Source organism: Trichoplusia ni, chromosome 14 (genome assembly GCF_003590095.1).
Source record: "Trichoplusia ni isolate ovarian cell line Hi5 chromosome 14, tn1, whole genome shotgun sequence".
NCBI lineage: Eukaryota > Metazoa > Arthropoda > Insecta > Lepidoptera > Noctuidae > Trichoplusia > Trichoplusia ni.
Window position 1 is genome coordinate 2,187,864 of NC_039491.1, and position 143,846 is coordinate 2,331,709.

The window sequence follows — 143,846 nt, forward strand, 5'->3', positions numbered from 1 at the left end:
AGAATCTCAATTTACTGTCACACGGAATTACGTAACGAATTTTTAAATGTCAGCGAATTCAAAATTGGTTTCTTCCGCATGTTCAGACTGCGAGCGCCATCTAGTGGTAGGAAAACGAAACTCACTCTGAGGACAACAAAAGATTAAAGTTACTAGAAGTATTATTTTGAACAAAATTTTAGTTTTCAATAAATTGCATAAATATATTTAGTTTTATTTACATACATAAGTTGATACAATACTACCCTTGAGGGCCCAAACGTTATTTAGGACAAACTCGGTCCCTTTGCCCTCCCAACGCTCTCGAGGGTTTGCGAGAGGAATGTTTAAGGAGAACCCATTTGTATATAATATTTACCATAACGACACCATCACTGTATAGTGAAACTATAGAGAAATGGTTTGCCGCTTGTAATATCTGATGTTAAATTTTGAGTTATGTGTAGATGTGATACGAATTTGAAAATATTGGTAGGTATCTTCTTTGTGTACAATGGACAAAGGAAAAGCTACTCAAAACTGACATTTATTTGGTATAAAATTGATTAATTAATTGTTTAAATATTGATTTTTAAAATCGCAGTAATTCAGTTTTAAAAACAATATTTTAAATGGTGGTTATGTCGTTATCGATAGAAAAAGCTCTCATTGGTAAATGTTCTATAAACAAAAATATATTAACAAACTATTACAACGCAAGATCTCAATCTACAAAGTAATTTTCTATTATTTCGTAGGAAACTTGTCATACGCGCATCGCGTGAATACCAACAACATCTCATTAAACTTTCAGTGAGTTTACCTACACTAGTATCTACGTGACAGCCGAAATTGGGTCCGAAATTACTACACACCGGAATAATGGCGTCTCTAACTAATAAACAGCTATCCGGAAGTGGTCTGTACCCGAATATGTATCACAATAATGCGTTTCACTTATTCAACACGGAACGTCGCCACTCGCCGCTAGATGGCGCTGTTCTCAAATGAATCGAGGGCGTTTTAATCTAGTACAATCCAGTTCGTATATACAAATGCGTTAGTAATTCCACTGCAGCGGTGGTGATATTATAGTGTCAAGTATATGTACTCATGTGTACGCCATTAGCTGTTTTGTTGCGCAATAATTAATAACTGAAAACTTAGATTAATGAATTGTTTTGTTGACAACACTGAATAAACTAAATTGCGGAGAATGGATAAATAAGTTTTCCTTTACGTTTGAACTATTATGAAGTGAAATATTATTTGGCTTAGAGAAAGACTTACCTTACAAAGTACTGACGTAGTGTCATTTTGTTTCCGCGCAGTTCACTTGGCGCTTTGTCAACTCTGAGTTCATCTGTAACTTTGTTGGTAGGCATGTTCGTGAAAGCTGAAAAATACTTACTTCCCTACAACCTGGCTTCATTGCTTTAATCATAAATGCGTGGATAAAACTTAATACATTTAGGAGACAAAAATTGAAAACCGGATTTTTTCTATTTAGATACAAATAACACTATTTTAGTTTATGATGGGCTAAACGAAACCCATTGTCAGTGACGTAAATAAAATGGAAAGAGTGTTTGGTAAGCACAGAGTATTATCCATACTACATATTATACTTGCGAGAGTAGAACTGTCTGTTACCCCCCATGTAGTAAAACCGGTGTCGAAAAAGCTTGAATTAAAGAAAAAACAGAAGTTTCTTTCCAGCACAGCCGACATCCAAACAAGCTGAACCATAAGCAGAAGCTCAAGAAACTAAAAAGCCGTCACTAACCCACCGCTTCCTCCAGCATGTTAAACGAATTCCGAATTATATCTCATTTTGCGTCAAACAATGAAACAGTCATCCGCAATTTCAAAAATAAAGCTTACATCATCAGAATGAAGAAAGAAAATCTCAAAAATATCTAGTTGAGGTAAGGGGCGCCCGTTATTTATAAGGCACTTAACCTCCTTGTTTATGACGAAGCTAATTCCGTATTGAGACAACGTGGTCGGAATTGGGATGTTTAAAATAAACATCGTTCACAGGGAAGGAAATTTTAATTATCCTAATGGTAATGTTACAAACATCGGGAGAATCTTTGATTTATGTTGTATTATTTGAACCTTCTTTCATTTTTTAGGCCCTATTATTCGTGGTTTACGTTACCTTTCTTCACGTATACTTACTATCTGTTGTAATATTTGAGTTCCATAATGCCAAGGAAATTTCCTATACACTTCTAGATAAATCCTCTCACTCCTTTGACATGTATTTAAGAGTATCCACTGTTTCTCATCTGAATTCCTGAATTATTAATTTGTCGTATAAATTTTCATCATCATCAGCATCAATTTTATCCAGCATTTCATTTTACAAGCAAATCCTTTAAAAGAAATTTTAATCCTGGTTATACCTGAAATCAACATTTCCGCATAAACCCGAAAATTCCCGAAACTACCGTTGCAAATCCTTTCTCCTGTCTGAAAAATATTTTTTCTCGCAACGAACTGAACGGCTTAAATCAATTAGTATACAAACATAGTAGGTAGACGTATCTAGCTGGTATGATGACGTCACTAGTACCACGCTGCGACGGCCCCACACCCTCGCGTCATCTCTGTAATCGAAAATACTGTACAGTAACTATTCTTTATTTATATCTCCGTCAGCGTCTGGTAATGTATGGAGCGGAGCAAATTACCGATTGTCTATCTATAGATGCGATGCTGTTTGTGTAATAACACGCTTTTTTAAGATTGTTTTAAGGAGTGGAGAAGATTTTGAAAGATTTAAAAGAGAATTGAGCTTTTTAACAGAAGTTACAACTTTGGTGTAAGCTGTTGAGAAATCAGTGTTATTATAATTACCCACGTGGAATATTTGATGGATGAATAATATTCTGGTTTTCATATGTTGGCGTCTATTTTTAAAGGGCTATTAATGTTATCTTTTAGATAGCGTGTCACAAATCGATTAACAGACACTCGAAAATATACTTTCGTTCCTGAATGTCGTTAGGTCACCTCGAAATTTGTTTCCAGCATTCTGTCATAATTACCGTCTTCAACAACATAGGGATCGACTTTAGGATATAGAACCTTAACACTCAAGCCATTGAATTTCACATAACACTAAACCCGCAATAACTTTAAACACTCCATAATATATTTCAATTACTTGACTATATTTACAGATATAACAATTTGCCGTCGGGAGTGCGTCTGTATATGCAAATCGGTTGCTTATGCCACATTCGCACTGTGGGGGGCGTCTGCTCTTTTAACAATTAAAATATGCAAATGGAAGATATTACCCACTACTTTTCATTCCGGCTCGATGGATTTTGCATGAATGGGGTTGGGAAACACCCTATCTTTGATGACGTTGTCAAAAATATGGATTGAACACTCGTTTAGGGCGGTGATCTTGTTTGTTTTTAACTAATATAGACACCTGTTTTATTAGAGTGCGTTTAATTAAAGTTGATAGACAAGTTGAAGGTTTAGTATTTACGTCATCTCAGCTTTGATGTTTTCCCTTATTTTATTCCGTGACTGATGTTTCTGTGCCACATGAACTCAAACCCAAATATTATACTAAGTATTTGCTACTATAATATTTCCGTATCGACCTCTATACGGTATGCTTAAAAAACTTATTTAAACAAAAAATGTTTGCCCCACTTATGACCACTTACTTTTTGGTACATTAGCCATAATGTGACATTATTGATTATAATGCCGTTGACCGAGTGTAACCGTGTCACCAAATAGAGTGATTACTAGGCCGGGCATCACGAGACAACAGCTAAACACCCAAATTACACAGATTGCGCACCGTCAGGGGTTATGTTGCCATGTAAATTAATAATATGTAAATTTCCACACCCGCAGTACAGTAGGGTTAAGCTGACGTTTACACGCCACTCCTAAGCGATATTGTACTATATATAGATTACTTTGAAAGAGTCACGTTTAATTTATGTTTTGAAATCTCTTTCTAGTGAATTTGTCATCTCATCTTCTTAACTGTCTCAGTTACCTACATTTATAGTTTTCCAAACATCAAATCCATCATCTTTAACCTTTATTTCTTCCACTGCTACAGCCCTCACATCATCATCATTTACCCGCATAAAAGCTCTCAAATCATTTCCACCGTCCTTCTAATAGTCTGCCTTAACAGATCAATCAAACAAAAGTATTCCTACTTCTATAGTCCTATGATCATCATCTACATTCACACAAATTCTCAAATAATTGCTACTATCACAACGGTCTTTCTTGATAGTCTTGTCAAACAAAGACAGGTCTAGTTGTCACTGAACACTAGTATCTGTTTTAGGCTCCATTTGAGCTTCACAACCCAATTACAGCCCGTAATTAAAGCGATACCTTAAGGTTAGGAGCCAGTCGCTGTTGATTGTTGCCTATCCGAAGCGACACGGAATTAAGCACTTACCTCCATGGATATAAACTAATAATAACACTGGCTGTTTGTCTATGATGCTTTCATTATTCAGAGGAGTGAAATTTTCTTTTAATAACTGTAAGAAAATTGTTAAATAACGATCCAAAAGGACCTTTACATGATGTCTCAATCAATGTTGACCTTTTTGAAGAAATAAATATTTCGATATTAGGTAAGATAGTAACACTAGATATTAGACAAAAGAACCCATAATTAACTAATTAATTAATATTAAATGCCATAGGTTGTAATCGATAGAGCTTCCAGCGCCTGCATGAATCACATAGTTAATTCATGGAAATACAGATGGCGCGCGACGTAATTGGAACATGTAAATTATTTGACAATGCTATTATCTCCATACTGTACTTTAAGTTTATTATATACTTACGTTTTTTTTGCGTTTTGAGAGATTTTTTTTTTTACGTTACCCTGATACACTTAGATAACCTCAAAAGCTACAATATACCTATTGATTTAATTTTTAAATAAGCAGAAAATAAACAAAATTGTTGGTATTAACTTCTATCAAAATTAAATCAATAATAGCTTCCGAATCAAACGAATTTTCGAATATTTAGCACTAATTGAAACTGCTCATACACCGTAAATATTAATAAGCTTTGGTGGCGTTATATTAATTATTCAACTACCGTCAAAATACGCTATGTTTATTCAAATAATCGTTTAATCCAAGCATCGTGTGACGTCATCGCTCCCTGAGGCGATCAATTACTGCAAATCAACTGCGAATCAACTTTCATGTCCCCTCCCCTAGCATTGACATTGCGCACTTGGATGTGAATCGGACGCCCCATTCGCAATTTGTATGTACATTTCACTGTAAATTATTCCGATTCATGATCATAATGCAGAACTTAAATGTTTTGGAAAGGGGATCTTATGTATACTTTCTCGCTTCTTGTGTTTTGGGTTATTTAATAATAAGATCTTCACTTTATTTTCCCTTATTCGGGACTTTACATACATCAACTATAGAAGAATGTATTTCAGAACACTTACTGGAAATAAACGTCAAGATTAAAAAAAACTTCATAAAATAAAATCTCATCCGGGCTCATAATTGGCAAAAGGGGGAAAAGACAAATTGTACAAGAATACAGAAAGAAGGATTAATCTAACAAATTCTGTAAACAAACGACCGTGTTCCAATTTGGCAAGAGACAACGCTTAATTACGTTCGCCTGATACCGACAGGATTGGGTAAGCAGTTATTATAAATAATTTAGCAAATAGCCCACCCGGGCAACACTTTGATGATTAAACAAGAAATCCATGTATTTCACACTATATTATTAAAGAGAATTTCCTCGTTGCTTCAATTTCTGCTAATGGTATTTTACAGAATTGGAAAATTAGAATTTTGGGCCTTTATCTGATTCTCGCCTTTTTTTTACTTCTGAGAATTTTTTTTACTAAAACACACCCATTTTTACTCATTTGATGAAATAGCTTTACCTATAGTGTATGTAAATCTTTTCGTGAGTTTCCTCATATTTCTATTTTTAGAATTTCATTAGATGAAACTAACTACGTAGTGTCGCACCCACTTCAATCAGAAAAATATTACTGCGCAAAAATCCTATAAAGGTCGAGGTTAACAAGAAAATGATGGAACTAGGAAATGTCAAGATACTCATAACTTTAAATGAACTTTATAAAATGAAATCCTCCTTAATCGTTCCTCATAGATGTTACTAACCTAACCTTATAGCGAAACTATTTTGATGTGTAAATTGAAAAAAAAATTATAGACGAAAATAAAAAAAGCATGAAAAACTATCCATTTAAATATCGAACGCTGATGCTTTTGTTTTAAAAAACTTTTTTTTAATTATAAATAGTGAAGACTACTTTAAAGGCATACCTGAAAAAAGCCTTAAATAAATTACTCCAAAAACTCTGGCTACGCTGGCCTTAGTTCTAAATAAAAAGCACAGCCAACAAAAATGATTCGGAAGATGTGTTATCCTTGTATTCATAAACTGATGTATAGTGAGGTCACTCGGAGGGTTAGATGCAATATGTCTGGGGAAGGCCCTCACGTGTCGAAGGGGCATAATCCGACAGAAAATATAGTGTGTCGTGTGTCAGCTTTAATTGAAAAAGTTAAATACGTTGATAGACCTATTGTTTGGCTACTGCAAGTGTGTCCAGCTTAAGTTAGTTTGATTTTGTAATTGAATTTTTTGTTCAGTTAAGACGAAAATTAAAAAATGACAAAGAAAGAATTTTTTTCTGCCCTTGTCTTTCTCATTGCAGGACAAATGTTTCCATATAGTAATATCATCATATTACTGTAAGAACCCATTTATGATAAAAAATTCTGATCAAAATCTGTCTCTCTGATCAAAGCTATGCTTGTCCAGGTTTTGATCAAGGAATAACAAAAAAACATATTTGCTACTATCACTAATCTACTTTGAAGTACTACATCAAAGCAAATAACAAAAAAAAAAAATTTTAAAAGCCGCATTTATTAGCCTTTCGAAAATGAACTTCACCATCCACTTGCGTTTTGATATCATCATAAACTCGTTTAGTTAATATCTGAATGACATTCACACTGTCTGGTTTAAAAGGAACATTAGCTTGGCGGGAAATGTGATTAAAACTTCGTTCATTGTGTTGACAGTTACAGTTGGAACATCATACCGTACCACATTGTTTTCAAACTAAATGTTTTACGTCTGAACTTGAGGAAACCCTTGGTTGGTGTAGTTTGGTCTTTCTGTTAGAATTCAAACTATACACATTTATTGATATCATTAAACACTTATTTAATGAATCAGTGCCTAAACTGTTATATGAACCTACTAATGCATCATCATCGTCATATTTTTTTACTTTATCCATTCCAATATTACACATTTTCATTTTCAACTTACACGGTATTTTCATTTCCAAAAATATGAGTATACAAGCCCAAGTAAACAAATAGTCAATCAAAGTTATTAAAAGAACACAGCCCGCCTACCCGGACGGTTCCCCTCGAAAGGGCTTGAACGTCTAGACGCAGATTGCACGACGCACTTAGCATATTAACTTAATAATTACATCCATCCGCATGTTGATCTAACGCTTTACATAAGGGGAATCCTAACGATGAGACGAGATCATTCAATAAAGCTCACGCAGTTACTACACCTTAACTTAATTTATTCCAAATTCTTCATAGGTAAAATTTTAATATAGGTAACATTTTGATTTCCGATATATAGCATCCACATAAAGGCATTAAACTACCACAATATCATACAAACAATAAACAACGTTAAAGTATTATCGACCATACAAACCACTATAAAATTCTGGTCGCATTACAGAATCCATTAACAAACTCACACATACAAATAACTGCATTAACGTGATGAGGTTCGATTGCCCACATTAATTACCATTAATAATTTCTGTAATTCAGTCGCGAAGCTCACGAGTAATTACGTACGACAACTCGGTGCCTACGACTGAGTAATCCGCAAACAATATTAGGGAAATAGACATCGATCAGTTGCGTATGTGCATATCAATGGTCACATGCCTGGACACCACTATGTTAGAAATGTTCATTACGTAATCATGCTCATGATTCGACGCTAGCTGATGCTTCTATCCCTGCAATTAGAAATTCCATCAAAATGTTTGCTTCAATATTGTTGGTTGGATTTTGGTCAATAATCAACGCTGTATTGTTAGTCTGAAATGTTGATGTTCAAAGTTTTTACTTGTTCAAGAAATTTTACAGCTGTCTTGTCAAGGTCAAAAAGCCTTTATCATTGTGTATCGTTAAATTTATTGAAGAAGATCGTTTGAAATCATATCCTCTCCCATTCAATAGTTACTATAGATCCCTCTTCAAACTTAGGAAGTGGTGGAGCTTTTCCACAAAAGCTGCTCCCTCGCTCGATACCTCTTCACTGTCACATATCAACAGCCAAATGATAACTAACAATCTGCTAATCAAACATTGCCAATATACACTGATAAAATCCATATCAGATACCTAAGTTTAATGAATTCGTTCTAGAATGACGAACGAATTATTGATTAGTGTTTCATTTGCCTGTTTATCAAGTTTCCGACCTTCCAAATAGATATTAGTATTACCAATTTATTTATACATAGGTTGGTGGTACCGTGTCTAATCTAGTTGAATTGAAATATGTAAGTCTGCAGATGTAGATTCTCTGGATGTTGTCGTTAATCCAGGATGCATTGAAAAAGTTTTTATGGCTGGTAAGAAATATGTAAAAATTCAACGACTGATGATAAGAAATAATATAATGATAAATAATGCAGGTTCTGCAGTCAAGAGTTCTTTTTTCACCCAGACTCCGAACAAGCATTTGTGGATCACACAACTGCTTTAAATCTTACGCCATCGAACACGCGACACGTCGCGCTGTTGATGTGGCGCTGGCCTTAACCACTCAGCTATCCGAGCAGGCTTTTTTTATTATAGTTCGAACTTTGTATAAAGCTAATTTCCATTAAATCCCTACTCCCAACAGTAAATCATCCTCTATTGAGGATGGGTATTTGAAAATATTCCAAACGACGTCACAACCTCAATTTTTCACTTCCTCTCCATCACTTCTCTCTCGTCACAGTATCATATTTAACATAAGTAAGAATGTAAATAGGTAAGGATTACAATAATAGTAAACAAAACACATCACTAGCACATCTAGTTTGACAAACTTCAACGTTAGTCCGATCTGTCGACAGACGGGGGCCAATCAAATTACGTTCCCATTATTATTTGGGGACGCTTTGCACAGTCATAACAGGGGAACATGTGTAGTCAAATCTGCGAACAGGTTGCGTATTAATTAGGAAACCAATTTATAGATAGCCTACCTATGTGTATGTGGGTAGTTCAATGTTTATGTAACATGTGCCCCTGTTGGGGCGCCAAAGTAAATAAGTTTTTGAATCGATCACAGATTCTGGTATTGTTGACTATGTATTTAGTATTTAATATTTGGTCTGATTTAGTTTGAAGAAACCTTTATAAAGTCTTTTTGCGTACGTAAATATTCTTTTGAAACATTTGATACTTCCATTTGATTTCCTTACACAGATTTTAAATCCGAAAAAGTTAGTTACATAATATCAACATGGTTTTGCTCTATAGCAATAATTTTACTTGGTGACCTGGCGCTTACCACGAGCACGTAAACCAAATCAATTGGCAATGAAGAAGCGAGACAGCGCACTACACAGAGCGGAGCGGCATCTCCCTTTCAGTATGAAAACAGCCATGTTTATGAGGTCTTATAGTACCGGCCTGACCGAATACAATGAGTACTAACTCCGTAAAGCCTTTCCAAACAGTAAACAAGAAGTACTCAAACTTTTTCTAACATTTAAAAGGCTACATAACCTTTTTACGTTTCATTTTAAAAACTTTTGCCCTCTTTCTGTGACTTTGTAAGCGTTCCGTCAAGTCTACGAATTAATTAGTCATTTTTGTGGGAAGGCTTACATAGTAAAGTTCAATGGCCTTAGAAATAAACTTACTTGCTTAAAGCAAGAGAAATATAGTCCAAGTTGAGGTACATTGCTGTGTTAGTCAATCACATACAATACGGTGGTATGCAATCCCGCAATGCACAGTAACGTGCGCGATCTTTCTCGCATCTTCTGTACGACGCGTCACTATGTGGCTGGTTGGGTCGTGGCGTGGATTAGCCAGCTGCCAAGGATGGTAGCGAGTTTGACCCCTCGAAGTGCGCCGGACGCACTTTCATATCACTCGGGGAAACTCTTCTTGCACCCCATTAAAACACAATAGCTTTCACATCATTGACATTAACAACCTTAATTGTATTAGTAGTAAAGTCTATATTCGTAAACCATTGATCTCACGTGTCAACAAAGACTAGTTTTGAAGTTTGATTTTAAGTGTAACCAGTTATTTGTGAACCTAAAATCAACTTGTCAAGGACTAGTTCGAAAGTCTAACCTGTACCAAAGCAGATATAATTATGTTAAGCAAAGGTCAAAGTAACAGATACTTTATTTAAACTTCCCTCGAATCAAAATTAATAATTGACAATGTCAGAAAAGGGTAGAGAAAGTTTTTGAGGTCATCGCAATAATGTCGGAATGGATGGTTAAATAATATCCTCGATTTAACCTCTTTAATGAAAGAAGAGATTTTCAATTCTTCGAAATCTTTTCAAAACAAACTTATCAAGAATATCCCTAATGATTAAATAGAATCTAGTCATATTATAATGGCTAATATTTTTTTCCTCACACTACGCAATATTATGTTTCGCTCGCAACTTACACATTATTTTTTTAAACTTAGATAAAAATATCAGGCATTTGTTTATGGCGTTCCTCCAGTCCGAAGAAGTCCGTTTGCTTACTAGGTAAAGCTACTGGGGTGCTTTTTCCTTTTCCTTAAAACAGGAACAGATCCAAAATCTTTGGGATGATTCTGTGGAATACATCCGCAGCAATGTCCAACAATCTCATCCTTAGTGGTTTCTTAGGTTTACGCGAATGTTAGACATTGAAATGAAACGACTTTTACGGATTTTATCGCGGTTTAATTTTTGGTTTTAGTTCCCGACGTTTCGACACCTTTGCAGGTATCATGGTCACGGGCAGACTGAGATGGTGTTCGTCTTGACAGAAGATGTTGCTCGTTCTACCTTCATATTTTTAATTAATTATTTATGGTCCGACCTACGCATTATGAGCTCACTGTGTCGTGATGTCTTGCAGCGCTGCTCTTGGGTTTAGCCTTGAGTTTTTGTATTATTGGGTCCCAAGTAGGTGATATCTTCCAGCCATCTTCTCTATTGAAATTAGGGTGTTTTTTAATCTCAATAGCCTCGCGAAACATCCTTGGTAGGAATTTGGATTCTTTAGCGAGGATCTGTGGTTGATCAAATCTAATATAATGGCTGGAGCCTTCAGCATGTTCGGCGACTGCAGACTTCGTTGAGCGGCGGTGTTTGACGTCAGCTATGTGTTCTTTTACGCGGGTCCCTATGCTTCGTTTAGTTTGACCGATATAAGAGAGGCCGCAGTCATATGCAGAACTCCTAGAACACTGCCTCACATCTGGCTACCTGCTGTGGAACAATCATTTCTATGTACAAGTAGATGGTGTAGCGATGGGGTCGCCTGTATCCCCTGTAGTCGCCGATATATTCATGGAAGACTTCGAGGAGACAGCCTTAAAAACAGCTCCTTTCACTCCCAGGTTTTATAAACGGTACGTAGATGACACTTTCACAATTTTACCATCTAACCAAGTAAATGCATTTTTAAAACATCTCAACTCCATAAATAACAAAATTCAATTCACTATGGAGTTGGAGGATAACAAATCTCTTGCCTTCCTAGACATATTAGTTAAACGGAATCCTGATCAGACCATAAGTCACACCGTGTATCGCAAAAAGACCCATACAGATAGGTACTTAAACGGTGAATCTCACCACCACCCTAAACAGTTAGCTACCGTGGGAAAATCTTTGTTTCAGAGAGCACACGGACTCTGTGATGACAGACACCTTGCCGCTGAGCTTCAACACGTCAAGCAAGTACTGCGAGACAACAAGCTCCAAGTTCCACGGCCCCGTCACAGAAACCGAGTGAAGCCAGCCACAGTTGATCGTTTGCCTGCTGTACTACCATACGTCCGAGGAGTCACTGACAAGATTGGTTACATCCTGAAGCGAGCTTCAATTAAAACATACTTCAAGCCGCCCAAGAAGATTAGCCAGTCCTTACCATCTGTCAAGTGTCACATACCTCTACAAGATGCAGGAGTATACAAACTAGATTGTGACTGCGGCCTCTCTTATATCGGTCAAACTAAACGAAGCATAGGGACCCGCGTAAAAGAACACATAGCTGACGTCAAACACCGCCGCTCAACGAAGTCTGCAGTCGCCGAACATGCTGAAGGCTCCAGCCATTATATTAGATTTGATCAACCACAGATCCTCGCTAAAGAATCCAAATTCCTACCAAGGATGTTTCGCGAGGCTATTGAGATTAAAAAACACCCTAATTTCAATAGAGAAGATGGCTGGAAGATATCACCTACTTGGGACCCAATAATACAAAAACTCAAGGCTAAACCCAAGAGCAGCGCTGCAAGACATCACGACACAGTGAGCTCATACTGCGTAGGTCGGACCATAAATAATTAATTAAAAATATGAAGGTAGAACGAGCAACATCTTCTGTCAAGACGAACACCATCTCAGTCTGCCCGTGACCATGATACCTGCAAAGGTGTCGAAACGTCGGGAACTAAAACCAAAAATTAAACCGCGATAAAATCCGTAAAAGTCGTTTCATTTCAATCTCATCCTTGACCTCAAAAACTTTTACCTCATTTTCTCTCTGCACAATACATTTCTATTTAAGCGTAATTTCAGTTTTTGGATTCGTGATTAGATATATTTTAAATAGTTTTTTACACGTCATAAACCTTAAACCACAATTTATTCAAATGTAAAATTACAACGAACCAAAATAACTTTTCACATATGTTTTGGTACCCTTCATGGCGAATCCGATTCGCACTTGACCATTTTTTTCCTCCTGGATATTTTTAGCGCTCAGGAAAATGTTACTTTAAATCCAGTGTTGCTTTCCTTATCTAGCTGACTTTATTTCTAACCTTAAAATTGCGGTTTACATTACTTAACGCTACGGAAGACAGAACTTAAAAAGAAAATTCTAACAGACAGACTAAAGTATGATTATTCAGGAAGACGCCTGAAATTCCCACAATCTATTTTGATATCCTTGGTGAATGAAAACTCTTCTTGTTTAGAAAAAATCATAAAAATCTAGAAATCCAATCAGGGATAAATATTGTCACACAAGATCCAATTGATCCACATGAGTGGCCTAACTACGAGATAATGAATTAAATCTACTACATCAACCTACTTTAACACTTACAGTCGAAATAATACAATAGTACAGACGAGTACAGCTACGCTTACTGGGTCATAACTTATGCGTCATAAATCACCGTTCTACATAACTAAAACTCGCCCAAAGCGCCCTCAATTAGATTAGTCAATCGAGTAACGCGTAGTCGAGCGACTTAGTTCACCAAGTAATGAAGAAGTAAAGCCCGCATCGCGTGCCTCGCAACACAGCCGATACCGACGTCAATAAAAACAAATATATCACTAAACACCAGAATAACCCCCCAACCACCCACCACATATCGCCACTTCGCCCTAAATACCTTATATAATTACATATCACGCTTCATTGTCGTGATAAATACTTTCTCACAGTTATCATTTACCAAATCTACGCTACTGTCCATTTTAGATAATGGTGCGACCGAGACGCAGCATACGGATCGTCCGCGAGCGAGAATGGGGTGGATATAAAATAACATATATTATTATAGTGTCCACAAGCCAAGCGGATATTGATTATCTGCCACAGCTGAGAGCCGCGGAGCCCCCCGCGCGCCCCGACCGGCTTGAGCGCCCACAAAACTTATGTTGCCGCCGCTTACACCACATTTTCCACCCTAAATCGGGTTGCAAATGGTGCATTTTCCCTCTGTTTCTTTCTCGAACATAGCTCGTTTTCACAAGCTGCGCGATATTCAATATTTGATCTCTGTCTAACCGCCTGAATTGCGTGCGACTGCAATAGCGCCGTCTCGTTCGGACACATTCCATAATAATTTTCGATGCATTCCCTTGCCATGATTTTCCACGAAACTAGGAGTGCGATTTTACTTGTAAGTGCGCTAAACTTTAAAGAATACCGCAAGTTTATAACTTGTGCTACATAATTACTTTGTTACGGTAATAATTCCAAGATCTGTTGAATTATTTATTAAATGTAGTAAGTAAAAGGAAAGAAGATTTTGCTTATAATAAAAATACAGTTAGTTATTAATCTCTCATTTTGTTGCTATGACAAGAATACAAAATATGTTAAAAAAACATTTTAAAGTAAGTAAAATGTAACTGTAAATAAAACTATTTATTTATAAATAGTATCAAATCTTTTATCAACTAATCTCAACTCACTTTCTCAGTAAAAGTAGTTTAATAAAACAAAACTATTATTCAAATTGACTTCATTAAAATTCAATATTTATCTGTATCAAATTCATGAAAGTCTGTGAGGATTCACCTTTAACTTAAAAGCATGGAATGTCTAGACACAACCAGCGAACAAATTCTGTGCTACAAAACTTTTCGCGGGGCAAGGGACTCTGTACATTCATCTTGATACGTATGTGTGTGTTCGTGTAACCTGTGAAAAATTGCTTTTCTGTCTGTGTGCGGCGCTCACAGACGTAGCGGTGGGTGAACAGGGAGGGAAACGTGCATGTGTGCGTGCCGTGGGGGCGGGAATGGGGTCCGAGTCGTGAACTAAATAGCTTAGTGTTAACACATATTGACATCAAATTTACCGCGATGCTATTATTTATTCAGGTAGCAATGCGCTCATTGTTCTTTTAGCTAAGTTTTGAATACGCGAGGTCAGTTTTCAGGGGACTGCAAACAAACATGTCAACAGTTAATTATTTTTATCGCACCTTTTGACTTATGTTGGCTCGGTTACGAGTTTTTAATTATTCGCTGAAGCTTCTTTTTTCGCAGTCATTTATTACAGTAAAACAATTTTAGCTAAAAAGTGTGGTGTTTATCTTGAGTACTGACATGAAAAATCAACACTGTACTAAAAAGTTGCAAACGTCAAAAAAGCAATCGAAAAATCTTGAAAATTATTACGAAATATTTTCTAAATAAAATACTTAATATGATTATTCTTTTACACAGTAATAAAACACAACACCTACATAGAGCTATGCATCAGGACTGGCAATAAAACTAACTGAAACTAAGGTATTAAAAATTCAGGCAGCTTGCTCGATGCCTACCCCGCCCTGGTGCAAATACGAATAGGATGAACTTGCATTGTCTGCTATGCTTGAAGTAATTTTACATACCTTCTCTCTGCACAGATTACAGACGGGTTGCTCACCACTTACCACTCCCTCTTAAAGTTAGACTGTTGCAGACGTGGAAGCGAGATACCGCTCTATACGGTGTTGGTGCGGTTGCTTTCTTTCACAACTGCACGAATGTTGAAATTTCTGCATACTTTTTTTACAAGTCACTTCAAGCTTCTCAATTTGTACGTTTTTACCTCAGTACTGGCTGAAAAGATTTTATTGATTCTTTAATTTCATATGAAATAGCTGCTAATTTTGTCTTGTACAAACATCATCAAGATTGGTTAGTAACTGCAATTATGTACATTTTTTGCATTTACAACCTTGACGTTTTGTAACGTAACATGTTACAGGACAACGGATTTTCAACTTTAAGGAAAGGTGTTTGAACTCAATTTCACGGTCAATTATTAAAGTAAAGGTATTCATAGTGGTTTCTTAGGTTTACGCGAATGTTAGACATTGAAATGAAACTACTTTTACGGACAGTCTGCCCGTGACCATGATACCTGCAAAGGTTTCGAAACGTCGGGAACTAAAATCTAAAATTAAACCGCGATAAAATCCGTAAAAGTAGTTTCATTTCAATAAAGGTATTCATTTTTAATTTGCGCGTATCTTCACATTACAAACTTTCCTGTGGTTGCAAAGTTTCTATCATAATCTCCCCTAAAATACTATCAGCAACTTGACAATAACCGTACCTTCCAATCTGAACCTTATGTGCCTAAGATAGGGTCGATAATCTAATATCAAAAGTATTGGAAGTGTAGTTTGACTGTCATAAATATGAGTGAACAGAAAGAAAAAGTTTGACAAAAGAGGTTAGCGTTAAGTTTTTGACTTACGTAAACATGTGACTTTATGACGAACAAATATAGCACTTAATATGTATTAATCTATCTGAATCTAGTCATATTTCTATGATCTGTAACAAACAAAAAAACTGCTTACTTTATGTCTTAAAAGTGTAGGGTGTCCATAAATTGTATATTAATATATAAACTGTTTAAAATATTTTTTCGAGCTTTCCCTTAAAACTTCATATAAATTAATGTAGACAAACATCTCTTTACAAATGAGACAAACCCAGACATTCTGAAAGTGGCAAGCTAGCACGACAACTTTGGATCATGCAGGGGAACAAAGAAATATGTAGAGCAACTAATTATAGCTTTGAAAAAGATGAATCCGTACTATTATTTATTATTTTGCACTCATTATTTTTCCAGTCATATATTTATTCGATCTCTCATATACAAGAGACTTTTTAAGCTTGAATAATGATATAAATTGCCTAAACCTTCGAATATACATTGTCTATCACTAAACTATTAGATTTCCTCGGTATAAACCAAATTTACGCTGAAAAAGAAAAGGTTTTTATTTCAGTCAATAGTTTTTTAATAAATAGTTATGGTATTATCCTAAATTGATACGCAATTAAAGACAGAATTATCATGTTTATCGTTGTTAGAAATTATAACTGCAAATACCAGTATCTTCTTCTCCATAGCTTTATTGTTCTGCTAACTAGTGGCGCTACGACATTAATTTATCAAAACAATTTAGTCACCCGTCCGCATTGACCTTTAAACTGCGACACAAATATTACTAACTTAACCCCAGTTCAATATGATAAATAATAATTGAATGTTTCAGCATGGTTTGAAACTTTTTTTTTACTACAAATATCTATGTACAATAATAATTATGACAGTAGTGTAGGTAGCTTTCGCACTCAAATTATAGCAAAAATAAATAAGTAGACTTACGTTTAACATTTTATTTTTACCCTTAAAAAGCTTTTTTATAACAGCCTAACAAAGGCCTTCTCCTTTTTCTGACAAACCTCTCCATCTTTTGCTGTCTGGCCACGTGGCCCGCATATTAGACTAGATAAAGTTTAACAACTTTAGGTGCCTATACTAAAAAGTCAATACTGTCACATTCGCAAGGTTTTAAATGAAATTAGCCATAATAATAGTTATCTACGTGAATGAAATGAACTACTTAATTCTAAGAATATCATCTAGCCTAGGGCAAAGTTTAAGTCTTTGTTCAGGTCAACTCGGACACAGCGCAGACATACGACCAAATTGTTTTGATTTATTAATAACGTAGCGTCACTAGTGGAACAATAAATCTATGGAGAGACCGTTGGGATTTTTACAAATTAAAAATCTCATTCCCGCTCATCTGGATACAGCAAACTCCATAAATAAATCTTCAATCAATGTTTTACAGCAATCGATAAACAACTCCGTGTCTACTTATAGCTAACATAAATCTTGGTTTATGACAAACGTTAAAACCGACGTAGCTCCAGTTTCATCAAACTAACGGCAAGTCTAACACTCTAGCTTAAATGTTTCTGATTGAAGATACACATCAACTAATAAACTAAACAAGGAATAGTGAGTTGACGGCCTCAACGGGGTCTTAATGAACTTGTAATAAAATTATTGGCCACACACAGGGCAGCTCAGGCAACGCCCCAGGACGAGTTAACCTGCGTAGTGATGTGAAGAGCCAGCGGATATCGATATCGATTTAGCAAGGAGATTCAACGGTTGATTCAATTACTTGTTAGGATTGCAAATATATCCAGGAACAGATACTTTAAGAATGTCCATCGATAAAAAAAAATCCGTAATTTAAAGACAATAATGATTTAAGACTGTATCCGTTTCAAATAAATCGAAACGATACTGATAGAGTGCTGAACATTTTACTATATAGTTTAACCACACTTCACGCTTAGATATTGGCATTAAACCATTTTATCTGCAAATGAAACTAACTTAAACTTTAACTGTAAACATGGACCGTTAAAGTGCGCTTACCATTCGCACGATATTCTCCTCATGTGAGAAAAATACAACGTCATTCTCACAGTTTATATCGACATCGATAAACCGACTCCACTCACAGTCAGTAGTATCTAGAGAGGCAAGCTACAATAAAATGTACCGAGCTAGCTACAAGCCTGAGCAGTTACTCGGGTATACCCCACCGCCTCCCTCCCCCACCCCCACTCGCCATATGCGCAGTTCACTCACACATGCACAACACACGCAAACACATCACCTGCAAATCGCGTCCACACATTTGATTATCAATAGTGACGTATGCAGCTGCCAATCTGTCGATAGATGCTAATAGTGTCCGACCAATTATACACCTGATTGATTTCGCAATATTGCATATATTTTTGAAAATATCGATATCGGCAAGTTTAATGGATTTTTGTATAAATTGGGAGCTGAGTGGCAGCATAGAGGCGAAAAATAAATTTAACAAATTATTTTTTCAGCAACTGATATATTATTCAATTCGTACGAAATCTTTTTTCGAGATTCCCATTTCACTCGGCCTTGTGCATTCTCGACGCGCAGATGTTTACACGTATACTTTTATAGATAAAAATACGAAGTGTTTTGTATGTTCAGTATAAATATTTTGCGAATATTTTTCGTAACTACTGTAAGTTTAAAACTAATTAGACGATGAAGAAAGAGAAACAAAAATTTGCAAATGTAAGGTTGACGAAAATGAATACCAAACGTAGTCGGTCTAAGTGTGCAGACATTGAAATAAGACAAAATCATAGATGAACAGAAAACCATCTACAAACAACGTCACTTAATTAAAACATATTAATAGAAATAGTAAGAACAAGAACCTTTCTCCAGACTGAACCATAATACATTCAAATTTCACCTCAACCTTTAATAGGGATGAACGTGTAGAGAACCAAGTTACCTGAAGTTTAAACGGGACCACGTAATGTTGTTTGGAACTGCGAACAGTAACGTATTGAGTTTGAAAATCGCTGTAGAACAAGGATTGGATGACAGACAATGACTTCGTGAGGTGTAATAAGTAGTTGGTGAAGTAGAACTCTTCATATACCAGGCAAAGTATGAAGATAGATCATATACGGCTTTGATTTAAGAGCTCTGAATGCAATTGTTTAACATATATTCTATACTGGCCAAAAAATACAGTATTACTAAGCTGTAGTTACTATATGTTCTGAAAGGAGGTCTAAATCTCAAAAAGAACATCAAATCAGAATATCAAAAATAAGAGAGTGCACTTCACTTTTCTTAGCAGCATCTCTCTCCCCATTCTCGTCACAATTAGTACTGTCATCAAAAATCCAAAAAATTGCAAGTGTTTTATTCTCACTATATTTTCATAATCCTCCATGGATGAATATATTGTCAGCCCTACTTATGTCTAATCAAGGTTCATGGTAAATCGATACGAGATAACACAAAATTTATGGGCACCTACATCTTTTCTTATTAAGATTGAATAGACCTCAATAACTAGCAAATGAAGGAATTGCGACAATTTATTGACCACTTATAACTAACAAAGGAAAGGTCGCCTTTTAGTTTATTCTCCACCTCGTGTGGGTGTTCGTGACGTCACTACTTCATACCAACATACTTTATGATGGAAGGTAGTTGCTCCATTCTAGTCTGTTGTTACATTTTAACTTGAATACTGATTTCATGTTACTCGTTTTCCAGAATGAAAAGCTACGATTTGAACATGTTTATATTTCTCGCATGAGCTGATAATTCCAGATGTGGCTAAGCGTTTTTTATTAAAAGTCATAACATATCAATACATTAATTAAATCTAAATACAGTTTAAAATAACTATTTTAGTAATTGAGATTATAATAAAAATGTGCACTGATAGCCTAATGGTATAAGCAACCACGTCAAACCCACTGCGCCCGACGTGGCGCGGATTCAATTCCCGCGTAGTACTAGCGTAGCATTTGTATTATCCACAAATGCTTGTTCTGATTCTGTATGCATGGGAAATCCTGAGACATAAGAATTATATTTCTATCGATATTAAAGGCAATCTTTTTTCACATATGCTTAGTGAAAGCATAATTTTTTTAATGTTATACGTTTTAACAAGTCTGACCATGGTTATTGATCAACGATTTTGTATTCAGTTATTTGTTTAGCTTAAGTATGACACAAATAACAAGGAAAATACGAGTTTTCAACACATTCCGATCAAGATCGCATAATAGTCTCTATTTATAGCAAAATGCGCCTTCTGGTACGTAAGTACTTACTTGCGTAGGATGATGCAGTCTTATCGATTCTAAAGAGCTTTAGCAGCTATCCATACTCACTTTATATAGCTGTCTGTCTTTCTGTCTCTTACTCCTTCATGCTAAACCAATAGACCGTTTTTTATGTAACTTTATATCGTTGGATGCAAGCATCCTGATTGAATCCCAAGAAAAGACATAGTCTATACATCTACGCAGTTGGAACTCCGGGCAAAAGCTAGTGATATTATAAATATAAAAGTTTTAATACAAAGTTATGATCGTTCTATACTCTTCCCCCCATTAGTTAGTATTCTGCGCGATAACAAAGAGTGTTTGCAGCTTTAGTTCATAAACTGGAACATCCTCTGATGGGCCGGGAATGTATTGAACTAATCGAAGGGTTTAATACGTGATGAAAAGACTGCATAATGTAATACTACTACAAATAAGCAAAAAGGTGTAATGTGGAAAACCCACAAGTTTAGCTTGGATACAAAAAAACGATGTCCACGTTTTCGGAATCCATTTGGCTAATTAGGACATGCAGTTTTTGTCTGTCCAGCTATAGTCCCCAATAGTCAAAGAGCTGAGGGATTGGGCTCCACATCAATGATGAAATCGTCAACGTTACCTACATCTTTAAAATCAGTAGACCAAATGAGATTTATAAGGTCAAACAAAATCTGTGATGTCTGACGACCTTCATAATAAATACGCATGACATTAGATCTTACAAGCTGCCAAAGGACATCCAAACTATAATCAACTTATTCATCCAATTTACATAGAACCCACCAATCGAGCAAGCAGACCCATTACAAAATCGTTTAATTTAAATCATTTATTTGATATTATTCCTCACCATCTAGTTCGCTGTGACTTTAATCCGCAGCAAATAATATACAATGACATTGGTCGTCGCATTTTTTCTGTCTCGCTTGTATCTGAGGGTGCAGCCACCCCTGCAGACGGTTCGCCGGCCGTCGGATGGAGAGCTTTAAGCCAAAAAGCGAATGGATACGGCATGAATAACTCAATGTACTTGTTCGAAATAATTCTGAACAAAAATTCGTTAACAGCTAACATCTATGTATCATTACATTTTAAAATCGTACGATTTGAGAAGGGACATTTATTAGTAATGTGAAAATTGATGAAAAACTAAATCAGGTAAAAACGATTAGATGACTTTTTACGTTTACAGAAAACAATAGTATTTTTTCGACAATTTGTTTACGAATGCGTTAAACACAAAGCCTTACTAAGTCAAAGCTTTAGTTTAATTATTACATATCGTATTATACTGTACAACTGCGTTCACATAATGCCACATCCATTTCTCACGTCTCCTGCAACGTACCGATTCGCAAGTCTGTAAGTGGTCAGCTCAAGGTGACATTATTATAATATAAGATGTTACTCACATTGAGGTGAACGCATACATTTATCACGGAGTCTCCTACTCTCCTTTTATTTAATTGCATTGTACAATAGTTTTGACTTTTTAACCCTTTTACCCTAATCTCCCTTTGTAATTTGAAAACATCAGTTTTTAATAGATAGAATAGATCAGCTAAAGTGGATATGTAACGTTATAGAAAGTAATTAGAACTCTTACTTTACTGTACCACTTCAGCGGCAACCCTTTGCCTCACGAACTATGTTTTTTAATCCTTACATATATGAAGAAACTAAAGGGCACAAGCAGTAGAATAAAGGAGCGACACGTGAGCATCACTTTCCACACTACCAATTCCCAAGTGCTATCTACAATCAAAACGACATGTATTCCTGTGACGAATACTCCATCCCTACACAAACCTCGGATCCCTTTCATCGCACGATCTAACCATCATTTTGCGTTTTGCATCACTCGAAGTACCAAAGATGAAAGAAGTTCAAGCGCTCTTGTTCAGGCCGCGTCCTTGGGGGAGGGACGGGAAGGAAAGGGGAATCATCGGATCCAACCCGGAAAAATACCTCGAAACTGAGCGGGTGGGGTGGGACCGCTTAATGATCAAAACGCCTTCAATATTGCGAAGGCATGAGTCTTATCATTATAATTTATTCACGGCACAGCAGCTGAGAAACGTCGCCCGTCACACCTCCATTTTAAGGGTCCGCGACAATGAAGGTCGAATTTATTTTTACAATTATTTCCGTGAACGATAATGAAGAAAAGGAGCATCTCCATTCAGGTGTCAGGTAGGAGATGTCTTATTTATCATAAAAATTACAACCTTTGAATTAAAAAAGGAGAGCGAATTAATTCGGAACATAGAACAGGAACTTGCGAACTTTTTTTAAGTAGATGGTGTTGAACAGTATATATCCTTTAAACCACTATTTTCTACTTGCAACAGCTGCATCAATTTATCCTTACCTTAAATTCGGCAAACTGCCAGTTCCGAAAACCACTGGATCTCTAGACGATGACAATCTCTGACTTCCATTGAATGGAACGTCAATTTCCAAAATGTTTACCAGATTTATACCTCGTAACCGTTCGATATCTTATATTGAAACGTTAGGGTTTCGTGTGGCCCCCTCCTGCCGATACTTTCGTCTGGCGTCTAACCTTGCTATACACTGTACTTGTTGACCGACCAATTGTTTTGTGCTTCAGTTAGCATTGTTTGGTTTTCAATTAACTTGACACGATTAATAGACAGGTCTTTCAGGAGTGTAGACTAAACCTAGATAAGGTCTAGGTTTAGTCCAACATCTAAAAGAAAATGTTCGATTACATTTTGCTTTTCAACTTTTCCTCAAAAAAACAACCAAACAAGTCAAAAACATCCACAGATTAAAAATAAACTTCAAGTCATATTTTCCTCTCACTTAAAATAAAGCAAGGACCAGGTAACGCGTGTTGATCTTACGAACTTACTTTCAATGTTTTCAATATTTTTACTTCAAAACAAACTTGTATCTCACTGCTAACTTATGCATGTCACAACAACAAAAACACTACGAATCTAATCCGTATCCTTATCCAAAGAAGAGCGAAAATCGATTGAATGACAGGCAACGTTTCCCGTATCTGTATTCCATACATCACAAAGTTAACGTCAATAAATCAGTTGACTATGGCACACACTCCTGGGAGGTTTTCCTCTAATAAAGGCTGTCCCGGTCTATAGGTAGCCGCTTTGTCTACAGCGCCTCATCGGTCGAAACTTTCCTTTCCGCAGTCAAACTTAGATCAAGCTTGGAATCTTGGAAAATATTTGTGGAGCAAAATTTCAGGTGTGACAGTGATAATTTACGTGTGCCAACATTTTAATCACATTTGTACGAATGCGACAAAACTTGTTTCTTGTTTGATGAGAAAATGGGACGTTTAAAAGTATTTAAGTATATAGTAGTATAATTGATTGACTGTACATTGTCTTTTAACTTTTTCTGTTAAAACAATACAATAAACTACATTATGGCAACACAATTTAATTTTTTCTTTCAAAATTTTGGTTTTCTTTGATTTTTATATTGATAGGATACATAAATCCACAACCAACAGTTTTACATTTTAAGGTACATTTAGAACTTGTTATTTATAAACGGATAATTCATAACATTAGCTTAAAACCCGATCGAACGTCACCAACATGGTACCATCACCAAAGACTTGCGCACAGCCGTAATCCAACTTATTTAGACAACAAAATCTAAATTACCCTGAATAATTCTATCCTTATAAACAATGCACGCTAACAGAACGGCGAGGCGTCTTAATTAAACTTGCTCTATATATTTACGCACTCAATCTCACTCGTGGAAGTTAAGGAAAGGTTAAGGGGGCCCTCTCCCACCCCCAAACATTCCCAAATTTTCCCAAAGTATCGTTTAATGCAAGTTTATTATCTACCATCGTAAAGCGTTAATTAATTCTTTACTTATTTTTTTTTTAGCTTTGAATTTTATTTGTCTGATTCTGTATTTCGGTGAGCGATGTTATTTTGTTTCGTTGAATTAAGGTTTTGCAGTCAGATGTTTGCTTACAGCTTAACAGAGAGCTTCCAACTTTAACGCAAATGAGGGACAGTATCTTGATCAGCTTAAGCATAACAACTGAACCCAATTTATCCAGATTACTTCCTTATAAGTATCCATTTGATCATCGAAATCACTTGCATCAATTTCCTCAAGTCGAAATCACGGAAAAATATTCTTTTGTATTTTTATCAGTCGTCAATTTCATTTATTCATTTCACTCAGACCATTCAGCTAAACATTTGTCCATTAATGTTTATGGGTGAATTTCAACAGGTCCAAAAAAATCTTCATTTCCGTGGATTTTTTATTCTTCAACTTTAGAACAATAAAAAATAGTGTTTTCTCAAGTTTTCGATCAGATATGCAGTTTTGCTTAATATCTAGCAGATAGCTTAAAAAACTAACGAGATATACAAGATTGAAAATTCCGTGCCACGGCGATGAAACATGCATGCACGGCAATGAAACAGGCGTCCATGGCAATGAAATGTTATTATAGTGTACAAGAATATTTAAATGATAAAGTTAATCATTGAAACAAAAATAAATACTATTAATTTATACGCAATAATAATAGAATATAATGTGTAAAAATCCAGTCACACATGATATTATTTTTATAATATAACTATAAATAGATACATTCCTGTCTAGTGGCGAAACAAACATAAGTCACGGAAATGAAACACGTGGCCACGGCAATGAAAGGAAACTGTTTTACAAGGCACGGCGATGATATTTTTTTCATTCCCGTGTATTTTTTTTCATTGCCATAGCAAATTTTGTCCACGGAAACCACGGAAATGAGAGCACGGCGATGAAAATCAAGGGGTATAATTCAATTTACTAAAAAACTGGTAATAATTCACAGTAATGAACACTTTACAAATAAGCTAAATATAAATGGCATTGTATTGAATGCTCAATCGAGATTAAAAACTTATTGAAATAGAAGTTAGACCTATCCACGGCGATGAAAGAAAAAATGTCCAGTACCAAAAAAATTGAATACTTTTAATTATAGCTCGAAAACGCAGGCACGTACACACGTCGTTCCTTGTCTAGCCTTTCGACGTTACTTATATGCAACGTTTAACGCAAAACGGGAGCGACGCAAAACGTTAGAATATGCAATATTCTCAAATATGTTTAGGACATGGCGATGAAAGGTAGTTCTGGGACAAATGGTTTTTTATTAACCATACGTTGTATTGTGTAAATATTTGAATAAATGTATTCCGAGTCAATACTCTAACTATTCACGAACCAAATAAAACTAAGTTTTAATATAAATAACGATACATTTTTGATCAATGATGACTTTAATACATCAAGGTGAGTCGTGGACAAACACGGCGATGAAAGATTATGTGGTTTAACTTTTTTTTTTGGAAAACCTATTAATTATATTAATAAAATATTTAGTGCTACAGATAGATTTTTATGTCATCTACCTAAAAAAAAATGTTAGAACATTATAACAATGCTTTTTAGTACCGATTTCATCGATGCCACGCAATTTTTGGGTCCGGGAAATTCACCCTTATTACATAATATTCCATTGTATTTGACAACCCCAGAGGTAAACTTAAAGGGGCTTAAGTAACGAGCTCTTGAAAGATTATTGGAATCGCTTAAAGTCACCAGTAAATATCTGGGCCAAGTTCTAGATTTGAGTTTAATTTTGTCATGACAAAAATAGTTCGAGGATGAAACAAGCTAGGGTGTTAAAAGATACTAGGAACGGGATTAATACAGATCAAGAAATTGAGGACAATGGTCATCAAAAGACCTATTGTATGGGTTATTCAAGAGTGATGATGATATCATAAGCAAATGCATAGTGAAGTGGTATTGCTTGGCAAGATGGGGCAAAATAGCAATACTTACTTTGTTTAAAAATTTGAACTCATTGACGCTATTGTAACTTTTACTATAATGTCAAAGAGTCACTTTGGCAAGGACAATGTCCATTCTGTTGAAGTTCTCTCCGCTTGATATGAAGAAGAAAAATCATCATCATCAACGATCAGCATTTATTCCTAAAACCGCTATCTCCTATGCATTGCCCCGCGCAAATCATCGACCCCTATTAATAACGGATGTCGATCCTAATTATCAATACATCTATCGATGTCTGCAATCTACCCAATTTGTGTACAATGCCGGTATTTAAAGTCAACTGGAACAAAGTGATTTGTTTATGACGATACGTAGCTAAATATTGAACTAAATCTTTTAGTCAATATTGCCAATTGTATTGTTCTTCGGCTTCTTACTGACTGCATAAAAGAAACGGCTGTTGTTTCTTTAGATGAGATTTCTTGTAACACCTTTCTTTAGCAGGCATTCTTTCACAATTCTTTAAATTTTCCCTAACAATTTAGATTTTTCTTTCCTTTGCACTATTTCATTTCAATTAAGAAGTAATTAATCTATATTATTTAATGGATTAATGCTTAGATAAGTACAGGAAGGTCACGCGTGTTATAAATTGCACGTGACACTCGCACGGGTCTACAGACACGTGTTAAGTGTACAACAATTGTTACAAAAGCTGTTCCCGTGTCAGTTTTCATCAGTTCATGGCGTTTAAAGGTTTCCTTATCCTTGTTATTAATATTCTATGATTTTACTTTGCTTTTATCTTTTCAAATGATAGACTGTTGGTGCTGTTCGTAAATGAAGTGTTTAGACTGGCCCCATAAGCGTGCCCTGGGGAATACCATCATACATAGTTAGTATTTCAGAAAATTTAAACGAAATTTATTTAGGTTAAGTTTTTGTAAAGCAAAACGTCAAGATTTAGGGAAATTCAATTTAAAAAAAATAAGTATTCGAAACAATTTTATCCCTCTTTTTTCTACGATATCTATTTATAATTATTTCGATTTCTATACATACAAAAAAGTGTAGTGCATTCTAATTTAATTTTTAATAAAATGTGTAATTTTTCAAACATTGCAATTTTTTTTTATTATAAACCTTAAATGCGAATACCTTTCTTAAAAGGTAAACATCACCCTTTATCCCAAACACAAATCACAACTAATCAAATTAATCGGAAGGCGGACCGATATCAACATTATTAATGCAAAACCCCCCCTCTGCCGAACCACCCCTCTCTCCCCCCTCCCCCTACCCACCGTCTTCTCCTTTAAGAAAGAGGACAGTACTTAAAACTCTTATGTTGGAAAAAGGAATATGCTTTTCAGCATTCTGCTTTTGTTACTTTAAGATTTTACACTTCTGAAGGTCGTTGGTGATTTTAATGAAGTTCTAACGTTCAAAATGAACTTGTTTAGTGATTCAATTTTTGAGGATGTTAATAATAATATATGTTATCAAGCCCGTTGTAGAAATTTGTAATAGACATATCTTTATATTTTGATTTAGCTATTCAATAGCCACGAGACGAGAGAACGAAATGTGTAATATCGTAAAAAGAACAACTATCCTATCTTATATAAGGTAGTTGTTTTCCTAAAAATATTTATAACGAGTATACGAAAGGAAACTCTCTAAGAATGATATAAGTCAGGAAAAATTGCAATTAAATACTTACAACAAATTAACTAAAACTTAAACATTAAGATTAACAAACCGTGACAAAAGTTTACTCTACTCCTGTTGCGTGAGCGGCGAAATCCATTAAATCCGTAATACAGCCGCACTCAGGATCAATTAACTCCATCTACCCTTTAGTCTCTATATTAGAGGTGTTTATTGTGAGAAAATGTGTTTTCAAACTGCAAATCTAACGTTGGCTAGATGCCACGCGCACCGATGTTCTTTTTCCAACGACGGTTTGATAGCTAGCCGTTATCACAATGGGAGTAAGTGCATTTTCGCCTGTATTCTGGTTTTTGGCCCGCATGGTAACGTGGTTTTCGGGGCTGGGGACCGGCCGCCCGCACCCCTTCCCCCAAACTCCACATGTTATTTACGTGTGAACACAACGCCGTGGAGGGTTCAATTTATCTGACCTACTGGGCCTCCCACTAATATAACGCTCGGAATTGCTTGTACCTACCCCTTTTTGGTGGTCATTTTTTATTTTGTTTATATACTTAGACCTTAGGGTTTTTGAGAGTTTGTTTCGTTTCGATTAAGTAAAATATTTGTATTCACCACTGAAACACAGAACTTGCAAAAAAATTAAAACTGTAAGAGGTTGTGATGACCTTATTTCTGATTAAAGTAGTACTTTATAAGCCCAAAAAATAGCGAAACAAAGGCATGAAATAAAATAAACTTATAATTACTTCCCGTTTCTAAGGCCAAAAAATGTCACGTTATATTGTTGGCACCAATTTAAGTAGGTACTTCAATAAACAAAATTGTGACTGTCGCATTGTACTTAGTAATGGAATAAAAGTTCCATTAAGCATAACAAAGAAATAACCCCTACACAAAATATTGAAGGGGCCACCACGACACCTCTATCCATAGGCAAGCGGCCGAGTGGCGGGGCAGATTCACGATTACAGCCATTTGAGGGGACGCGCCCGAACTGTATGATGGACTGGAAATATTCCATAATATCTAAAGCGTCGTTACAATGCCTTAGCAGAATATTTTTCTTGGGCAGAAAGCCGATATTCCCCCAAGAGTTACGACATTTCAATTTGCCAAGGCGGGCGGAAAATGGAATTACGATTGAAGCGAGAACGCCCGAATGTCGACGAGGTCGTCCTGCTCTCGACCGAGCCGCCCCGAGCGGAGCCGAGGGGAGACGAGGGAACGACGCGCCCGCCGCGCCGCACCAAGCCGTGTATTGATTAGATGCGGGACGTCCGATGCCATATAAATTAGGCCGCACAGAAAAACAGACCTAGTAAGTACATATTTACGTTTAATAGTAATCTCAACCTGAAATTTAAGAAGCTTTATTTTTAAACCTTATTTGTCCTCGTAACATATTTTAAACGGCTTTTTACTACGATTTTAATGTAGCGCTATGTTTGCGTGAGCTGCAAAGTTTCCACGTAAATTGAATTTCAGCCGAACGCGGCAAAAATGTTTACCACTATAAAATTAATTAGTAAAATAATTATCTATGTCATCTGAATATTATAATAACGTGGGTTCCATGAAAACGGTGGAATTAACAAACTCATTACGAAGTGTCAGTTTAAAGGACAATAATAATGGTTTCATTTTCAGCAGTAATTAATATAAAAGCGATCCTATTTGATGCAAGCCGACATTCAGGCCAAATAATGTAGACGAATAAATATACATTACATTATTAACGAATGTTGGCCTCGTTTCTCGCTCTCTTTGTTCGTTTCACGATATTCCGTGAGAATTAATTGAAAATAAGTTTTCCTCATTGCGGTTTCAAGGTTCAAAATAATTTGTTGGGTGGAACATTTTGTTCCCGGTGATCGACGGAGGGGTTTTATCTTATAATAGACCTTAACGTGTGAAGCGTTAAGTAGAGATTTGTTTGTATACAATGCGATGGCGCTTTTCATGATTTGTGAGTTTACAGCAACGGTGAAGTGTCGGTGGTTAATGGTGGCAGCGCGTGGCTCTCGCCGGCCGCCATATTGAAAAAGTTTGGCGCGAAAAAAGGGCGGTAAAAATACAAATCGATGACAGTATGCGTTTGGAATCTTTGAAATAATAGCTTTTAGAAGGACTTTTGATAACTCTTATGACTCTTATGTACGTAGGTGATAGCATATCTAATTTATCCTCAATTTTCGGAATTGTTTGGATTAAGGTAGTGCAAAAACTTTATCAATTTACACAATAACAAATAATACACAAATACATAAGGGAAAACAGAAGAGTTGTCTCTCCCAAACATCTTTTCGGTAATTCACCTCGGAATCCCTCGTTCGGGAGATTTAGATGGAATACCACCCTCCCAAGGGTGACCCAGAGGTAAACCCGTTGTTTCTTGGAGAACCTCCACTCATGCCAACATTTTCTTTGGTTAGCAACATTATACGCAAGGGCCAAACCCATCCTTAATTAAAGCGAAGTAAGGTGTATTTTGCTTTGGAGATTTATGGCGCATAATACTGTCTGTAGTTTATTATTTATTGGCACCTTTTCAGGTACTTAAGGTTGGATCGCCGCGTAGGGTTCGCTGAAGATTCGGTCTCGCATATTCGTCAACAATACCCCTACTATTTGCTCACTTAGGTTGGATTTTGGAGAGATCGGAACGTATGGTTTTATTATCTTGTAATCCGTGATTTTGTTTTGGGATTTTTTTCTAGTAAAAATATTTAATCAATACTAAAAATGTTGAAACGCTGTTTATAATAAAAGTACACACTGATATATTATGGAGTCCAAAGTGAGGTTCTTACGTTTTAAGACGTTTTAAATATATGTTTGTCTTGAAATGTATTCAATATATTGCAAAACGACAGTAAAAGAAAACCTCTACTAATCGCTCAATTATTTAAAATCCTGATAATTTACAGTAAACACAGAATCGAGTTATTTTTCAATCAAGTTGGAACGCGACACTAGCGCCAATTCGTACAACGGCACGAGTTGTAACTACGCTTGATCGACTGCTAACGCCGCTGAACTCTGATCTTCATTTGGTTCGATAGTATAACGTCAAGGTCAAAAGGATAATGAATTAAAGTGACTCTAACTCACATAAAACTAGAACCATACCGTTTTTCTGGGAGTAAATAAGCTTTAGTTTAATGAAAAGTGATTTCTTCATGACGTCTTACAGTAGTAGGGGTTTTCGATTGAGCATTGTAGGTTTACACCGTACGTACTAGTTCGTGTATTAAGTTAACGAAACTGACTACAACTGTACCGGCGGATAAGTTTAGCATAAATTGATAGCTTTAGTCTATTATTCAACGTTTCTTAACACTAATACCTATATAATGTATATATAAATTCTTGTAACTTAGTCCGTTGACTTTAGATCGGCCTTCTTACTATTTTTAAGGCTAATCTTCAGTTTGGCATATGGGTGATATCATATTCTTGAAAAATTCTCAGTTGTAGATACCAATGCCAGTTCCTCATGACGTTTTCCTGCGCCGTTTTCAGCTAGAGATAATTACATAGTACGTACATGAAATCCAAAAGGTATTGGTGCCGGGATTTGAACCTACGACCTCTGACTTGGCCGTCCCACAGTCATGCCACTACGCTATCACTTCAATGATGAAGTTACTGATGCAAGATTGTAAGAAGTCAGATAGGCATTCTCTCTGAAGTATCCATCTGAACTGGAAGCGGATCCAAACATAGTTGAAAACATAGAATCTGCTTAAGACCTCTTTCAGATTTCTTTCATATTTGCTACATGCCTTGACTTAATCAGTCCCATTTTTCCCCAATCCAAAAACTATGAGCTTTCATCACATTATTAGGATCCAAACATACATACGAGAATGGGGAGGTGATACAAATCATAATTAGGGCGGCCAGTGTTGCCACCCTCAACAATTCGCTACGAGCGATCTCACAAAGATAATCCGTTCTCGAGGTTCTCAATATACACTTATTATTAACGATTTATTGTTTATTTAGGTTTAAAATACCTGAACTGTTTCTTATTCGAATAATTCATTTAAGTATTTGAGTAAGTTTTTCTGTAAACATGACCTATTTGGTATTTATACTGGCTTTGACAAAATATCTTTCACTTTCAAGAGCTTGCTTTATAAAGAATAAAGTACATACACACAAATAGAAACATTAATAATCGTAATAACATTCAAATAAAACCAAAATAATTAGGTCATAGCGCTGTCCTGCAAAATTCCCGGGATTCCGGGATTTTCATAATCATTGCAACAACACAATGTTTCATATGTTTTTGTGTATTACATATTATTACGTAACATTAAATCATATTTGTGAAATAGACGTGTACCTATTAATTATGATTAAACTTTCCTTTTTTTTAACGGTTTTGATTTAAAACAATGAAAAGAAGAAGAAATGCGGTTTTAGTGTTAACTTCTATATAACTAAAAAGTCTAAAAAGCAAGACTTTTTTAATAATGAAACACAAGAAAAAATAGTCCTACATGCAGCACAACTTAAAAAGATTTCTTAATTTTATTTTTCACGAAAAAAAGCATTCTCGTCCCACTTCTTTAAAGACTATGTCTCACTAACAATGTAGCATAATTATCGATACACAATAAAAAAAAACCTGGTCTAAAAATCTTCAATTCATTCGTTTAAAATAAATATCTACGAATCCAAAGCGCTCCACCACTCCGCTGAATAAGAACAAAAAAAACAATAAACAATTGCCCTACATTCAGAGTATTTTCATAAAGTTAATTTACTGGCGCAGTGCTGCCATCTGTGTATTAGCTGTAGAGCTACATGTAATGGGCGGCCGGCGCAACAGTGTCGATGAGATGAACCTGTGTTTACTCTGTGGTGGTATTCAACGGTGTTAGGGTACGTGCACACCGTATCAGGCGATTTGACGCGACTTGCATTTGTGTTTTGTACGTCGCGCCTTTTCCGAGTCTTTGTGTTCAAAGAAGCTGAGAAGGAAGATTCCTTTCTGAATGCCTTTCAACAGTAGAAAATTGGACAACTCGTAGCAAATTCAATTATACCATTCCTTATAATAGTAAGTATCTACTATTAAGCTTTTTAAACATTCAATTGAAATTGATCGTGTGTTAACATGTGTTATATAACAGAGTAGTCCTCTTTATTGAGGCAAATCACTATTGGATATCGGTACGTTTAACTATCTAACTTCAAAGTAAGTTCTCTTGCAAGTAAAGTACCGCGCGACTTAAACTGCGGATAGATGTGTGATGACCCTATGTTTATGCACCTACTTTAATTAACAATACCTGATATAAATTAGAAACCACGATAGTTACACAATAAAACTTGGTTACTTTTAATTACTTAGGATTAACTTAGGTAATCACAAGTTGCAAACAAGTTAGATAATCAAATCCATAACTCAAAGTTAATATAATGACGATAATTGTCTTTCAAACAGTCTTCGATACTTTGATTACGCAGATATTTTTATATCAAATCCAAATGAAACAAATGAAGAGTTTCAAACAAAGCATCATATGAGTGTACTTTGTAAAATTGTATCAAACAGTATTATCGCAATATTGCGTCGAAAAACTCACGGATGTCGGTCGTTATAAAAATGTAGGATCTAGGGAAAAGATCATCCATGCCGTGGGGTTGGGGGGGGGGGGGGTAGGGAGGCGACCCCTTCTGATTTATGGTTACATGTCGCGAGGCGCAACCGCGCGCGTACGCCAAACACGGACTTTGTCATTAACTGATTTTATTCTATTCGCTTCTTGTTACTGTTTGCTCTTAAGACAAGAATACGATTAATTGTATCTCTTAGTTCACTACACACACGATTGAACAATAAAGCTGGCAAGAGTTTTTAAATTAAAACTATGTACCATTATTTTTATCATTGTATGTAATATCTGTTTTTATAATTTAAATTTGCAAAATATAAGAAATATGGAAGATCTGTGTCACACTCATCAAAGTTTTGAAAGTTTGATGATTTTGTGAACAGACATGTACTGCCATCTATTGATGAGTAGCAACAACTCGAAAACAATATAAGGCGTTTTGACATATAAATGGTTATTTATGTGGAACTATTTAATGTAGATAACTTGTTTCGTGTGTAAGTAATAAAAATATAATATTTGTGGTTTCAGCGTAGTAGTTATACTTTAAATAAAACTTGATTAACGCCACCTAGTGTGTATATGTTTAACTAATACGCAATGCGCGGCATCAAGGTTGCTTCATTTTGACGCTAGATGGCACTTTATAACTGCGCTTAGGTCAGCTTTCGAAAGCTTTTCCTAAACTCGAATTAACTAACTTATCTACGTCCGGCAAATGAAAAAAAATTACTTGTATTTTCTTATTCTGTTCTAGCTTTTACACATTACAACATTCATGCATTAAAAACATTTACACCAAGTAAGTGGTAGGTGAATACCTTTATACCTTATTTACGGGAAATCCTATAGAATTGTTGCAACATTCACACTGTCTACAGTTGGTTTGCGATCTTCGAGGCCACACACATTTCATCAGACTCAGACTGAATTCCTACAACCTTCCCTTCTCCCCGCTTACATGCATAGCTCGTTTTTCTCGGCTTCTATTTACTACCTAAATACTTATGCGCCTTGTTCTTGCAGCGCTTCTTGTTAGCTAGATAATCTGGACTATGTTTTTAGTGTTAATTTAATAAACACATCCCTGTAGAGTGTAGGTAGTAAACACTATCCTACTGTCAGCTGGGTTTAGACCACTTCCCATGTATGAAAGATCTGGGTGTTAATAAGACCAACACCAAGAACACCCCGCATAGTGCATGAACAATGTGAATGAAAGGAGTTGAAGTATCTAATGTTTGAGATACATGCCAAAAGTTTATAATAGAATTTTCTATTATAATAATTCTCAGCAATTAATTATCTAAAAAAAAAACAATTATTTTAGATCCCGCCCCAAAAGGGTGACCTACTTCTGTGGCGCCGGTAACTGTCCGTCCGTCTGTCACCAGGTCAATCTCGTAGACCGTGATAGCCAGACTGTTGAAAATATTACAGGTAAACATTTTCTGTTACTGCTGTAACAACAAAGCATGAAAGTAGAGATTATGTAAGCAACGATTATAATAAATAGGTGACCAAATGTTTGTGGAAAATTTCATTACCCTTTAATATAATGTACGGAATCTACAGTAACGCAAGTCCAACTCCTTCTTAACCATTTTTTAACTCTGTCGGAAGTCTACTTAGTTCAAACAAATTTATTTGAAACCACAAGTAGGTACATGAAATAAAAAACATGATACTAAGAATACTCTAACAGAGGCACACAGCTTTCACTTACAATTTGACAAAACGATCATAATGTTTTTTGGGCCATCAAGGCCGGCTGATAGAGAATTAGTTCCGCTAGTCCATACAATAGAAACTGAAGCGTACTAGATACTATCTAGGCTGTATTGATAACATCAACAAATTTTAAAATGTATTATGTGTATAGATTATATTTTTAGTTTGTTAAATATGGAATCTGGGATCTGGACAGGACACAGACAGGCGTTAAGAGTCACTGACTGATTCTTTAAATCGTGGAAAAGAGACGTCGATCTGTACCGTCTAGACTCTAGTGCTTCCTTTTTCTTTCATTTGTTGTGAGATATGAACACAGTATTTAGACATTTAATAAATTAATCAAATCGATGAATTAAAAAGACTATTGTAATTATTTTAAAGACATCCATCATTGTATTTTTGCGTCGAATCCAGGTTCTCAGTTTATGCCTTTGCAGTAACCTCTGACAGCAATCGATTTGTCTTTATCTAGTTTTTGGGCTGATTTGATTTAATTGAGAACTATGAACGCGAAAGAAAATATGTAAACATCAATACCGTTAGACCAAAACTTAGACGAAGTTTATTGCGTACAACTTTTTTACTAGAGATACACACTACACAGTTAGTTTTCTTGAAAAGAAAGAAATGAACAAAAGAACTTAAATCGAATCATCTGCGATCTGTGTTCTTACTCACAAGTATTTCATTCGGTTTTTTCCACGTCCGCTTGAGCGTGTGTTTATGAAAAATTGCAGTAATTTAACCGCAGTCATAGTATCTTACCTACATCTTAACCACACGCAACGGTAATTCATTTTCAGACTAATCATTCACCTATTAAAAAGATCAGAGTTGTAACAATCTACCTATACTAGAATAAAGTTACTGTAGGTTTTAAAATAACAAATTGAAACAAGAAGTTGCCGCCAGTCAAGGGATATGTTTGAATACAGATAATTATGAGATACAGTTTTCAGCCGAACTCTTCCAGACTGAGTCGATACTAACTTGGCTTGCAAAGAAATTCCGATTTCCAAAGGCCAAAGGTTATAGAACGTTAGGAATATTTTATAACATAAATTGTACCCTATCATCGATGAATAAGACTGTAAAAAACATATTACGATCTTTTCTCCGATCTACCAAACACAAACAAAAAATATGAAGAGTTCAATAGCAAAAACATTACAAGATATTTTATTCATTCGATTTACAAAACTTGGTCCAATGCATAAATAAGTACGTAGTGTCAAGATTAGTAGGCCAGTCAAACACAACGGATGGAGGAAATGTACGAGACATTACTTAGATCTACTTACCAACTTTCTGCATGATGCGCGTGCGCACCTCCAACGGGTACTTTAACGGCGGATGCGTGAGTCGGTTGCGCGCGCCACAGCGGTGCGCACGCGATATCGATTTTCGAAATTTGAGTGCATTCTATGATATTCTTCTCATCGATATTATTTAAATTGGAGTGACGTGATTTTTTATGTAAGTTTTTGTGTCTTTTATATTATTTTTATTACACGCACTTAAATAGGTTGCCTATTAAAATAGTTGTTCTGATCTAAACCATTTTTTTTAAGATATTAAGATATTTGGGAAAGCTTTTTAAATAATTTAAGAATATTATTTTTTCTATATTAATGTTTTATGTGTAGTAATTGCAAGTTAATAATAAATGTAGGTATAATTTTAAATTATTCCAAACAATTGCATTGAATATTCATTACTATAAGTCAGTGGGTCACATAACTCATATGATATTCAATAGGTTTCTTTGGTTATAAATGCAAAATAGTAAGTATGTATGACTACTTCAATAGCTCATTTACCTCAAAAATTTTAATTATTGTGTGATGGAAATGATGAATTTTCATTCATACATTGATAGACTTGTAGCTATTTATAATTCCTCATTTTTTATTTCCTAATCATTCATTTTCGCAATTCATTAGCACCGGCAATGGGTTTGTTTTGTAGTCAACGGTACTTGAATTTTCACTTTTAGCACATATATTTCAATCATATATTATGTACATGTTGTAAGTAAAAATAAAAGTAAAATTTCACTTACTTGGACAGTTATTGGTTTGATGCGAGAACTTGTAAATATAAACAATCCTATTTTAATAAATTATTAATTATATTATTTATTTGATTTTTAATTTTGAAACCTCAATTAAAGATTTGATTGGATTTTATAGAGAAAAATTGCATATGTTTTTCCGACATTTTTATTATATGCTCACTTTCGTGTTTGCATGTTTGTCGTTCCGGTTGGATATTTGCAACTCAATTTTGGGGGTCTTCCCGATTAGCTAGCAGGCTCTAATTTTCAGGGTAGCTTCAATCCCGATGACAATGAAATTTACAACTATAAAAATAGCTGGATAATTAAAAACGTCGGATTTTGGATTTTTAAAATTTTCGTTTATATTTCCAGTTTTAGCTTCTTGCAATAGTTAACAGTTCTATTGATTAATTATGTTACCTCTTTATTGTAATCGATTTTTAATAGGCATTAGGAACTATAATGGACTTATCTGACGGCGATGACTTGCATCTTGAAAGGTCAAGAATGTTCCAAAGTTTGTTGATAGTAACGCTTGGCACCGATATAACATTTGAAGCAATCGAAACGTTAAATCATTTAAAGGCTCTACCACGATGTCTATAAAACGTGATGGCTTGAACGTTTTGAACACCCGCAATAATATTACTTTATTTATACATCTTATACATGAAAATATGTAAAATGGCGGACTGAATGCCTGAGGCATTCTCTACCAGACAACCATCGTGCATCGGGTAATGCAGAGATAAGAGATAAGTAGGTCCATATTCCTTTAAGATGCGGCGATCCCCTGATCATATTTTAAATGTCATATCCTTGGAATTATAAATGGTCTATTAAGCCTTTAGAAGACTTAAAATCTCTGAGACCAGTTTTCAAATCAACCATATGAAAATAAGAAAAAGATAATCATAATTTTGCTCGGCATACGACATTGTCATGGTCTGGTATATTATTACCTATATTTTCTCAAGGACGCTGTCCAAGTTTACTATAGCAAAGAGATTGTAACCCATAGTAAGACCAAGTGCTTAAGATATGTAGTAATTCCTTCTTACGATTCCTACCTATGTATTGCATAGTTTTTTTGCAAGTCAACAAACCAATAGAAAAATAGGATAGAGCGTATTTTGTATTGACTGACATTTGAAAAAAACATGACTGTACGTATATATTATGCCAGAATGTTAGATGACAAGAAGGTTTTATTCAGTTTAATTAATACGTCGATGCTCTCAATGCAAAAGAAGGTACTGTGTATTTATTTCTTCACTGAAGGAAACATTCATTAACATTTTCCGTTTTTTTACGCTTATCGGCTAAAATACAGTTTTGTGTGTATAATGAATTCTTATGGATTGCCGTGCAAAGACATCTTAGTCTTTGCTCGCCAATGCGGGAGACATTGCATGGTGGTCAAGTTTAGTCAATAACTCTGAGACTACCCGCTTTTTCCCCAGGGAATCAATGACATCCCCCAAATCTAACAGGATTTCGGGTATTATATAAGCTAAACACATTGTAATCCCGGAATATCCTCTAATACTTCCTCTGCATGGAGAGAGGGGAATGTAAGAGTATTCTGGACTCCACTGGAGTTTCCCCTTTTCTAATAATAGAGAGAGATCATAGAAACCCCACTGCTCTAGGAACACCAACCTAATTTAACGTTTCAAAGCACTTATAACTACACAATAACAAGGAAGTATTGGATACGCATCAATAGGGTACACTTTAGAAAGTTTACTTCGATCATTGATAATTTCGTTCCTTCCTTTGATTTCTTCGCGCGGTTACTGGTGCGTCAGTGGCCATTTTGAATTAAACAAGCTGATCCAACAATTGAAAGGAAAGTCATTTCTCGTGATCGATGTTATCAAATTTATATGTATTGGAACTCTAGTTTTGGTGGAGAGCAATAGTATAGTTTTTTAGTAGCTAAGACACTGGACATTTAAAATATTTTTGAAATATTTAAGTTTCTCAAACCGCCATCTAGTCTCAAACTAAGCAAGGCTTGCTTTATGGGTACTAGATAACTGATAATTAAAACATATAAGTATATTTGTAAATGCATGCATCATGTAGATAAATTACACCCAGACACAGAACAAATGATCGTGATCATCACACAAACATTTATTCTGGGTGTGAATCGAACCCACGACCTCCGGTATAGCAGTCAGGGCCACTGACCACTAGACCAACAGGTCAGTCAATAAATTGTTTTTATCTTTATATTTTTTTTAACCATTTTAGTAGTTTCACGTTTTAAAATACTTTCATGCAAGGGGGTTGTTTATTTTCGCAGTTATATTTTTAATTAAGCTACAATTTAATAAGCCCTCATAAATAACAAGAGTTGCAAGCTGCTGTGAATCTGGAACAATATTATTTAGAAATCATTTAGAAGTTTCAAAGCTTTTCATTTTAATGACTAGGCTATGTTTGGTAACCCTAAATAGTAATAGTTGTAATTATGAGTTGTAAAACGAACTGCACAGCAAATCAATAAAATTATGGCGAAACATTCACAATGATTCAATAAAACTTCAGATAAAATCTTGGTCAGACTGGAAATTAATTGTAATAATCACTGGTATTATGTAAACGCTTACCTTGACAAAATGTTTTAATATCAAAGTAAGAAGCGTAATTTAGGTCTTTGCTTACTTCTAAACTAGTTCTGTAGTGGTCACTGGTCGGTAGTTTGTACTACAGCCTGGGAACCCTGGTACATCTTTCAAGATTTTTCTCTTATTGTTAGATATCTTTCTCATTTCCCCCCCCAACAAAACTAGTTTCTTCAGTTACAAGTTCAGCCATGATTGCCTTCATATAAGTAATTAGTATCTCTTATTAATAAGACAGAGGTCGCAACACTTCAGGACATAATTATAGTTTGCTCAAGTCGGTAGCGTGGTGTTATGAACGTTGGACTGACAAGTCAAAGGTTGTAAGTTCAAATCCCGGCACGCACTAATGACTTTTCGAATTTATCAACCAATTTCAAACAGAAGTTTTTAATTCGTGTGTTTTTTTGTTTGTTAACTCAGAACTTCGGATTGCAAGAACCGATTTTGTTGAATCTTTTTTTTTATTTTACTTGAAATAGATGTCATTTGATCCTGTCAAAAGTTTCATCACGTTTGGCTCGAAGTTTTTATAAATTAGCAGTCGCAGATGGTTTTTTACGTATGACAAAGCAATTATCTTTTGCTCAAACGGTAGAGGAAAAACATCTTAAATAAATCAGCACACCTGCGATTTATTCAAGGGTGAGTTAACCCACTTCTTAAGTTTATGAGAACTACAAACTTGAAACAAAAAAAGGAAGTAGCAAACTAATCTCATGATCAACGACAGCTAATGAAACACGCCACGATTCATAAAGTCTACGTGCAATACTTTCGAATAACATTGCATCGACCATTTCCGCTCGAATCGTATCAACGAGCGTTTTAGCGGATATTTACAAACCCTCTACTACTAGTTTATACAGAATATTAATAGCTGGAGGAATTTGGATGGAATTTATAATGAAATGTGCAATTATACTAAAGCCCTTCGCAAGCGAAATTAGCAAGTCTTCAATGCCCGATGACTTTAAACCTAACGATGCGTGGATGTGTGTGGACCTCAATGAATTTATATGGTGATAAGGCTGAAAATGGCGGACTTCGGAAACTTGCACTATCTTATGTATGACCGGACTCAAGCTTAGAATCCAATAATTACCTATATCTTGTTAAGGTTGATTGTTCTGATGACATGGCACGGCAGGTAGTGACTGTAGCAAGTTAGGAGACCTGAGAGCTTTTCCAAAGATTTCAATAGTTTTCTATGGTTATACTTCAGTAATTTCGTCCATAATTAGAAATAAGTTTTGTCCATAATAGGTGTATCGCCACTTGTTGTCAGTATAATTGGCAAAAATTATCACGAAACTTTAAATAAAAAAAAAATCTTTCTTCGTCTGCTACTGCATAAAACAGAAGAGTTTATTTATCTATACGTCATCAGTCACCATGTTTTGTTTAGAAATTGATCACCTACAAGTTGACTTAAGCCGTGCATAAATTGAAGGTGTGCGATGTCGTCATATTTGCTTTAGGCCTCTGATTTATCAGAGACAACATGGCAAAGGTCGTTATGGCTTCTTGTAGTGACATTACATAATGCTGTACATTAGAATGTATAAGAAAAAACCATTGTTTAATGTCGAAATATTGTAATTCTTGTTTACGACAAAACGAAAAGAAATACACGAATGAAAACCACTAAAACATCTGTATTTGATGACTAACAAAGGTAACGAAAATAGTTGAGTAGTTCCGGAAAGAATAAATTAATTTCTCCATAATGTTACAAATCCCAAAGAAAACGATTAAAAATCTACAACCACAATATCGCTTAGACCATCTAAAACGAGTTGCAAACCAAATATTTACCTAACAAACGTAAAAATACGCAACTCATCACTGATATTCCTACTTGCCACTTCACGCGTCCACTCTTCAAATATCGGAGCAAATTGCGCAAAACGACCATCACAAACCGTCCTTCTGTTGACATAGCCACAAGTACAGTAGACATCGAAGGTGGCCTTGGGGACAATTCTTTATTTCATTAACTTTCTTAAAAAGTGACTTATTTTTACCAGGTTTTATCGGCGACTACATTATTAGCAAGCTATTAGCCAACTACTAACTATTACTTGGGTATAATACTTATTATTTGTTGGTAGTAAGTACTTCATTGAAATTACTTGGAAAAAAGAATAACTTCGAGTTTTACTTTGATTGGAAAAGAAAAGAAAATGATTTATCCATCTTATTCTTTTATCAAAACTTTCAAGATTTTTTCCGGATAAAATTTAGGAACTTTCAATTTTCCAACGAAAATTCTTATCGTCAGAACATCATAAGGTCGCTTTTCGTAATTCTTTGTTTGCTAATATCCAGTTGACAGTACATGTAATTGAGAAAACTGATGGTGTTGCAAGGCCTAGCCCACGTTAGCTTGACCGACCCGCTTGCTAAGCAATGCGATTGCCTCACGAACCCTACCTTAACGCAGTTTACTTGAACGACGAATTATCTCCCGAACGTGGTACTTGTATTTAATTTAATAATTATCATGTGTGATTTGACACTTTTTTTGCTCGTTTTTTTAAATATGTATGTAAGTGTATCTATGAAAATTAGTGTATAACCTCAAAACATGCTGTCAAAAGTCACATCCAAATGTGATGAAATCCTGTCCGTTTGTAGATTTTGCAAACTGGAGATCAACAATAAATTGGAATGGTCAATTTGGACGAATTAATTATTCTTGTCATCATTATATCAGCCTGGAATGTTCACCTACACATGAAGAAAATGCTTCGATCTTATTTTTTCTATTGATCCTTTTCTGTCCTCGGACTTATGTAAAAGAGCCTACAGTGTTTCCTATAAGGTGTGACATTGAAAACCTCGGAAGTAGTTAGCATTATCAAAATATCAACCGGTTTGACCTATGCATTAGAGTCATGGCGCAAAATTAAGAGCCGGTGAGGATTTTTGTGGGTGTAAGGTTATAAATGTCATTGACATTGGTTTGCGCATCGAAATTAAATAATTTAAAGAGACATTCTAATGGAATTCTAAAAATATCATAAACAACAGATCAAAAATAAAGCACTATCGTCACTCATGTCACAAAGTTCGTTGAAAGTGCAATTGACAAATTGTACGCAGTAAGCAGTAATGAAGGTATATAAATAATGTTCCGTTTCCAAAAGGTAAAACGACTATCAGTTTGTCACTAGGCTATTTTTTAATCAATTAAGAGAGTATTTTTTGCAGTAGATGCATTTCTGTCACCGAAAATAAATATCGAGATTAAGCAAAGCTTGCTTCTGTCATTTTTTTTATTGCAATTTTTTTCTTGTTGCCTACTTGTACGGAATTCCTTTAGAGTGACAAGTTTGACTCTCAACAAGTTTTATTCTTATGATTCATGTATCACCATGAATTTTGAAAGCGTCTGGCGTAACTTAACACACCTTTGGAAAAATAAGCTATGACGGTTCAGTAGATGCAAAATGATGGCAGGCGAATGGCCAAGCAGGCGGAGCTATAGTTATATAGTTCCGTTATTTGAGATAAACACGACATAATGTCAAGTACATTTACTCGGTAGGCGAAAGCTAAATACTTTCTCATATCTCGTCAGAACTGAGTTTAATGATCACCATTAGTCCCCAACTCATTCCCATGTCAGTTTTCTAATTACCTCGGTTATGAAATAACTTATACTATATGAAATGCATGAATGTTATAAATAGACCTACAACAGTTGAAAGTTTTAAAGAAATTTGTAATGCGGTGTGTCTCGATATGTTGGCCAAGCCTCCGGCCTATTCTTTGAGTAATATTTGAAGAAGTCTTTAATATAAATCATGTGCTTTTCTTCTTTTTTCTTTCTTCTTTCTTTCGCTACTTTGTAGAACATCGCCACGCTGGCACACCTGAAACTTCTTAGTTCAAGTTCAATAGATAGAAAAAACCTAGACTAGCATTTTGTCACATTTTGCAATTTAGTCAGCTCAGACAAAAACCTCTATAATCATGCCCAAAAGAAAAATGACAGAAATGAAAGCTATTTAATAAACAATGGTTTTGCTCATGCGTCTTTTTCGGGATATCACGACTAGTTTTGGATTTATCCGCAGTCCTTAATCATGGGCTGAGGGAGCAGTGGGATCGGGAATTAAACTGACATTGGCGGTTGGGTCCATTGTACAATAAATTGATGTGAACCTGCTTCACAAATGTTTATCATTTTAATTTTCATCAATATCAAATAACTGTGGACGATGTACCCACTTATCTCTCTCTATTGATGACAGACTATAGAAATTATACAATGTAATATCTATAATAACCTCGTTTCAGTAGCGTGTACTTAAGTATTTACTTACCTATACAAAACTATTTATGAAATGATATAGATAATCAAAATGGCGGTCGGCTCTTTGTGGAAAATTAATTTAAAAGCCATCATGTTTAATGAAGTATTTCACAAATCCATATATTTTGTAAATAAACTCATGTAATTTTCTGAGTTTATTTTTGTATTATTATATAAAATATTTATGCAAATAAATAATTTACTTAAACAAGTATAGCCTATTATCCGAATGGTTAAGGTCCACGCCTAAGCTACCGGGCGCGACGTGTCGCGAGTTTGATCCACGAATGCTTGATCTCAGTCTGGGTGTCGTTGCGCATGTTTGAGAAACCACTTGTGACAAAAGAAAAATTCAGAATGCGAGGGCCGCTTTTTTTGTAACAAAGAAGAGAACATAGCGGTGTCTCTGTTCTACATCTGCGATAATTTAACTTTAGTTTGAGATACACGCATCGTAGGCCACCAAACTTAGGAGCAAAATTTACGAAATTTCTTCATATATGCTCTAGATTATAAGATCTCTACGTTTATCAATTGCCCCCATTACATATTGTGCTTCTTCCTGTAATAATCTTACCTATTATCAGGAATATTATTGATCGACCTACCTAATCCCTTAGTACTTGGAGTACCGACAAATGATGTAAACCTCACAGTAATTATTAGTTTGGATAGTTAATTGTTAGGAAATCCAAACCTTGAAGTTGCACGTCCGTTGTAGCCACTGTAAGTATACACATGTACCTATATAACGCTGTGCATTGGCATACATTATGAGTAAAATACACGTGCAATAATGAAATAAATAAAAAGCATGGTCAGGAATCAAAACTTCTTTAGGTGTGAATTCGTTTTCCGACATATTCCAGTAGATTTAACATGGAAATTTCTAACTAGGTATAATAAAATAATGATATTCCACAACTTTCATACAGCGCCATCTAGTATCAAACTAAGAAAAACTTGTGGTGATAACTAAACTACGCTAAGTACTGATAAACAAGTTGAAATATTTCTAAATACAGACATGTTCACACCTGGAATCAGAAAAAAATATTAATGAATAGATTTTCCTGGATAGTACGAGTATTAAGAATCGGACCTAACCTCCGGTATAGCAGTCAGTGCAACTAGCACCGTTGCACCGGCACAAGAACAACAAGCCATTCAAATTTTCCTCTGCTCTCTCCGGCGACTCCTATATAGCCTCGTTATTTAGTCAGGCGTAGGTGACAAAGACTTCATCCTTGTAAACTTCATAGTATTGACAAAATTCGACCGAAACGTACCTATCTATCTTTCACATTATGCTCTAGTATCCTTAATCCTAATATTATTTCTTAAAAAAACGGAAAGACCTCTTAAAACTCTCGACGCTGCGATTTCTAGACATTCGGAGTTACCGCTCTACATTTTCGCGATTGCGTATTCTCGTACGTGCATCACGCACCATTTACGCTCACAAGCCGTAAACATATATAATCCTTTGTATAACAATTCACATAATACTCGCAAAAACCGACTCTTACGCAGATGGATTAGGATCGCCATAATGTCTGGCTGTTTCCACAATTGTATTTTTTAAATACTGTACCAGTTTGACTGAACAGACAGCCTAGTGGCAACGGTGTGCGACGTGTCGCGGGTTCGATTGCCATGAAAGACAAACATTTGTCTGATACAGGAATTCTTGTTCTGAGTCTAGGCGTCTTGTGTGTTACTTGAATGTTTGCGAATCCCCCGCGAAACTAGGATCAAATTCCATGGTACAGAAGTTCCTACAAATCAAACTAAGGCAAACACGGTTCAGCGGTTTATTCGCAATACATAGTCACCAGAGAACCCGAAATCTGCTGAATTATGGATGGTTCCAAGTATTAATTAATAATCATTTGAAAGAATTGATAAATGAATGAAAAAATTTGAAGAGTCCTCGTACTACCAGCTTCAATAAATCTTTAATTAATTCATCTGAACGTGACATTTTGGTCTGTTATGAAAGGGTGTGTTGTAATATGTCTAATAATATTGAGATAACTGAACGTGTTACTCTCTTGTATTCGATATTGAGATACGTATTATATAATTGTGGTTTATAAATGAATTAAATTAATTTTCCCTATTTTCAATGTTTCAGTCTTCCGTGGACTTCCACGAATATTTACACAGTAGTGTATTGGTGGGCCTTAAAAATGAATAAATAGATATTTCAAGACTAAAATCGGTTCAGCCGTTCTCGAGTTTTAGCGGGACTATCGAACAACAATTCACTTTTTAAAGCTTGTTGCTTGCTGCCAGATGTCACGCATAGGCCGCATCGTCGAGATAAAATCAGAGAGAAAGTTATCGATAAAACAAAATGTTTGCTAAATCTTCTTATCAATTTTCCTCCGTAATTATTTTATCATCACGTATAATGTATTGCATAAAGAGATGATATCAACAATGTTTATATCATTACGAGTAATTAACATCTGTTATTAATAAGACAGAGGTTGCAACACTTTTGAATATGATTATAGTTTACTCAATTTAAGAGCATCGTGGTATGCAGTTGTATTGAGAAGTCATAGGTCGTGGGTTAAAATCTCCAGCCAGCACTAACGATCTCTCACTTTTCGAATTCACGTGTTTATTATACTAAGTAATTATCGCTTGTAGTACGGTAAAGGAAAACGTGAGGAAATTGGCATAACTGAGATTTTTTATAAGAGTCTGTATAGTCATGACTTAGGATTACGGGAGAGACTCTGACACCAGGTTGTACATCAACCATATCTACGATCTATTAGATATAGAGAAGTAGGTAGAGACTACAGTTGCCCGCGAGCAAGCCCGCTACAAATCGGCTATGATCCCAAGGGAACATAAAATCGGGATAAAAACTAATGTAATAATCCTGGTTATAAACTACCTATGCACCAAGTTTCAGCTTTAACCGCTCAATAGTTTTTGCGTGAAAGAGGAACAAACATAAATGCATATTTAATAAACTTTCGCGTTTACAATATAAGTAGGAAGTATGATACTTACTCACGCGTAATTAACAGGATTGCCCGACTAGTTTCGGAGCCAACCGGTGTCCTTGGTCATGAATTGACGTTACGGGCGGGGTCGCGAGTCAAACTGACGTCGATGCTCATATTGAACGTACTTCCTTGTGAAGTATTAAGTATAATAACTTTGTATTAAAATACCAATAAATCTTTATTTATTGCTTCACGTGTAGCTTGTACATTTAGAGTCACACCCGGAGACAGAACAATAATTAGAACATCCCAAGGACAGCTTATCTTTCAAGGTAGACTGACCGATAAGACTAGGTAGACGGATATAGGTACCTAACCTACAGAGATTAATGATTAATTCATAATTCCGATTAGAAACAGATCAAGTACGAGTTGGACTTGCGACATTAAAGGTTCCGTATAAATTGGCTATAGATATACACCAACCTTGATAACTGTTTTTTTTTTGCTCTAATGACAGTTGTAAGTATTTAAATAAAATAATGTTATATCTTCAATAGAATTACATTATCTGTCTAATTTTAAACTACCTTAATCTAACTATTACGGTTCACGAGATGCAGCCTGGTGACAGACGAACACACAGCAGAGCCTTAATGATAGGGTTCCGACTTTACCCTAAGGAACCTAAAAATGTATACAAGTCTAATCTATTAAAAGAGAAAGTTATACAATGCACCTATAATCAGTAAAGTGTTGAACTTTGGGCTTTATAGTCAGTACATCTAACGTAACTGTGGGCAGCGGGCGTGTAGTATCTCCCTTTGATAAAACCGTATCAAAACAAACGTGAATCTGTTATCGCACGTCCAGTGACTATTACAAAATGATCGGGTCTATTATAGCTCTCAACATTGCCGGGTTTAATGCAACTGTGAACTTTTTTACTCGTCTCGTGTTGATTCTGCTGACTGCGTGGGTGTATCATGGTTTCGTTATAGCAGAGGTTTTTTTGAATAGTTATAAGTTGGTGTACCCTCCGTATTTGGCTAAGCCTATTTCGAAGTTTTTGAGTGCATTTGGCTATGTTGTGGGATCACTTTTGAGGATTTTTGCGATACAGGTAATTTTTTGTTTCACTTTTCCAAAACTTTTATCGTTTTCCACTGGGATCCGCCTATTTTAAGGGTTTTGGATATTTTCGTTGGTTTCATTGTAGAACCTGATTTTCATGAGTTGCAATGACGGGTATGCGTGTTGCCCTAGTCCCAGTACAGGTAATTTTATTAATCTTGCTATTCCTACCTTGATTGTTTCAAGTAGGTACCGATTCATACTGACAGGAACAGATTTTCTGTCTTATTTGAAAGCCGAGAGCTTGCCCGTCTTAAAATATTAATATTTGTACGCCTTCACGGCAAGACATAGCGCACATAATACCTCCTAACACCTGTATGTAAATATCCTATGTTTTACAAATAAAATTATTCTGATTCTGATTCTGATTCTGATTCTGATTCTGATTCTGATTCTGATTCTGATTCTGAAAATCCTTCTAAACTCCTCAATCCTATCCTCCCAAATCCAAAACTCACACAGAAGAAGCTAAGTCCTGGAGTAACATAGGAACCTATTTATAGCAGCTATACCTATTTAAAAAGGTAGTTAGCGAAACAATTTATCCATAAAAAAATAAGATTGCGTAATTAAAACGTTTTTTGGACGTTTGTCTTCATTCATTACAAATTCTAATTATGAAGCTATATGTAAAAGAAAAAAACTAGTGAAGTCTTTTATTGATGTGAACTTTTATGTCTTTTTTTTGTATTTTTTACAAGAATGGCGTAAAAAATAATTAATTCGATGCGCGTCCCGGTTCCAGTGTTTGACCGGATCCCAAGGATACATAAGGAATAGAGATCGGAAATAAAATAAATAGGATCCTCCGGTAGACTCTTTAGGAACAAAATAATATGTACCCACATTCCTGATGAATGACTGAGATGAGAACAAACCGAGAATTCAACTAAGAATCTTGGTCCAGTAAAATGACTGCTTGTCAACATTTTAAGTCTTAAATTCCACAAGAGATGCGAAGTAAGGCTCTCGACAAACATAGACAGCAAGGATAGCCACGTGGTTAAGTTCGCCAAGCTAAAAGCACTCTGCCTGACTTGTTGAATGTTTAATTTGTATGATCCACAAATTCTTTTTCTTGACTCCCCCATCCCATCCCAACATCTTTGATCAACATATCATCCATGCATGTGGAAAGTCATAATTTCTGGAGTTACTTCTCTAATTAGCAGTGATATGCGTGGTATGACAGTTAGCATGCCAAGTCAAAGGTCACAGCTTCGAATCCCATCGAGCAACAATTTCATTTCGAATTCATGTACTAAAAAATTTTTAGCTTATAACGGTGAGAAAACCAGCAGCTGGGATTTTTGCCCATGGTATAGCATTCAGGGCCACTTACCACCAAACCAACAGGCTAGACAAAAGAATGCACTTTTTTCTCTCATCTCTATAATCACAGGTGAATCTAATGATAGTGTGATATGTAAGATCTTAGTTTTCACGGCACATACTAATGACACAGCTATTCACTCGTATCACTGTGGTCATAAACTAGTTCACCTAACGGCCTAAACGCCAGATATAATCATGGATGAAGAGACGGTTTTGTCTGTACCAAAGACTGTCTGTACCTACTTAAATGCTTACTATAAGTATAGATAATACTTACATTGTGGTAACAGGCTTTACAGTAAGGTATTTGACTGAATCTTATAATATAAATCTGTATAGTCTACGGGAAAGATTTAAAAAAAATTGAATACGTATTTTTCATTTTACCGAGTCATTAAAAAGTAAAGAAGATAAAAAGTACCTAAGTTTAGCACTGGAGCTAAAAACACACCCATCACTTGCTAGTAAAGTGTACTTGTAAATGACGTCACGAGAGGTTTAAAACATTGCATCCAATTCATTTTTTGTTTACAAGATAAAAGAAAAATACGTATCCAATATTTTTTAGAAATCTCTCGATGGGACTAAACATTTTTTTTTTTATTCAAAAGGCTATTTGTACTAGGGTCCGCCTCGTCTTAAAATAATATCATTGCTGGTGTGGAAAAGATATGCCACCCTACGCCATGTATTGCGTGGTAAACCCCCTGAGGCTCGTTTCAATCCATCCTTTTTTACCATTCTTCTGACAGTCACCGTTTTTAATAATTTTGGACCTATACAAATACCAGTTTTTTTTTAAATGCATTCGACAGATAACGTTTTATTTTTAATCACATAATTAAGTATTGCAACTTTTATTTCCTCAATCTGAATATGGTATTACAAAAAAACAATATGAATATGATCAAGGTTTTTCAATGACGTTTTGTTTTTGTTTTCGATGTCCATAATAACAAAATGTTATTATTGTGGTCTAGATTGGTTTTTCATAACCGATTGAGTAATTATAAGCAAGTCTTAAAGGTAAACGGGCTATGAACGTTTTACTCTATTTTGAATACCTTCACTTTCGATTTTTTAATTTATTTTAGTAATAAATAGTTACAATGATCTGTTGTTTATTAAAGGGTCTGTGACCGATTCTGTGTCAGATTTATTTGTTACTAGCTGTTGCCCGCGACTTCGTCCGTTTAGTTAGAAGATATAAGTAAGGAATTTGATATCTTTTCAATGAAAGGTCCATTTTTTTCAAATTAATAAATAGCCTATGTTCATCTGGGATATTTAAGCATTCTAATTCTGAAAGTGTTTTTGAAATCGGTCCAGTAGTTTTTAAGTTTATTCATTACAAACATGCATACAAATCTTTATAAAATTAGTGTAAATAAAACCGATTTGTTTTTCTTTGACCTATTTTTACGGAACTCGCAGTGTCGCTAGTTTGACTCGCACTTGACCGCTTTATACATCTTGTAACTACAAGTGTAAGAAGGTTACCTAAACACAAAGTTACGACATTTTTCATACAAAGATTGTATCTCATGTATTTACAGACACATTTTATTACGCCTTGAACATTGTCATGTTTTTTTATTATGTTATTGCGTTAGTCTATAAATTATAATGTTAAATAAAAGTAAAAAAGGTTGTTTTCTACAGAAATAAACTTCGTTGACGCACTTCATTACATACATTTTTTATAAGATCTTATACTAACTAAAAGGTTAAGCTACGCTTAATACGGTCGGTATGTTTATGGGTGACCATCTATGTCGTAAAGAAATAATCTTTATTTCGGAAGACACGTTAACTTGTGGGTCCTGTTGTTACTTACACGTCTTTGACAGTCGTTACGTGCATTTAAAAACTTTCTAGCTTCTAAGTCTGACACAACACTGGTACTTATCTTCATCCAGTCGTATTAGAAGTAGACACCAATATAAGTTGAAAAGGCTAGGATGCTGATGATGATCTAAAAACTACTCGTAGGATAAGGACCTTATTGTCTGTGGCTGACCCTTATACCCAGTGGAAATGAAACGCCATCTTCGTTCCTCATTAACAAAATTAAAATATAACTTAAATTAGACATTTAAGATGGTTACTTGGAGACAGAATGACACTTTTGCACCATGATTAATAATTAGTTCTCCAATTTTTAATTATAAAGCTGTTTGTACCCTTCCCACCGGCATAATTTATAGATATGTCCACAAAAAAAAACCAATCTATTCAACAATATGAAATCAAGAAATAAAAAACTTGCGAGAGACAGATTCATTATCTGTTTAGTATGGTTTAATCACACGTATTTTTCGGGATAGCCAAACAGTTTGACTCGCAACATCAACAGCTCTGCTTGGGTCCGAAACTAGTAAAGAAAAAATACTGACGGAAATATTCCAATGTCTAATTTCCGTCCAATCCCGTTTCAGACATTCACAATGAACGGCTTCATGCGAAGATTCCTCAGGTTCCTGGTGTCACTGCTGGCTATACTAGTGGTGCCTATAACGTACCTGCTAAACATCAGAAGGAATAGAAAATGTCCGCCGCCGACAAACCCGCTGCTCTTCAAGTCAGCTACGTCATTAGCTGCTATGATAAGGGCGCGACAGGTGATGTTACTATATTCCTACTATGCTATTATTAATTGCGCATGTGACTTGAATGTTTGTGAATTCACCAGTGACACAAGTGTAAAATTATTTAAGGTGTGGTGTAGTCCTTTCAAAAATAGTAAATTAATATTAGAAAGCATCACAATCGAAAATGTCATTGTCATGCCTTCTGCCACCCCTTCAAATGAGAGATTCTATTGCAGTTTTAAAAAAGAGTGTAGAGTATATTTATGTCTTTGAAGAACCATTTTGGGACAAAGAATAAAAATAGTTACAGTACATCTGTAAAAACTGGTTGGACACCATCAATTTGTATTATTATTTTTGTATTTATTTTTTATAATTTTGCGGTCTTATTGCCACCAACGTTACTGTCATCATAATGAACAACATATTTTTTTGTAGAAAACGTTTACAATAACATTTAAATAATGTGGTTTTTATTGTAACTACAATAAAAGGTAAAGAAGCAAATTTTCAGCTTTTCGTTCACAGCATCCTTACTAATATTATAAATGCGAAAGTAACTCTGTCTGTCTGTCTGTTACGCTTTCACGTCTAAACCACTGAACCGATTTTAATGGTAAAATTTGATAAAATTTGGTACAGAGATAGAGTTGACCTTGAGAAAGAACATAGGATAGTTTTTATCCCGAAATTTAGAAGAGTTCTCTTGGAAACGCGATATAACCGACCTTGACGCTGGCGAAGCCGCGGGCGAAAAGCTAGTAATTAATAAATGGAATGATTTTATTTTTAAAATATGCACAATTTTTTTACCTAGTCTAAAATTTTGGATTTTTACCACACTACGAGTTTACGAGATATTCTTGAAGAAAATGGGGAATACACTGCCTAAAATACTGTCTAATAAGAAAAATGTTCATCAAAACTCAATATTCCTCCATTAATTTTTCAGGTCACTTCAGAAGAAGTAGTGGAAGCTTACATAGAGAGATGCAAAGAAGCCAATCCATACTTAAACGCTATAGTAGAGCCGCGATATGACGCTGCTCTGAGGGAAGCCAGAGGGATCGACAAGATGATAGCGTCGACGAACAGATCGCCCGAAGAACTAGCTCATGAATACCCGCTGTTGGGAGTACCCATGACTGTGAAGGAAAGTTTGGCTGTTGAAGGTAAATAGAGATTTGTTTGAGACTTCTTTTATTTCGGTAGTTTTACTGGACATTCACGAATATTTCAAGACTAAAATAAGCCAAATCGAATATAAAAAGATAAGTAGGATGCATATTCGAAAGTTGACGCATGTGCTAATTGACGGATGTAAGTAAACAAAAAGCAGTCCAGTATTGTTTATTAAACTTTATGATCCAAACGCACTCAATATTGCTTCGACGTTAAACGTCGTTTGGTGTTCGTTGCGTTTTCTATGCAGAGAAAGCAGAGAAAGTTCGGTTCACTCAAATTTACGATGAATTCACTGTTATATTATGTTCAGTCATGCCGCAGATTAATATGATGTACCTAAGATTGAACATTAATTTGATTTTATAGACTGTTGTCATTTTTTTTGTCGCTCTTTGTTTTATCCTAATTGTTGCAATTTGCTCGGATTCCAAAATATATATGTTATCAAACTGTATATTTCCGTATCTTTAATTACGCAAACATCAAATCTACGCACTTCATTTCCATTAATACGAATAAGACAACAAACAACAATTAAAAAACAAACTGTACTTACATTTAATAATTGTCACACACGGTGTTCTCTTTAGAATATCAATTCACTCGATCTGTGCTAATAAATGTTCATTAAAATTCCAGGCATGAGTAACGATTGTGGGACTGTGTACGCATATAGAAATCCAGCTAAGAAAGATGCGGCTATCGTACAATTGGCGAGGGCTGCTGGGGCCATTCCTATAGCTGTGACGAACACGCCACAACTCTGCATGAACTGGGAAACTTACAACAATGTGATCGGTATTACGACGAACCCATATGACCAGAAGAGAACGACGGGAGGATCTTCTGGGGGAGAAGTAAGTTTGATGATAGATGATACATACACTTTAGACTGCATGGATAGCCGAGTGGAATATGTTACCAAGGCTACTGAAATTCCCAAGAGAGGAGTCAGTTTTGCTGTTCTTTTAATGAAGCTTTCGTGGAGTAAAATCGTTTGTTAGCCATGAAGCCAATAAAAAAGAAGTATAAAGCATTTCTATACTTAATGAGAAATTTTTTATCTTTAATACGCAGTTTACTAAGTTGACAATTGACGTGAAGTCTCAAAAAAGAAACCAGAGGATCGGCACTCAAAATGTGTTACGTAAAACCCACTCAACGGTGCAATGTAATTTAGGTAACAACAATTCTTACCAAATAGATGGTTACTAAGAGAAGTGCCCGTTAAAACGTCAAGAACTTTCACGAAACACTTAAGAAACTAATTCGATGAAAATAATTTACCGCTCCTTACCGTAAGATTGGTAAAAGGTAGAGCGCAATGTTGTCATCAATTTATTTAGCAACCTGCAACTTTGACAACTAGGCGTTATGCTAAAAGCTATCTGTAACTATTCATTAAAGTATAAAATTTCGTATGGTCAATTTAAGTTGTATTTTCATGACAGTCTGAAAAAAAGGCAACATTGAGGTTAACTGAGACAACTCCAGTCAACTTTGAGGTGCTAAGTAGAAAGAGTTCTGATGTATTTATCCAGAGCATTGCCATGTGCCTATGTTCTTAGAGTTTTTTTTAAGTCACGTGACGTTAATTAAATCCTTTTGTTCTTCCAGTCAGCGCTAATCTCAGCAGCGGGTTCTGTCATCGGCGTTGGATCTGACATCGCTGGTTCGCTCAGACTTCCACCCATGTTTTGTGGAATTTTTGGACATAAACCTACACCAAGACTCCTCTCCGTTGAAGGTAATCTTCATCTTTTTAAATACTTGAGATCGAGTAAATAAAACAATGGACATTTTTAACCTTAGATAGGATTCTGACCTGTGACACCTGGTTTAACGCAGTAGTGATTAAAAACTCCATTGTATTTAACTGCAAATTTTATCCGCTTCTCAGCTCTTTCTGGGTATTAAATAATAAAGATAATTAACTACTTAATCAAATTAATTCATTTTGTCGAGCAGAAAATTGCTCTTGACTATGGATGCCATGGCCAGTCGAGAACTGGATCTTTTTTCCCAGATCAAATTAATATGTGCTCGTCTTCTCAAAACCAAAACTTTTTGCCGCCGGTTCCTCCTGGCATCCGATTTAAGGTCATATTATAAGTACCTATTTAGAAATATGTACATAAATGATATTATGCGATCAGCCATTTAGGCTGAGAGCTTAGAGTCAGAGTGTACCTGGTTATCTTCCCGATTCACAATATTTAATCTAGACTGTGTCATTCCAGGCCACGTTCCAGACTGCCTGGATCCAGATTTTGAGGAGTATTTCGCAGTCGGACCTATAGCTCGGTATGCGGAAGACCTCACTCTACTCCTGAAGGTTCTGAAGCAGCCTGGTGGTATTGAGGTGCCGTTTGACAAACCGGTATGTTTTCTATTACAAGGACTGCCTACTTTTTCTATTCAGTACAATGAAAAAACCGTTGAGTTTTAGTATTTGGTAATTTTAGTTAAAAATCTACCAAGTTCGAAGCAAAGTTAGAGCTATTATATTCTAGTCTCAGTAACTTGAAATAAAAAGAAACACAGCATTGCTAAGTATACAACTGATTTAGTATCTGGTAGCGACTGGAATGACCTACGACTGTTGACTGAATGAGCTTACTGTGTAGATCAAGGCTAAGAGGCTTAAGTGAAGGCTATGTTCGACTAGAAACAGGGTATGAAGGGCGTTAGTAACTGTATGAAGGTGAATATAACTAGCCCGAATTACGTACTTAATTACCTACAATTTGTAGGTAGGTAAGCACGGGTCACCACACTAAAACCAGATCACGTGATGTCCCCGCGTAGAACAAGCGTTTGTGTAATCCACGAATGCTTCTTCTGAGTCTAGGGTTACAAAAAAAAATGTATAATTTTAACTCTCCCCTTACCCTTTAAAGTTTTATTTTGTTTATTTATAGACGTTTGGTATTCAGAATTTAGAACTATTCTCTCAGTCATAAGAAATACTATTTGCAGATGGACATCCACAATATTATTTAAAACGCACTAATTTTCCAAAAATCTTATTGCTCTCATATTTACAGGTGGACATATCAAAACTAAAGTTCTACTACATGGAAGGAGATGGGGGTAATGTAACCGATCCTATTGGTTCCGAAGTGAGGCAGGCCATGGAAAAAGCCAAGGATCATATACAGAACACATACAACATCGAAGTAAAGCCGGTAAGTATACATTAACATACAGAATGTAAGGATTAACTGGGATTACTTGTAAGTACACCATGCTAAGGATTAAATTTTCGGTGTACCTACATGACCTATTTGCTGACAGTAGTTTGATGGTGATACGTCGCTTGGAAAAAAATATATGTTCCATGAAACAAATAGTGAGGTTTGGCTACTGTGTATAAAAGTTCAAAACACAAAGCAGAAGAAGCTATAAAAAACATAAGCCATAATCTCCCTGTTCTATTTTCAGCTAAAAATCAAACACTTAGAACACATGTGGGAAATAAGCATCAGGGTTCTTATGAACATAAAACACGTTCGCAACATCTACACGGATCCCGAGAAACGTGACCAATGGGTTTCAGTGTGGCCCGAAGTCCTGAAGACGATGGTAGGGCTCTCGAACCATAACTTCCTTTGCGTGTGTTACGGGCCCTTAGTGAAATTCTTCGATGCGCTACCAAAGAATTATTACAAGAAACTTCTTGCAATTTTCGATGAAATTAAGGAAGAATTTGAGGTAAGATATCGCTGACTAAAACTTAAGTATTTTTTTGTGACCTTGGGATTCCAATTTAATGTAATAAATTGACGCTAAGTTTCTTAAAGTCTAATTAGTTCAAATATCAACGACGCTTGTTCATAAGCTAGTACCTTGTGACACGCTAAAAGCAATGCGTGAACGATTGACTGAACTCGAACCAAAGGTCGATCAAACACATTTCCAAGTCGCATGAGCGACGTGGATTGAAGTCATCCTTATCAGCAAACCCTGTCAAAACTTACTCTAATTTGGATACTAACATATTTTTAACATTTCAGAAAGTATTATCAGACGACGTAGTACTCCTCCATCCGACATTCCCATCGCCAGCCCATCTGCATTACAGGATATACTACAAATTCTTAAACTGCGGGTACCTGACAATCTTCAACGCACTAGGTCTACCCGTTACACAGTGTCCAATCGGACTGACCAGAAAAGGACTACCAGTCGGTATACAGATAGCAGCTAACAAATGCAACGACCATTTAACGATAGCTGTCGCTAAGGAATTCGAGAAAGCTTTCGGCGGTTGGATTCCACCAAATATGGATCTCGCCAATAATGTTAGGACTGCGTAATGTGTTGCCAATGTGAAGAAAGTTTGAGTTTATCCTTGCCTATACCAAAAAATCACACAAGCATGGAAATTTTGCACTATGCATGAGTCCTAATGGTAGAATTTGAATACATTATTTTGAAGAGACATTTTATATGTATAATTTTCCTTGTTTAAATTTTGTTTATGGAGTCAATAAATTATTTTAATAGATTTTTACTTAGGTGCTAGAATTTGGAGCCTTATTGAAATGAACGTACTGTTTACGTCAATATTGAAAGTATTAACTACTCATACTATTTATAACGTGGGCGTTGGAGGTATTGGTACAGTCGACGACAAACTGATGGTATTTATCGATTAAACGTCAAGCAGCTCAACGTCAATGTCAATGACCAATGTGACGTCGACTGTACGATTACGGCAAAAAAATTGAGTTTTTGTACATAAGTATACTCTTTAAGCGGTTATTTAGATATACGAATTAAATAGGTACTTAATAAGACTTTAAATAATAAACCCTGAAATGTTGGTTTTTGGACATTATTGGATAGACAGATGTAGTAAAATGTGATATTAAAGACATCAATCTCTGAAAGATGTTTGTAATTTTATACCATTTGTATATTTTGTATTAAAAATAATATACTGAAAATTACTGACTTTTTTTACCACCGCTACCATACTCTTTGAAGTTCATCCACCCGTATTTTGGCCATTGCTTGTGGGCGTGGCGCGACGGCGACGTATATCATTAAATTACAACGATTTTACGCGTACTGCTAGCCTGTTAGCAAATAGTACGTCCATTATTCTGTTCACACTTAAGTCCTAATTAGAGTCGGGACTGTTGGCCCTTTCTGTCATACTTTAAAAGAGGTAAGGGAAGAGCCTTGGTTCAATGTAGTGAATGACAAGCTTTTAGTAAGACCTCAGTTATAGACAGGTACCACAGATTAAATAAATTAACTCAAATTAGAAACTATGTTTATTGGATAGGTCAAGACCCTTACTATTTAGAATAACTATTGGGTAGGTATCGGTACACAAATACCAAAAATAGTCCTTCAAAATACCTTAATACTTATGAATAACCACTTCGCAAACGATTTCTAAGCCTATAGGAATCTCCTATAGTTACAGTATACATAGAAACGTACTTTTTCAAGGTTAATCTCTATGTCTAGGACAAGCACACGACATTGTATTGAAGCAGGGTATTACGTTGACTGTATGGCTTCTTCGTGCACTATTACTTAAATTTTATGAAATGAAAGAAAAAAGTTTAAAGATGCAATATCGACAATTACTAGCGTTCAAAAACACAAACTACACAATAAACATCGCTATAATATAGAGGTAATAAATTAAGTAATAATTTTTTCTCGAAAAAAATACATAAATACGTATATAGTTCCCAAGCAATTCATGTTAACTCAAAACCACATACCTATTGCAGAAACTTCAAAAACCACAAGTTTGAAAATATGTACCTGCATTAAAATTAATATTTATAGCCCTTAACTTACATTTTTTGTTTAATTTTAGCAAAATTGTAGCAAGCAAGAGCCAAAAGCTAGTCGAAAGACTCATCATGGCGTGGCGTATTCTATGTATGTTTTTGGGCACTTAATATAAAAGGAAATGAAAATTAAAAAATTAACATTATTTTCAAGCTTTTATAATAGTGATTATTAGTGATCTAACGTGATTATTCTATTCGTTACAATTATCTAGGTGGCAACTTCCGACAACAGTATTCGGTAGCATCACGTTACTTTGTTACGTTCTATGGTCGTTCTAAATCAAAGACAATATCGGTGTTTTTTAATACATTCAACCTTGGCATTCTAGTTATTTAGATGAAATGAATGTAAATGTTAAAAGTATTGTAAAAACGGTTTCTCAAAAAAATATGCAGACGAAACAAATTATTTCTATTTTATTTAATCACAAATAAACATTAGTCACTCAAGGAAATACATTGAGTGACAATTAAGTTGACAGATTCTGTCACCTAGTTAGATGAATCTAATGAAAATTAGATTGATTTTCATTTCCAATTCAATAAATTAAATTTATTGAGCATTCATCAATATTTATAACTTTATAAATTTTTGCGACGTTCAATCCAATTTTAGTCTATTATTTTTTATTTGCTAATACACGAACAACGCACGCGCAGTACACCCATCGCCCAAAATTACCGAGCGCCATATTGAGAGGCAGACGTTGTATGACTTGAGTGATAAATCGTGGTTAGTGCAATAGTTTGAAGTGGAATTTTTGATCTTGCCCTATGGATATACTCTCGGGTACGTAATAAGTGAAAAAGTATATTTGTAAAGCGTCTGTGTTCGCCCAGTAAGCCCTAACAAATCACATCGTAACCTAGACATAGGCCGTTCTAGTTATCAGTAGATTACCTAGGTATCATCAATCCACTGTTTGCTCACAGTTTTAATCTTATTAATAACACGTGTGGGGAATAGCCATAGGTTTCTTGAATCTAGTTACATTAACAAGATTATGCGATCGCTTTGCAAGGTTCCACGCTCGTATATAAACGGATTTCGATGTGTTTATGTCGGCAGTTGACAGAAGCGTTTATGTATATGACCGATCATAAGTCACCACACCCAGTGACCGGATTGTCGGTTTTAGTATTTGATAGTTTTTATTTCGAATGATTGTTCGCGCGTTGTCGCGTCGGTACGTGATTTGTGATATTAGTGGCGTGTGTTAACGTGATACAGTGAGTGTAATAATAATGTAATTTCTAGGAGTGGTGTGCCTCGGTTGAAAGGCCTGCCGAAAGGACAGGGCTCCACACGCGAGGAGGAAAGTCAGCGGCGTTCCGCACTGCAGCACCATGGAGTGCTGTATGTCGGAAGAAGCGAAGGAGCAGAAAAGAATCAACCAGGAAATAGAGAGGCAGCTCCGAAAGGACAAACGCGATGCTCGGAGAGAACTCAAACTGCTTCTGCTTGGTGAGTGCTCATTATATACAAAAAATAATTCAAAAAATTCCATAATCTCTTTTTTTAAGGTGTGTGGCTTTTGACAGAATCTGACAGTTTCTAGGTGTACAATCTCCCTTATCAGCTCAAAGCTGCCTATCTAGTTTAGAAACATTAAATAATGAGAGTTAATGGAAGTTTGCAACTCATTACTACTATTCTACTTTGTAATGAGGTGACTCTGCACCCATGAAGTGCATCTTTAAAATAGCTTGTGATCACATATTTTGGTGAACTGAAGTGACTCAGAGGTTTATTTCACAACCCTTCAGTGAACTGCAGTAGGAAAACACAGTTATTTACATTGAAATATCATACATTTACCATATATTGCAGACCAGTGTCTGATTTCAATTATTTAACAATAGGACCTAATTACATACTCTATGTAGGTATAAAACCTTTTTTTTTTCAGTACTTACTACCATGGTGTTGAAAAGCAATTTGTAATAGACATTTTTTGCAACTAATTAGCTCAGTTTAATGGAATACAGCGGCAGCTAGTAAAAAAATAATTAAATTGTTTAATTTACCAATTGATTGCTTTAATGAGTCATGTTTAAAGTTCATGGGTAGGGATAATGCTGAGTTAATGTTTAACCTGCATTGTTAAATACTCTTTGATTGGAACTAATTTGGTAAAATAGGTTATTAGAATTATTACTCGTTCATTTGAATACACTTGTATGCCTTTTCAGCGGTAATTATGTATGAATTGTTTGAAATGGAGAAAATGCTAAATGACCATACTCATGTGCAAAGCAATAGTTCAGATACTATGTTCCTTGGAAACCGAGGAATGATGTGCAAAAGATATAGAAGAAAAAAAGATATTTAAGCCATAGATCTTGAAACGTATAGCGGTGATTAGTTTAATTATTTGTTAGGTATTTGATGTTATAGACATAAATTTTCAGTTTTGATTGCTGCTAGCATCACTTGCTAGCCTAGATTTCATTCCTGATGCATATGTACTAGAAAGGAGAAACTGGAATACTAACTTAGCATGTATTTTGAAAACCCAAACAATAATCATTATTTATTCTTTTCTAGACGTTTATCATTTTATAAGTCATTACAAAGCAAAATTTATTGATAATTATTAATATAATTTATATTGAATCAAATTCAAGTTAACCGCCTGCCAAAGACAAGGCACCCCAAAAAATAGACTTCAATTGTATTTATACCATAACCATGGACTTGTTGATATCTTCACAAACTGTTGCTATGGGAAAATTAACCTTTACCTCTCCCACTTAAAAATAACATTACAAGTGTTTTCAAAACTGTTTAGTAGGTGACTTCATGTTTAATATTTTTTTACTAAGTATGGTCATTTAATGGCCGCATTGTTTAATCAACAAGTGTGTTTTAAATGTTACTTTTAACAAATATTTCGTATTTTATTAGATACATAAATAAATAGCAGTAATGTTAAATTAAATAATATGTTATATTTAGTAGAAAATTTTTATTTTAAAACAGTGATAATAAACTTAAATTGTAGTTAAGTCTTAAAATATGCAAACAGGTTTCACTTTGTTTTTAGTTTAAAAAATAGAAGCTTGTTCCTTTTTTAAAAGACAAGAGGCCTTTGCCCAATAGTCACAGGCTGGTAATACAGGTTCTTTATTATATAAATAATGATGTTTGAATATTTAAAATCAATTTTATAGAATACAATGCTTTTCCATAAAATGATACATTATTAAAACTTTTTTAACATTTCTGCAAATAACAAACAACACTAAGCAATTATAGCAAAATATACAAAATGATTATTTTCTAAAATAGACAACTCATATGGGATATTCCATTGAAAGTAATATGTTTTTTAAGATATAAAATTGATCTCTTTTTGTTAAATACTTTGATTTGGGACTCCCCCTTGTCTGTATAATGTTACTTGACTTAAATGCTGGATGCATCAAATCAAAACTTTTATCATGATATGACTTGGTTCTATGAGCTAAGTTCCTCGGTTTCATATGGATTTTCTTTGTTGCTGATTTTGCTTCAAATAGCAAATTAGCCTAAGTTGGTTCGTATGTAGTCAACTATCAACTAGTTAATCATATTTGTATGACACATTTGCCTAAAAAGTAAAAACATTTAAAGTCATTGGCCATAGAGCTCTACAAATAAAAAAAAAAATCATTTGGTGACTAACTTAGCACACGAAAAATATTCAGTGAAAAAAAAAATATCCTGAGCTTATGTCAGGCTTAGATTATACCATAAAAAGACAACCTTTTAATACTCCAATTAAATATTCACAGGTTAATATTAACATCAATAACTGGTGGCTATAATGACTGTCAGAACACATTATTGTAATAGGGTTTCCCCAGGCTTGTCATATTATACTTATAGGTAAACATATAAATATAGTAATTACAGAAACAAGTCAACTTTAATCCACTTCTGTTAAGCATTTATCATGTATCAATGAACTAATAGAAAATTTATAAAAAACACTACATTTGGTGAATACCATTTTTAGCTTTTTAATCTCTAGACATGTTCATTTTATCTATTGCCTTTACATTAATTAAAAAATGCACGAGGTAGTCACAACAAGTAAGATAATTATCATAGGTCATGTGTAATGAAATTTCAATTATTGCATTTCGTCCCTGTAATATTAATTATTCGTTATCATACTTTTTCATGTTCAGTTTTTATCAAAAAAAAACTATTTGCTAAGCAAATTATACAAGTTGATCAGAAATATTACTAGTAATATAATGTTATCTTGAATAAGAGTTTTTATTGTGTATGTAAGCAATGCACTCATATTTTACCCCTTAAAACGAACAAAAAAATATCATAGATAAATTTTATGCTATCTATTGTTATCAATTACTTGTATTTCCTACATACAAGTCGATTTTAAGAGAATTCTTCATTAATTTTATTGTGACACACCTGTTAAGTGTCTCTGAGTTTTCTTGATTTCATATAAATACCTACAGTTCTATATAAATCTCTGCCAGCAACAATTTACTGCCATTTTCTTGGCTACTTCTGCCACCTATGAAAGCAAATGAAACCATAAAGTAACTTTATTTGAACAGTGCCAAATTAATGAGAATAGGCGCTTACTTAATTTATTCAATTAATGTAGGTGTAATAAATTAGGTGCGCTATTATAGTCAAATCAACACCCTTCTGCATACCTTCTTCAATAATAAGTATAATTAAACACAGTGACCATACCACATGCGTCTGTAGCAAGTCCTAACATTTGCTCACGAATCTAGCGCAGCTAATGTCACGTGATAAAGACAGGCTTGTTTGGTAGCACGCGATGTCCCGCCTATAGACTTGTGTATAATCAAAATTATCTTTAAGTACCTACAGACCACAATTAAGGTAAAGTCAGCAACAAAACTCAATGGACACTATCAAATTTACAAGGTCCCTGAGTACAATCAAATACAAAAACTTAATAAGTATTAGGACAAGGAATCAGACTAGTTTTAATACCAACATTAAAATTAAGTAGAAATCTTATTGAACAACGATATTATGGATGTTTAAAACTTTTTTTGACTTCGTAAATGTGCGTCTGTTTCTCGACTTTCGTTGCTGACAGTACCCCTTCTATGACTGGTTAGTACTTATTTTTTATAATTAGCAATCACATGATTCACGTTACAATGCTAGTCAGCATATCTTTTGTAATCTACAGAGGATGATTTATGCATTAAGTTTGACGGTTCCCATTATTATTACAATGGCAACATTGTGCATTTGTAAGATTCAAGTTGTTTTCTTTTAAGTGTCCTAGAGACCTTAGATATAACTCGGCGTATATTATTCTCATTGCTAAGTAAATTTCGCGCAAATTCCTTTTTCCCAAATTTTCTTGTTATTTATGTTATTTCTACTTCTACAACCTGAAAGGACGATAGTTAACTGATTGACTTTAGGTAAAACTAGTAGCAGTGGTTAGTTTATTTTAACTACAGGTTCTATACAAAATGAGTAATTTAGAGATTTTAATCTGCACATTAGAAACATCAATTTCTCAAAAACTTAGCACTAGTCACGTAAGAGATAATTTCAGTTTTTGGTTTAGAGCTGGTTCTTGTAAAATGCCTGATTTTAAAGCTATACAAATGTTTGTTTATACCTATATACAAAAACTACTAATGTTAAAAAGTTTAACATCTGTCTTATTCAAAGGTTTAATTGCAGTGTCTCTCAAACTATACTTCCTATGCAGAACTGATCAGTCTAACTAAAAGCCCTTTTGCGACCCAATTAGCGCACGCGATAAGCTAGGTTTTACATTGGAGTTGGTCTCTAGATAAATAGCAAGAGTTTTTTGAATAATACAAACTGTGTTTTCTTACTTTTGCTGTTTGAAGTCACCAAAAATGATATGAAACTGTAATTTTCCTGCTTGAAATAAAAACCAAGTAGAAGAAAAAATATAATTAATCGTTTAGAGATTCTTATTAGAATGCAACACAATACCACGAATATGCATTATGAATTTACTACGGTTCATAGTTTAGTGCTATTAGAAATTACTCAACCTTTATTTTACCTATGCCTAAAAAATATTATGTGTCAAAGCTTTCACACCTATTAGTAAAAATATCCTGTTCTTGCACCTCGTTATTTAAATTAAATATACATATGTTCAAAAAGGTCCTATTATTGAAAACCCAAAAAATGTTTAAAATATTATAATTTGTTGCAACAGGTACTGGCGAGTCTGGCAAGTCGACGTTCATCAAGCAGATGAGAATTATTCATGGCTCGGGCTACAGCGACGATGACAAGAGAGGTTTCATCAAACTCGTCTATCAAAATATTTTTATGGCCATGCAAAGTATGATACGCGCTATGGATCTACTTTCTATACAATACGGAAATCCGTCCAACTCAGTAAGTATTTTCAATCCTTACACAATTGACTATGTTGATATCTTTATTTTATTTTTTAGATAACATTCCCAAATATCAAACGTTTTTCTGTCATCAGGGATGACAACTGAATGGAATATCATAATTCTATTTCTAGCAGTTATATATTTCATACAACTCTCGCAACTTAACTTCGAGTCGTTGATGATTTTTGTGACAGATACAACATAAGACATATGCTAGTCAAAATGGATTGTTTTTTTAGTATTCGACGGTTTTATGCATACAAACTGTATGGCAATTCGACGATTTTTTTATTGAAAAGTAAGAAGTAGCATTAGCATTCTAAATATGAATACCAATAAAAATGATGTAGGTAAGATCTAGTCAAACTCCTATTGAACTGGAAACAGTCATGTAAGATGAAAAAATAAACGATTGCTATCACGATATCATTGTCTAGATTTCTTAGAAGGGAAGTGTAGAGTGATTAGTCAAACCACATGATAATCCGAAATATATGTCTATTCCTTTGTGTCATAACAAAGACGTAAGAGATAAGACCGGGTTTACTTAGGTATATTTTCCAAAAAAAAATAACCATTTATTAAGTGTATCGAAAGTCTTTTAAATCCGATCAAAATCTGCATTAAAACGTTTTTTTTTGCTTATGGAAATCTGCTAATGAAGTAAAACTTTAACCAGACATAAAAAGTTGTTACTTCATATCGACTTACGAAGGACCTATTGTATCCGATTACAAGAACACAAGTCAGAATGCAAGTTCAACTATTTTAATATGACCGAGTGTTACAAAGTTTTCGTTCATAACGTAGTTTAGTTAACATGCAGGTAGATTACCATAAAAATTAGGTAGAATTCAAGATTTAGCACTTATTTAAAATAAACAATGAGATGCTAAGTCAAGTTCTGTATTTTCTCAAGTATTTTTTATTATATGCAGTGGATAATAAAAATCAGCTATTGAATGTAATTCAATTTTAGGTCAAATTTTGACGAAATAATATTCGCGCTTTTAATTTCCGTGACTATTTCAGCTAAAGGAAACTCATTTATATACAAATTTAAACAATTGAATCTGGGAAATCCCACTTCTATAAATAGTCTATAGTTACTTTATGTGTAGGTACAATTTTAGAGTTCCGTTCACAAATTATAAAAACAGAATCCTATTGAGGCACCACTGTCCGTCCAGATAGCAGTGTGTCTCACCAACTGTTAAAGCTAGACACTAAATTTTCACTGTTGATGTATTTCTGTTGCCCCTATAACATTTTTTTCACCCAACCGCCACTTGTTTGTCCGACTCGCACTTGACCGGTCTATTTTTATCTATACCTCTCTCGATTCATTAAAAATGTAGTTTTGATGTGCGAAATTAGTTTCAGATTCTCAATAAAGTCATTTCATACAGGATGTTCTAAAAACAAATGCATGAGTAATAGGGATGAAATTATTGTGCTATGACTCTTCTCTTAAGAATTCATATGTATATATGGATACGTACAATGTTTGTGATATATTTGAATCATGTGACCTGTACTCATTAAAAGCATTAAATAACTGAAGCATAAAGCTTAGATTTAGCAAAAAGGCTATTTATTTCAATGACTAACAAGGGAAATTACAAATATCATATATATAGCATTCTATAGTAAATAATGTTATTAAAATTCCAGGAAAAGGCGGAATTGATATCATCCATCGATTTCGAGAGTGTAACAACTTTCGAGAGCCCGTACGTGGAAGCCATCAAGGCCCTGTGGAGCGATGCCGGTATACAGGAGTGCTACGATCGCAGGCGAGAATATCAGCTCACCGACTCGGCTAAATAGTAAGTAAACAGAAGATCATAACATGTATAATTACGAGACAGGTTTTTTGTCCGCGATGGACTCCTGAACTGCTAAACCGAATTTAGTCAGACTTGCACTGACTATGCACTTTGATCCAACTCAATATATCTGACTATCACAAAAGATTTCTCAAGTTATTGTAATGAAATGGTATATTCAGGCCATAAGTGTCTAATAATGATTATAACTTCATAACCTGTTACATAGGATGAAGTCGCAGGCAACAGCTAGTAGTTTAATAAAATTCTTTACAAAACTTACACGCGACCTATGACATCAATATTTTATAATAATCGACATTGTTTACACGAAGTTATGATTAGTTGAATACTATTCATTACCATATTGTATCATTTCTATATAATAATGGGATTGCAATGAATAATCACGTGTAGGTAGTAATCTCTTATGTATTTTCCTACAATGCCAGTGACACTGGATCGTCGTATCTGTGGAAACCGGTTACAGGAAACTTAATTGTCGGAAATGTCAAATTAACCGCAAAGATTGTTGAAATCATAATTCTAGAAGGGTGATGTCATTAAATTAGTACTTCTACAGACAGAAAAAAGACTGTCATACTGATATGTACGAATCAGAATGAAGACACAAGTAGGGGACGAAACTCTTTTAGTTACTATGTGAGCTAGTCAGGTCGTCACTTTGGAAAATACTGTAGTCTCCTTCAAGCCTAAAAAAAACTAGCCAAAAAAATGAGTACCACATGTTTTATCGTCGTTTGTTTACAGGAAATCTAACATGCAGGTGTATAAATCCTTCTAAGTAAAAACAATAAATAGTTGAAATAAATAAATAGCCTGAGGCGTTATTATGCTTAAATTGTTCATACTTGTGTTAATGCATTCTCCTATGCATTGTTTCCCAAGAAATCTTGAGAACTGCAATTATTGTTTGTGATTAATTGTTGTATAAAGATAAATACTTGTTTCTGCATATAATATGGAGAATTCTTTAGAAGCATCTAAAGCGGTTCACATTCACGTGTCTTGATAATGAAATAGTTTACACGTCGATAGGGGTTCGAGTCCCATAAAAATACTTGAAGAAGCCATGTTAAATACTCTTCAAGAAGATAAAATTGTTATTTATGCATGCAAAAGTGATTCGCGCTTCTGAGTCATTTTGAATGGCGTTCAACAAAAATGTTTGAGTATGGAACCCGCACTGAGAAAAGAAATTTCTATAGCTATTTGCAGGAAATTGACCGCGTGGCGGCACCAAATTACTTACCAACCGAACAGGACATTCTACGCGTAAGAGTCCCAACAACTGGCATTATAGAATACCCATTTGACTTGGAGGAGATACGATTTAGGTAACAACATAGAAATGTAAATCTGCATGCCTTGCTTCACGTTCACAGGTGCATGGTACAATCTGGGACTCATTATTATCTAAATCTATCTCTTTTACTCTTAAGCCTTATGTGTGTAACAGGAGATATTTATGTGCATGTCTGCATTCTAGCTGTTAGCGCTGCATGATATATTTCAGCTATTTAAGTGATTTGGCGAGAATCGAAAAGGATGATTACCTGCCGACTGAGCAGGACATCTTGCGGGCTCGACAGCCAACCACCGGCATCCTTGAGTATCCTTTCGATCTTGACGGAATTGTGTTTAGGTATGTTCAGAACCAAGACGTTTTCCGAACGCTAGTAGCACCCTGACCAATTCCCAATGACAATTAATATCGTATACTACCTTACTTAGGCATTGCACTAAATACCTAAGTATTGTTTGAATATAGGTGTATCCGAGTGCTAGTTATACCTCTTTGATGCCAGGTGTGGTTTTTATATACTAATATAGGTTTGGAACTGCTTTTTTAACGTGCTTGCGTATGCTTTCTTATGGCAACATTTGAACATCATCGCCGACTAAAATGTTGCCACCGTTTTTGCTTAAAGCACTCAAGCATTTATTGCTAGGTTTAAAGAGTCGCTTCACATAAACAATCATTGTAAGTATTTCTAAATTTAAACTTTTCAAATTCAACTCGACTTTATTCTAGTGTAACTAATTGTTTTTATTTTGTCGTTCTTTACGCCAAGCAGCTCTATAACGTAGCAATGATATCGCTTGAGTGAAATAAATCACTATAGCTTGTGTGGTAGTTATGAAGATACCTGCAAGCAAGTTTTTTAATTACATTTCTTTTAATCTTTCATATCACCCATTATGGTGTTTTCATTATTCATTTAGAACATCATTGGGTTTCTTCATGGCTATATTAATCTTGTCATTTTGCAACAATTCCTTACTTAATGTCACCAAAACTTAACTTTTAGCATGTTCGGCGTTTCGAAGATACACGTTTATATTAGGTTAGATATTGCACTTATTTTTTTCTAACAGAATTATTGCAACATCTGTAACAGTTCGCCTGAGCGCAGGCTTTGGCTGCTTCGCCGAATTGTATTAGATAATACACTTAGAAAATTCACTGTTGTTCTAACATTTTAAGACATGTTGTTGTTGCTTTAGAATTGCTCTATATAACAGTTTTATGTATTAAATCCTTTTTACCAATTAACTAATTGTTGATTTTCGCTATTCGTGTTCTTTTTTGTTTTAAATATTTAAAATTATATTATTTTTTAGGAACGTTAAATATTTAGGATTACTTAGTCATTTTTTTAAATGTTACAAACAGATGTTACCTATCTAATTAAAACTTGTTTTGTACGTCTGTTTTGTACAAGAGGTAGAACATGTGTCTTTAATATTCAACAACGCCTAGTTGGATATAAACCTGTATGGTTCCTTGGAGACTAAAATCACAGAGTATCGAAGACAGTCCTTCTGTACAAACAGCCTACAGACAAACTTATTGAGTAGTCTATGTCCATCTTAGTGCTAATAAATAAAAAGCTGATGCTTCTTGCCCATACAGCTTACTTTAAAAACTTCATATCACGGGGCCTTCAATATCGAATAGCATCATCATAACTAACCCATCCCGCTATTATTAATATTTTATATTGTAGCTTTTTCTGTTCATCCCTGTTCTAATTACTCCAAACTAATTCGTTTTATATCAAACAGAATGGTGGACGTCGGGGGCCAAAGATCCGAGAGAAGGAAGTGGATTCACTGTTTCGAAAATGTAACCTCAATCATATTCTTAGTAGCCCTTAGTGAATATGATCAAATTTTATTCGAATCCGAAAATGAGGTGAGTCACTTTGTCTTTATTTTTAACTTTAACAGACTTATTCAAGAACGAAGTTTACTTGACAAGCTCGCTGTCTCTCCAGCAGACACAAGTTAAACAATTTGAATGTTATATGACTAACGGGACAGGGAAATGGGTAAACGATGTTCCTCAAAAGTGCATGTGTCGACCTTTTTTCCGGATGGAAAATCATCAAGTGCACGATGGGCAAATAACCGACCCATGTTTATTTGCCCATCGTGCACCGGGATCGCAGTAATCGTTTCCGACAGTCCCGCTGGTCTTTTGTAAAAAGTCTTAGAGTATTCTACTTGATATGAACGGCCCGATACTCATGGTCAACATTCTGCTTAGAATCGTTCTTGAATAGGTCTGTAAAAATAAATTTTATTATTGTGTGTTATTTAAAGATTTAAAATTTAGTAAATAATATGAAGAGAACTGGAGAGGGTTATAGAATTTTGGGAAATGTTTATTTTTGTGTTGAAGTGTGTTTGGGTTAGAGTGAATTATTGATAGATAGTAATGACATTTTGAAGCCAAAATTAGGTTAATGAAGCCTCGGTTTTTCTACCCAGAGCTATGCAAATAATCTGTGACGGTTAAAAACTTTCTAAACTCTAGGTTATTGGTCGTCATCATTAGGTTCTCAACGTCATTCAACACGTCATAATAAAAGTATGACGGACCTTATTGTTTGAATGATGTTACCAGGATTTCCAAACTTTTCGTTTCAATTATACCTAACTGAATAGTTATTTAATGCTAATGTTTCCCCTTCCCTTGAAATGTATTCACATATAAATTAAAATAATTTATTTCCTAAAGGTTTGAGGATAATGTATCGGTGTGGTTTATCAAGCATTGCAGAATAGACCGATTACATGTACCATTGAGCAGGAAATAATGCCGTGAAAGACGACTCAACATTAAGTCAACATTTTACAAATTGCCCAGGAACTTGATCCTTGCTTTGGATTATAAAGATTGTTTTGATATTTCTTCTCCGTACTTAGGCAAAATACATCGATATAAGCGAGCTCAAAAACCAGAATGGTCATATATCCCATAACCACAAGATAAGTAATTTCGATTTGATAGTAAAAAAACTTGTTCACGTTTTCCAGAACCGGATGGAGGAGTCTAAAGCGTTGTTCAAGACGATCATCACATACCCATGGTTCCAACACTCGTCTGTAATCCTGTTCCTCAACAAAAAGGATTTGCTCGAAGAAAAGATTATGTATTCGCATCTTGTCGACTATTTCCCCGAATACGACGGTATGTTATAGTTTTATATGTGTTTTAATTTAAATACCATCACGAAGCAGGGCGGCAGGCCAAGTAGGCGATAGCGAGATTCGCAATGGATTAATGTGAAATGGCTCAACATTATTAATTGACAATGTTCCTAGGAAGTGCTTAAATTGTATAGAGATGACAGGTCTTGGCCACTCAATCGATACGAATATCATCTTTTTGCATTTAAACGTTTTCTATTGACATATTTACAATAGTACAAGTGTCACATGGTTAGAGGGGGTAGGACAGTGTCTGTAGTCAAATGGGGTCCTTTATCCATCCATGGGACATAAACTAGGCTATCTTATAATAAGTGGGCCATATTATAAAGAAAGCTTTTAGAGAACTGATATAATGCAGTTGTGGTGTTGTAATATATAGGAACAGAATACAGAGAGCAGCTTGACTATTTTTATCAAATTTTCTTTTAAAAGTATTTTATGTATGGCAGTAAAACTATTATGTTTAATGTTTTAAGTCACCAGTAGATTAAATCTCAATGTTTTGTAAATAACTGCAATGATATATATTTTGATAAATGATCCAGTTGTGTTGTAAAAATCTCATATCTGCTAAATGATAAGATAGCAAAATTCGTCAGCAGTTATAATTAATAAAATAAATATTACAACGCTCTCAAAATACAAGATATTTGATACTGTTATCTATTATCTCAAGTTATCTATATTTAGATGACATGAGATGTTTTGATGAAAAAAAAGGAAAATAAGATATGAATTATATTTTATATACCACCAAAATATACAAAAAAAAACAAGTAGTAAGAACTAGTAAAGCTGTTTCAATGTATTACTTGGTCATGGACTGGAAGGTCTAGCGTATAATAAACGCTATTTCTTCGACCATTTCATTATACTTTATTAATAAGTTCCTTTATACCTACGCTCATAAAGGGCGAATGACATATTATGTTGTACCTGTATACTAAACAGGTACTTTTACTGCCATACCAATGAATAATATAAGATTAAATCAATATTTTATCAAATATAGGTCCAAAACTCGACCCGATCCCGGCTCGAGAGTATATCCTCCAAAAATACCTTAAAGAGAACCCAGATCCCGAGAGATCGTGTTACTCACATTTCACAACTGCCACAGGTTGACAAACTTATACTGTGTAGAGCTAGAGTATGCTAGGCGGTTTGTTTGTTAAGCTAGACTTTATAATAATGGTCTTTGGTGGGAATGTTGACTAAAACTTTTGCAGGAAGATTTTTGTCATATATGCCTTGATGCCCTAGGTGACAATACCTCAGAAAATAAAGGTTTTAGGCCAACAGTTTTTGGTTTAACCATTATGCTTCAGTAATGCAAAGTCTGAGACAAGTTTATCTGTCGGTCATTCTGGTTTGACGTTTCCCTTGTCGTAAATCTATCCTAATATTGAGTAATTTCTTCGCAGTCCTAGCAAATCTATTTAAACTAAACCCAATGATCCCCACCAATGATCATTAAACCACGTACCGTAAAAGTAGCAAAGCTAGAACATGTGTGTGTGCCTGTCAGGTCCTCAACGCGATGCCAACACGGCGCGCGAGTTCATCCTGCGAATGTTCGTCGACCTAAACCCGGATGCCGAGAAAATCATCTACTCGCATTTTACATGCGCGACAGGTTAGTCCCTTTTTACCATTTTAGACTTTATTGTGGCTGAAATTAGGTTCATAATTGACTATTGAAGAGGAATGTCCAGAAAAGGCTATCGAATTAATTGGAGTTTGTGTTAAATAGTTTAGATGAAAAGAGGCCTTTGTTCTTCAGTGGAATTTTACAAAATGAGTTTATATGAATAAAAGAAAGTTAATATAAAATCTTCATAATTTGTTCATTTAATCACAGAACCTGCTTTGTAAAAGGTTTAATTCATTTCATGACTAGTTATTTATTGTAAATATGTTTAAAAAAGTTTCAAACTTACTGCTCTTGAAATAGCGACGTGCGTGATTTTATTTTCGTCAATGTAGTTAAATAAGGAGCTGTTAACCTGTATCGAGACGCCTATTTATCAGAAATTAAGGTAAGCTGTAGTTCTATAGCTACGATTTTCAAACAAGTGTGTATTGGCTATTTCGTTTGTAATATCGCTAGACCACAAGACATAGTACAACCGTACTGTATATTTATTATGAAATGTAATAAGTAGTTATACGATAGAGAAAATTACGTTTCACATAAATCAACACAAAAACTAAAATTAAATTAAGTAAATCATGGTGAAACCTAAAAAGACACTCACACACTACAAAGAACATTCGTTATTCTACTAAATAAGTCCTTACAAAAATGTAATACATCTAATCCAATCGTAAACAAAATATACTATTTCAAGTCTACGACTAGGTCAGCGGATTCAAGTTTGACGGCTTAACATGTGACTGTCCTTGGTTCTATAATATGATTAACGTTAAGCAGCTTACAGTTACTGTCAACTGTCAAGGGTAGGTGAGCTGTCGGTGAAAACAAAGTGGCATTTTATTGGCTTCCTTCGTCAGTGCCAATGTTATTGTCAAGTCAATTTGATACTGTTTACATTGCACGTTTCCTATGTAGTATAAATAAAAAACGTTTAAGTAGTAAAAGTAACAAAAAACCCGATAACCCGACGAGGGTGGCAAAAATAGGCTATAGAAACAGTGACAGTCACATATAAAATTTCTTATAATATATTATGGCGCATCAGATTTTAGCAATGAAAGAGCGTTAAGTTATTTATTACTCTTAGGTGCACTTAAAATGTTACGTTTAAAAAAATAATATTACTTCTTCAAGAACACAACAAGAGGTTACTTATTCTGCGTTCTAATTAAAAAAAAATTGATATGTATCAAAAGACTGACACTAAATAGCGTTATAAAAATAGGCATCATTGTAACTAGAATTTTAGTGTCTTGAAAATCTCATTCAAAATATACCCTTATGTACATTACAGTTCACACAACAACCTTTATCAAAATGTTTAAAATTACAACTTATTTATTATTGTGCATATGGTTACATGTCAATCCTGGGAGTTGAGGAATAAACTCATATTTTTCCGAGTTACATAAATTACATGGCGTTTGAGTAGTATGTAATAATTACATCCATTTATGCCAAGTCCGTGGTTATTACAGTTACACATTAACATTAAACAAAATGTAATAATGCGTTAAAATAAAACTGACGTAATCGTTGCTTTATTATTAGTTGTAATTAGTGCTTTGTGCTCTAGTATTTTTTATTTTATTGCTATTATGCATGGCATAGTTTTAAAAGCTGTTTTAATGTTGTTTTTGTAATTGTTTTGTTAATAACAGATAAATGGTTAGATGTGCTATAGACAAATGTTTGTGTTGTTTCATATATATATGTTTCCTCTTTTTATAACGGCATTTAATATTATTAATTTTGTTTTGCTGTTATTGATCGGTGCTTTAATAATATAAATTTGAAGTCCTGACCAACATGTATGTCCCTAGAATTTTTCTAACATTTGATCTCACAAAAACCAGTTTTTTTGCTTTATGACATACTATAATCAGCATTAAAAGTCGCTGAATAAAGTCAGATTTGCAAACTACTGTAATTTTTCAATGGTCTTCACAATGTAATGTGTGTAAAAAGCAATTTCCCAGCAGCTTTTTGTATTGCTGCCTAACCTAATTGTGTTACCTTCATCCGTTGAAAGATAGTAAGCTTAGTGATAACGTTTAATACCTATCTTCTGTCTATATCTGTCTCTACATTCTACTTAACAATAACGAAGGCAGCGACAACTAAGAATGGTAATTTTCTTTGCGGAAGACTATATACATGTTTTTTTTTTCTTGCTAACTTAAGCTGTTTTAAAATATGTGTTTTCTTATCGGTTCCTTTTTTATACGAATGACATATGGGAACCTCGCAACAAGAGCCACTAGTTCAGCTGTAGATCTATTTATGTTCATGGACTTTTTTTGCTGATTATGTTTTTTTGCGCTTTTCCTTTTCTTTTACTTACATTATTAATTTTGCATGCTGCCTTGGATGTATTTAAAGATACTGAAAACATAAAGCTTGTGTTCTGCGCTGTAAAGGATACTATCATGCAGTCAGCTCTCAAGGAATTCAATCTGGCATGAAATATATATTTAATCGTATTATATGTTGAAGAATTAAACATTTATTTTTAATACTGTATTGATTGTTTTATTATTTATCCTTGTTTTATATTGTTAATAGATTTTGTTGCATGGTTTGGGTTTGCTTTAATAGTAACGTTTATTAATCTGTTTATCTGCAAGACCTGATAGAAACTATAATATTGTTAGTTGGCATATTTTATTTCTTTTTTTATGGACTGTAAAAGTACAATACAAAATATTACTCTTATCTCACTGGATAATCCAGGGGCATATACTCAAACCCTCTTTGAACTTTGTGTATGAGTATTTTTAAAGTGATCTCTACATACTATTATTATGAGCATTATCATGTACAAGACCGACTACATACAAAGCCTTTAAAATATCTCATCACACAATAAATGTTCATAATTATAATATAAATGAGTTTGAAATCTAAATACACAGTGCTTTTCGTTATATGACGCTGGCGTTTAAAAATTATAAGTTAAGGGGCCTCCAGCTCCTACTTGCACTAATTAAATGAGATTATGCATAAATAAATATTAGGTACTTACAATTATGACACTAAATGAAATAGTTAACCCGACAAATTATTCACTCAAGCTAATTGCATGGATCTTTTATAAGAAACATTGAATTACTGAAGGGATAGGCAAAATAGCTAATACACACCATGATTAAATCATAAACAAAATATCGGACGTTGTATCAGTTCTCAGTTAATGACAAAAGAATCTCAGCTTACAAGTAAGTGCAGTAATTTTGAAACCTATATGTTCTAATTTTCAGATACAATCGTGTAAGTGGTCAAGTATGAGTTACATTGTATGAAAGCTAGAGTAAATTTGAAATGTCCCTAATGTATTTGCTTCCAGACACTGAGAACATCCGGTTCGTGTTCGCCGCAGTCAAAGATACAATCCTACAATCCAACCTAAAGGAGTACAACCTCGTCTAAGCGAAACCAACAAGGTCACTGACACAAATCTGTGATTGTGTAAAACACAAGTTACACTTCATCACTTCATGACAGATGTGTGTGTAATTTCGCGAACTGAGATCAGATGGACGAACTAATTTCATCTTAAAATGTTTAATGAGAAAATAAGGATAGATTGTAAGTCATTTAACCCAAAAACTAGAGTGGGGAGTGCGGCGATGGGTACTCGCCGGCCGCACTCCCTCCGACAACATTCGTTCTCGATCCGTACGGGTCGTACACGAGGCGTCAGGTTTTTTGACATGTTTTTTTATGATGAAGTTATTCACAATTTATGTATGTGTCTGTATTGGTGAATATTAAATTGTGCATTTTAAAAGTTATGGTGAGTCTTGGCCTTACCATGAGCTGCTTTTAGTCATTGTTTTAGGGTTTTTTTTTTGTAAAGTTTGTTGCCATAATATCTTTCTACATTAGTATACATTTTATTATGTCCAGACGGATGGATTTGAACAAACTAGTCCAATGAAGCGCGTGTTTACTATCCTCTCGGTCGAGCCAGGCCTGGCGCCCAGGGGCCGGGCCTGCCTGGTCCCGGCGCGTGTCGGCCGCTCGCCTGCCGGCACTCTCTCTACCTACCGATTATATTCACTAGACGTAATTATATATCGGTACCCTATTTTCTGTTAAAATGAAAGATTTATAACTTTATTACTGTATTTAAATATTTCGTTACTTTTGTACATTGGAATTTTTGTTACTTGAATATATGTTAATATTTAAGCTGTTTATATTTAAATATGGTGTTTTTCTACACGAATTGACTTGACGCAAACTGTTTTATGTTAACTGTAGGCTTTGTGTACGCTGTGGTCTGGTGTATTTGGTTTCTTCCTATCGTTATCCGTGTATAAGAATCAATCAGCTAGCCGTATGTCAAAATATAGGAAGTTACTATGTTAGTTGTTTAAGGACATTTTTGATGCATTTGATATGAACTTTTTTTACTAGAAAAACCCTCGGAATAACAAAGCGAAACGTGAATTGTAAAAACCGAAACCGATGTTTTTTGCACGAACGCTTACCAGTATGTAATATATTGTACATTTGGTCTAAATGAGCTGAGTGAATTGAGCTGACAGTTCAGTGCCAAGTTTTGCTATTGGCATACTTTTTTATCGTAACGTGAAGCACAAAATATAATTACTACATTTTATAATTGTTTTCCATATTTTAGAATATTTTATTGTACCATGCTTAATTAAGAGTGTTGCTTCGTGTTATTATTTAGTTTTATAAATGTATAAGAAACCAAGTTTCGTTTTGAAGATATATTATTATTGTATTATTTGTTGTTGTGTCTTAATTTCTCTTCTACTCAAGTTTCTATATGGACCGCTAAGCACAATTCAAGTGACACTGTCAATAGCAAAACTCCATGCTTTAATTATGATACAGCTGTCTTATGCTCAAAGTAATGTGACGTGAAACTTAGCGCACAATATTGGAAACTTTCTATTTGATGTTACCCACTGAAGTGCAATCTGTGTCTACCGTGTACATAAAAACTATATTTCTTTTGTGCAATTGTACAGCAATATTGGAATTAGTTAGTGGCCCGACGTGGGTCCCTGTCCCGACAGTGGGGCACCCGCGACACCAGACACCCGTGTCAGCAGTGTCCGCAGCCCGGCCTGCAGTGTCCGCAGCCCGGCCTGCAGTGTCCGCAGCCCGGCCTGCAGTGTCCGCAGCCCGGCCTGCAGTGTCCGCAGCCCGGCCTGCAGTGTCCGCAGCCCGGCCTGCAGTGTCCGCAGCCCGACCTGTTGGGTCCGTACCCCGGTGGGCAGTGTCCGCAGCCCGACCTGTTGCGTCCGTAGCGCGGCCTGCAGCGTCCGCTCCGCGCGGCGTCGGGCCCACCTCGGAGCACCGGCGATGCTCGTCTTGCAATCTCCGCGTACCTCTGTACATACATTTTGATATGTTCCGATTTAACTTGGAACAATAATAGATACATACGTACTATATTGCTCCATTGACATTCAACGCATGAGCTTGAATTTATATTCATTTGCAGTAGTATCAAAACCAAACAAAGCACAATGAAACAATACATTGGTGATTAGTTACATATAAGACGAGCGTCGAGTTAACGGTACTATCGTGTCGTTCGAGTATAAAGTGCCGCCAATTCGTAAGCTCCTTACGAATGGACTGAGTATCGTGTACTGGTGTGGTTCTTACTTATTTGTTTATACGGTTGGGCTATAACTACACAAAATATTGCTAAAACTATATTATAGTCTAACGTTGCTTTACCTTTGCGTGAGATTGTGAGAATTTTAGCTTAAGTTCCGACTGAAGATGGATGCATGAATGAAATATTGTAAATTATAATTTCTCATAAAATATAATTTTTTTCAGCTAAACGAGTTGTTTTCTTTATTAGCCACGTAAATACCCATGTTCCATTAACAGTAATTGTTCCGTTTTCAGCATTGTCCGTGATTGCATTCCAATTAGCCTAATTATATTTATGGGACAGATAAAAATCTGTTACGTGACGTAAATGTTGATTACATGTACACGATGTAGTTGACGTGTTTACGCTCATTTAGCATCAACCATGGCTATAAGTGACTACTATTTATCTTCCAGTACAAATGACAATTTAAACTTAGGCGATGAGGCCGTCAAAGTTGCGCTCCAAAATTTTAATTTGCAATATACTACATTCCTATATTTCAATACAACTTTTTTCTATGGAGTTGAATTATTTTTACGAGTGTTCGGTCATAAAGTAGTAGTAAACAGGGGCCATTTTAGACCCGCATTAACAAGAAAACTCAGTCAGTTCGTTATATTCGGAAGTGACACTTCCGAGGTAGAACAATTTTTCAACGTGATAAAAGAATATGAAATGGACAACACTGGGAAGTTTATAATTGTTTGTCAGTCAACAGACTCAATTGACTGCGATGAACGAACTCTGACGAGAATGCTCTGGGACTACAAAGTTGTTAATGTTGTGATTATCAAAACTGAAACCACCCAAGCCGTGTGTTATACTTATTACCCTATCGCTGACGAAGCTTGCAATAACACGGCTCCAGTGAAGCTCGAAAAAGGCCAATATGTAAGAACATCTTTTGGGGCGGTATTTGAGATGAAATTTAAAAATCTCCAATTGTGTCCTTTGATTGGTTCAACATTCATTCAGACGCCGTACATGAACTTAGTTTTTGGCAAGCCTGTGGGTTCTGATGGTGACCTTCTTAGAATGATAGCAGAAGGGCTGAACACCAGTCTTGAGATGATGACGCCACACCGCGGCGACGGTTGGGGATGGAGAGAGCCCAATGGAACCTGGATGGGATCTCTAGCTGACGTCGACGAGGAAATAGCTAACTTCTCCATGACGTCTGGTGCTGTCACTCTGACAAGGTTCTCTGACTTTCAAATGTCCCTAAATTATTATACTTCCAATGTAGTATGGGTCTCTCATGTAGCCCCCGTACAGAATGAAGCCTTAAAATTAATGCATCCTTTTCGGGCATACTCACGAATCGCTTTGATCGTGAGTTTTCTAATCGTTGTTATATGCGCCTTCTTTGTGAAATCGTGGTTTTGGACCTACATGTGTCGTACGAGTAACGCGGAAACGCCTTCGAAGAGTGTAGTTTTTTATGCTTGGATGGTCTGCATGGGTCAATCACTCATTAAAATGCCGACCAAATCATCTTTCTTACAGATGACTATGCTCTGGGTTTGGTACTGTTTTCTCATAAGAACGGCGTACCAAGTTTATTTAATCAGTTCCCTTAAAGGGAAGTTTTACGAAAAAGATTTTGAGACGATTGAAGATGTTATAAACGCGAAATATTTATTCGGTGGCGGTCCAGCGCTTAAGGATTATTACAGCGAATATCCATCTGTTTACGATAACTGGGTTAACATTAATACTGCGGACATCATACCGACTGTCCTTAATATTTCACAGGGTATGAAATTCGTAATAGCAATGAATTCTGATACGGCTAAAATGGTAATCAGGAAGCATGCAGCTAGTTTGCATATATTGCCTCAAAAAGTAGTAACCAGTCCAACTGTGATATTTTTTAAGAAATTTTCGCCGCTCGTGGAATCTTTCAATTTGATGTTGAGCCGTCTCATCTCATCCGGCTTTCCTTCTAAGCTCCATCAGATATATACTAGTGTAAAGAAGATTGATCACGGCGGCGAGGAAGGGGAGACCCTACAAATACTACATTTTACCGCGTGTTACTTAATTTTAATATCAGGGTGGGTAGTGTCCTTTATTTTCTTTATTGTAGAGTTTTATTTTGGCAGATATTATCAACACCCTACCGAGGATTTGTAGGGTTTATCAAATATCATTATGGATTCAGACATCAATCGATTATTTCTAGTGACTAATTCTGGCCTCCCCTGTAATTTAATCCGTAAAGGATGTACCTTCAAATGTTCGATGAATTAAAATGGGTAGCCAATCTAAAAAGATCTACAATGCATTACTAGAATCAATCTTATCTACCTAATGACGGAATATTGGCTGCCATTTAATTTCATGACATGAAAATCAGTAATCAGGGCACATGCATTCGTAGAAAACAATAAATACCAGATTCATTTTTTTACGATCCGTTCGTGTCACTAATAAGTTTCTATTGAACGTGAAAGTTCTGTTTACGAAGATGAACGAAGTATCGTCAAACAATAGTCACTTGCTGCATCCCTTGAAAGACCCGGCGGCTTCCATTGGTCTACTTGCGGCTAAGGTAGCATACTACAACTTTGAATGGCGTTTCGTGACCGTCGTCATGTACTTCTCTTTAAAGGCCATAGGATTGACCACGTTTTTGCAGCATTACGAAAAGCCAGTGGTTCTCAAGCTTGGCGAGTTTAAGGCTAGTCGACGTCTTGAAGTCCCTCAAATAGTAATATTTGGAAAAGATCACGTTGAAATTTCGAAATCCCTTGACTTCCTCGTAAACCTTAAATATGACACCAATGCTAAATATCTTATTGTTTGCACACCAGTCAGAATAGAGTGTGATGAGAACTATATATTTAAAGCCATTCAAAAACATCTGATCCCAAACGTTATAGTTTTAAAATCCACCCTATACACTACAGAATTATTAAGTTTTACGTATCGAATCGCTGTACCAGGAAAGTGCATAAATAATACTCCTTTTACAATTAATTTAGACAAGGATTGTATTAACAATACGTGCTTCAGAAATCTTTTTAAAAATTATTTAAGAAATTTTTATCGTTGCCGAATCAGAATATCGACCGTGGAACAACCTCCATTTATGTATTTATATAATGGTACTAGAGAACCCTCCGGGATTGACGGTGAGATCATGGCGTTGGTAGCGAACTTATTAAACGGAACTTTATGTCTTCAAACACCACAGGATGGCAGTTACGGCGGCCATTATATCAACAATAACTGGACAGGCTCTTTGGGTGATATATACAACGGTCGAACCCAAGCTTCAGCAAGTGCTTCACCTCTAACTGTCCTTAAATACGAACATTTTGAAATATCTTATACGTATTATTCTATGGACATCGTGTGGGTCACTAAGCTGCCAGCACAAAGATCTTCTTGGGAAAAACTTGTGCGCCCCTTGAACCCTTACCTTCAAGTGTCATTAGTATTCATGTTTATTGGTATTATCTTTATGAATGCAATGTGCAAAACTAGCATGTGTCGCAACATTGGAAAATCTTTTGAAATGGAGCCGCCGAAATATAGCTTGTGTTTTTATTCATGGATCTTGTTCCTCGGCTTGCCCATACTTAGAGAGCCTGCCAACAGAAGTTACCTGATAACAGTTTACACCTGGATATGGTTTTGCTTTCTCATTCGGTGCGCCTATCAAGTTGCTCTCATACATTCCTTGAAACAGCCGACTTACAGGCGTAACATACAAAACTTTGATGAAGTTCTGCGTAGTGGTTTGCCGTTCGGTGGACAACAATCATTGAAAGAATATTTTACTGAGGATCCTGAAATATATAGTAACTGGGAAGTGATTCCTTCTGAACATTTATACGCGACCCTCGACGACTTATTGGAAGGTAAATCGGACTATGTCTTAGCTACAAACAAGGAAGTGATGAAACGGTACCTGGTAAAATTCAGGGGTCAGAAGAAACTGCAAATAATCCCGAATAAAATTGTAAATAGTCCCTTGGTTATATATTTTAAAAAGTATTCTCCCCTTTCGCATCCAATAAATGATATGCTGCGAGTTGCTTTCGAAGGAGGTTTCGTGCATCGGGCGTTTGAAAAGTACGTGGATAAACATACAATTTTGTGGAAGAGAAAGAGTTACGAAGTCGAACCTCTTAATATGGATCATTTTGCTGGTATCTTCTTTTTATTGCTTGCGGGGATGGTTTTATCATGCACTTACTTTATTGTGGAAATGATATGTGGTAATCTTAAAGACGAATAAGCACTTTTCGTTTTAAATTATGTATATTGTTGGTACATTCGTTTCGAGATAGGTGTTATAAAATGTTAGACTTAATCACGTTTCAAATTAATGCAAGATAGTTATGAAATACAAATGTTATGCAAACTTTAACATCGTTTCTATTGTTTTTATTTCAGTAACCCCTTGTGTCCTCTCCACTTACTTAGAATACATTTTTACATGGGCTTACCTCAAGTCCCTACTTCAGGCAAATCCAAATTCTCTTTGTTCTAATACTTTAGAATTAATGTCTAGGTTCTAGTCTAAAGGTATCGGACCTGTAGACAGTACAATTTCGAGGGAGCGCTAACATTCACGAATCGACAAATGTGGAATGTCAGGCAAAAAGTAGATATAAACATCTACATTGGAACATTCTTTTCACATGGGAAATTACAGGTCATCTAATACTTTTCTGAGTTCCATAGGTAGGATATTGCAGTAAGAACCTTGTGATTTGTTTAAATTTAATCCCTATAGATCGGCATTGGCTTTGGAAGGTTGTGACGATTACATGGTGTCTACCAATCTACGGGGCTACCACAACTACTATCTGCAAAAAAAAGCGGCATCTTCGGCTCTTTCAAATTTGCAACAAGATTACTCCAAATTGTGCCGATAGGCCCCAAATTTATTCTCCGTTCCTAAGATTTCAAAATATGAATAAAGTTTGTATCATTCGCACGTTGAAAGTTATCCTAGGTAATCCAACATGGCGCCATTTTCATATGTGCCCCAGATTCGTAATGGCCGATAAGCCTGAAGCCATGTTAGATTTTAATCGGGAAAGTGCTTTTAATAGGTTCGTTCTGTTAGTATTACGGCTACGTATTGTTCGTGATATTTCTGAAAGGCTGTAATGCTCTAAACCGTTTGAACTATAAGAACTATTCTTCTACACGCTTCAGCAAGGCCGGATTTAGAGTGCCACAGCAAAATGAATTTGTGTCAAAAAAGGGGAACGGTGTACAACATTAGGTAGCTAAGAAACATACCTAGTCATTAGTCAATCAATTGATAAATGATCATGCTCCTAGTCTTTTCTAAACGGAAGCTGCTGAGTGTTTGTTTGTGTTTTACCTACATATAGAAATTGTCTGTCTGATCTGCAATCAAGTCTTCGTTACGGCGGCTCTTGGTACTCTCTGCTCTCTGACAACTCGTAACCTCTACACCATCAAAGATGTTTAACGCAATTTAGCGTGCCTTCTGAAACAGAAAGAAACTTGACATGCCATACATGGTCATCCACCTAGGTCCTCCTGAGTTCGATCGACCGTGCATCTTTTGCTTAGCAACGTACTCCTCGATCGAGGATACCTATTCATCAATGATACCTATGAACTTTGTATAATTACATGCTTTTAATAACTTTCACCTTGTTCCGTTACCTGTAATCAAATCTTGCAAGTTAAATTTGACCCACTTCCTCGATTCCCATTGAGCTTCAATTTTGTATGAGCGCCTACATATGTAATATGTAGATGTATGTAATATGTTGTATGACAATGCAATATTATGATAAGATGGAGCTGATCTGATGATCTTGGGCTGGAAAATGACTCGTTTTTTACGTCCTGAGAGGTAGCTACCTACTTTAATTCCAAGCTAAAATAAGCTTAAGGCAAGCTAAAATAATTGTTTTAAGCAAGCCTTTTGAACATGTTCAAGTTTCGAATATAGAAAGAAAAATACTAAGTACCAGTGCTGTTGCTGATAAATTCTTGATCGGAGAAAAAAAGCTAGTAAAACTACTTAGCTAGTATATTCTAGGACCTTTTCTACGTTTATTTTATACATAATTTATACTTAAAAATTAAATTTATTTTGCCATTGTTAAACAAAACTTCATTTTACTTAAACTTATTTACGTCACCAACACACCCTCCACTTTCGCGCGCTTTTCTTCCTTTAAACGTCAATATTTACATGAATCTCATAATAACTTTTGTACAGGCGCCTTGAGATCGCATTATGAAATTCCTTAGAACATTGTTAGGCTAAAATTTCAATTTTATAAGATGTATGGTAGTTTATACAGTCCCTGTGTGGCGAGCTATGTCTAACTATGGTATTACGAAGAATAAATGTTGCCGTTGTATAAGCGAGACGCCGTTACGTTAAGTGTATAGGGCTATCACGCTTCAACAATATAAACGGTTATGTTTGAAGTGCTCATGGTATAGGGGCTGAACTTAAACTGCATTGAATATTTAAAGAAACCTCTGTCGTAGCTCAATTGTCGAGTTAGTCCGAACGGGTAATGCATGGAAGTCGTGACGACCTAGTTATTAAATTTTTAAGGAGTTTGCAAATGATTTGTAGAAAATGAGAAAACCTTCGTCATACTGCAATCTAATAGTCCTTAATATCAATCTATGATATTAAGGACTATTATGAAAAACTAAATCCTACGACTGCACGGATCGGCGACAATAACACCGATGACTAAGATTGGATAAGTCAATAATAATTCCCAGGTAAGACAAATACTTTTTATCCGGCTGTATTTGTGCTTGCAATTTGAACGTTGGGTTCGATTCCCACTCAGGACATATTTGTGTCTGAGCACGATGAGATCCGTGTCGGGTGTAATTTATATTAACACAGATATTTTTATATAATTTCTTCATACAAAATATTTCATAGAATACCTAAAACCATTACCAGCTTAAAAGTTTCTCAAAGCTAGGCGTATTTCCATACAGAGAAGGATAAACAAAGTTAGCCAAACTCCAAAGACTTTAACTATAAAATGAAATTAGAAACAGTTGAAAAACACAATTATCACGCTACTCGGGATTCATAGTTTTGTTTCTCACTCGATGTGAATGCTTCATTAGTTACTCTTGTTTGAATAAATAAGTTTTGGGTAGGGGTAGATTCATTTGTTTTTCGTGATTGTGACAGTGTTATTAAATTATTTGAAAGAAAATCGTATGGTCTATACAAGGCATCCACTAAAAGTAATATTTAAGTAAGGTTTAAAATTACAAAATCATTTTTTATTTGTTTATGTTTTTAAAGTTCTGTCATAGGTGTGAAGAGGAGGGGGTTTGGACTACTAAAAAATCCATCACACGTTTCTTTATAATTAATTAGACTTGTGCACTAGAATAGTTTTCAATTCAAATTCAGAACAAAAAACACAAGTAATTCAATTTATGAAACAAATTAATGTTTTTTAAAAATAGATAATAATTATTTAAGGTACAGTCACAGCCAAACTTCCACTTAGCAGAAAGTTAGCGCCTGCGCGATCCTTGTCTACCAATCTGTGATGTAGTGAGCCCAGAATTTCGGCCAGTGCCTGATATGAACTCAACCAACGCCGTCGTCGACGGTACCAGCCGATTTTCCGAGCGAAAGTTTACGCCGCGATTGTATTCCGAATTCAAAGTTGTGCGCGGCCATTATTAAATTGAAAATAAAAAGTTTCGTGTTCTGTATTTGAATTTAGTTTAAAAAATGAATGTGGTGTTTTTGACTGTTCCTGTTTTTTTGTTTTGCATAGTTTATGCTAAAGGTAAGTTTTTTTTTTAATTCTATAAATGTACTGGATTTAATTATTCATCCAAGTTGTTACTAATTTTGTTACTGTCTTGCGATAGTTTTATACATTGTTTTTACTATTTCCGTGTTTTTAAGAATAGTTTTAATCATTCAAAAGATTTTCTGAGCAAATAATCTTTAGTTTTAAGTAGAAGGTAAACTTGGTATGTCAGTTCGTGTGTTGGTTTATAAATATGACTTGTTTGATATTTATTAAAAAGTTTATGGTCACAAACGAATACAAAAAACGTAGGGGTTGCTTATTTTACAAGAAATCTCTACCAGCAAAATCGCGTTAGGAGAAGTACCTCAAATATATCTTAATAATTTTTTTGTATACCTTTTCTATTTCATTCTACTCAACAGTGTTATTATTTAAGTTATCATCAACTTAGTAGCAGTAGTCAGTGTGGCTGTGAAACGTTTTTTTAAACGAGTGGGATAACAAACATTGCGAAATCCCCTTTTTCGCTTATATTTGTGTCACACCGATACTGGTTACTGAAATAGGCTCTCTAAGCTTGACGGGAACCGCAAGTGGCAATAATGCTTAACATAATTAACTTTAAAGGGTAATTAAAGTAAATTATGTATCCTTAATTATTTGTAAAGTTTAGTTTTAATTAAGTAACCGCCGATGCAAAAGGAGTAGTGATATAAGTTGACGTGTTTGTCTCTCTGTGGCATCGTAGCTCCCGAACGGATTGAGCGATTTTAAATTTAGTTTGGTTTTTAATAAAGTTGAAAATAAATGTGTGAGTATTCGTATACATTTTTAATAAACTGGTCGAGCGATTTCAAAGTTGTGAGTTGTGAATGTTTTTATTATAGGGAGTTGTTGAAATCATGTCGCTTTAACATTTTTTCCGCCGTAGTTTTAACAATAGCAAACCATGGTACTTTATGGTCATGAACTTTTAACCTGCAACTTTACTCTCGAAACTGGTTTGGTCTTTTTTTAATTATACTATAGAACCGAATCAAAATGGAGAAGCGACCTAGTGTTATCAGCGTCGTTGCTGTGGAGGGTAGTTCCAACTCGTGCCGCTACACGCATTGGCGCTAGTATCGGGTTTCGTAGCACTTACTTGGCCTTAATTTCATTGTATCATAACTCGATTGGGGCAAACCTACTGATCAAGTCAACAACATGTTTCAACCGATCTTGGTATATTTTGGACACCGCTCACGTATGGGAATTAGAACTTCCACCAATAAAGCAACAGAAGATTAAAAAAAATATCCATACCGAAATTTCAATCAGATGACGACGAGTTTGTGTGAGATCTTCAATATATATGTTTGAGGAAATTTCGTTTTCTTTATTAACGTTATTCTTCCTATTTCCGCAGAAGCGTTAATTAAATAAACCAGACTTGTAAAAGACACATAAATATATCAAAGAACGCGGTACTAAAATTTTCTATTCTATTCATAGTACTTCCTATTCCCCTAGTGTAAATGGCGAACCTATTATAACGTAGGTCACAAAATAATTGAACCGTCAGATGTAACTCGTAGCTCCGTAGCCGGTTACGTTCGTAGCCGTAGCACTTAGATAAATTGCTACACTAAATGTTACTTTATGAATTTCATATTTTGCGTACCCACAATGAGGTCGTTTGAAATTCTATTACTTTACCAATTTCATTGCTTTACTTTGTACTATTAAATGATATAAATGGAAGATCACAAAATAAATTTTCTTTGTAACCATTTTTGATACGCTTACCAACCAGGCTCGTTCCATGCGGCTCAGAATAGAGAGTCGTGGAAGGATTTGGGGGAGGCCTTTGCCCAGCTGTGGGACACAGTAGGCTAGGAAAAAAAACCATTTTTGTCGTTATATTTTATCTAATTCATGTAGCAAAAACATTTGCCACAAAATGCGGTACTTTAAAAAAGAAAAATGTTAAAACTTAGGTACATTTATTATCTCCTCAAATCTATTTAAATTCTTGATCTTCAGAGAAATGCATTATTTTTTAGATAACCTAACCTTCACTTACGAAAAAGTAGTAAAATAAAAAGACTTTTTAGATAAACATCAACCGAAAAGGTCCAAATATATTAAGCTAGATAAAAACAAAAAACTAACTTCAAACTAGAATAAAAAGGAGGTTTTATGACACATAAAATAAAACTATGGCAATAATAATGATAGTACTAATGCTACATTTCCTTGCTCTGGTCTTACTACGGGTATATAAATTAGTTTTAACTTTTGGTAAGTAGTTTTTCGTGTAACTCCCGCGTGTAAACCTACTGCTTTTTAACGGAAGCTAGACGATGCACTACAAAGCGGAGGCACCATCAGAAGTGGTGGCAGATCTTCTGAATGGCTGGAACTTCGGCCTGGATCTGTTGAAAGACAAAGGCCCGATTTTTCAATCGTCAGATAACTTATATTTGAGGAATAATTATGGCCATTTGACATATTTTCGTCGAATAAAAGTTATCTGGCGATTGAAAAATCGGCCCTAAAAAATATAAATAATTAACATCAACTGAAGGTTATAAAGGGACTATTTAACTATATAAACAGAAACAGACTATATTAACAGAACTTTTACCTACACTGCCACTTTAAATCCGTCCAAAAAAATCAAACATGTCCTGTATTATTATTATTAGAAACCATCCAAATAACCCAAATGCTAGCCTACACAATCTCTCGCTACATCGAAATGATTTGTGATTCAATAACCTTTTTTTCTTCTTCGTGGACGGTAAAATCAAACAGCAAATATTTCTTTAGGTCCCAAACCTTAGGAAAACTGAAATTCTATTACAAATCTATAAACAAGAAATTCCTAAAGGGTTTCCTTATATTTTGTCCCAAGATTTAAGGAGAAAAATGTAAAACACAAAAGTAAATAATATATTTAATTAGTTTGGATTATTGTGTGAGTTAGACATCAATTAAGCATTGGTTAAATAGTACCTTGTCTAAAAAGTATTAATTTACTAAAATCCAAAGTTTGTCTCTAAGATATCACATTAGCGATAAGGCCGCAGTAGCATATAATATACGTAGTGTCCGGTTACAATACCCTGACACTATATTATATGCTACTGATTTTACTGAAAACATTCCAGTTATGGTGTACAATAAAAAAACAATAACTTGAATATAGAACGATTTGACAACACGTTTGTACGTTCGTCTGATCACATTTTAGGTCCTGAGAAACACCGAAAAAGTATTTAATCTGCTTGTTTTTGTCACAGAAGCAAAATATTGGACACATAACATCCATTAGTCGAATACTCTGAGGTGTTGCGGTATTCCTTTACCTTTACCAAAACATTCGCCATTTTACCAGGGAATACCTTTTTTCTTTGATGTCACCGTTTTATTTTTTGTCTTTTTGAAGGAATTCGTCATTACAAACCTTTCGGCTTGGGAAAGGTGAAGCGTTATATCTTAAATCCCTTGGTGGCTGAGAACTGCTGAAGCGTGAAGGGCCAGAACCCTGAGTTAAATACATCAGAAGAACCTTTTGGAAAGTTATGATTGAGATGTGTTTTATTCTAACTTTTACCTGGGACTTTTTTTCTGGTCATTAAGATTTTGATATCTCAGATACACGCGAACCTAATCTACTTTGTGCCTCGTATCCCATCCTGCAACTCGTCAGGTATTTCGTTGCTCAAGGTATTAACCAAAAACGTACCGCGAGCGACGTAGATTAGGCGCGAGTATAAATCCGATTTATCAAACATACAGGGCTAATAAATTATACAATAGACTAGCAACAAACTAAGTACGTTTTACCTGCAAATATCGTATCCTCATTTTGCTTGGTAAAAAAATCCTATTTTTTTTTGCCACGTGTGGTTACGCACTACAAATTCGACTTAAAAACAAGATTAAGCTGTACAGTAATAACCAACATCCACTCCGGCGTCTGCCAATAGTTTATTAAAAGTAAACATAACCCTTTTGTATATCACCGCAGTCGGGTAACAGGATCCTATAGTTTACGTACTCCACCCAAGTAAATTCTTCTTGTAACGTATGAATGTAATAACCATACAATATTTTCATTAAATAAACAATAGGAACAATTCGATCGTATCCTTTTTGTAATAAGATTGCGAGCCCAAATAACAATGGCTAATATATATTACGTTATCTATTCTATTATTGTTTATGTAAGTACCCACGTTTCTGAGATTTGCAATATTTGGCGTTTTCGTCTTTGATTTTCTTCGAACCTTACCAATTTGTGGGAAAATTTCCAGTATATGTTTTAGAAAACCTGTGCGATCAATTTAAGGCTTGTATTGTAGCATAAAATGATTAAGTTCTATTGATAATTTATTGAAAATAAGACGAATGTTTACCATTATTTTCATTAATATACAAATTGGGTACCGTCGGAACTGGAAACACATAAACCGTAACTATATTACCATTAGGTAACTGCCTAAAATTGAGTTTTGTTAGTTTTGGGGAAAATTCAGGCTAATATGTGCTGTTAACACTGTAAATTATAGTTAAAATACACAAAGAAATATAGTTTTATGATATATTTATTTATTTAATTATCACACTAATCTACCATTACAGGTTACTTAACCTAATGCGGTAGCTAGGACTAAACAAAGGTCTAAGTATTTATGTGAACAAGGGCAACAATAGGAAGACCTAGTTTTTTTAATATTTTATTTAACACGGCAACTTACGGACAGTGTTTTTCATATACCTGCTTATATTGTTAAGACTTCTTCGTTATTAAATGATTTAACGGTTTACTCACGCCTATTTATTGGGGTAGCCCGACTAGTTTCGGACCCAACCGGAGTCCTTAATCATGAGCAGACGCGGCGGGATCGCGAGTCGAACTAGTCGGGCTACCCCGATAAATACGCGTGAGTAAACCGTTAAATCATTTAATAATGAATCAGTCTCACGATAGTTATTATAAAAAAAAAAGACTTCTTCGATAAAGGTTTTGTTTCGACTCACGCAATTTACAGTCATTTGGAGGGCGACTATTTAGTCTCATGTTTCTCTCGGACTGTTTGTATCGATTCCCGTGCCGTGAGACCGACGCCCACTTGACCAGTTTTTTTCTAACTATGCTTATTTCTTCATACTTACTCATCGTTATTATCAGCAATCCCTCAAAAGGTCTACTTTCTAAAAGCTTCTAGGCTGACAGTCGACTGAGCTAAGATTACCTTTTTATATACCAGTTCTCAACTATTCCGTCTCATTAATTTAAGAAAACATTATTCATCCTCTTTTATTTCTAGACGCTTGAAAACTGGAGACACTTCAAACAAGATATAGATTCAGAAATAATATTAGGGTCCTTGTTTCAACGTCTGAGTGACTGTTTATTTTGAGAATTAATTTGTTTATTCTGTATCTTTTTTTGGCAATTTATCATTGTCGCTTGTATTCCTAATTATTCACTTTTAGCTAGGGTTCCGCACCAAAAAAGTATACACGGAATGCTATTACTAAGGCTTCGCAGTCTGTCCGTCTGTACGTCTGTCTATTACCAGCCTGTACCTCATGAACGTCCGCGATAGCTGGATAGTTGAAATTTTCACAGATTATACATTCTGCTTCCGCTTATACCAATAAATACTAAAAATAAAGATTGCATCCAATCACGTTGTTACGGAAATAAAAATGTGAGGACGCTCAAATGTATTTGCTTATCTTTAACATGTTAGTGAAAACTAGGACTTGTTTAAAAAAAGAAAAAGACATTTCCTCCTTTTAAAGTACGGAATCCTGATACTCCAGTTAAGTACTTATACAGGAATAATTCCCCACCAAGACATAATCTCGTTTGATTTGTTGTGCAATAAAAAACATAAGCAGCTTATAATAATGCGCGGGAATACCGACAATCGACAACCAATCTCTTTTGAATATCGAAATATTCTCGATTCGATTAATTTGTCAGATCGAGAATCGAATTGGTGACGTAATGAAAATGCTGAAGCGAAAGTACATTAAAAATCAAGATGAGCTTTATTTTTTCCTTCATTGATATACGTTTTACACATAATTTATTCGCAGGTTCAAAAAAAAGTCCCGTTACTTCTGATCCTACCTACTATCCTACTTCCTACTAATACCTATGTGTTATATATGCGACAGTTTGTATTTATGGATGTATGTTCCAGTTTCACGCAAAAACAACCTGAAAGGATTTAGACGAAACTTGGTATACATTATTTTAGTTTACAACCAGAATTAACGCACAGGATAGTTTATATCACGATCGTATGTTACCGTATTATTTTCAATTTGTAGCAGGCGGGCCCGCAGGCAATAGCTTGTTCTAAATACATGATGCGTCCCAGCAATGCATACAAATAGATATTATGGTATTATTATGCTGAAAATGAGGGACTATTCGCTACAAATATATCAAGAAATTCTACTATTCCCAACTGCAATTAATTGAAATACAAACTACTTTAATTTCGTTTAAATATCCAAAACTATTTAGAGTAAACAATATCAATTAAACAAACATTTATTAGTGTTGAAATTAATTAAACCTTTCCCCTCTAATACCCTAAGTCGTTACAAAACGTTCGTATTTACCATTCACTATTGATTACAGAAGATTAAATACTTTTAGCGGGTAGCCGTATTTTCAAACGACGTTTTTATAATTTTCGATCTCTTGATACCGGGAAAATCTTGAATTAAGAATATTGTTAATAACAAAAGAGTTCAGAGCATTTTTGATCGCCTATTTTTATGTTGTCTTTGGGACAGTGAGGATTCCGTATAAATAGGATAAAAAAAAGAGAGAGAGTTTTAATCAGAAAAAATGTCAACTGTCTCCAGTTCTACGGTTCATACAGCATGTCGACAAACAGACGGACAGACAGGTGAGCAGAGCCTTTGTGGTAGGGTAATTAGAATTTATTACATCATTAATATCTTCATGCACAGCCCACAACAGTGATCCCGAAGTTAAAGTTGTATTTTTACCACAGCCTTTTTTTACTTACAATCACAGTTAAAAATGCATCCTTTTATCCTCGACCTAATGCTACCGAAATGCGTCAAAACTTACTAGAACTGTAGAGTCCATTCATCATGATTAACTATTCCAGTTTTCAAAACTAGGGTATGAGAGTGACCTCCACGGTCCACCAATTAGGCCCAACCGTGGGGCACATAAAAAAGATTAATGTTATTACTTGTTCTGTTACCTTTTTCATTGTGTAGCGACCCGCTGTTTCATAGCCAAATATATTGTCTGTTTACTGTTTAAATAGTTAAATAAGTTTGGGATAAAAAGGTTTGTTTTTATATTATAACTTTATGGTTGTTTTTGGAGGAATAAGTTGTGCCTATGGTACGGAAATGCTCGAACGATTCGCAGTATTCGAATTTGAAATGGATTAGATACTTTTTGGGTGATTTATAAAATAACTAAGTGGCCTTAAATTTTTGTGATCGCTATTTGTTTTGGTATTTTTAAGACTGGTGCCGTGGAGGTATGTCTGTATCGGTGTCTTAATTTGGCAAGGCAACAACAGTACAATGAGTATAGACATTTCAACTTGTATAAATTCGTATAGACCTGAAAATTTGTAAAAAAGATTTTTCTCTTTTTTGTGATGGATTCGTATCCAATCGAAGAATAATCTGTAGATAACCGCTTGACTTCTACAATTCCGTCGAAATCACTCTTGCTATACAATAAGTAATTTGACGTTTACTAGAAAAAAATGAGAAAAACTAATATTTTAGACATTTAGCTCGTTTCCCTTCTTTCTTGTACATATAATAGTGTACTTACATAGAAATCTAAATAACAAGGTAATAGAAATGGCATACACCGCGGCGATCTATCGAAACGCATGTCGCCGGTGGGCGGGGCTTCAACACATTCACAGCTAATAACTACGCAATCACGCAAACATTAACATCGAGAAGACCAAGCAAACAACACTAGGCCGTACGTCTAATGCAATAAGGTTGACTTTGTCGTTGTATGGATTCACTAACTCACACAGTCATTGCATTTTTTTGCATTAGTCGTAGTGATTACGTAAACTACACTAGGGATTGACTACGGATCCGAAATATAATGAAAGACGAAATTATGAGTGATAATGTTTTTTGTTGTATTCTTCTATGGATTACATAATAATATGTACCTACTTACAAAAAAAAAATCGCTAATTGTCGGTTGACAAAAAAAAATATTATTAGGAAATACTTGGTACCTAGGTAGGTTTGGTTTATACGGTGACTTTTTAGTCGTCTTACAAAAGCAGCCCAGTTCATGTATCGAATGACTAGTAAACGTTCATAATAAAAAAATAGGTATTTATGAGATTTGGATAAATTTAAATTGCAATTTTTATTCAATGCTATGCTATAGCGCATGGCGTACTTTTTGAAACATTCAGTTGCGAGCGCGGTCCGAGCCGTAAAAATGGAGAGGGGCGCGGGCGGCGGCGGGCGGCAAGTTATCAAGCATGCAACTAATCATAGTGTATATTCGGCCTAAGTTGTAGGGTACCAATTTCGTTTACCCGTGGTAGTCATCCACTTGTCTTTTGTATTTATTTGCATCCTGCGGGATTCTGAAATAAAAATATATTCAATAATATGTTCACAAAAACGAACGACTATTAAAATTGTTACTTTTCGTATACAATGTTCATTTTGGATAATTTGTCCGCACTTAACCACATCACTATTTCCGACAGTTTTGTGCGGCCGTACCACTACAAATACGATCGCATTGATAAATATTATTTTTCGTTATACATTTCTCTTTTTACAACGGTGCATTTCTGTAAGTCTCTTACTGCAGAGGCAATGATTAGTAAAGAATGCAATTGTTGCAGGATGGTGCGATATAAATATGGTTTATAATGAAGGTTATGTTTTGAAATTTAATTTTGCAATAACATCAATATTACTGCAGTAATTTACTTACCGATAAAATGTTATCTATTTATTTATGTTATTACACGATGCAGATGAATTTCCAGCCTGAGAAACGCCGCAAAACACCATTTTTAGTGGTTCTTGCTGTGACGACGTTCCGCGAGCGACTGAGCGTAAGTTCGCGCGCTGGTGTCGTCCAAGACACCAGTGTGGCGACAAGGTCACGCGGCGTTGGCACTTCTATTACCTTGTTATTTAGATTTCTATGTGTACTTAGGTATTTACAACCTTCACCAATTTTCAGCTCCATGAGAATGATTGTAAAGTTGTAAACTAACCATTTACATTCGTGTATTTTTAAACTGTCCAGATTAATGTTCTCTATAATATATTGTTAACAGATGAACCAACCTTCATTGGAAGAGAATCAAACGTCACGGTGGTTACTGGCAGAGATGCAACACTCACGTGCAAAGTGGAAAACTTAAAAGGGCATAAGGTAAGTTTGAAAATCGGTGAAGAAAACCTGAGGGACAATGTTAGAAAGAGATGCTGCTCTACTGATTGTGGCTTTTACAAGTGAGGTCGTCTTGCTTAAAGAGGTAGCCCTGGATATTAAAATGAAGTCTGTTATGAAATTGCCAGAAAGCGGGACAGTGTGCGTATAGGATAGTATACGTAAAGGCAAATTTGTTTTTTTTTGTGTTTAAAACTTTTTAATAATTGTTTTTATATCTGTCACGGAAATAGATCGTTTGCAAAAAAACAAAAATATCAACGATGACACTATCACAGTTCGAAATATAGTGAGAGGCAGAGCTTTAGAATTCGGGTCTCGTTATGCAATTAAGTGCTGAGCCCTAAAAAATCCGTAAAGAATATATGCATAAATCATCTAATATATTCCAGTATATAATATTGTATCTATCATAAATCAGTTTAAAACTGTTATTAAAATAATACGTACGCAATGTTATTTTGTATCTTATTAAAACAGTCTAATTAGGCCAGTGTTATACGTAATGAAGTGTAACTTTAATTAAAACGCCTAGCTCTAGGTTTAATTTAAATAAATAAACCCAATGGAACACATTAATATCAGTGCCTGTACCATGAAAACGTCTGTTGTTATGAAACAAGCGAAATGGCGGATTGTGCAGTGCTGTCTCACTTTAACAACGTTAATAGGGTATTTCACAAATAAAAACTATTTAGTTCGTCAGACAAATTTAATAAAAATATTGTTGAAGTATTTTTTTTATTTTATAAACAAAAATGTTGGTGTCTCAGTGAAATGAAACCTCGTGTGACGTCACTTACCAGTACACTATTTACTAGCAAATGATGTTACCAGCCCCTACTCCTATACATTTCATGATATAATTGCTTTTAATCTTCCTAACTTTTTAATGATGTCGTAAACTGAAAAATACTAATTCAATATTTTTGGTAAACCAGTCTGTCGAACAATTTTTTTTAGTCAAATACCGTATTGTTTTTCCTTGAGATAACATAGTAGAGGTCTTGAAATTGGTTTGTAGATAACCAGATTAAGCTGATCCGACTGACATATTTCGTAAAATAATACTAAAATTTGAGACTTACTAAATGAGCCTGTGGTTCAGTGTTCGTATTTCAATTTATTTTGGACATAAAATATTGTTAATGGTCCAAGCGTATAATTTGAAATCTTAAACTGTATCATTACGTTGTTCTAGTATAGGTACAGTCAAGTCCATTAATGTATGGGCTCTTTTTATACAAACACATTTTCCAGTTATTCCAGTGGTAATTATAATATTTAGTTGTTGTTTTAAAATGTTTATTGGGTTTTGACATAAAACTACACTAGATCCAGATGACTTGTACTACTAATATTAATTATAGGTAAAAGCCAATGTATGTGAGGGTTTACATGTTTTACACGAAAAATATAAAAGAATTTTGAAAAAAATTGGTATCGAGATCATCACCATCAGCTTGTTTTCCCACTGCTGGGCATAGAAACCTCTATGCCCAGCAGTGGGAAGACAAGCCCTTTCTCGTGCCAATTTCTACGGTCCTGTGCCAGCTTCATCCAGACTCGACCCGAGGCCTTTACTATCACTACATCTACCCATCTTGCTCCCGAACGACTGACGCTTCTTTTGTCTTGCCTTGGCCACCAGTTCACCAATTTTGAATTTTACTTTTTTTTCAAATGAATGAACTGGACTGTACATACCTACTCATATTTTCGTTCGTATTATTTAAAACAAGTTTTCGTAGACAAATAGTCGAGCTAAATTTTATATCTCTACGCTCATATTCACAGTCAGTGTATCTAGTTTTCATGTCACAGTTTTTTTTTCACAATGGATCGGAATGTTTTGAATATCGAATAAACAAATTGAAAAAAAAAACATTCTTCCAGTGAAGATGAAATTGAATGGTGTTGTTCGAATTCTATATTTTTAACATTCTTTTTTTTTAGACAAATGATTTTAGAACAGTGATTATGAGCATATTTTCTTATGTTAATTATTGTTAGTTAACATGTGGCCCTGACAGCGATAATTAGATTTTTAATACTTTAACTGTTTACGACCTTCATCGTTAATCGTACTGGGACAGTGCATCCTATAAGGTAACATTTATTCACAACCTTAGTGTACAAAAGGTACTCGTAAATATTTGCGTGTAATGCCAATGTCCCTTCAGAGTAATAAAGTGAAGAGGTAAACCTTATAGTTTAGCACACCAGCCGCTTATGAAATACGCTCGGACCACACTTCAAATGTTTGTACCCGAGTAATAGGCCTGTGGTCTCGTTATGTGACCGTTTTCAATAAGCAACCGTTTGTTTTCGGTATTCGTGATAGGAACTTTGACAGGTTGTCATTTGTTTACAGTTTTAATTATGGATGGGTGGGTTGTCAAACTATTATGCATGCAATGGATTGCTTAAAACAATTATTTAGTGACTCTTTTGTCTGCATAAATATTAAGGGGCCAGGTTGTAAATACATTGATTTAATGGAAGCTAATAATTAGTAGTTTGTATAAATTCGAAATAAAATCTCTTCAAACATAACTGCCAATACTGTCAAAAAGATATAAATAAATACCTAGTTATTTAAAACATTTTCCAACAATTTCAAACAAGGAACGTCAGCTTTTTTCGAATCTAGGTAAATACTATATTTCACAAGCCAGTAATAACCGAACCGATTCGAACACATTCGAAAGTTGAAATATGAGAAATGGCGCACTTTTCACATTACACGCGGCAATGACGTCATGCTTTTCGGTCTCTAGAAAATGTGAATGGCTATACAGCCATAAAACATTGTGGTACTCAACGCAAAGGAAGCAATTTTCTCGAAACGAGTGCCTTTCTACGGCGACCACTTGATTTTGATCCTTAGCTATTGCACGCGTAAGTTTTAAATTAATCAAAGGATAAAATTGGAAATCGGAAATTTTAACAAACTTCTTTGTCATGGTTGGTTTCTTATGTTTATGTAATGATCAGATATATTTGAGTCATTCTTAACCCATTCTTCTGATTAAATTAATTGCCAAGATCCCAATCCTTGTAACGATTTTTAATTAAAGGACTTAAATTGTTAAGAAAACAGATTAACTAAATTCTATTTCATTTTACATAGAAAATGAATGGATCTTTTGTCACATATCAAATGAAACCTGCCCGGGCTACTTCTTAGAATTTTCTAAGCAAACCCTTATTTAACTTTTCGAAAAAACGGAAAAAGCTTACAATTGATTGAATGTCTTTTCTTTAAATACAAATTAATATCGCAGAAGTAAATAGCCCAACTTATTTTCTACTGAGACAATAATTTGTATATTATACACAACTACCCAAGCAATGAATTAAATGTTCAATTGAGATTCTGAATGAAATATTTTATACTTTTCTTAATGACATATTTTTGGGAAATGAATATTTTTATTTTTAGTTACTTTTGTGAAATGATTTATACTAAAATGATACAACGGTTTAATCACCGATATTTATCGATTTCGCCGATTAGTTTCGGACCCAACCGGGGTCGGCAAAGGTCGAGTCGAAAGAAACTGTGGTATCGTTTAAGCTTTTGCATTATTTTTATATTATACGCATCATTTTGATATAAATAAAAAATCAAAAGACCAAGTAAAAGTGAATTAAGTTACTGAAAAAAAGATCAAAGAAGCTAACACAAAATTGACTCTCCGGGAAATGTGGTTTTCATTCAATTTTAGTGCCTAATGAATACATTAATTAATTAGAACGAGTAAATGATCCGGGCTCGGTCGTACGTGGTATTCAAGTTTTAATTTACGCCCCAAGCGATACGTTTTACGCTTTTTTAAAGCCTTTGGGATGTTATGAAGATATACAGGTTTATATTTTTATTAGGTGTTTAAGTTTGGCCTCGTTTGCTTTAGTTTGTTCATCTTAAAACACGTGCAAAATTCATATGATCGCTTTATTTCTTCTTTTTTTTGCCAAAAAGGCAAAGTAATTTTTCATTCAAGAGATAATTTCATGATATAGGACTCGGTCTTCGGGCCTACACTCTGGTCATTTCCAACATGCAGATTCCTTGTTAAGAACTTTTATCTTAAATGTGATGGGGCATTATAATAATTGAAGACTTGATGGAAGACCCTCAACTTGCGGGGTTTAATTTTCAAAATATTTTTTAAAGAGCATTTCTTTATTTTTCCTGTAATTTAGGTTAGTCAGGCACCTTTACTTACCTTTTAATTAAACCTTTACTTACATTTTTGAGAATTTAAACCAAATGCAGCTGTGATAACACGGGATTTATTCTTAGTGGGTTCTTTCCGTTACTTAAACACGGATCCGATGCGGGCAAGTACTTAAAAGTAAGTTCTCTCTGTAAACAAGTCGTTAGTCAGCTGATAGCATTCGATGATAGCATAGCTGTGGTATAAAAATCACGTTAGCTCGGTATTTTATAGCGATAGTTGAGTTATGTTTCAAATATATACACTATACTACTATATAAAGCTGAAGAGTTTGTTTGAACGCGCTAATCTCAAGAACAATTTTTTCGATTTGAAAAATTATTATTTTATAGACCATTTATCAAGGAAGGTTATATTCTATAAAACATCACGCTGCGACTAATAGGAGCGAAGATATAATGGAAAATGTTGAAAAGACGGGGAAAATTCAAACCATGTGGACGAAGTCGCGGGCAACAGCTAGTAAGAAATATTCGTTTACTAGCCAAAAACGTGATTCACGGATAGCCGAGTGGTTAATGTTATCACGCCAAAGCCAAAGTGCGCGACGTGTCGCAGTTTGATCCTCGTGTAGGGCAAGCGTTTGTGTGGTCCAGGAATTATGGTTGTCCTGATTTTGGGTATCTTTATGCATAGCACTTGAATGTTTGTGAAACCCCCAGCTGTACCAGGATTGAAATCCTTAGTGCGGGAGCCGTTTCTTTTTTAATGAAAAAATCATAGTAATATCATGAAAAGTATACTCTACGTTGCTTCTAAATATTTTTGGACGTTGATCTAACTTTTACATCAGCTAGTTTTATGCAGAAACGCATCTTAACGGTAAATATATGATGACTGAACGGATAGCCGATTGGTAAAGCCTTCGTGCATGTGACTTGAATGTTTCTGTAGCCCCCGCGGTAGAGGGATGCCTTACTGCGGGAGTCATTTTTCTTAAATAATATTTGGTATCTACATTATGAATTACAAAAAACACACCCCGGTAAAAAAATCTGTTGTATCAAATAATTCTTGAAAACTTCAAGTATTTTCGTAATAATCTTGTCATTACAGGAGTATCTTAGTAGAAAGCCGCAAATGATTTGCCTTTGTTTGATGTGTAGAAGCGATTATATACTCGTTAGTACATTCACCTCCCGCATCAGATCAGCTCTATCTATGGGAAAGGAATCAAATTTAACCTTCAAGACTGACATTGAACAGACCGACAGACAGATCGACAACGGGACAGGTGAAACTTGATAAAAGCTTGTAAACATGTCCAAGTTTTTTAAAAATACGTCAAGAGTTGATGAAGTCTGTGACGTCAGATGCAACAGAATATATTTTTTTTGATACACGAGTTTTTACACTTTTATAACAGCAATTTTATTCTAGGAATATGGTTTATTGGACAAGCTTTTCTTTTGGCAGCTGTACAATAGTGTCTCTTCCAAAGTAAATTAAGTATCGATTTCTGTGTAGGTACTGGTAGGTAGGTACTGGTCGTCACGGGTGTCTATAGCAAAAACACAGTTTTATTTCTCCCTCTATTCTACATTATTGCCAACTTTTTATTCCGTTAATCTTAATAACTATGCTAAAAGAAATGGCTTATCTGCGGGTTGGCGATTTCTGAACATTTTGTCATTTAAATAACACACTTAACACCATCGTAACAAAGTTTCATTTAACTGTTCTCGTTAACCAGGTAGCATGGCTCCGAGTGGACACCCAGACCATTCTGACAATCGGCCAGCACGTCATCACGAAGAACTACCGCGTGGCTGTGTCCAGAGTAGACCAGACCTGGTCTCTGACGCTGAGGGACGTCAGACCGTCAGACGGCGGGAGATACATGTGTCAGATTAACACTGAACCCATGATCACGCAGACACAACATTTACATGTTGCAGGTAAGGTTTACTGATTATTATTTTCCCACGTTTTTATACACTCTCTCTCTCTTGTTTGTTTGTTTGTCGTTCCGCTTGGATTTTTACTACTCAATTTTGAGGCACTTCCCGATAAGCGAGCAGGCTGAAATTTTCAGGGTAGCTTCAAACCCGATGACAATGCAATTTACAACTATAAAACGGCTGGGCCGCTTTTGATTAAATTTAATAGACATTTATTGTATTATATTATGTTATTGCATTTTTGGTACAAAACATTCGTGGCCCTTGTGAAGGGGATATGAGTATGCATTTAATTTAACGTTCAAACAGTGCTATTAAATAGCCTTTCGTGATTATATGAATTGTGATCTGTGTGTACCAGATAAGTAAAGTCGTAATTTGAAGGGTCACACTATGCAAGGTATCCTGTTTAAAGTGTAGAATAATACACTTGAAACAGTAATACATTGAAGAAGCGAGTCAGTGGATTGCATGATGTAAAGTTTCGTATCTCTTCTAAAAACATAAGAGGAGACGACTATTAGGACCCCCTTTTCTGATAGGCTGGCTCGGGGGAGGGAACGGTTAGTGTCAAACTCTTACTGTCAAAATCTGAACCGCAACGCTACGTCATCCGCGCTTTTATTTCGGTGTATGGCAATGCGATGCAATCCTTCATACAGGACCCCTAGGAAGGTAGGATCTCTGAAGCCCATTTCGGATATGAATAAAATAAATGTTTGAAAAAGTATTTTTACTAACATTTTACTCAATACGATTCCCAATCAGCGTGCCCAGATTTAAAAGACACGTCGTGTAGAGATGAAAACCAAATACCAACATTTAACCAGTTATCAATTATTCAACATAATATTTACCATTGCAATGATCCTTAAAATATCATATTCACACTTAAAACTCCCTTTTAGCGCTTTAATACCCTCTCTTTTTCCTCCTTCAAAACTTGCTGATTCTCAGAATCTCAGTAATAAAGAAAACTAAACCGTTAAGACTAAGTGATATCGCCAAAGTATTCACCTCAAACTAAATTATACTTAGCGGTTGGCGTGAACTTTATTATCTTAAGCTCCATTAATTACTGCACACGAAGTTAGCTCTATAATCCGCCATTATCTCGGCAACAAAAGAATTGACAATGCACCAGATATTATTTGTGCTCTTTCATAACCACCCCGGCTTTCGTTGAAATAATTATTTGGACTGCATAAATTACGAGCGGGATTCTGTTTAGTGGTATTCATTGAAACAGTCTGTTTTAATTATGAATGATGAATGTTGCTGATTAGTTTTAATTTATACCGATTAATGTTTTTTTGGATTTTGTGCTTTTCGGTGGATGCATTTTGCTGTGGTATCCATTGTTGTATTATTTACCAACTGTAGCACGTGTAGTTGTGGAGATTGAGATGGGTATTTTAGAATTGGATTACTAGTTTAAGAGTGCACACATGCTTATGAGTTTAGCGCGTTCAAGCAAACATAATATCAATCTCTTCAATATTAGTATACATCACTAACACTAATTACATTTTTTACACTAACTTCTTGTCCTTCATCCTCTCTTCTCCGCCGACCTCTACTTCTGAAACTTAAAGGCATTAATCTTTATCAATTTATGTTGTTCTCATAAAGTATAAAATACACTTATTTATTCACAGTCAATATCCCCATTTTTCCCTGTCCAGTTCCCCCTGATATTCTGGACGCGGACAGCAGCAGTGAGGTCATCATATGGGAGGGAGACAACGTGACCCTCCACTGCGCAGCCTCCGGTACTCCGGAACCAACTATCCTGTGGAGGAGAGAGGACTACGCTGCTTTCAGAGTCGGTCGGGAGACAGGTAAGTCAAAAGAGGTTTCAAACTAAGAATCTAATGGAACATGTTGGAGTAATGACGTCATGCCACAATTAAATCAGGCTGGTTTCAGATTATAGATACCAATCTTGTGACAAACGTCGAAAACTTTTCGAGGAAGAATAATTTTTCGAGTGTAAACTCATTTGAGCTAGGGATACTTCTTCAAATAACTAGAATAAGTCAGGTTCTATCGATCGCCATTCTAAAGCTTTATTCTTAAGAGTTAGCCTAGTTTTTATGTAGTCAAGTCAGTCAGTCAAGAAACACGGTTTTAGATAAAGATCATTATCCCCATTAAAGCTAAGAATAAAGCCTCCTTTTAAAATCATTTTAAAGAAAAAAAAATCTATATCATTTAGGCCCGATTTTTCAATCGTCAGATAACTTTTATCTGAGGAATAAATATGGCCGTTTGACATATTTTCTATACAAAAGCTGTCAAAACGTCAAATATATTCATCGAATAAAAGTTATCTGGCGATTGAAAAATCGCCCCTTAATGATTTTATGTAATAAGAGATATTTTTTTGACATTAATTTGAGCTTTGAATTTGAAACTACATATCTCCCATTTTTTTATTCACTTGGTACCAAACGTAATCATCAAAATATAAGATCTGGAATTCAATCAATGCCTAAAAAGCGAAGCAATATATAAATATTTCTTCTACTCTTGTCAATGTTAAAAATGGCAGACAGTGATATTAGTGATGCACGTTTCATTTATGATCTTAGTTAGCAAATGGAGCGGGGCGTGGTTGAACATGACAGCTGTGTCCCGAGATATGAATGGCGCCCTCCTCTGCATAGCAACAAACGGAGTGCCGCCATCGGTCAGCAAACGGATCCTACTCCATGTCCTGTGTAAGTATCCAGGCTATATGACCCACACGTAGATGCAATCGTTCACACCCCTGAATATCGAATGAGCTTCCCTTTCTAGCTGCGAATCTAGTTTCGAATGAAATATGTAGTTGATACGTGTCCCGTCCGGTGTTCAAGTTGGAGATGTATTATTAATTATCATTTAAAATATCTTTCTTTAAATAATCAATGGTTAAAATCAATAAATAATTTTGTAAATCAACTTCTTTACGACGAAAAATAAAAGACGGTCAGATGTTAGCATGGCGAACTGTTTTTTTTTTAATTTAGGACGTTATCGTTTATATAAGATGTAAACAGCCAGTAACATGATCGTTAATGAAGCATGCTCGCACGTTCCTTAATCAAAAGAAGCCTCTACAATGTTCTTTTGAATTTCACGCGAAACAGCCATATCTTGCTTCCTAATCAAAAAAATTATCCAATGTTGTTTATTGATCAACATGTATTCAACACCAACACCTAAGATGTTTTCAACGCCATATTATTATCTATTTTTTACTTATTACGACATATTTCGTAGATCGCAGTTTTTCATGAAAATAAATTGCATATAGAAATAATTTGAAACAGTCTAATCTATAGCTCAATAAAAAAATAGTCTTTAATAAAAATAACACCCACCAGAAAATACTAAAAACAAATCAAGGTTTCCCAACAAAATATGTAAATTGACACTTTAACAAATCAACATATAGTCCAAAATCCAACAGCCAGAGTGTTTAATATTCTAACTTTGATTAGTAAACGTGTTTACTATTGAGAAGGTTCGAAACTTTACTCAAATTTAATTACATGCATTCCCTGCCCTTTGAAACTCCTTTGAAAACTGTAGATTGCTGAGGGCAATTAAATTTAACTCATCTGAATGGTTTGCCAATCAAAGATTGATCTTACGATTTCTCTAGAATATTCGCAGACGTATACTTGAATGATTGGTACCTACTGTATCTAGCTAATTAGGGATTTAAGTTTTAATAATTTTGTAAAATAGAAATCCAGTAACAAAAGAGGGTATTTCGTTGTATGCTTTTGTAACTTCTGTAACTAAAATGGAATTCGATGCTTATTTTGAATACCGAATATTTGATAGAAACAAACGTTCCTTAAGATAGCAATATAGTAGGTATTTGACTATAAAATCGAATTTGTTTGTCAGTAAGGCTTCAAAATAGGGTAGTTGGGTTAGTTATAACGGTTCATGAGATACAGCCTGATGACGAACGGAAGCACAGGGAGCCGCGCTTCAGTAGTAGGATTCCGTTGTTACCCTTTCGGTGTGGAACCCTAAAAGTTCAACAATAAGATATATTGAGATATAAAATTCGTCTGTTTTATGATATGACTCAAGGGACAGGGAAATGGTAATATTATTTGCTTTAATCAAATATCAAATTGACATTTGATTGAATAATTGATTTTGAAGATAACATGTGTGAATATTCTCACGGATCCAAACCGAATATATTGTCTGCAATAATTACAATACGTGATTAATCAGACTCCGATCATATTTTAAGTGCCGATTCTATGTAGGGTGTACGAATAATTTTCGGTAAGACGTTTCCGATTATTCTTCTCTCTAGTAAAATTTAAAGGTGATATAAATTTTCAAGGTTCCGTGAAGCCAAAGCGTTGAAATTAACTGAAATGTTTGTTTATCCGTCTTATCGTTAGGTATCTTACCAGTAAATTAACCAGTAATCGTGTTATCGTTCATCCGTCACCAGACTGCATTTCATGAACCGTGATAATTAAACAGTTGAAACTTTCATGCATAATGTAGATATTTCTGTTGCCGCTACAACAATAAAATTAAAATCGTTGTTAAGCAACATTGTTACTGTCATACATTTGATTCACATATACCTGCCCACTTCATGTGTTACCACGATTTGCATTCTCTTTAGCTTAACGAAACCCAGGGTCGCTACTCCGAATTGCACTTATGAGATTCTTATAGAGGAAGGTTACCTAGATTTTTTTTTTATTTTAGAACAAATGTTAATTTCTTAGCACAAATGGTCTATCAAAAATTCGCGTGAGTAAACAGTTGCATCATTTAATGCAATACTTTCTTTAAATATTTTAACAGGTAAACCAACGGCTCGTGTTTCACAAAAGATGTTAGGTGTCTATGTTGGAGAGACGATGCTTCTAGAATGTAAGATCGAAGCCTACCCCACACCAACTGTGTACTGGACTCATATAGACTTGACTAAACTATACAACGGTAAGTCACTATTTCCGTATCGTATACTATTCTGCTGTTGAGATTGTTGCTCCATTTTGCTGCAATGCTAGCAGATTTGGGTAAAGTAACAGACCGTTGTTACAGTAATAATCTTATCCTTCCGGATTAAAATCACGAGTCACGACGCACTTTGGGTTACGATTAAGGCAGTGTCAGAGTTTGACTAGCTTTAATCCAGCCCGGTTCCTTCTTTTGCTCTTTGTATATCGGGGCCGCAGTCACCTCTTCTGCCAATCCCGCTTGACAGTCAAAAAAGTGTTACTTTTTAGGAAATTTCTTTTTGATCATAATTAGTTTTATCGTCTTACAACATTTTTTTAAGCATATGCTTATTATAACGCTACAACTATTGGGTTTAAACAATCCAATCCCATCGTCATATGTTATAATATAGTTTGTATTGGGCTCATAATTAATGAATAGAACCAAATTCATTACCTGGATTATGTATGTATTTATTTGGATTGGACAATACAAAAGCATACACAATGCTAGTCTAGATTGAACTAAGAGATCTAATTAAGCTTAACCACACACATAACATTAATTATATTTACGTCTTACATAGGTTCAAAGTACCAGATGAGCATAACTTCACAAGGGTACAAGCACACCGCGGTCCTTAAAGTAAAGAGTGTGTCGCGAGACGACATCGGCTCATACTACTGCTACGCCGAGAACTCTATGGGATCGGTCAGGGGAGGCATCACCATTTACAGTAAGTACTTTGACTATAGTCCACTTTCCATATTTTTATTTAGTTTACGAGACTTATGTCTATTAAGTACCTAACATTAATTGCACCTTAACGTTATGGGCCATTTGAAATGAAGTAATGGGTTGTGTAAATTAAAAAAAATATATATTTTCGGTTATCATATTATTTAGTAAACGTGTCTATTTTTAATAATACACAATTACGTTAAATACTTCTTTATAAAAAGTGTAAGTATATGTATAGTTATTAAATGATGCAACGGTTTACTCACGCGTATATATCGTGCGTGCCCGACTTGTTTCGGACCCAACCGGAGTCCTTCATCATGAGCTGACGCGGGTGGGTCGCGAGTTGTGAGTAAGCCGTTGCATCTTTTAGTCATGAATCATTCTCACGATAGTTACCATAAAAATATATAATTGTTTAAATTTAAAAATGGTTTTCAATCAAGAAATATGCACGCTTGATAAATTTTATCCACATTTAAAAGTGTCTGTAAATATTTAAGGTCTATAAAAATATAGTATAAGTGCATATGTGACCCGATTGGTTCTGGCTTTGTGCCAATTAAGTCTTGCCAAAAGTTTCGTTAAAATCCTGGCGTTTTTTAGCACTCTTCACGAAACAAACAAAAAAGAAAAGCAAGTTTTCGATAGTTCTCGATGTACAGTTAGTAAAGTTACATATTTTATAGCTTCTGTTGTCAATACTCTATGTTATATGACAACTTCACAGACAAATAAAATTTAAAACTTTGTTTAATATAAAAACTAGACTCAAATTATGTAACTTGGTCAAGGCATATTTTTAGGCGTAGCGCTAACTGTTATTATGACTGCTATAATAATATTTTCATGAACCCTGTTTTAAATTATTATGCAAGGAGTATTGTTCTATTTAAATTCTACAGAAAAAAAGCTCATTTGGATAATTCTGACGTGGTCGGGTAAAACTGGTTGCAATTTCAAAGTCACAATAAAAAAAAATCTATTTCATCTGTAAGAGAACCATTAAAATCGGTAAGAGATAAAGTTCAGTATGTTGTAAAAGGAACAAATGGTAGTTAATATCTAGTTAACCTACTTTTAGTTTATTAGTGCCAGTTTTTCCGAATATTATTCTCATTGCACATTAGCTTACTGACCCCATTCTTTCGCAAGAAGGTTTAATCCAAGTCGCAGCAATGACTTTGTGTGTTACAACTAGAAACCAGTAAAAAAAAACATAACTGAATGCTAATCAAAAAAAGAGTCTATTGCCTTGTTTTAAAGTCCTTTATATTAAGACTTATAGCAGATAAAGCATGACAGCGCAATACACGACATAGAACGGCTTCTCACTTCCTCAACTGCAAAAATGTTACTTAAAGAGTTAGTTTAGGCCCGCATTCCACAACATTTCCTGTTCAGGTCATAATTAAGAACTCCATTCGGGTCCGAAACTAGTCAGGCGATTATAAGTGAGTAAAAGGTCACTTCAAATAGATAATCCAATAATATTTGTTACAGCTCTAGCAACTACATCGACAACAACAGCGTCGGTTATAACCACTCTAGATGATGTCACCACACCACACCACTTTTGTAAGTAAAGGTCTTCGCACACTACACCAACAACTAAACCCACTCAACTCACAGTTGTATTGAAATGAAAGTTAAATGAACAACGAGTGAACTAAGGCAGCGAATACTTTCAACTTACAGGCGATTCACACATAGTCTCCTTTATACTACGTTTTATTCGGATATATTGTACGGGTCCCGTACCCTCAGGGGCAAAAGTGAACCATTTTACTAAGATACCGCTCCTGCTTGGTTCCTTCTGTCTGTCACTAGGTTGTATCTTAAGAACCGTGATAGCTAAACAGATGTAAAAGATAGTGTATTTCTATGTTATTCAAATGAAAATCGAGGTTAAGCAACGGCCCCTACGGTGATAAATTTAATGAGTAATCATTTTCTTCTAAATATTGGATTTTCTTTAGCTCTATTCTATATCTCTCATCGTCTTAAGTCCGACACACATTTCTTTCTTGAAGGTATTGTTATATGGAACGGTATGAGTGATCCATGCAAGACAAATTCCATATGTTGTCAAAACTGGTTGCTACAAATATTTATCAAATCAAATGGACTAATTAAACGGACCGGTGAAACGGTTAAGAAATTAATGTAAACAACACAATATGAACAATTACATCCTACTGCCGTTAATTCAGGAGGAGTGGAATCGACGGTAATTCGGTGTACCTAATGTGCGAAGACCCTGAGTCCTCATTTGACTGTTTTTGTAAAATATTTTATGGCATTATTCATGACTTTAATACTGTTATTATTTAACCTCTTTATAACAATTTCTCGTAACTATTTAATTAGGCTGTGTGGATGGATTGTGAATTCATGGGAAATATTTCATACAGTTCATTTCAACACACATTAAAATGTCACGTTTATGGAAACGGATAATAATTCTGATCATTAATTTTATATTCAGTGGAATACTTTATTTTTATAGGAATTTTAACAATTGTATTGAATAAATCATTCAGGCAAAGTTTCGGAATAGTTTGTTAACGGATTAATAACTAAATATTATAAAACGAAGTCACACCCTCTATCATTATATAATGCTTAAATTTTCAAAACAACGCAGACACAGATTCAAATTCGATAGTGTTTATAGTTAGAGTGATTTAAATGTCTTTTTATTATAGTAAATGCAAAATATGTAAGAGAGAATAATTGTAGGGGTTACAAATGTGTTGACTATTTTTTTATGCTTTCCTTGCAAACGCTTGCTGAACCCTGCGAGATCGAAATAATGTTCCACAATATTGTACACCATAAAAGTAGTCCGATTCTCGTCCAACTTCTCTGGTCAAAAACGCATTTTTAGGAGATAGCATTTCTCCTAATTTCTATAAAGAACTTCTCCAGCTTAATTTAATATATAATATTCAATTTAAAATCTACTTCCCTTTGAAACTTAACAATTTTAAAAGTCTCATAATTTTCGAAGATATTGCTGCATTCACAAATGATTTGTGGCATAATAAGATAAAACTTAAGCCAAGTCTCGCGTATTAAAAAGTAAGAATCCATTGTCGATATGGGCCCGTCTAGACGTAGTTTTGTGTGTGTGTGTGTGTGTTATATCCGTCTCAGTGCATGCTTTATGTTTGTTCGTATGTTCATACTTAAGTTCATAGGATGGTTACTTTTTACCTATGTAGTGTAGCTATTGTTTGAGGTTGTTGTATTTTCGTCGGATCCCCAATAAAAGTCTTTTTTATTTTGAAAACATGACGAATATTAAATTTCCTCGTCTGGCTCGCGGGCTTATGCAATTTTTAGTGAATAAAGTAAGATTGTACCGTTTTAATGGTAGCTATGACCAAAATTAAATTAAACAGCGTAGGTAGGTACTTGAATTTGTGTAAGTCCACATTTTGTCATTGGCCATCACTAAACTTGTGGTGACAGAAAAAAACCCACATATAATTAAAAAAACATGTGTTTTGTAATTCGAATTACTGAATTGAAAAAAATACAGAATAGATATGGCAGAATCGTTCTGTATATTTTTGTTCCTCTCTCTCCCTATGGTAATAATAGCAAGTCTATAATATTATACTGCAGACAATTTTATACAGGTAGTTCACTATTTCGAACTCGTAAAGTTATTCATAAACTTCTTGATTACACTTTTTGCGTGCGTAATAAACTTGGAAAAAATGTAGTAATGAAAGTTTTTAAGTTCATTCGCGAGGTTAGTAATGTAGAGCAGACATCTTTTATTCTAATGAAATGGATCTTTTATTTTTATACTGGAGATCAGTTATTTAATGTTGGTTTGTGACACAGGATTTCCCTAACCAGTACAGACACAGTGTGACTTGATCGTCGTGATCTTTTCAGATGATGAGAAGATAAAGTTTTTTTATTTTGCTTTTTTTTTATTTCTTATCTTTATTCGTTAGGGAAATATCAATCATAATAATAAGGTTTAAGGTGGTTAAGCTAAGAAAAGCTCATGGCTAACTTCGGTGCATGGATGGGTGACCATCCCTGTCTTAACGAGATCCTCCGTGTTTCGGAAAACACGTTGAATTGTGGGCCGGCTGTTATTCGCACATCTTTGACAGTCATTATGGGTCGTTAGTCAGAAGCTAGAAATTCACACAACTCAGTTCATATAAATTTTCATCGATATCGATACAGCTGTTTAAGCGTGAAGATCTAATAAACTCACATGTATAAACACACGTACTTTCGCATTACAACTACTTACATATGTTTTATACACTCACTTTTCTTGTTAGTTTGTCGTTCCGGTTGGATGTTTGCAACTCAATTTTGAGGCATTTCCTGATAAGCTAGCAGGTTGAAATTTTCAGGGTAGCTTCAAACCCGATGACAATGCTATTTACAACTATAAAAACGGCTTGACCGATTATGATAAAATTTTAATAGAGTGACATTTAAAGATTTTTAGATTTTCTAGATCTAATAATTTTCTCTTTGCCTACAGATGCAGAATCAGAAGGGATCGGACTAGAAGACCATCACTTTCCGGAGGAGGATCGCATCGTGGTCGTACTAAGCCAACATCAAATGCAGAATCTAGGTAACTAAGTGCTAGGCACTCTATATAATTAGGGGCCGATTTTTCAATCGCCAGATATTTTTTATCTGACGAATATGTTTGACGTTTTGACATCTTTTGTATAGAAAATATGTCAAATAGCCATATTTATTCCTTCTGATAGAAGTGATGATGTCTGAAGTCTCTCGTATAATTTACACCCATGTTTTAACGTAGCAAAAAAAAAACGTATTTTTTATTGATGTTGTTTGGTGTTTTATAGAGCAGGCAAACAAATACTACTCGCATATTATATTGATGAAATCTAATTTGATAATAAATTGCCCTTTAAAGCGAAAAGGGAACTAAATGACAAATTATATTTATCACATCACCTAGGTACTGGCTAAAGGCTAAATTATCATATAAATTGGTTCAGAAATCTTGAAATAGTGAGTGCATAAACGTGAGCAAACTGGCTAAATTGAGATTGTTCTCCTTTTTAATGTCGGTTAAAAAGAGTAACTCACAGAGTTTCCTATCGTTTATTCTGTTTAGCATTTTGAAAAAGCCCTGCTATAAACAAAACTTTTTAATTTCGAATAGAAAATAAAATTGCATATTTATATAGATGCAAATATGTAAAAGCATTCCTTCAAAAATACCGTGAAAAAGGACGAATAAAAATAATTGAAGGTACTTGTTCAGAGCATACTAATAGCTGTCGACCGGTGTTGCCAGCTGCGTCCACTTGAAAAAGGTCCGAATTACTTACGTAGTGACTAGTGTATATCCTTGACATTTAAGAGTTGGTATCATAGCAGGACACCGAAAATGAGACATGGGAAAATCAAGCTTATTGTATTAGCAATAAGGGCGTAGTAGAACGTTGTAATGATGTCAAACAAAAGTCAGCTTTATTCCTTTAAGATAACGGCTTTAATATGGTGAAAATCTTATTCCGTAAAATATTGTCCACTGACGCTCTACCAATTTTGTTGCTGACTGTACATAGTACGGTCAGCAATAAGTAAGAATACGTGTCGATTCCAGAGTGATCCAATCATCTGATCCTTTTAGACATTCTTGGATCCGGGGAAACTACTCTTTGCATTTTAAGTACCCTATTATTTTTGACCCATAAAATATTATTGAGAAAAGCGGGCAAACGCGTAACTGTATTTTATGTTATTAAGGAAGTCCTGTAACATCCAAAGATCCCTACCACTTTAGATTGTTTTATTTTTCTCCCTCTTTCTAACTTTTCTCTAATACCCTTATGCTTTTAAATACGTAATTCAAGACGTTATTTCTCTGACATTGACGTTTTTCAATCGGTTTTGTAAATAGATCGTCAAATTAACTTATTCCAAACAATCAATATTAATTAAAACAAAATAACCAATAATTAATTATTTACAACAATTTTACTATAAAATAAAGTGTTACTTTATTATTTTCGCGTTCATTATTGCGATGTTAAAAGTTTATTAATGGCGGGCCACGAAATGCTATTCCAGAACTCAATTGCGAATGATTATGAATCGCTTTCGATTGCAAATTAATGTAATACCTATTTCAATATAATGTTTGCCTTATTTAAATATCTGTGGCATACATGCAAAGTGTATAAAACTAAACTTCCTTCCTTAATTAAAAGAAATAAACTTGAAACTTGTTCTAAATTTGAAACATAAAGTTTCGAAAAAAGCAAAGCTCATTTTCATTGATAGTGAAAAAAGGATCATATTCAATTTTAGAACAATATTTTTTTAATTTCTCATAACAATTTTTTATTATGTAATTGAGATATTTCAACTGATTAGAAACTTGAATATTAAAACCTCTTTTCGTACCTTCCTACAGTCGTAAAATGTAAATATTTATTTCGGTTTAGTTAAACCACAACCAATTACTAAAAAACCTATTTATTTCAGATTTATCACCCTCCTCGTGACCTGAGGACAGTCAACACGAGTCGCCAGTGTGGTCTTCAGAACCAAATCTAAGACCACAGACGCGCCTTATCCCAATCGTGGTACTTTTTGCCACTAAAGTGTTATAAAGTGTACATTATGAACAAATGGACTGTTAAAATAAGTTTATACTGTATATAAATTAGTTTTAAGATAGTAAACTTTGCTTTGGAATTTTTGTAAATAGTCTGTTTTTTTATTGGCTGTGAATTGTTATAATTAGCTTATTTATAATAGTTATAATATGAAAAAAATGGTTTTGTAAACATCATAAACGATTGTTTGAAAGTTCATTATAATATGGTTTTCCAAAATATTTACCCGTGTATGTGTGTATGTCACTGAACTTCTAAACGGCTGGACCGATTTGAATGATTTTTTTATATGCGTTAGGGTGACGCCTTGGTTTAAATTCACAAATCAGTCCGCCGAAAAGATGTTCGCAAACCTACTGTTGTTATAAAAAGGAGTTCTTTTTAATTTGATATGTGTACATACTTATCTAGTTTAAGTTCTAAGAGCCTAAAAGCATATATTAAAGTAAGACTGTTCTTGTGCAAGTGGGATGGCACTACAAAGTGTAGAGCGCCATCTCCCTCCCACAAGAGGTTTCCTTGGACGTAGGCTCGATGTTAACATTCTGTCTTCACACATTCATAAAAATGAAATATAAATGAATAAAACAAATCTCAATAACTACTAAAATAAAGCGTGTTTTATTAAAAAGCCTCCGCCTTCGTCTTATATTCCCATTCTCAATTTACAAATAAAACCACTGCTTACTTTACTTTCCTTCAGAAATGACCGTGATTACAATTCTTTCTCTTTATTGCTTAAATACCACAGCATATAAGTACTATGAAATTAAATCTGGTGTAGTGTAAATCAGACTTGAGCAACTGAGGAATATTACCTATAGGGATGGCAATCTGAAATGGATTAATCAAAGAATCGATTTTTTAAATCGATATGTAGTATTTAATCGATTCGGTAAATCGATTTTTAACTTTTGAAAATCGACGCTCGATTTTTCCCTATTGTAGGAGGCATTAAGCCCTGTTACTGGCCGTACCTATAACCTATAGAAGTCGATCGACTGTCGTCGAAAGTAAAATATAAAAGCATTCATCCTGTAATATCGACAGGTGGACTTGATTGATTAATTTTGAAAGGAGGTTCCGTCGTTAGAAAAAAGTTATTTGTAATGCTGCAGTAAGCTTGACTTAATTAAACTATGTACGCATATTGGCTGCTTATTACTATAATAATAGAAATGATGTTTAAAATAATATGATAGGATACTAGCAAGGTAAACAATTCCTAATCTAATTAAGGAGTTATAAATTTAAATTTTAGATTAACGTTCTCAGCAAGGCCTTTGCATGTTAGACCGGCGTCCTGCTTTACCTCCGCCTTTAAAACAATCCTGTTTCTACTCATGGAGATATAGGTACCGTGAATAAAAAGAGCTACCAATACAAAGATATTTAATATGGGATCAGTCTACTCGTCAAGACAAATCAAGTGAAGCCAAACTTGATGGTGTCGTTTAACAGCGGATCTTATACACCGTGATTTTTTAGTCGTCTTACAAAAGCAGCCCAGTTCATGTATCCAATGACTAGAACACGTTCATGATAAAGAAATTGGTATTTATGAGATTTCAATAAATTTAAAATGCAATTTTTATTCAATATTATGATGCAATTCGTAGTTTTTTAGAAACAGCTCTGTTGCGAGCGCGGTCCGAGCCTTGTAACAATGGTGAGGGGCGCGGGCGGCGGCGTTTTTATCATTTTTAAGAATGTGTTTCAGATTTTTCTTGTTTAATTTTTCTTCGTAATTATTGTCTTAGTTGATGATAAAAAAAAATCGCGCTTAGGGGTATTTTACGTCGGATACATGAACTGGGCTCCTTTTGTAAGATGACTAAAAAATCACCGTGTATAACCAAGTTCCAACTCCAGCAGCAGAAAAAAAAAAACCGTTAAAAGGATAGGTGAAAGTATACAAAAGCGCGTATTAATTAAGTTAAAATAATCTTGGTTGTGCCTTTCATATCATGTATGCAATTATAGACTAAAATCCAACGTAATAAAGTTTGTTTCACCTTTAAGAGAAATATCCGTTCAATAAAACTTTGAGATTAGTAAATTGGGTACATTTCAATTTAAACCCGAAACAATTAAAATCGAATACAACCCCTTCGTCTGGGGTTGAGAGGTTTTTAATTGTTCAAGTTTACGAAATAAATAATCCATAACAAAATGTTCGGCTAACATCCGAAAACATCAGAAAACGTAGACTATGAGAAAAAATAAGATAATTGCTTTAATATCCCGTCACGTACGCCATTTATTTAATTTTGGCGGTAATGTATTTCAAGTTCTGCTAACGATTTGAATATCGATTGGAAAGTGAAAAAAAAAAACACAGATGGAGCGTTCTATGACGTCATTAGAAAATTATAATTTTTGTTTATTTTTTAATTACGACGACGAACTAAGATTAAAAATGGAACACATTCTTTTTTATTTAGGCACTTTTTCAGAATTGGATATACTTACTAATTCTGTTAAGATGTAACATTTTTAAATACTAATTATAAAACGATGAATTCGGTCACTAAAATAAATCTACATTAAAATGTTTTGAGCGTATTGAAAATCGTCATTACATATTATAGGAGCTAACAATTTAGTGCAACATTTAAATATTAAATCCTTTACAATTGAGTAAGGAACTGAGACAGATCTGAGTTAGATTATATCCTCCATGTTAGTTGTATCTACATAAATTTAAAGTTCCTCTCTTCCTCTCAAATCGAATTAAAGATAACGTTTACAAAAGCTAGCTTAATACATGAAATGAATAGCAAGAAAATAAGAAGAGCGAACGCCTACATTTAAATATCTTACATAGGTACATAATATTTAGAGGTCGGCCCGATATTGCATAGTGGAGACCACTCCATGGATCCAATATGGCCGCGGAACGATATTTGGCCCAATATGCGTACAATGAGAACTGTAGCTGGCTGTTATTGATACTTACGAATAGAACTTTTTTTAATCACTGGCTCTGGAAAAGTCTTTTCAGACACTGAATTATTTAGCGGTTCCGATGTTAAGAGATAAAAACCGTTTAATTAAAAACATCGCAATTACTGACATTTTATATTCAATATTTGTGTATAAATAGAATGTATGCAACCGAATTATTACATTTGGTGTAAAAACAAAAATTTTGATACTCAAATTTTGAAACAAACATAAAAAATAGAAATGTCAATTGTTAAGCAGCTTAGTTTGATTTCTCAGGCAGTTATTTTAAAACTAGTATATTATGCAGAATTTTGTGTGGATTAAGCAGCCTTACAACATAATAACGCAAGGAATTCAATTGCATTTATGTCAACTTTTTTTACAATACTTTCTACACACATCCATCACAATTTCAAGGTTTGAAAACAAATGCTATCCTACCCTTAATATCTCCCATTCATGATAAATGGGACAAAATAATTTAATATTTATTCGGTTTGAACTCGTTGGTCATAATTAAAATTTATTACTTCGCTGCAAATTTAATTATATCCATTTTGGATTTAAGTGACACATTTTATTAAAATATTTGTTGTTATTTGTGTCATCTATAAGCTGCGAATTCGATAAAATTTCGAAACGACTAAATAGCGATGGATTTTTTTGGTATCAAAAGCCGATTTCTTCAGTGTTATCAAGTCCATTTTTATTTTTAGATACACTGACGTTCATTGGTTTCAGATATATACAATAGTTATAAAAATGGGGAAAAAAGCTTCACTAGAAAATAATTGGAAACTAGTCAATGGAAAATACTGCAATAAACCGGATTTTAACATATAATATGAAGTTAATAACAAAATGAATTCCAACAGTTTGCCAAACATTGTTCCAAAGGAAAGACCAATTTACTATTCAGAGAAAACGCAGTCGATGTGAAGTTAAACTTACACAAAGACTCAAAGTAATTAGCAAAATAAACGTACTTTTATAACCATTATTCCAACTCCAAGTTAATGTTTTTCAGCTACAAACAGCTAACAGTTCTGCCCTCATTTTTCCCTTTAATATTCTCTTGACATGAAACTTTCCATAATCTTTTAACCAACAGTTTTATAACTCAAAAGTGGTTCGGAGCCAAGACTTTTACAGTCATGTTTTTGAATTTACTGCGGCGTTATGTCTTAAGCTTGCCTTTTATAATTAGATGAAAGGTTTTGTGGCGCCAGACATTAAACATTTCCTTAGGGATTAAAAAGACTATCACCACGACTTGAAAAGATATTTATGCTGTTGTCGAAGCGAGAGAGAGATACGCCACGTAGAGCGACATCTCTTTTCCGCAATTGGAATTATGTTACTATAGGATATCTTGGTAGGTCCCCAGGAATAATGTGTGCACGTAATTCATTCGTCTACATTTAGAAAAGTAGGTGAGACTAGAAAACTAGTTTTGTGCTCACATCTAATAGAGTAATGCAGGTAAAACCTAGTTTAGGTAAAAGTTTTTACGTGTCAACTAACTATAATACATCCTACTTAGTGAGTAGGTACTTAAAGTTTAAAATAATTGTGATTAATTTAATGACGGTTTACACGGACCCAACCGCTAATTTTGGACCCAATGAATCTGCATTACGAAAGTTATTGTTTAAAACATGGTTCATTTTCCTTTGTAATAAAAAGTATTGGTTATTTATTGAAATTTAGTCAAAAATGTTAACGTGGGCGCACGTACGTATTCAATTAAACAGACGCGTCAGTCAACCAAAAAATAGTCCTTGGAAAGTAAAACACGACAATTAAAAAAAACTTTTATTTTAAATTCCAGCATTCGTTCGAAATTTTAAATATTTACGGCCAGCTTTATTATACCAATATTGATATTCTCTATTCAAATGCTAGCCGTTTTATTTTTAATGTCGGAGCAACAATGGCGGTCTTTTATTCCTACTACCCCACGGCTTTTTATTGTCCTCCATCGCGATTGGGAATTAAAAAAATGAAAAACTAATTTCGCCCTTCAATGAAACAATTTTGATATTTGTTTTTAAGGTGAATATCGGTTTTAATATACGGTTGCTAGGAAAGTCCTTTTAATTAATATTGGAAAATATCTTTCCTCAGCAAAAAAACGACGTTAAAAATTGATATTAAAACGGAGTTCTAAAATCTGATACGAAAGCTTCATACCGTACCAAGCATTGATAAATAAAGATTTAATATGTGACGTATCAAAATATTCTCAGGTTCTTAAAGGTTCAATAATTAAAAGTATAAATTGCTGGTTGAAAAAAAACTGTATTTACTTCAAAATAATGTCAGTAATTTATAAAATAGACGTATAAAATGTACAATCTTGTGGCGTTCTGTGTTCATTGTTTAGCAGTAGTTGAGTATGACGTCAGTTGTGCATGGTTTGTGGCAACACTCGTCGACCAGGCCGTCGCGCTTGTATCGAGACCAGTTGCGACCGGCTGCGAGGGCGCCGTGGCGACCGCCCCAAGGCCAGTCCACCTCATTCATCTGGTCTCCGAAGTAGTCAGCTGTTTTGAATAACGGTTCTTATTACTTTTCACTTTTGAGTTATAAAAATATCGGTGTCATGTGTCGTGTTTGCCGTCGAGTTTCGGCCCAACAGGAGCCCTTCACCATGAACAGACGTTCACCATTAATATACACGGTGATTTTTTAGTCGTCTTACAAAAGCGGCCCAGTTCATGTATCCGACGTAAAATACCCCTAGGCGCGATTATTATTTTTCACGGTGTATATTTATTACATGCATTTCTGGTCAGCATATTAAAAAAAAGGTAACCTTTAAATAAAATACTAATACATATTTATATATAATAAGGTCTATTTATATGAGTTTTTTAATAGAAGCTATATCGTACACAATCCAGATCAAAATCGTTAATATGCTTATATATGGTAGAGAGAAAACTTCATATGTTACTTTTTTAAGGTTTCCTATCCAAAGGATAAAAATGGAATTTAAGGGAGCCTGCCTTAAGACGCGCGCTTCCGACTCTCACTTTAAATATTTGATAGTATAGTTTTTTAACACCTTTACAACAATAAACCTACCCAACCGCGACCTTTTGCTGATGTACTCAGCTCCAAAACAGAGCAGTACTCTTGCATTGGCGAGCTGGCGTCCGCAGAGGATGACCGGCTTCTCCTGGGCGGTGACATACGACAGGGCGAGAAGACAGGAAAGGATGGCCAGCCTCATGGTTAGAACTGAAACATACATTTTATTCCGAGGATTCGCAAGAGTAAGTCTGTTGTTAGAGCAGGACAATGCTACACTCATCTTGCACTATGATGAGTGTGTTCTCGCTTCTTCTTCTATTTTTTTTAATCGTAAACCAAAGGAAGTCAAAAGTCACTTTCACAAAGACACCCAGGCTCAGGACAAGCATCTGTGGATCACACCAACGATTTTCGTACGCGGCGATCGAAACCGCGACACGTCGCGCTCAGTGAGTTTGGCTTGGTGACCGTAACCAGTTATCCGTTCAGTCAGCCTTGAGCCTCTACATTTAAATCAGTGATTTAAGAGCTTATTAAGCTGGAACCGCTGTAAGAAAGATAAAGACGAATAGTGCGGTTGCCGTTTTTTTTTAACAGAACAGAACACAGTTCTGAAGAGAACTGAAAAATATGATAACTTGCAATGTGGAACGTATCGTTCCGTACTCTACCATTTCAGGTATTATCTTAGTGCAATGAGCTGATAAGCTTTGTCCCTTTTACTTTTACATGCTTCTAGGATGAACGTGACATAAAAATACTATCTGATCTCCTCAACCCGGCTGCAGGGGCAACACAAGATAAACTGGCTGTCATACGTGCTAGCTTCTTGCTTCAAGTAGCGACTATCAAAGATTCGACACAAGAACGTTTCTTTAAATCAATATCCGTACCATTACAACAGACATTTTTTAAATAAAATATATTAATTTGTAAATTAATTTAATACTTACCTTTTAGTTGTTGGATGAGAACTTATTGGGAGCACAATGTATGATAATTCGCAGAAATTTCGTCTTATATACAGACTATTGGAGATAAAGGGGAGGCTACATTAGATAAAATCGCGAAATTCAAAAGGAAAACGAAAATAACTAGATCTCAAAAAACCCCGGAAATGCTAGAAAATGTTGATTTCCGAGTACATAACTATTGATATGACCCTATAATGTATCCACCTTCATGGATACTGTGCAAAGAAGACATTTATAAGCTTTTAAAAAGTCCCAAGTTCTGATAAGTGTAAAAAAAATACCTTTTATAGGTAATTTCATTCATTTCATTTAAGTATGTTCATTTTTTATGTATTGCGTATAACATACACTATGTTTCTTTAATTTAGTTGTCACTATATCCTCACCCTAATTCTCATCTGAATGCTTTCTCGCATGAAACATGAAGGGTTTGTACCTGAACGACTTCTGATCATAATCTTATATGTCAGTAATTAATTCATTTTCTGTGCTTCGTAAATACTGGTTTACGTCACACGTTCTATTTGAGGGGATTTAAGATTAACGGGGTATTTTTGGTAGAGCTCACTTCCTCGTTCAAAAACAATAATTAAGTATCAATTTTTATAATATAACAAAAACTTTACTTGTTAACATTTTATAACTACAGCTTATAGGTAGAAAGTTGTCTTAAAACCCTCTTTCAAAATAATACAAGAACATGTAAATAAATCCGCAACACCAGTTACGAAAGTAGGTAAATTTGACTATCATCTATCAAAGAGTAACTGAAGAAAAAATTTATAGGTACAGTTAAATATCAAAACTCCATCAAAATTAAAATCGAATCAAAAGGACAGGGTACAAAATATTAAAGAAAATAATCACCAAGGTAGGAGGGTAAGCAAAAAAATCCGGTACCATTCAATTTGTATTCCACGCTGTATCCACATAAATAACGAGTAAATTAATTTCCTTCGGGCCAAAACTCTTCCACGAAAATGCTGACCCGCCGTCTGCATACACGGAATAAGAAAATATTTTTACCTGAATCAACTAATTAGCTAGAGCAATTTTCCTTCATAAATAATGTAAAATGTTTTTACATTTCTCGGCTTTATTAAGACTATGTTTGTACCTAACGTTATGACATAATAGGACCCTTAAATGTTAAGACTCCTGGTTTCCTGCTTCCTGATTTCTTTGATTCATTTCCAATCTTCGAAGTAGGACTTACTTCATATTAATGATTATAAAAAAAAGATGTGAGTAAAATTGTGAATGAAAACTTTTCAAGTCGCAAAAGAAAACTATTCAAGGAAAAACGTTCTGAAACAGCCCACCGAACTTAAAACTTAGGCTGTTTGTGTAAAACATAATTTAATATTTTTAAAGATCGCCAATAATTATTTCTAGCTTTGTAATAGCAGATATCATAATTCAGATTCCGACAACTTTCAATCGAAAGGTCCCTGTAAGCTCGTGCCTAAAATTGTGATAAAGTTCTCTTTGAGAGAGATCCCAGTGCAAAAAAATCGAAGGATAGATGGAGTTCCCGAATAATACAATTTCCCAGAGAAAACACACCCGAGAAATAGAGTTTCAAGGTGAGCAGGTTAGAGGACATACTAAAAAACAGATTTTTCATTTCTTTAGTTACACAATAATAGACACAAACAATTAACCAAAAATTTATTTACACTTAAAAATATTTATAAATAATAATACTCGTCTAAACAATTGACTAACGATGGGTTTAAATTTAATCGAATATGTCTGGGTTCTCTTGTAGGAGCTTCGCATCGTTTGGACAATACATGATGATGTCCGCTACCGTGCACGGCCTCAGACAACATTCTGAGGCCACTTGTCTGCGCACGCGCCGCCAATGTTGTTCGTCGACTAGTCGCCGCCTGTTCGTCTCCTTTTGTAAGTCTTTTGGGGCCATTTTATCTAGAATATAAGAAGTAAGAATAATTTAGTCAATGACGGCAAAAAAAATGTTTTCTGATGTTCTTTATTTCTAAATTGATTTGCATTTGTTTTTTTATTTAATTATTTTCTTAATTGTATGTTATGTGAACAGAACGATTTGAGGAGACTAAATCATAACAATAGAACTTTTAATAATTTAAAGTGACTAAATCATTAAAAAAAAATCTCTTCATCTACATATATCAATTTAAAAAAAACCACGCAGACAGTATTTGCTAATTATAAAAAAAAAAAAAATACCTATCATTAAGGATGTATCCCTCTTGACTATTTTATAAGTATTATTACAGAAATTAAATATAATTGTAGAGAGCCAGCCACTACAGCTTAAAACTTGGTCATTGATGCTATAGACCTTATCACAATGGACCATGTTTTCATTGCTGTATAAGATGATCACGATGCAGACCTGAAACAAGCAAAAAATAACTTTAATACTTTATCCCTAGAGTCCAAATTAGGTAAAGTTGATTTCACGCGGCAATAAGATTATGAATTTGGTAAGCGTCTTTCTTGACATGACATAAAATTGATTTAAACTCCATTAGTGGGTTTATTGGAGCTAAGTAGTGAATTGTCATTCAATGTACTGTTTATGCAAAAAAAGCCAACTAATGGAATCCACATTCTCTAATATAAAATAGAAGAAGGCGTGAATTATAGAAGTGAGTCGTACATCAGACTACATAAGCCAATAGAGACGAAACTGTAATAAAAACGCTTACTAATAAGACTTTTACTTATAATTTTGATCAACTCAAGTACTTCTTGTAAACCTATAAAATGTAAGGTAAGCTACTACTATGAGTATTATAATATGGGAGGAAATTAAGCATTGTCTTCTCTTCAATTTAAAGTTTTTTTCTTTCTATAATACCTATATTATAAGTCTAACGGCTAATATCTTTTGGTACTAAGAAAAAGGTTCTCGAAAAACCCAGTCTTATTCAAGTCATCAGACAAACATGCGAACACCTGGTTCTAACATAAAATTTTACTGAAACCTTTGATACCCTTTAAGACACATTCTTTACAATTTGTGGGAATTTAAGTAGCAATTTTAAAGAAATCTATTTGTATTACCAAAAGGGAGTGTTTTTGGACTCTTATTGAGAAAAATATAGTTAAATCTCAATAGGTAACACATCATAAAATTCAAATTGGGGAAAAAATCTCCAGAACATTATTAAATTATCAAAGTACGTTATTTGTTTTTATTAAAAGCACATTGCACTGTTACTTATATTTTACTATAAGAAACCAAATTATTCATTATCACACATTAAAATTACTAAAAACTATAACCAAGAAGGCAGGCACATCACACTCACACTCCCACAAAAAAACATAAAATTAAGAACTAAACAACACTTAATCTCCTAAAAAGCAACACAAATTATTTAACACGTAACAAAAGTTATGACATCGAAACAGCGCGAAACTTCATGAATATTAAAAAGAACAAACAGAACTTAGAGGGCGACCTAATTAAAATTGACGCTTTAATATAATTAAAGGAAAACGTACGGAATATTTCAAGTTCATCCTTGGTTATTATTCGTCCGCACTGTAACTGGCTGGTCAGCAGTTACCTGATGACTGAACTCAATGAAACACTGGAACTCTAAAAATAACTCCCACTGGTCCATAGTACGGAATTACTTAAAATTTGTTTACATCGATAAACTCGTTTACAAAACATTGTCATGGCAATAAGATAATGATGCGTCTAAACAACACGTGATTTATTTGTTTAGAGAGTTAAGGGGACTTAGAGTCGGTATTTTTAATTTGTTCACTTTTTTATTATTTGCGCGTTTTTTTTTCTTTTTAAAATTACGTTTTTTTTTTAATAACCGCACCTTTAAAAAAAAATTAAAACTCAAAAACGTCTTTATTCATTGACTGGTTTAAATACAAAATTAGATTTAACACTTGTGATGGTTTATTTGTTATATTCACTTCGATCCTCAAACCGCAACTGCACCATTCTGTCATTGTAAAAGTTATTTATACTGACCAAGTGCAAAATAACAAAGATTCAACTTTTATCGTTTCCGTTGTTCTCATTCTAAGTTAGAGTGAAGTAAATATTATTTATTGTAAATAAACCGTTATTTATAACAATAACATTGTTGTGGTCAGAAAATGCAAACTCTTGAATTACGGCATTCCTCATTTATTTTTGACTTCTTAAGCGGCACCCGTAGTTATTTCGCATGACCGAAGGTTCGCATAAGTATTTCTTTAAAAATATATACTTTGATTCATTAAGTCACATGATTGAGTCTTGTTACTGCATACATTTCAGCAATTCTATCAGTGTTACAACTTGCGGCTGTCCTCTGCTTAGTTTTCTTTCCAAATGGTCGATCGTCAGACGGAATAATGTTTATATAACCTACACGTATTTGTGCCGTCGGTATTGACCTAAAGATATTTGAGGGCCGAATTAAATAGGCTCAATGTGAGACAATATTTACGGAGTTGGATTCTTGGGAACCATTGACTACTTAGGATCTGATTCCTAGCCTATTGCGACTTGAAATAAAGTAGCTGGGAAACAAGATGCAGAACCGAGAGAATTCAATACTTCAGAGGCAAATGGAAGAGACGATATCCATGGTCTAAATTAAAAAAATCTAAAAAGAAATTTGACGAATACAACAACCCCATTACCCCACATTTATCAAAAACTGTCTAGCCATTTCAACTGTAGCGCGTTCCAAAAAGACAAACATCTAACGCAATCGGAATAATAAAAAAAAATACTATTGTTTACGATTCCTAAGTCTTGAAACGTTATCAAAACAGAACATGCACATAGCAACAGTCCGTATCGAAAACAGATAGGGGACGGAAGTCATGATGTCTAACTAAAAATAACGGGTTCACAGGTCACTGTTTACTTACAACTTTGTATATATATTGTTTATGTTGTTTGTTCCACATTAACAAGGATACATTTCACTTGTATAGGCACTTGTTTTGTTTATTATTGATGAATGTTTTTTTCCTGATGACGTGTGGAGTGAGTCTATTGTTTTCGTATATGATTAGTTGTAATTTGTGCTAATATTGGTAGTGGTAAACCTTATTTTCGATGTTGGGCTTTCCATATTGTATACAATTTTTTATGAGTAGTTAACCTAATTTTTTTAAGGACTGCTTTGGAGTGTATTACTCACACCTACTTAGCCTAAGCTGTGTTGGAATCTATCCAGTCAAATCCAATAAAATTGTGAAATAAGTTACATACAGAGACTGTACATCTAATCTCTATAAAGCACTAATGAATACCGACTCGTAATGAAATAAACATCAGTAATTAAAAATCAAACCTGTCACTGCACCGTCATTTAAGAATCGGAACAACGAACAGACAACCGTCTGGTATTTAATAATCATTAGTTGATTGACTAACCTTAATTTGTTGTTGTTATTTATTTGATAAGAAATGAGACATCCCCAATGGCGCCTGATAAATTTGAAGCTGTAAACATGTTGGGAGCAAGTGTACGCGCCTCTAAAGATACAAGATAAATTAAGGATCGGTTGACACACTTCTCTATAGTTAATTATTATTCGATCGCCACCCGATCTACCGTGACCCAAATGATAAAACTGTGTTGACTCATTTGCGAAACATCCTTGTTTTCGTTATTTGGTATTGGGGGATAATACTTTGTGATATAATAGAATATGAATGTCATATGCATAAATTAGTATTGAGGTTATCTGTGAAACAATTGACGACTAGCCCTGATATAGCCCAGTGATATTTCTACAATCGAAACGTCGCGTTGATAAAAAGTTCTCGAATGTATAGAATCTATGGAAATGACAGATCGATGTAACGTGATTATTATACAACGTTATATAATTTCCATAAATTTAAGCTTTTTTTAAATTGAACTTGAAAATTGTAAAAGACTCACTTGGCTAGACAGTAAGGTAGAAAAGTGACGTTTCCAAAATTATCAACGCCGATCGACCTTTCGTATAACTTGCTAAACAAAAAGAGCGGGAAACCGCATCCAAAACCGCTGTAGTCTTTTTAAAAGTGGTAGATCTTCAGTTCTATCAATTAAAGGGAGCTTGTATATGTTTCTATGCAGAGGATTAGCTTTGGCAGATATCAAATAAAAAGTGTATTCAAAACTGGAATAGAGCTGCCAGTTGGGAAATTGATGGATCCCTTCACTAGATTTTTAGGGGTCTGCACACGAAGAGTAAAAACGTAACCCGATAGATGTAAAAAAACAAAAATGGTTGAATATTACTTGTTTCAAATTTGTTTTAATTTAGCCTGTTTGAATCAAGAGTTGCTAGTCAGATTCGCACTTAACCGTTTTTTCACCCGAGTCTTTTCATATGACAGATTATGTAGTTTCATTCACCAGATTTTATCAACTTATACTACTGTCAAACAATTTGAGCGTATTAACTACTACGTTATATTTGTTTTTAAGTGGAGTCTCGACGACTCTTTTTTTTCTTTCTTGGCTCGGAATTACTTATTTCAAATCCAATACGCTTACACCACTGTTGATTGCTGAATTGATATTAAGGTAAATTAGCAATAGGGAGGTAGTATATCCGTAGCGTAAGCTACTTTAATACCATAATTTCATCGAATTTGGTCTAGCTGTTTGAGGGTAAAGAGTTCATTAACAAATGCACATACGCACATTTACACACTTAATATCGTCACCGTCAGTTCATGTGCACTAATTCCAGAATACACCAGACAGTTATCAGACAATATATTTAATTATTTATTTTACAAGAGTTACAAGTTGTTGTGTACGAGTTATTTAATATCTTTAGTATAATAAAGTAATGATTATACCTACCACCTAAATTGCGACTAAAATATAATAATATTTAAGAACATAATAGAATTTGAAATAATGTAATTGTTACCCGCGTTTTTACCTGAATGGACGTCTTTTATAGCTGCAAAAATAATCATCTCTTTTGAAGAAATCGGTAAAAAGTAGCCTCGTGTGGCTCGTGTCCAACGTGTCAGCTACATACCTCCATATCAAATTTAGTGAAGAGGTACTAATCTTACACTCATTATATACACATAATTTTAGTACGTTAGTACGTATGTAGTTAGAAAACACCACCAAAACTAATTGTGCAGTTCGACTTACGATAAAATTATTTTCAACAAGTCACGTGCCAAAGGAGTTTATGTCGCTAAATAATGTACTAATCTTTTCGACTCCTAATTTTTCCAATACAATATTAACAATATTGTAGAATTATTGTAACTTAACAAATTATCTACAAATATGTAAGTATTTTAAAACGGAAAGCTTAATTCTATAGCAGGCATAAACAAAAACGTAATATCCCTCTCGTAGACTGTGCTTAATGTAATTTATTTAAAAAGCAATATAAATTAACTATTAATATCTGGGACTTACCACAATGCACAGAAATACACAGACGTAAATTAATAAACAGATAAAAATACAATAACAAGTTAATTGAAATAAATTTCCATTTGTAATGAGTTGTTACGATTACAATGTTATATACACACATTGATGTGCACTCTGAGTATAGTCCATGCCATGTCACTGGTAATAGTTTGATATGACAAATGAAAAAAAACACCGAGCATAATTACAAAGACTGTTTTTTTTATGTTCCAGACTTTCATTTTGATCAATTCATCAAAAACTCGCACAAAACTAAATGACCTTTAATACAAAAATGAGATCACTCAATCCGATCGTGAGCTATGATGCCACAGACAGACATGCAAACTGAAAGACCGACAGGCAACGGCAGACAGACACGTCAGTCACGAACAAACGTATCATATTCTTTATCTTACATTCCTCTTTTTGCATCGGGGGTTAAACTACCTTCTCATCAATACGACAAACTGCATGTGCTATCGTACTCAACAGGTTAGTAGTAGCAGGTAGTCAAACTGTAACAGCTGGAAAGGCTTAAATGATTTCTGCAGATTTCTTACAAATACGGTATATGGGTACTCAATGCAACATCAATATAGCCCTACAAATAAGATCAACTTCCAAATAACAGGAGTTCCACGTGACGTGCTTACGTAATGTTGTCGTATCTGTCGCGTCCGTCGCGCGTACGACGCGGCTGTGATTAATGTGCTGTGTCAGTGGACGCTTTCAGACAGTCCTGGACGATTAACTTAGAGACTTCGTTACGTAATCCCGAGCTGTTAAGGGGACCCTTCGAAAATACTTCCTTTGTAGCTACCTGTGAAAAATAACTTTAATTCGAAACAATATTGCGGAGAAATAGTCCTATTGTTTGATTTTTAGGATTCCGTACCTTAAGGATTGGCTGTCTGTCCGTCTGACAAGATAAGTATGGCGATAGACTGACACGTCAAAACCACTTTGCAAGACGTGTTGAGTCTCCATTCCCGAATAGAGCAAGCGTTTGTGAGATCCACGAATGCTTGTCCTTAGTCTGGGTGTCCTTGCGCAGGTGACTTGAATGTTTGTGAAACCCCCCGAGACACGAGGAATAAATTGTTTAGTGCTGGAATCGTTTTAAGAAACACCTTCATATAACTTCCATCCATCATCCATCCATCCACAACCTTTATCCTCCCACTGCTGGGCATAGGCCTCCCCTTTGTCGTGCCAACTTCTACGGTCCTGTGCCAGCCTCATCCAGACTCGACCCGAGACCTTTATTATGTCATCGACTCATCTTGCTCCGCTTCATATAACTTAAAACTATGAATTCGATGCCAAGCCAAGTGATAAATATTTATTTACTCGTTATCGAATATACCTGACCTATATCTTCTTTTTATTTTCTAAGTAATATTAATCAAAACTTTATACACGTTCAACGTTGATGCATTTTAGACTACACACATCAAAAACTTCCTGGTCCCTGTGTACTGCGATCCTTTCACCAGCTTGCAGTCTCTCTAGCCAAATGTTTGGGACTTTTGTTTCGATAAGTCATGTGACTTTAACTTATCATCTTCATACCTTGAAGTGTATTCTATTTTTTTTTTACGATTATGGAAATGTTATTATTCTAGAGAGTCTGGTAGTTCCATACATATTGAATTCGAGAGTTTTCTATCAACACTGATTCCCCTTCAAAGACTTGAAGACTATTCAAGCATTCATTCTTCTCAACCCACATTTTCCGGAAAGGTCAATCAGAAAGTCCATACATTTTTCTTCCCCGAAGATTACATAAGAATAATGTAGGTATGCCCTTGCTTAGGGATAAGGCTGGTAGAGCCTGCATGTCGGGGCAGCCCGCTTGGACGAATCACTCATCGTGAGACAACTATATTTTACAAAGCTTGACCGACTGTCACTTGTTTATGTAGGGATGTTTTTGTTGTTCTAAGCTTCTGACTATGATTGTGGTGCCTTGACATTTTTTTTGCATTTGACTACAATAGAGATAACGGGAGGAAAAAGTAAACCCTGTATTTAGGCTCTTAGTTAGATGACAATTTATTAGTCACGTATCTTAGCCTGTGCCTGAACAACAATTTACAACGATTAACTGCTTTAAAGTTCAGGTTGAGGTGTTAACCGTTTTCGCTCAGTGTACCCGACAATGTACTATTAAGTATTTAAATATTTTCATGCGAAATAACAATAATAAATTCATCCATCTCCATAACATATCCACATTCCAATATAACTGGAATGCCTACCTACTTAAAGAAAACTATTATCAAAACTGATACATATTTATTTACAAGATCAGATACATAATCAATTAAAATATTTTTTTACAATAAATTGAACTAAACTAATATTTACATTTTTAAAACTATATTAATATAAAAAGAAAAATTTACATTATTTACAAAGCGTCCAAAAAGACATCTTCATCCCTGCCAAAGTCGGAAACGTGCCCAGAAGGCTGGCGGTATTGCCACGTTGTATGGCAATGCTAATTCTTTGGGTAAAATATAGACCAGCCTTCTGATCACGTGTAGAGTCGACCAAACGCTTTGCGAATTCTTTATAAAGAACTCCGAGCAATGACATTCCGTCAGGTCTCTTACCATCGTTGCGCACCAAATCATTGGATTCTAAAACGGCAGGCAGGCACCAGCAGTGACAAGAGCACGACCCCGAGCCCGCGCTCCTGCTGCAGGACAGGCCATGATGACCAAGGCAATCGACCCTTTCACCGCATTGGCAAAGATGACCCAACATTGTACACCCAAACGCGAACCAATAGCGAGCCGGAGAGTATTGTTATCCAACATCGTGCCTATGTTGGCTGCAGGTAATGCCTGTAACCAGAGGCCCGATTCCCATTCTCCCACAGCCAAGAGACGAGCGCGCTCTGCAGTATTGAGTGATGTATCAATTAATTTATTCCGTATCAAACTGCAAAGCGGCTCATCCCATTGCCTTTCAGTTGTGACGTTTCTTCTATTCCTAATATTTTCCTGTCCCATGTTAAAGACGCATTTATTATTTAAGGTACCCATAAAATGGTAACAACACTAGGGTTTCCCATGTTTATTCACTTACCTATATCAGTAGTATCGTATATTCCAAAGTGTGTATGTACATGCTTCTTGATGTACTCCACTGCATACCAAAAAGCATTATTTACTCAAAGCACTCGTACATATCTCAAAAGTACCTGCTACTCAGAATCTGAGTATTTTCTAAGTAAAAATATCCATTCATTTCAAACACACATCATACATATATACATTTATCCTTGAAACCATCTTCCCTTAAAACCCACAGTCATTAGCACAAAAAGCAAAAACACATCCTGTATCAAAAAAGAAAAAGAAAGCACTTTCACATTTTACATTATCGTCATACTTCGAGAATATAAAGTCCCCTTAATATTCACATCTTGTATTAAGTGTGATGTTAAAACAGATCTTTATCGTATGAGCCAATTTCGAGTGAAACTGTAACACCTTGTAAATGGCTAAAAGTTCCTTAATACCGAACATTATCCAACATACAGGGTGCTTAACAAAACAACACAGTTTTAAAGGTCGTTATAATGTTAGCTATCGTCCTTCGACAGGGTATTAAGGGGGATTTAAATCGTTTCAAAAGTTTACTCGATATCGAAACCGATTTTTAAACTGAGGCGTTTAATGTATTGAGGATATTTTGTTGTTTACGTGAAGTAGTATAAAATATAAGTGTGAAAGTAGAAAACGTTTTTTTGAAATGTACACATGGAATGACCATGACTGCATCTACCCAAAAGCGACCCATCGACATCGGTCTGTCTGTCACCAGGCACGAAACAATTTAGCATTTTTTTCCAAAACTACTGCCTTGATCCAGAATCGAATTATAAGAAATTTAGCATTCAAATCCTGGTACTTAAATGTTGCATGATAGAAAGCCGGCAAAAATGCGAAACCTGAGCAACGCTGGGTACGCGTACCGACTGGTATTTATTATTTTTTTCAACTGTCAAAACAGCACGGCTGAATTATTTCCTGCCGAAAATACATATCGGTATTGGCAACACATATTGCTAAAACTAATGGATTCACGTGTTGCACGCCCAATTAATTCGCATCGCGGTATCTACCTTTGAACGTATTCCATTTGAGAAACAAAAAAAGATTTTTGGCAAGGAATCAGGAAAAATGTTATTCGCCTCGCACGTCCCTCGTGTAATTTGAAATAAGCAAGGCCCGCTGAAAGCGAGTTTCAGGTAAAAAAATCACTTTATATAAAAGGATTTGCCCAAAACTTTCTCCTTAGCCCCGAGTATGATTATTGGATCATGATTATATGATTATCTTGCTCTTTCTTGTTTGTCTTTTTGCTAAAGCAGCAAATATCTTGTAAGCGTTCTCCGTTCGTTTTGTGAAATATCCCCTTCCATATTATTCTCTAGATTATGAATTAAAATATGTTTGAAGTATGCCTTTTTAATTCCAATATAACGTTATTAAAACCTAAGAAAAATACAAATACAGACAGAAAAGTATTTCTTGCAGTATAACGAATTATCTACCCACCGTCATACCCACGCTCGTAAGCTTAAACATTAAGAAGACCTTATTATCAGGCGTATAAGGTTCATTATCGTAAATCAACAGAACAAATGACCCTTTTAATAAAACATTCCAGGCGAAATTCTGTTAAAACAATATTATTCAGAAATCGGGATTGACCACTTAGGGGCTAAGACAGTGAACAATCAAAATATTATTACAGATATCACAATCAAAATGGTTTTCTGGACGAAAATATCGGGACACGTCCAAAGCAAATAGGCACTCAGAAATTAGTTCAAGGGGCCTACGATCACCACTTACAGCGAAACGAACAGCTGTGGAAGCGAGAAAGCTATAGACAAGCTATAGAGCGGCATCTCCCTCGCACAACTGCAACACTCTTGCTTTAAACCGTGGTACCGGGATCCCAGATAACAACTTACGTCTATTTATCTCTAACTATTATAATTACAGTTCGCGTTTAACTTCATATTGAGTATTTATGTAACGTTTAAAGTTATACGCTTTACTTGACTTATCAACGGATCGGAGTTTGTTTGCCGATTCATAAGTTAAGTTATTTCGAGTATTTAGTTGAATAGTTCCTGCTTCTTCGTGTGTGCAGGGATAAATCCAAACAAAAAGTTTTTAATACATACATGTAACGGAAATAGTGAGGGGAATTAAAACTTTATTTATTTGTGAATTTTGGTTCGCTACATTTTTTAAAATTGTAGGAAAGTAAGAACGAATGCTTCGCTCAATATTTGTTTTAGATGACTTAGAGTTTTTGATGTGAATAAACGTACGATATTATTTAATTCAATATATTTAATGTATATAGAAAATAAAAGTTTTGCATATTTTTTTTAATTATCAGGTTTTCTTTAAAAAGTGGTCCTGCATGTAAATAACCTCTACGACCGAAGTCTTAAAGAATATCTAATCTAATTAATCCAGCCCTAATTTCCAATCACAAACATAAATAGCCTGACTTAACATAAATAGTTAGTCCGTCAAAGCAAGTTCCACAGATCTAAAACCCCAAATTTAAAGTTCCCTATCAACGAGTATAACATTAAGTAATTGTCGGAATACAATAAAGCAAATTGTTCGAAACACGTACGGGGATAACGAACATTACACCTCCGAACCTCTTCTATAGCTCGTAACAATCTCTCCATCACTTACCAGTTCAGATCACGTTCCACTTCAAATGAGAGAAAATCTAATCTTTTTTCTACCCCTGAAATGATTGGGACCGAGTAGTGTTGGGACTAGTCATAATCTGAGAACGATCGCTATGGTTTCGTTGTAACATAGATGAGTGGAGAAAAGAGTCCTTATAGTATAAGTGGTCAACTCGAGTGAGGTAGACGCATGCAACGGTTAGGGTAATGCTTGACAAAACACTACGGTAGTCTGGAAGTTCTGAACATAATTATATACTAACCGTGACATTAATTTAAATTGAAAGAGGTAGACCCTTACCAGGTTTTCCAAATAACAGAGAGCCCATTTGCCTCAAAAGACAGACAGACACCCAAGACATAGTAGCTTGACGCAGAGGAGTAAAGGAGAAGAAGATACTTAAATATGACATCTTCTCATGCTTGACACGCCCGTGTTCTCCTATTCCATGCCTATTCTGTTTTTTCTTGCTCTTAGGCCCGATTTTTCAATCGTCAGATAACTTTTATCTGAGGAATAAATATGGTGAACACATGAATATTGATTTTGAAAAACAATCGGACATTGCTACAACACTATCTGACAGCGCGACTTTACAAAACTGGATCTACTTTGCATAATATGAGTCAATTGGAGTTCGTAAGTCAAACGAGTTACTTTAATATCTGACTATGTCAGCGTTAAATATTATCAGGTTATCAATCTATCTATACTTCTATACTTCTATATCTATATCTATACTAATATATAAAGCTGAAGAGTTTGTTTGTTTGTTTGAACGCGCTAATCTCAGGAACTACTGGTCCAAATTGAAAAATGTTTTTGTGTTAAATAGACCATTCATCGAGGAAGGCTTTAGGCTATAAACCATCACGCTGCGACTAATAGGAGCGAAGATACAATGGAAAATGTGGAAAAAAACAGGGCAGGTATAAATCATAACGTATATCTTCTATCCACGGGTACGAAGTCGCGAGCAACAGCTAGTTATCTAATAATATTTAAGTGTCCTTTTGTCATTTGCCTGATCTTTTTTGTCTAGCCTCTGTCCCTTCCAAAGGTTCCTATTCTTACTGGATTTTGTTACTGCCTAGAATAGCACGTATCACCTTCTTCGCTCATCGAGACCATGTTTATTCCCTTTATGCATGGTCCGGTTTCTCAGTTAAACTGTATTTAAAAGTGAAATTACGACTATTTTAAAAGACCATAGCCTTAATAGCCTTAATATATAGTTTATAAGTAAAATAGGTAAGTAAAGTAAAATAAGTTCTCTTTTTATAACTAGATCTGCTAACAGCTAGCTATTGTGTATGTTAATCTGTGGATAGCGTCTTGAGTAGTGTATTTGTTACTTTTATTGTAAGTTTTATATTTTTTGCCTACTTTGTAATATACTGCTGTTTGTTATCCCAGATAAATAAATAAGTAAATAAATTTTAAGCCGAATTTTCCAGTGTCATGTTTGCTCTTACAATGTCCATAATGATGACATTCCAAATCATGTATGGAAATAACGGAGACTATATTATTGATATTCCTCAATTTTCACATTACGTCAACTAAAAACTGAATAGAGCTTGTATTATGAGCACTAGATACTTGATAAAAATACTTATATATTTCTATCTATCTTACAGATAAACTCATCACTTACATTTTTCCTGGGTGGAAAGACCCCACGACATCCGATATAGCAGTCAGGATCACTAACCACTAGAGCAACAGGCCAATTAATAATGAGCCAATTAAAAACTGAGTATATGGATAAGGGATATGTCATCGAAGTATCCCAAGTGCAATATTCTTTAATGACTTTACATCATGATGATCATTCCTTTGATAGTCATTCGTAACTTTAAAACTATATAGAGCCTGTCTTTGCTAAATTACGAAGTTAAATTCAGTTTGATGAAATTTATTAAGTTTAGCTAAAGTTTAACAGAACGAATTAAATTGTCGCTCTTAATTACAAGGCGATAAATTATCGTTACAACGGTCTGTTTCGAGACGTAAAAAATAAATTAATCTAAATGATAGTTCCAGATACCGATAAGGCTAGCTCTACTTTTGGGTTGCCAATTTCAGATTTTACTTGACCTGTTCTTACATTGCCTTTTATACAGCTAAAGTTTTTGAGAGATAAGTGTTTACCAACAAAAAATGTTATCATGCGATTTTTACTATTAACCTTAAAATGGATTTTAGAATGTCAAATTTAGAAAGAATCAATTATTCAGAATCGTGCTGAAATATTATGTAAATAGCACAAAATATGTCTATGTATATTGAGGATTTCCAAGAAGTATTATTTAAGTAGATGTTGACACAAAGTGACTTTATAACGATTCAATTTTTTTCTCAATACAAATGAACTTTTACGTTGGCCTGGGTCTCTGTCCTTGACCGCATATTGGATTGCAGTGTTATTTCATGTCAACATTCATCGAGGTACGGATAGCCGAGTGGTTATAATCTACTGCGATATGTCGCGGGTCGATCTCCGCGTATGACAAGCATTGTGTGGTTTTTTTACTGTTTATGACACATGACTATTTATCATAGGTTCAGAGGTCTACGACCGGGTGTCTTGAAAGTTTCTGATGCGACCAGCGACAAATGGCTTAAATTATGTAGAGCACCATGGTCAAGTTTAGATTCACAAATCAGAATGAATCAGCTATTAAATAGTCGCCACATTTGAACGCTGTAGGGCTCATCAAGAATTTTTTTACAACGCCATCTAGTCTCAACCTAAACAGAGCTTAATGTATTATGAGTACTAGACAATAAACTACTGATAAACACATATATTTCTAAATACATACATAATATAAATAGATAAATTACGCCCAGACCCAGAACAAATTATCGTGCCCATCACACAAACCTTTGTTCCGGGTGGGAATCGAACCCACGACCTCCGGTATAGCAGTCAGGGTCACTAACCACTAGACCAACAGGCTAGTCGAGGTCGTCCCCCAACAAGTTAATTGCAAATAAGTAGCTTATAAGTATCTCTTAATTATTTTCGGCAGTCCCAAAGTAGTTCAACCAAACCGAAGAAAAAACTACACTTTTCCGTACATTAACACATCGGAACATTAGAAGGATTATTTACTTAAGTCCGGTAAATACCTGAGCAACTCTTAAGTCCAAACCGAAGTCCTCGTTACTTTTTGTTTTATGTATTTTGTATTTGGGTAACCCTAATCTTATATTATCTCATCCGTAACGTGACAACTTTACTCGATTAGAGAGACACATCTCTCTCGGTTAGAATTACGGATTTCGCTGAATTGGTAATAGGATCGTCTGAGTAAACTAATTTAATTATTAGTACATTTATGTTAAGTGCTAATTTATCAAATTTAATACGCGCTTTACTAATGAAATTTTGGTTGATAATCCTAATTAGAGTAAACCATCAAAATAATCCTTATTAACATTATCACATAAAATAGAATATAATTTGACCAAACCAAGCCGCCAAATATGTTTTCTTCTGCTACAATTGTTTACTGGAAAAAATATTTTTGTTATCATTTGAGTAAAAAAAAATGTAATTATACACTCGTAGTAACTCTCCCATACAGCTGAAATAAGCAAATTAAAAATATGTTAATTTAAATAAATTTCCTGAATAGACAAGACATCATACGGAGATAGCGGTATAAACTTGATTCTTTCAACAAAAACTGGAACACAACTATACTTCACAAAGAGAGAAGGAAGCAGGGTAGCCAAGTACTTAAAAAGACTAAAAAAAACGAAAGAGATTTAATACTTTTGGAATAAGCCCAATAATCTGTTCTACATTTCAAATATAATTCCACTCTCACGTTATCATTCAAGTAAGACGTCCACTCTGAATATAAATGAGTTTTCTAATAGAATTTAATAAAAGTTTCCTTTAAGCAAAAAGTACAAATTCTTTGGTTGAAAAATAAGTTGTTATGAGGGCGAATCTGTTATTTATCAAAACAATTTGTTTTTGCTTGAAATATTTGCTATGCCCTTATCCTATCCGTTACTCTAGATACATAAACCAATGTTGAATGGTATAATAAATATATGGGCATCATTAAGGCAAGATTTTCAAAATTGCTCTTACTAGAAGCCGACCTTGACTTCAAAAGAGTCAATACAGAGATATCGTGGGCTTCTTATATCTTTACGTCCAAGTCATTTTCGCGGTTGTCTGCAAAAGCGTTGCCACTTTCCTTCCAAATATAGGGAACCTGGAAACATTTCGGTGGTTTTAGCCGGTAAGAGTGAGACACACCCCTTCACTTTCCCCAGCACAAAAGAAGTCTATGAGCCTTTCCACCGGATCAACAATAAGGAGGTTTTAATTGCGATTTGTTTATTCGAGTATCCCTTACCTACACAACACTCAATGATCATCAAGGCATTACCCCAAAAATACTACAATACAATATCTCAAAGTTAGCATGCTCTAATTTTGCGCACCTATTCATCACGGACACAAAGTTTCGTTGTTTTCGAGTTGTTTCCCTGCCCCATTATTTTCGAAACAATCATAACAACACAAAACTACGGTGTTTTAGCTGCGAATGGAAATGTCAACTTAATCCATACAAACGAGTTGGCTAAGCAAAATCTATTCGAGTTGAGTGTTACCGCGAGTTTCCTGTAAAGCTAATGATCCGTTTTGTTTACAATGGGTGAAAAGGAAGGTTTTGTTTGTGGAATCCGGTCAGATAGAAAACTTTAGCCTTACGTGAGACTATTTCATGAGGTGGAATTATAAGGGCTACCTTTTATCAATCGCTCTTTTGGAGATCCTTTAAGGAGACAAGCCCACAACTGCAACTTCTATAAACCAGGATCAACAATGATAACCATAGAGACCCAAATAGCTCTAACGCTCGGTTTGTCCCAGGGAAACGATTGACTATCAGTAAGAACTACTCCTTGCTCCTACTTCTGATTAGGAAAAAATATTTTCTATTCCCCTCCTCTGTATTTATCGCCTCATTAGTTTTGGACTCAACCGGAGTCCTGAAACGGCGACGGCGTCGCGAGTCGAACTTGTAGGGCGATCCCGATAATCCTTTAATAAACAAATAATTACAACTCTAGTTATTATTAGGACATCTCTTGTCACTAGTGTAGTATATTTTTGCAAATGAATTGTAAACTTAGTTACTACGTTGTAGTGGATAATGTAAATTACATTATTCAGGAAGGGGACTTACGAAGGAGAGTGTTTGCCCATCAAAGACGTAAAGTATAATTCGTTTATACCAACTTAATTTTGTTACAGGACCTCTTGACTTATGCCCATTTATAAGGAGTCGTCGGTGACATAGTAAAGGCCTCGGGACGAGTCTGGATGAGGCTAGCACAGGACCGTAGAAATTGGTACGAGAAAGGGGAGGCCTATGCCCAGCAGGGGGAGGACAAAGGCTGATGGATGATGATGATAAGGAGACGCGGTTGAGTACCTGTTACAAAATCGCAATTGTTAGTCGTAATTTTTTATAAGGTAATTTTATGAATATAATTTTTCTAAATGGTACATGAAAACTTAATAGTTCAGTTTTAGTTTACATCAATGTTTAAATTAATTATTATCTCACAACTTTAGCAAATTATGCGTCTCGATATACGAAACTTCATATAGTTGTTAAGATAATATCTAATAGTATCAAAACTACTTGACATGTTATTTATAGAAAGAAGTACACTTACTAAAGTATTTATCTATTATTTTTGTATGATATCTTTCGTGAGGCGAATTGGGTGATTCGTCATCACCGCGAATTCAAAGAGTTTTATGCCAAAAAAATACTTATTTCTCGAGATCACACAACGTTGTTTTTATTTGTATTTCGAATAACTGATTAAACATAAAGGTTCGTTATTAAAAAAATACCGCAAGCCCACAGTAAAATATCATTGTTAATTAATAAAAAAGAAGTACAATTTTATTTCGTATCATTTCCCAAATAAATATTTGCTGCGTCGCTTCGTTGCAATTTATTTTTCATGTTATCATACAAATATTAAAAAATAAACAAATCCTTGTCAAGTGTTTTCTTTCGGAATATATTTGAATACAGTTGTTATAACTGTATTTCGACAACGACCTGTGGCCAATAAATTTAAAGTTAATATTTTTGTAGTTGTGAGCGTGACAGCGATACATAACGTAGAGCGGCATCTCTTTTCAACATCTGAAATGAATTACTTAACGATTTGGTTAAAGGTTTCTGAATATTCAAAACCCCATATTTATTACGTGTGAGTGTTTTCAGTATTTGATAATTATCTTTATTGATACTTCATCATTTTCCATTTATATCGCTGCTTCTGAACACTTTTCTCTGAAATTGTTATTTTATTATTATTTCTGATTGATATGAAGCTAGATAGCTTAAATGAATTTCATATTCTTATTTCCAAGTAAAGTATTAGGTTTGTCTGTGTATGTACTTAGTTATGATGATGATGTATAGGTATCGAGTTTCTTGCCGGTTCTTCTCCATTAGAATGACACTTTAGAACGGCGCAACTAGCTAGAGTCATTATTTTAACGTCTGAAAACGGCCTTCTTGAAATAAAATCTTTTAATTTTAATGATAATTCATGTCTTAATTGTGACCAATTGTATTACACTAGCTGACCCAGCAAACGTTGTTTGGCCTAATAAATTATTTCTAGATGTATGTATTTAAAAAAAATAAACAAAAAATTCGCACAAAAAGTTTTAGTGTGCCCTTGTCGCTTAGGGTTATGAAAAATAGATGTTGTTCTATTCTCAGACCTACCCAATATGTATCCAAAATTTCATAAGAATCGGTTGAACCGTTTCGGAGAACTACGGTAACTAACATCGTGACACGGGAATTTTATATATTAGAAGGAGATAGATAGTAATTACAATTATACTTTGTTTTTATTTAAACGCACTTGACATAAATAGATTCACGTCTTATTTATTGTGGTTACTCGATTTGTAAACTGACATATTATTTAAATTTTTAGATTTAATTCTCGTTTCAAAGATGTTCGAAAGATAAATAGCAAGGAAAAAAGATTTTATCTTAAAGCAATTTATGTGTTACTACTGTTTCAAGTTTATTTTTGACTGATAGCAGAATATTTGCATATCTCAGAAGATATTGATATGATATCTGATAATATATGACTTACTGCATAACTGCACTGGGGGCACGGGTGAAAACGAAGACATGGAAAGAATCATATCACGGGTACAAAGTTTTGTTTCTAGGTGACTTTAAAAAAGAAGAAGTTTTCCATTCGGCCGGTATTTTTTTTTGTATTTTCACCGATCACTTCTAAAATTCTTATCCAATGTAGATGGTTATTTTTGGTACTTACTAGACTATGGTAAAACTGATGATATAAGGTAAATCTTAACGTAAAATAAAAAAAAAAGAATTTTGTCAAAAAGCCGACTTGAAAAAAAACTAAGAGGTCGAGGAAGTCAAAACATAGCCACATACCTAGTAGTTCCTCCTCCTAGAACCTAGTGATAAATTAGCACAGGAAATTTAGGATTACTTAGACTTGGTCCCAGTTACAGGGAAAGAAGGCAACAGTCACACGCAGGAGGAGAGAAGCCCATAAGGGTTTTTGTACCTCTCGCATCTTCCCCAGGTCGGAGAAACCCACGAGGATTTCCCCGGGTTATAAAAAGGTTATTTTTGTTGTTGCAGACCTACACTTATTACCTCATCAATCGATCACCTAGTGTGATTATGCAGCTGACACCGAAACGTCGCAGTTTATCATTTTCGTGCTTGCACAATATACATTTTATAAGTCTGAAACTAGAATAATGAAAATAAAAATAGAATAAAATAGTTGGCTTAAACGATTCATTTAGAGATCAATTACTTAGATTCTGGGAAGTAAATAATATTTCTTATGACTGAAAACGTACAGTCGACTTCGAATAAAAACTACTGAGCCGAACTGGGTGGAATTTGTACAGAATCAAAATGACAGCTATTTCACCTTAGATGAAAAAATAATTACATGAATCGTTTCATCCAGTCCGAAGATCTGAGGTTACAAAAGTGAAAGACAATAATTTACATAGAAATGATTATTGCTTATCTTAAAACGATTTTTATCTTTAGCATGAATATATGCAGACAGGTGAGGGTTTTGGACAAGCATTGTTATATCCGTTTTCGTGTATGGAAAATTATCTCAAGACTATCTACTGATATTTATGAAACAAGTCATAGAATTACATCACTATCATTTAGATACACTATTACTGTTTAAGTTAATAATAGAATGACGTATTAAGTATACATAACTGTTTTTATATTTACGAATATAAATATGCCTCGGTAATTTTGTAAGGTTCCGTTTCAAAAACAAATAATTAAGATAAACAACAGAATAGTTGTCACAGTCT

The 143,846-nt window shown here is 34.8% G+C and overlaps 7 protein-coding genes across 10 annotated transcripts; 5 read left to right on the forward strand and 2 right to left on the reverse strand.

The window, feature by feature from the left end:
• Window positions 1–36,775: 36,775 nt before the first annotated feature.
• LOC113500843 (fatty-acid amide hydrolase 2-B) lies at window positions 36,776–58,617 on the forward strand. Of its 2 annotated transcripts, none has more exons than XM_026881742.1 (9): window positions 36,776–36,905; window positions 52,328–52,510; window positions 53,433–53,652; window positions 54,305–54,522; window positions 55,283–55,412; window positions 55,906–56,045; window positions 56,713–56,853; window positions 57,110–57,379; window positions 57,682–58,617. In XM_026881742.1, exons 2-9 carry the CDS (start codon window positions 52,337–52,339, stop codon window positions 57,982–57,984), a joined length of 1,596 nt encoding a protein of 531 aa, XP_026737543.1. In that variant the 5' UTR covers window positions 36,776–36,905; window positions 52,328–52,336; the 3' UTR covers window positions 57,985–58,617. The 2 variants fall into 2 exon arrangements, with proteins under 2 accessions (XP_026737543.1, XP_026737542.1); XM_026881741.1 differs by lacking the exon at window positions 36,776–36,905 and adding an exon at window positions 48,132–48,540.
• Window positions 58,618–59,962: 1,345 nt separating this feature from the next.
• On the forward strand, window positions 59,963–79,739 carry LOC113500847 (guanine nucleotide-binding protein G(q) subunit alpha). 3 transcript variants are annotated; one of them, XM_026881747.1, is made up of 10 exons: window positions 59,963–60,277; window positions 60,746–60,952; window positions 65,703–65,887; window positions 67,567–67,721; window positions 68,951–69,079; window positions 69,259–69,387; window positions 70,812–70,941; window positions 72,069–72,222; window positions 73,774–73,881; window positions 77,249–79,739. In XM_026881747.1, exons 2-10 carry the CDS (start codon window positions 60,835–60,837, stop codon window positions 77,329–77,331), a joined length of 1,191 nt encoding a protein of 396 aa, XP_026737548.1. In that variant the 5' UTR covers window positions 59,963–60,277; window positions 60,746–60,834; the 3' UTR covers window positions 77,332–79,739. The 3 variants fall into 3 exon arrangements, with proteins under 3 accessions (XP_026737548.1, XP_026737546.1, XP_026737547.1); XM_026881745.1 differs by lacking the exon at window positions 69,259–69,387 and having other exon boundaries at window positions 59,968–60,277; XM_026881746.1 differs by lacking the exons at window positions 59,963–60,277; window positions 69,259–69,387 and adding an exon at window positions 60,355–60,674.
• An 84-nt stretch (window positions 79,740–79,823) lies between these two features.
• On the forward strand, window positions 79,824–81,986 carry LOC113500846. The gene has a single exon (XM_026881744.1). It carries the CDS (start codon window positions 79,937–79,939, stop codon window positions 81,689–81,691), a length of 1,755 nt encoding a protein of 584 aa, XP_026737545.1. The 5' UTR covers window positions 79,824–79,936; the 3' UTR covers window positions 81,692–81,986.
• Window positions 81,987–81,998: 12 nt separating this feature from the next.
• On the forward strand, window positions 81,999–85,775 carry LOC113500845 (probable glutamate receptor). The gene has a single exon (XM_026881743.1). The coding sequence runs from the start codon at window positions 82,026–82,028 to the stop codon at window positions 83,802–83,804; it is 1,779 nt and encodes a 592-aa protein (XP_026737544.1). The 5' UTR covers window positions 81,999–82,025; the 3' UTR covers window positions 83,805–85,775.
• An 8,414-nt stretch (window positions 85,776–94,189) lies between these two features.
• On the forward strand, window positions 94,190–115,521 carry LOC113500802 (lachesin-like). Its single transcript, XM_026881701.1, has 10 exons — window positions 94,190–94,273; window positions 96,644–96,772; window positions 102,728–102,932; window positions 104,621–104,776; window positions 105,530–105,658; window positions 107,775–107,912; window positions 108,502–108,651; window positions 110,160–110,234; window positions 113,182–113,277; window positions 115,173–115,521. The coding sequence occupies exons 1-10, from the start codon at window positions 94,190–94,192 to the stop codon at window positions 115,190–115,192; spliced, it is 1,182 nt and encodes a 393-aa protein (XP_026737502.1). The 3' UTR covers window positions 115,193–115,521.
• A 5,030-nt stretch (window positions 115,522–120,551) lies between these two features.
• On the reverse strand, window positions 120,552–122,808 carry LOC113500591 (bombyxin B-2-like). The gene is made up of 2 exons (XM_026881445.1): window positions 121,346–122,808; window positions 120,552–120,801 (listed from the first exon to the last, which is right to left on the reverse strand). Exons 1-2 carry the CDS (start codon window positions 121,572–121,574, stop codon window positions 120,638–120,640), a joined length of 393 nt encoding a protein of 130 aa, XP_026737246.1. The 5' UTR covers window positions 121,575–122,808; the 3' UTR covers window positions 120,552–120,637.
• A 1,116-nt stretch (window positions 122,809–123,924) lies between these two features.
• LOC113500855 lies at window positions 123,925–126,069 on the reverse strand. Its single transcript, XM_026881756.1, has 3 exons — window positions 125,770–126,069; window positions 124,483–124,651; window positions 123,925–124,200 (listed from the first exon to the last, which is right to left on the reverse strand). Exons 1-3 carry the CDS (start codon window positions 125,785–125,787, stop codon window positions 124,010–124,012), a joined length of 378 nt encoding a protein of 125 aa, XP_026737557.1. The 5' UTR covers window positions 125,788–126,069; the 3' UTR covers window positions 123,925–124,009.
• Window positions 126,070–143,846: the final 17,777 nt, after the last annotated feature.

Coding starts and splice junctions, on each gene's coding strand:
- LOC113500843 (XM_026881741.1), top strand. CDS start 48,304: ATGATCGGGTCTATTATAGCTCTCAACATTGCCGGGTTTAATGCAACT. Junction 52,511..53,432: donor CTATGATAAGGGCGCGACAG/GTGATGTTACTA, acceptor TTAATTTTTCAG/GTCACTTCAGAAGAAGTAGT. Junction 57,380..57,681: donor AAATTAAGGAAGAATTTGAG/GTAAGATATCGC, acceptor TTAACATTTCAG/AAAGTATTATCAGACGACGT.
- LOC113500845 (XM_026881743.1), top strand. CDS start 82,026: ATGAACGAAGTATCGTCAAACAATAGTCACTTGCTGCATCCCTTGAAA.
- LOC113500846 (XM_026881744.1), top strand. CDS start 79,937: ATGGCTATAAGTGACTACTATTTATCTTCCAGTACAAATGACAATTTA.
- LOC113500802 (XM_026881701.1), top strand. CDS start 94,190: ATGTCAACTGTCTCCAGTTCTACGGTTCATACAGCATGTCGACAAACA. Junction 107,913..108,501: donor CTTGACTAAACTATACAACG/GTAAGTCACTAT, acceptor CGTCTTACATAG/GTTCAAAGTACCAGATGAGC. Junction 108,652..110,159: donor GGGAGGCATCACCATTTACA/GTAAGTACTTTG, acceptor TATTTGTTACAG/CTCTAGCAACTACATCGACA.
- LOC113500591 (XM_026881445.1), bottom strand. CDS start 121,574: ATGAGTGTAGCATTGTCCTGCTCTAACAACAGACTTACTCTTGCGAAT. Junction 120,802..121,345: donor CAGCAAAAGGTCGCGGTTGG/GTAGGTTTATTG, acceptor TATTCAAAACAG/CTGACTACTTCGGAGACCAG.
- LOC113500847 (XM_026881747.1), top strand. CDS start 60,835: ATGGAGTGCTGTATGTCGGAAGAAGCGAAGGAGCAGAAAAGAATCAAC. Junction 67,722..68,950: donor CTCACCGACTCGGCTAAATA/GTAAGTAAACAG, acceptor AAATTTCTATAG/CTATTTGCAGGAAATTGACC. Junction 69,388..70,811: donor CTTGACGGAATTGTGTTTAG/GTATGTTCAGAA, acceptor TATATCAAACAG/AATGGTGGACGTCGGGGGCC.
- LOC113500855 (XM_026881756.1), bottom strand. Junction 124,201..124,482: donor GGATACATCCTTAATGATAG/GTATTTTTTTTT, acceptor CTTATATTCTAG/ATAAAATGGCCCCAAAAGAC.